Source organism: Gossypium hirsutum, chromosome A05, assembly GCF_007990345.1.
Source record: "Gossypium hirsutum isolate 1008001.06 chromosome A05, Gossypium_hirsutum_v2.1, whole genome shotgun sequence".
Classification (NCBI taxonomy): Eukaryota; Viridiplantae; Streptophyta; class Magnoliopsida; order Malvales; family Malvaceae; genus Gossypium; species Gossypium hirsutum.
The window spans coordinates 24,333,338-24,477,516 of NC_053428.1; the positions used below are offsets into that span (position 1 = coordinate 24,333,338).

Genomic DNA, 144,179 nt, shown 5'->3' on the forward strand with positions numbered 1-144,179 from the left:
ATGGAAGCCAATTTTCCATTTATATAGAACGGTTCTATGATTTGATGTACTAGGATTAGATAAGTTCCCATGTAAGTTAATACATATCCTATTATATAGTGAACATGTATTTCTTAAGTAGGAATTCGTCTATATAGTGATGTGAACCCATGTAGGCAAATTGCATAGTGGTGAACTATATATCAGCAAATTGAACATGATGATCAGGTTGTGAGTTGGTATGGAAACCGAGTCAATCTGATAATCGGGTAGAAATGAATACCATAACATAAAACAGAATTAAGAGATTTTCTTATTTCACTTTTTCCAAAAGTTTAAAATACTAAATAAAATATTTATATTCATGACAACAGTAAAGACAGGGTCGAAGCTCCTACACTTCTCTTTCTTCTTGGTTTTTATTCATAATAAAATCCACTAACAAATGATTCAATCTCCATATTAAATTTTCATTAAAACCAAATTAACTTAATGCCCTTGGCAATTATGACTTTGTCCCTAGTTAACATAAAATGAACACTAGGTCATTTACATATTTCTATGGTATAAGTATTACATTTTAATAATATTAGCTTTTACAAAATATGTGATTTTACGTATTGAATATTTATAAAGTTTTTAATTAATAATTTTAAATTAAATATTATAATTATTTTGAAATAAAAAAATATTATCATCTGTTGAAAAGATTTCCTAAAATCATGGGTTTATATATATTATAAATAAATTTGTGAACATCCATCTTTGGAGGAAAATGGTCATCTGCTGTTATAAATTCAAGACTTATGGTTTAGTTAGTGTAATTCAATAAATGGTGTTAGCAGAAAAGAGTAGAGTCACTTGAAAACATTGACTTGTTTACAATTTACATTCTACGAAACAGAGCAAAATCGTCTGCTTAATCTTTACACACTGCCGATCTTCCCTTTTTCCACCAACCCTAACTAACATCAAAATCACATATACCACATCACACATTACAAATTACTCTAAATTAATCCCTGCCTCAGTTGACCCACAATTTAGAGGGCTGACGCTTTTAACCACGTTCGTTGAGGTATCTTTCGGCAATACTTGCATGAACGGCAGCACCCATAGGAAGAACATCTTCGTCGATCATAAAATACGGCGAGTGACCCGTGTGTATCGACCCCAACGTCTCGTTCCTTACGCCGATGTAGTAGAAAGCCGCCGGAACGATCTCGGTATAAAACGAGAAGTCCTCCGCGCCCATCATCGGCGGAACCACCCTGAAATTTGTTGGTCCTAGCAAATCAGTGGCCACTTTTTTCACATGTTCATACATATGATCGTCATTCACTGTTGGAGGATAGATTGTTGAGTCCTTTTCGAAGAAATCCACCGTCGCGGAGCATCGGAAAACACTGGCCTGCTCCACCACAACCTCTTGGATTCTTTGAAGAAGGTTGTAAAAGCTGGCATTGGAAAAAGCCCTGAAAGTGCCTCCGATAACAACAGTGTCAGGGATCATATTCAGATTATTGCCGCCGTTGAAGGAGGTGACAGACACGACCTGCATTATAATTTTAAAATCTCACTACGTTGTTCACAGGTTGAAATACTGAGGAAATTTACGGGAAAAACAAAAGATTTTCAAAGACGAAACCTGGGAGTCCAATGGGTTTGATTCTCGAGAAACGATTCCCTGTAAGCTAATTACGGCAGCTGAAGCAGCTAAGATTGGGTCAACCGAGTTGTGAGGGTCGCCGGCTAGGCCTTTTCTTCCACTGATAACGGCTCTAAAGAAGCCACAACCGGCAAGCAGTGGACCAGGCCTCGAGCCAATAATAGCCGTGGGGTGTTCGTGAGAGACATGAACTGCAAATATGGCCTCGATGTCTTCCAATGCACCGTCGCCGATCATACGTTTAGCACCGTTTCCGGCTTCCTCAGCTGGCTGAAACAGCAGTATAACAGTTCCCTGTAACACCCAAAATTTATTTATCTTTATCATTGCTTGAAGGTTAATATTGCAAATAATTATAACAAATATCAATTATAAAAGATAGTAATATCACGTTGTGATTTTAATAATATTATCAAAATTTAATCAATAAAAAATTTATGTAAGAATCCACTCTCTTACGAAAAAAAATTGAGATATCAACTCTAACTTTAAACAGTTAATATTATTCTTGAAGTGTTTATTATTAAGTTTAACCTTGACCTTTTGTCCTACACCAAAGAAAGTCCAAAAGGGTTAGGAGTCCTTAAAAGTCCACCCAAATTCTCGAAAGGTTAAAGCTAAGAACACTACCATACTAGGTATACCCAGGTAAAACATATAAGAACTTAATTGATGGTTAAATTTTCACGGGTTTACTTTACATAATTTATATTTCTAATAAAATTAATTCCTTTTTTATAAGCTTACAAGTCGTATCTACATCAATCAAAATATTCTTTAAAAAAATAAAACCCCAAATAAAACAATACCTTCCATCAAGAGTGCAAACCTAACCCCTCTCAACAATATTTTTTTCAACAAATTAGCCACGATTTAAGGGAAAATTATTCTTCTGCAACATCCACACTACTTTTTAATTTTTTTTTTAAGATTCTTACATTAAACAAATGGGAAATTAACCTTATCCCCTTCATTATTAAAAACAAAATATTTTAACACCTTTTTTTTTCATTTCTTTAAGCAAGGGATTATTCTTAATCCAAGGCTTTTCAAACAAGACACAATATTCCAAGCTAGGGCCATGCACTCATATTACAATCATTATATTTTTACATATATATGTAGGATATTGATTATATGAACCAACTAATATGGCACATATTCTACTCTTATGCAATTATATATATTTCATGTACATAAACATTTCTGCGAATATAGATTAACTATACTATTTAAGCAACAAATGTTTTAGCACTTCAATTGCTTTCCTTTTCTAAAAAAAAAAATATTAATCTAATCATTAAAATTCATAATAATTTCCATTTTTAGCTTAATTTTTATATTAATATTTTCTTCATTCTCATTTCTTTTCATCTTTTTTACCAAGTAAATGTCATCACTTCGAATGTATTATTCAATTTAATAATTTTATACGAAATTCAATATTTAAAATCTATAATTTATTTTCATTATAGTAAAAGAAAAAAGAACACATATTCGAACTCATATTATAAAAATTTAGAAATAGTATTTAGTTTGTTGAAATACTTACACAAATCCTTATTTCTCCACATTTACCAAAAAAAAAAAACCCTAGTGTATGACAACCCATGAACATGATGTGTTCATGCATGGTTTGCTCATCATCATTCGTGTTTTGAACCCAAAGAAAAAAAAAAGGAATGTGGGTCATTCTCAAGATTTAATAACATCAATAGGTTGAAATGAGAATTGGATGCTAATCATAGTATACCTATGGCTTCACTATTCCTTTTCACCTTTCCTTTTACATATATATATATGTATATATAGATATATAATTGGACAACTTTATTTAGCTGATTGTAGGGGTGTCTAACGAATTTAAAATTTCAACCACCAACTTCTGCGATATGTTTTTTCCTTATATTAAGCAAGAAATGGATTGTGTATCAGCAAAATGACAATAGGCAAGAGATGAGTGGAAGAAAAAGTAAAAAAAAAAATTGACAAATTAAGGTATAATATCAAATATAGCACCTAACAATTATATCTTTTGACAAGTTATTTTTTTAGTTAAATTTAATCATTAACCTTTTAAAAAAAGGTAAATAATTTTTTTAACAAAAATAGTGATTAAAATATTATTTTTTTAATGATATGGCCATGACAATCAACGTGGTAATCCAAGTATACTTGACACTAATATAATATTATTTACCTTACATGTCACGCTAACAAATAAATATAAAAAGTTAATACAAATTTTAAAAATTTACATGAATTACATGTAAATTATTGTGCGAGCTACAATGTTTAAAGTTTTTACACTTTAATCGGTATTTTTATTAAAAATAATTCAATTCTTTTTGAAAAATTAATGGTAAAAAAAATTAGTTAAAAATATAAGAATAATATTGAGAGTTAAATTTGACATTATGAAAGTATTTAATTAGCACGTGTGAAATTCATTCTACAAAGCGGCAGAACTGTCATTAATTGCCTGCACATGGCCCAGGTAGAGGGAGCTATGGACCAATTCCTTCACTCTCTCTGACCCAATCTTGTCCACACAAATCAAACCCTCAAAAACAATAAATTTTATGTTCAAAAAACAACTTGAAAATACAAAATTACAGATATTGAAGTTTAAATTTTATATTTGCTTATTATCATTTTTTTTAAATCACTCGAATTAAATCTGCAGCTAAAAATTAGAAGTGCATATTTCCATTGCGTTAGGGTTTAATAAAATGATTCACTTATGAAGAGATTAGTTTGGTAAAGGAGTTAATTGGATGGATAATTAAGATAAAAGATTAAGAGTGGGTTTAGATGGACGATTGGATACGGTGTAGTGTATTTAATTTACTTTTTATCTCACGTTATATTATCGTTACAGTATCTAATCTTACCGTAATAGTTATTTTTGTACTAATAGTAGATAAATACCATCTATTCAAACTCACTCTAAAAGATAAATTTGTAGGGTAATAGAAGGAAAGGACAAACCTTCAAATGGTGTTCTCGGTTCTTCAATATTTTAGCAGCACCAACGAGCATTGCGACATGTGCATCGTGCCCACAAGCATGCATTTTCCCTGCAACTTTGCTCTTATGCTCCCATTCTACACCTTCCTAAAGTAAAAATCACCCAACCATAAGGTGAAAGATTACATACTCTATGCAACCTTTTAATATAAAGAATTAGAAATTTAATTTAATTGTAGTTCGAAAATTTATATCAAGTTGAATTTATTCTAAGATCTTTTATCGTTATGTCAGGATAATCTTTATTTTAAAGTACTATCTAGAAGTACATCTTGTCTGACTACATTCTTTGTCCTTGGTCTATCCATAATACAAACAAATTTGAATGTACTGAATCTTAAATTAAATCCATGTCTGACATACTAATCTCCCACATGAACAAAGTAAAAGAAAATGATAGTTGAAAATTTTTCATTTCTTCCCTTAATAAAAACCCTAATTTTCTTCTCTTAATTCCAAAACATTTCTAGTCCATTAAATTCCCTTTGATGCGTTGTTTGATTCCGTATTTGCAATATAAATCAAAGCCCTCAATGTTTGTCATCGTTAAAAATCCAAAACATTGTCAACAAAATGAAACCTAATGTTCATGAACCACCTAACCCATTTTTCGTCTTACCTTACCAACTACCTAGTACCTTAACACATGTGTACATATGTATATGTATATATACACGTACGTAGTTATTTAGTAAATATACGTATATGTATACATATATAGTGGCAAAAGAGTGAATGAAAAAAAAGGGGAACCAAAGAGGGAAAAAAAGAAGCAGCTAGACCTGTATGGGCAGAGCATCCATGTCAGCTCGGATGGCTACAAAGGGCGGGCTACCGGTTCCAATCCAAGCCCGAATACCCGTTTTAGCCAAAGGGTATCTATATTCAATTTCCATACGATCCAACTCAGTTCGAATCAGCTTACTGGTTTCGTATTCTTCAAAAGCAAGCTCAGGGTTCTCGTGTATCTTCCTCCTCAACCCTTTAATCCACTCCACGTTCTCGGGTTTCCGGGCCAGGCTCAAAACCGCTTCGGAGCAGGCCACGCTCCATACCTTGCAGCTGGATGAGGAACCAAGTGAACCGGACGGCGACGTATAGTTCTTACCGGAGTTTAAAGGAGCCTTTGGGTTGACGGAAGCTATGGCGTCGAATAAAGTGGAATATTCATTATTATCCGAAGAAGAAGAAGTTATGGAGTAAACAAAAAGGAGAAAATTATTTAAAAAAAAGGGCGTGAAGATTAAGCTTAAAACTAAAACATACAGGTATAGAGAATTCATGTTTGGAGAGCAAGAAAATAAAGGAATTATGAGAGTAAAAATGAAACGCAAGAGGAAGAGTTCTTTTTTTTGCTTTTAAGAAAATGAAGAAGAGAGAAATTTAAAGCACGTGGTGACAAGGACAGGGAATTCGTCACGTGGGAGAATATGAATGCAAAATATAAATAAACACATCAATAGAGCTATTGTGGGTCCCACCATCTTGGATGAGATGGATAAACACACTGCCTGAATTTCATTTCCCCGTATACCCAATATCTTTCATTCTATTCCATTAGTGATAATGTTCAGTTACAACCTTCCTACATAAATATTTTTAAATTCTTTTATTTGTGAAACCTATTTACAGATAAAACAAAAGTTCATATTTTTAGCCAATTTAATTTAGCTGGTAGATTGGTCCAACCAATAAATATTAGTTTAATAGTAAAATTGAAGTACATGCTTAAATATTATTTATGTAGTGAAGACGTCAAAAAAAAATTTAAGGGAAGTTAAATTAAAGTTGTATATTTTTATAACAGTAAAAGTAAAAATTTTTATTTCTTAATTTTATTATATATTAATTTATTTTTTTTAAATTATAAAGAAATTAAAAGTGAAAATTTTTATTTTAAGGAGATTGAAATCGCTTAGATTTTAGATTTCCAATCTATATTTTATTTTAGTTTAATTTAAATATTTTTTTAGTAATTTAATTTAATATTAATTGTTTAGCAAAAAGAATAATGATTAAATGTTTTGAAAAAAAGTATGTTTTAAGAATTTTAAAATGGGTAATCTTTGAAAAGAACTTGGGTGGTTTCATTATTGTTCCTTTCTTTATTGTTTAATCTCATTTAATTTGAAAAGAAACAAGTGGTTGCTTTCTTTATCCTTTGGGTTGTTTATTTTTAACTTTGGTGTGACACATAACCAGCATTAGGTATTTCACTAATTTATTTATATATTTTGGATATGTTATGTTTGATCATTTAGAAATTTAATAAGATAGATTGAGCTCCAGTTCGATTGGTATGTGTATTATTATTAATACACGAGAATGTGAATTCGAATGTTCTAAATCACATTATCTTTCTATTTATAGGTTAGAGAGAGATTATAGGTAGTTTTAGACATTATGCTAAAAAAAATTTATATATAATCTGAATCTATAACGAAACATTTTGTTAATGCCTCGCCTATTATATTTTAAAATTTTTATTAAATTATGTAAAAAAAAAGAAGAAGCATGTATTGTCTAATGCATCTTTATAAAATTTTTAATATCTCTTCAATTAAATGATTCAATTATCAAGTTACGTTAATAAGCATTTAAAAAATATATATTTAACAATTGAACTATAGATAGATTGGTTCATAATTTTTTATTAATATTAGATTTAATTTCTAAATTTTTATTATTTTTTAATTTGTGATTTTAATTATTTTATTTAAATATTTCATATAAAAATAGTAAAAGAACCAAAAATATTATTATGATCATTTTAATTTCTTTAAAAAATTAAATAATTTCTTTGATCAAATTATTGGGAAATTGACTTGTAACACTAAACATTCATTATAATATATAGAAATAGATGCTTGAATAAAAAATTTGCACGCTTAAATATAGCTAAGCCCATAATCTTTTGGAATCAATAATAATATGAGGCATTAACTTAATTAAAATCAATAATAATAATTATTAGTATCATGTATTTAATAAGACAAGAACAGCTTATATTTAAAATGTAACAAGTAAACAGACCTTAGCTCACGGATTCCTATAGCAATTTTAATACTTGACATTAAATTCATTGATGAGAATAGACCCGTAAGTCCTTACTCCTTTCTAGATACAATTTTTAAATATTGGATCTTTCGTTATTTAAATTGTGTATCTCCGTCACTTGTAGTTATTTATCATTCAATGAATGACTGAAAAATGATTCACGGATTCAATTATAATCTTTCTTACTTTCGAGATAAGCAAAGCATGCAAGAATCTTAATGGTTAGTATAACACCCCTATACCCAGTTCGACCCAAGGAACCTGATATAAGAATATTATATTTAGTGCTAAAGTGATTTTGACTAATCACTAATATATTTGAACATTAAAAAAAATGATAAATTTTTATAATTTATATTTTAGTCCCTATTACTTGGAACATACTTCATCTTCCTAATTTCATGTCATTCTATTCAAAATATTGAAACATACCCTCTTGGTACTTGGAGATGTGATGAGATGAATGCTCACAACCTCGATTACAACTCTTCAAAATCACTGTACTTAATCTGCGCATAGAAAACAAACCGTACGCTGAGTAAAAACTTAGTGGTATTTCTATAATCCGAATATTTAAAATAAAACAATATAATATAATAATAGGCACAATTAAATTTATAAGGACATATTAATGTCTAGTATCATATCATAACTATTATTTTTCATTTATTAAACAATATCCTATTTCACACAGTTGCTATCTAAATGATTATTCACATATCAACCATATTTATTCGTACAATGGCATCAGTCATGCAGTACTCAATTCATGAATACATCATTTCATACCATACTAAATTTATGAGTATATAACTCATATATTCCATATATTGTCAACATATTTCACATTCTATTTTCAATTCACTATATCACTTCCATTTCTCATATCATTTCATTTCAATATCAATTGTAAGATAATAATTTTCAATATTTATATATATAAACACACATAACAAAAATCATTCAACAAATAATCAATTTCATAACACTCATTCATAACACTTTCAATTCTCATCTCCTACTATTTCAATCTCATAATTGATATTCAAATAACTTTTCTCAATAGGATTCACATATCATTTCACCATATCAATAACCATTTCATGAACCCATTGGTTCATACATTTCAATTTCATAACTCAATTCAATATCTCAATCCAATTCATGTTCAAAATCATCCAATATTATTCATATTGCCAATTTATTTATTTACCCCTATTAACAAGACTCGGACTTAGACGGATAAACGGATCCAACCAAAACACACCAGTTTGGCACCCAGTGCCTCATCGGATATGTAATGACCCGAATTTTTACAGTTATCGAAAAAGTGTATTTTCGGGCCTCCATTTCTGAAAAATAGATTCGTAAATATTTATTAAAAATATTTACGAAGTTAATTGAGTGGTTAATTAGAGTTTAATTAAGTGAATTTAGTTTAATTAAGGATAATTGGATAAAAGGATTAAATTGAATATATTGTGAAAGTTTGATTATAGAATAAATAAAATTAAAGGGGCTAAATAAGCAAATAAGCCAAAATGAGTGCCAAATGTGTGACAAAAATAAAATAAAAGTGTAATAAATATTATACATACATTTGTAATACCTGTATCTAATATTAAATAGATATTTATTATTTATAAAATATATTTATTAATTAAATAATTATATTATATGATTTTTTTTGTGATGAATAAATAAAAGAATGACAAATGTATGGTGATTCATGGATACATATGTATTAATAATATACATATGTATAAAAGTATTATTTATTAGATAAATATATCATTAGATTATACATACATATATATATATAACATAAGTAAAAAGAAAAAGAAAAAGGAATTAAATAAAAGAAAGAAAGAAATAGAATAAGGAACGAAACAGAGAAGGAAGGAAGAGAAGAAAGGAAAGAAAGGAAAGAAAAGAAAAAGGAAAAATTAAAAGTTTGAAGCTTGGAAGTTTAATAGCTAGTATTGTGCCGGAAAATCTCGGCTAGGTAAGGAAAAGACAAAGTCGACGAGGGATAACTCGAAAATTACGGTTTGTATTTCTATAATCCGAAATTAGTTATTAATTATTATATTTGTATTTAAAGTATATGGCAAATTTTAAGATAAAAATTATTGTGTTTTATGATTGAAATGGATTAATTGGTATATGTTAAATTTATTGAATTTATATAAATATATATATTTGATATGGTATTGAATATGAATGTATGTTATATTGAAAAATATATTAATTTGAGAAAATGATGAAATTGATATGAAAATATATGATTATTGTGAAATTTGAACATTTGTTAATGTAAAATGAATTGAAATATATTGAATTGAAAATATATATGATTGACTGAAATATGTACTGACTAAAAGGGAAAGTTTACCGTAAACTCTATTAACAGTATCAGGCTAGTCGGATATAGTTGGCATGCCATAGGATTGGAAGTGTTCAGGGATATTCCGACTGTGTGTCGATGAGACACTATTTGTGTCGACTATTGTTACTGTTCCAGATTCGTTCCGAAGAGACTGCTACTGTTACTGTTCTGGATTTGTTCCGATGAGGTACTTTGTGTACCGCAACTGTTACTGTTACCGTTACTGACACAGTATAATCCGGCTCCGGCCTATGAAGCAGTGTGTACTATCCCCAGTGTGTGGGTTGGATCCGTGTATCCATCCAGGTCCGAGTCATGTTAATAGGGGTAAATAAAAGTATTAAAGACTGACTGCTACTGAATAATTAACTGTTACGAATAAATGATTATTATTGAATGATTGATTATTACTGATGACTGACTGATACTGAACAATAAAGATCAATCGAGCGTTACTAGAGAATAGTGACTGTTATTGAAGTGAAATAGTACAGAATATTGAATAAAAGGTGAACAATATTGTTATTCAAGTGAATTGTAAATAAATGTTGAAAACTGATTATCAAAGAATAATTGATTATTACTGAATGATGATGATAAACTGTTGATATTGAAAAATATTGACTGATATAGAGATTGGAATAAAACAGATTGCTGATTGAAAAGTAAATAGTTGATTATTACTTAATGATATTGAACAATTAAACTATTGTGTTTATTATATGATTTTTAAGTAAATGTTATATTATTAAGTGTTTGGATTATAAAATACTACTGAGTTCATACTCATCGTACTGTTTGTTTCCGCAGGTTAGGTTAAAGATAGACTGTCGAATCAGCATCCTAGGCCGATCCCAAACTCAATAAAGTAAAACATGTTAATTGTTGACAATGGCATGTACCTAGGATGTCTTAGGTGTATTATATTAGATTGTGATTGTAATAGTGAAATAAGTAAATTAATAATTGATAATGATACATGATAAGTGTTTAAAGTTAAATATTGGATAATATATAAAATGTGTTTGAATTGGTTTAGTATTGGTATTTGTATTGGTTGTGGTTTGAAATTTGCTGGGTTGGCTAGTAAAAGTGTGAAAGGCTCATTATTGAGTCCACACGACCTGGCACACGGGCGTGTGACCAGACCGTGTGAGACACACGGCTTGTACACGGGTATGTTGTTAGGCTGTGTGTCCCCTGCACCTAAGATGCTACAAAACAGATTGCCACATGGGCTTAGCACACGGGCGTGTGTCTTGGCCGTGTGAAATCAATTTATTCGTAAGCTACAAGTCAGAGAGCTCCACGGGTAAAGGATACGGGCGTGTCTCCTAGGCCACACGGGCGTGCAGTACTGTTCATAAAGAAGAAATTTTGAAATATTAAGAAAAATTCGTAGTGATTCTAAATTAGTCCCGAATTAATTTTATTGTTCATAATGGACCGCGAGGGCCCATTAAAGGGACGACATCTTAAAATTATGATGAGTGTGAACATTTATTTTTAATTAATGTCTGTATTGTACTGTACTGACTGGTAATGTCTCGTAACCTTATTCCGGCAATGTTATAGGGTTAGAGGACGTTACAGGATAATTCGAAGTAATAGATTGACACCCAGTGTCTCATCGGCCAAGCCGAAGTAAGTTGGTACCCAGTACCTCATCGAATTTATCCGAAGTAATAATTTGACACCTAGTGTCTCATCGACTCGTGGTCGAAGTATCCCTGAACTGTTCCAATCCTATGTCATGCCAACTATATCCGAATCAGCCCGATACAATTAATAGGGTTTTCGATTCACTTTTCAGACACAACCAATATTCAGTATTCCATTGTCGCAAAATTCATATTTCAATACCAATCAATAATTTTATCAATCACAAATTCATATAATCTCAATTCAATATCAAGATAATAATAAACAACACTCACCTTAATTACTTACCATACACATTAATTTAAAATACAACAAATAAAAATTTCTAAATTCGGATTATAGAAATACAAACAGTAATTCTCGAGCTACTCCTTGTTAATCTTGTCTTTTCCTTTCTTAGCCAAGGTCTCCGGCACAACGTTAGCTACGGAAATTAAAACAATTTAAAATCATGAATACACATAATTTCACATTGAATATTTAAATTTTTATTCAACTTTTGCTCACATTTCAATTTAATCCTTAATCAAAACTAACTATTATTTTATTTAAAACTAATTTCATATTTTCATTCAACTCCCACTTTAGACTAATTTCAACCTTCAAATTTCACCATAAACCCTAATTTCAAAATTCTCTCAATTTAGTCCCTATTACTCAAAACTTATGATTTATTTTACAATTCAATCCTTTTTTCACTTCTAACTTGAAATTATATCAATTTAACCCCTAATACTTAAATTTATTCAACATGAACAACTTCTAAAATTTCAATATAAATCAAGTAGTATTTTATTCTAGGATTCTAAAAACATAAAAAATTTAAGAAAATAGACTAAATTGACTTACCACTTTGAGTTTGAAACTTAAAACCCTAAATTTTCTCCTTTCTTTTTCTTTCTTTCTTTTTATTCTTTCTTTCCCCTGTTTCGTTCCCCAATTCTGTTCTTTCTTTTTCTTTTATGTTTTGTTTTTATTGTTATTATAATATAATATAATACATGTATATTTTACTTATAATAAGAAATACATGTATTATTATATACATATAATTATTATTTTTACACATGTATTTTATCATTACTATACATTTGTCATAATTTGGTTTAATTACTTATTTATTTTATACTTTAATTATAATATAATATAATATAATAATATTTTCTTAAATAATAAGTAAGTATATATAATTATTACAAGTATATGTATAATATTGTTACACATGTAATTTACTATTACCATACAATTGTTAATTTTATGGTTTATTTCTTAATTAGTCCCTTTACTTTTCTCCATTCTATTATTAAGCTTTCACACTTTATTCAACTTAATCCTTATACCTAATTAACCTTAATTTAAACAAATTCACCTAACCAAAACCTAATTAACTACACTACTAATCATTGTAAATAATTTTAATAAGTATTTACGAATTCGTTTTCTAAAAACGGAGATCCAAAAATACACTTTCCGATACTATCGGGTCGTTACAGTTAGTGACCATTTGAATGGATAGCCAAATAAATTTGCTCATTTTTTGGGAGCCAATATGATTTAATTATTTTGGTTAAAATATGCTATTAGCCTGTATATTATTATAGAATTTGAGATTTAATCTGTATACTTAAAAAGTTAAAATCAAGTATTTTTACTTTTCTAATTTAAAATTTCTAGTCTAATCATCATTGACGTTGGTAATTTTCGTCGATTTTTGTCAACTTAATATGCTTATTTTCTGTTAATTATATATTAAATCATATGACGACAGCCTAATTATCATGCCAAATTGGTAAATTTTAATAGGAAATATTAATAATGATAATTATTGGACTGAAAATTTTAAATTAAAAAAGCAAAATGCCTTAAATTTTAATTATTTAAGTACAAAAACTAAAACTATGTTGTTGTTTTTTGTCAAAGCATAGAAACTTAACAACATAAATAAATTTAGACAATTGACGTGGAAAATTAAAATTACTGCTAAATTGAGTATGATATAGGAATCATAATTAAATATTAAAAAATGTGTTAAAAACTGAAATAAAATAATATATTTTTAGATAAATTAATAAATCTCATATTAACAAGATCTAAATTAAATTAAATTTGGAAGAGTCTGATATATATTTTTCATTTTAACCAAAGAAATGGATAGAAACAAGATTTCATGAGATAACGTCAATCACTAATTAACATATTAAGATTGATTTATATATTTTTTAGGGTTAAATTACTATTTGAAGTTAGTGGCAATTTTTTCATATTAAGGTCTGAATATTTTTATGTTTAAATTAGTTCTGAACTTGATAATTATTTTCACATTAAAATTTAAACTTGATAATTTTTCTCATATTGATGTTTGAATTTGACAATTATTCTTAGATTAAAGCTTAAATTTTAAAATTTTCAAAGACTAAAATAAAAAAAAATTGAAATCTCAATATAAAAATATTTATCAAGTTCAAAACTTAACTTTGACAAAAAAAAATCATACTCTAATATAAAAAAATATCTAATTCAAGTCTGAACCTACTTTTTTTTCAGTGTTTTCCAATCGATCTTGGCCTACATCTAACCAAATAGGATTCATGTTTGTCTACTTTTATTTCCAATATGAAATTAATCAAATCAGTGGTTTAATGTTAGAATCAATTTCAGTCAAGTATTTGGGCTCCATTGTTTACCTGATTGTGTGGCTCACAATGAGTTTTGAGGTGAATTCAATTTTGAGTTATCCTTTGATGGCAAATTCTTAATTGTCAATTTTAAGCCTATCACAAATAATTTGTTTTCATTTTATGTGAATTTAGTCTTTGCAATTTTTTTTTTGAGAAATTATTTTATGGACCTTTTTCATCATATCATTCATGATCCTGTCTAATTAAAAGAAGATATATTATTTTTATTTAGAAATTTATTCTAAATGTATATATGATGTATCTTCCTTTAATTGGACGGAATCATAGATAATATAATGAAAAGAGTTCATAAAATAATTTTTCTTCGCCTTCGTATCATTGATGATTATATAGATAGAAATAGGAATTTCATTGAAACAATAGTAAAATATAAAACTTAGTAGGTTAACAAATTAGATTCACAATACAATTCATTATACAATGATAGTTAAGTAATATAAATAGGAAGAGATATCATAGAAAAAAAAACCAATATAGAAATGGGATTTGAGAACCCCCTATTTCCATCGTTTTAAACTAGCAGCAAGGATCTCTAAACTGGTAGTACTAGAAATTTACCAAAGATGAACCGCCATGGACAACCGCTAACAATAGTATTTTAACTCCGCCATCGTCAAACTGCACTAATAATGAATTCATGTGAACGACGACAATGCTAGAGGCTCTTAGCTAAAAGGCTCTTCGGCATCGGTGATGCGTAGAACTAGTCCTTAAAGACAATCAATAGATGTAAGATAAATCTAATACCCTCTAAAACTTTCCAAGTTAAAAAGAAATATTTAAAAACTATAACTATAACTATAACTATAACTACTAACATCGATACTACTTTTAAATGAAATAGAGTGGATTATTAATACTGTCACCACTTTCCAAGAAATAAGAATGTATATTATTTATACATATGCTTTCGTCTCGTAGCACCAAGTAGAACTTGTCTGCCAAAAAAAAAAATCACTTCGAAAGCGATTAAAAAGTTAAGAGAAAAAGAAGGACCCAAAAAAGATAGAAAGTAACATTAATCAAATGTACTAAATTTTTTTATTGATGTTTTTTTTATATTCTCCATGTCTGTTTTATGATTTATGTTCAACGTCTGTGATTACTTTTTCCAACAATATCGTCTCCAATGTTTAAACCTACGTTCTCTTATTGGAAGAGCAATATGTCTTACTATTACACTCAACACTTATTGATTATTATTCTCGTTATCTGTAGTAAACTCTTTCACCTCTAGAACTATAAGAGAGCCCACAACATTTTTTAGGTGAATGGTATCGAACTCCACACCTAGTAAAATATATTTATTAGGGTTAAATTTATTATAAATGATGAAAATTGAAAATGTATCAAATTTAACAACATCAAGTGTTGAGCCCCATATGACATTTTATTAGGGTTAGGTTAAGATATTAATTAAAGAGGAAATCAACAATTACTATTGTCAAGGTTCTTTTGTATTTATTTAACTCCCATTGGATAATAATTAATTGCATGTAACTCAGAACCCACGAGTGATAATATACTTGTATAATATATTACCATTAGATACGTATACATTAATTTGATTTACTTTCAACTCGATATATGTGGATGTCTATATTAGTTAATCATTATATAACAGTTACTTTGATTTCATTGGGACGATAAAAGCTTTGTGACTGTAAATTTAACAATAAAATTCCACACTTATAAATATTAAAATAGTCTTCTAAAATTATTTTTGAGAAATAAGTTTTTTGAAGAAATAATTAAGAAGTTTACCATATTGAAGTAAAAAAACTCACATATATTCTAATAATTTCTTTTGATATAACCTTATGGTTTAAATAATTTAATTAAAATTAAAATACACTTTAAATTTTTTTTAAATGTATAATATAGATATATATTTAAAATTACATTCTGCAATTATACTGAAAATTACTATCAAAAATAGAAAAAAAAATTCTAATGTAATAAATTCAAATTAAATCCGCATATAAAGGAATTTAAATGGGTTAATGTCCAAATTTGCCACTTTACATGAATTATTATATTCTACTTTGAATGATATTTACTACTGAAAATTTACAACTATACGTTGATTTGTATTGAGTTTTTTCACTTTACTTATGTTTGATTAAATTTTGTAATTAATATTTTATTTTTATTTAATTTTCTATATTATTTTAATTAATTAAATTAAATTGAGACAATATTTAATAAAAAACTATTTTTAATATTTTATTTTTTTTAGTGAAATATAAGAGGCCTGAACAGTAATATGACTAATGTGACTCAAATTCAGACCACACCTGAGATAGTGAACACGCTAGCTATCAGGCCAACACACATTATTCTAATATTTTATGAGTTAACAATAATAAGTTAATCAAAATATTGTTATATATATGTAATAATTTTTTTGAATAATTTCACTATAAATTTTGATCATATTTATTTTTTTATACAATACCAAAAATTATTCATAATTCTTCCTTAATCTATAATAAAAAAATAATACGTTTCAACATACTAAAATCTATGTTATTTTATATTAACAATATCTCAATAGATATATATTATATAAAGCAAAAATGATGTAATCAATAAATGACGGCAGAGACGTGTTAAAACCGCTTTCAACAGTAGCACATCATTCTACCGAAAGCAGTATCACTTCAATTTCAGCTTGAATTTAGAACAAATGAATGGCCAAGAATTTTGATTAGACCTTAAATTTTGGATAAGATCATATAATTTTTTCCCCTTTTCCACCCTTTTCTAGGATTTTTGATCCATTCATTTTCTATTTTATTCTTGGAAACTAAACTGAACGTAGAAAGAGCTTTTCTTTGTTCTTTGGCGAAATTCATTGACGTAAACACCATATGGGTTCCGAGGATAAGTCTGTCTGACTTTTATACTATCAATTCAATAAATTATTTAATTAAATTTATATAAAATATGTTGATTAATTCTTAATATCAATATTATTATCTGTTATTTAAGAGTCGGGGAGAAATTATAATCTTTAAAGCATTTGATTGTATCTGGGTGTATTTAATAATTTTAAAAATTAAAGTTATATTTGATAAATTGAAAAAATAAATATTTAAAAAATATCTGTTGAAAAAGTAAATATTGAGAGTGTTGAATTTAAGCTATAAAGTTTGTTTCATGTATTACTTAAAATTAAATATTGAGTGTAATTAAATTGTTTAGTGACGGACAATATAATCTTAAATGGATTAGAATAAAAAAATAATAATTAAATTTTATTTTTTATTAAGTGATAAGTAGTTTCTTATCTACTAATCATTTTTCGCACTTTTTTTTGTTGAAAAAAATTTATCTATTAGTCTTCATTGTGGGCTATCAAACTTGTTCAGAAAAAATAAGTTACTGAAAAATATTAATTTTCAGATGATTGATTTATTTTCAACACTATCAAACAAGGCTAAGTGTTGAAAAATTAAGTATTAAATTTTTAGTATTGAAATTTATAAGTAATATTGAATTTATATTTTAAAACTATTTGGTATATTAGTAAAAATAAAGTACGAAATATAACTATTTTGTTTGATAGTAATAAATCCTGAATTTTGAAAATTCATTATGTTATTTTGAGGGTATTTATGTTATTTTACATTTTCATAAATCTAAAAAAATGCATAGCATTAATGAAAATCGTGAGATTAGAACCCAATCTAATGTAATCTTCACTCTTACAATTTTACCATTTTAACTAAAATTATATTTAACTTTTATTCTTTTTAAATAAAACTGTTATATATATATATATTTCATTCATATCATATGCATGCCTTAATCTAATTATGTATAATGTATTTAATTGCATTGATGTCATGAATTAGCTCGACATCAACTTAATTAAGAAAATTATTTAATTTTTTTAATAAAATAATGAATATTTAAGTAAAACAACTAAAAATGAAATGTCTTACTACTAAACTTGAATCTAAATAAAGTTTATTCCTAAATACTTTACTACCCAATCCAAGACTATAAGTAAACCATCTATTCCCAATATTTACAGATTAAACCAATCAAACTAATGTCCCACCCTTACTAGAAAGGTAATTAGTTATAAATACAGGTTAGCAAAACTCGATTCAATTCAAAAAAATTAATTTTTTTTTAAATTTCGAGTTAATCAAATCAACTCGAATAACTCAATTTGAGTTTCGGGTTTGAGTCGAGTTGAATTTCACAATTCGAATAACAGATTAGTATGAATACTCTTTTGATTCTTGTCAACTTTGAAAATAAGTAAATTTTATCTCAACAAAAATTAAAAAAAATCAAAATTTATATTTAAAAAAGTAAATTTTTTAAAAATTTTAAAATTTTAAAATTTTTCTAAAATAATAATTTTGGAGACCTAATTAATGATCCAAATTATCATACTCAAGTATCTCATTTTTTTTTATTATTTTGCTTTGAATTTTTTTAAAATATATATGGTTTTAAATTAATGTGCTCTAACATGGAATTAGTTATATTGTGACAATATCTTTATTTGACATGTTTGTCCTTTTTTTTAATTTAACTCGAAGAATTTCACTTGATTCGACTCGACTCGATTCAAAAAAATTTTTAAATTAAGTTAGGATGATAAAATAGGACTCGTAAATTCGAAATTTTTTTACTCGATTCGATTGAACAGTCACCCCTAATTATAAATAATTATGAGAAAAAAAATTATTAGACTAGAACTTGAATCTTCTGTGCATATAAATATATCATACATGATTTTTTCTCTAATAATTTAATTAACACATCCATATGTTATAAGATTATAAATAATTTGTTCAGAATTAGAGGTGTTCATAGGTCAAGTCGGGTTCTAATAAAATTTTAATTAAGCTGGGCACGGATAAAAATGTTAAAACCCGAGCTCAGTCCAGTCTGCTGTGTCAAAATTTTTATATTATTTTTTATAAAAAATTGAAAAAAATAATACATCAAAAACACTAAAAACATTAAAATAAATATTTCCCAACAAATTGAAAATAAATTAAAAAAATACTCTTTATACTTTGAAATAACAATAAAATAGTAAATAATAATAACAAAATAATAGTAATATAATAGTAAAATGACAATAAAACAGTGACAAAATAGTTGAAAAGCAGCAGCAAAACAATAATTTTTTTTTTTACAAATTCAGGCCAAAAAAATCATACAAAAAAACCTAACTTGTTTTCTAAACCAGCCTTATGTTTTCTCAAACTCGTTTTATTAAAAAAAATGCAATACTTATAGGTTGAACAGAATAATAAATTTAAAATGTCATATTATATTTTGATATAATATTATATCATTTTAATATGAAAATCTTGTAATTTTTAATATATTATTTTAAAACAAAAATCTTTTTAATATTTTATAATAATTTTATTAAATTAATTTTTTATAATTAAATTATTGTTTTATAATATAAAGGTAAATTTATTTATTTTTGTTTATTCCTTAACATATTCAAATAAATCAAAGAATGTATTATATTGTTATTCCCTTATTACATTCCAACCAACCAACCAACCAAACTACATCATGACTATTAAATGTCTAATTCAATCCTACATAATATTGTTCTATTCAACCTGTATTGTATCAAAGCGAATCAAACATATTGGTGCATTATAAATAGAGGTTTGGGTTAGAGTTTGATGACTTAATATTCATTTCAACCAATTCCGAGTAAAAAATATTTTTTTTCTTTCTTAGGTGTTTTAAATCATTATTAATATAATTAATTTGAAACGTCTTGTCTTTATAATTATAGATCCAACCAAAATTTTATATAACATATTTGTCTAAAAAGGTTTGAACCGCTCTTGAGGTGTAAACAAAGAACTTAACCACTACTCTCTCTTTTTTTTTTCTTTTTTTTTATGTTAATTTATTACTTGTTAGATAGTCTTAAATATATTATTGTTGTAGTTTGAAAACCATATAATTGTTTGAATAATGGGCTTATGAGGGATCACTACAGTTGCCCAGTTTGTATGATGTTGTTGTTGTACGCGAAAGCTATAATTTTGTTATATCTTTACATTCAAATACTTACTGTAAATACGGAAGCAGTGTTGGCACACCTCCATCAGAGACAACCATCATATCAAAACTAATCTCATTTAATAATTTAATTTTCCAAGTTTACTAATCCCAAAGTGATGATCACATTCAATTCATACTCTAATCACTCTAGATCGATTCCATCTATAAATACCTATTCTTCCAAGAAGAATGGACAAACAACTCACATTATCCAAACTCTGTTCAAGTACAACCTCTGATTCCTCAATCCACTATTTCTAGTATCTCTCCATAATACTTATATTGTGAACTACTCTCATTTTAGCGGCTCTTTGCACCCTTATAGTATGAGCCACTCCTATTGTATTACTCAACATCTTTTAACTTTCTTTAAAAAAAATGTATAACTTTAATGTTATGAGAATTGATACCATCTTTAAGAACTTAGACGAGAATGAACGAGGTCAACTACAAGTAGGGTCACATATACTATTAAAATCAATACTACAACCCGTATGAGTATAAACATGACTAATATTATCAACAATAACCAAGAATAGAACTATAACGACCTGAAATTTACGGGTATCAGAAAAGTACATTTTCGGGTATCCGTTTTCGTAAAATGGATTAGTAAATATTATTAAAAATATTTACGAAGTTAGTTGTGTGGTTAATTAGGTTTTAGTTAGGAGAATTAGTTTGAATCAAGGTTAATTATGTATAAGGATTAAATTGAATAAAGTGTGAAAGTTAATTATAGATTAAAGAAAAATTGAAGGATTAAATAAGTAAATAAACCAAATTGTGGCAATTGTGTGGTAAAAATAAAATACATGTGTAATAAATACATACATACATTTGTAATACATATATGTATTTACTTATTATTTAAGTAATAATAATTATTATGTTAATATAATATTAAATTAATATAATAAACATAAAGGAAATAAAATAAAATAAAATAAAGAAACATAAGTATAGAAAAAGGAAAGAAACATAAAACGAAACAGTGAAGGGAGAAAATAAGGGTTTAAGGTTCAAGCTTAATTTGGTAAGTTAATTTAGTCATTTTTCTTGTAATTTTTATGTTTTTAGAATCCTAAAACAAAATACTACTTGAATTATGTTGAAATTTTGAAAATTAGTGAATTTTTATATGTTGTTCATGTTGAATATATTGAAGAATTAGGTGTTAAATTGATAGAATTTCAAGTTAGAAGTGAGAAGGGATTGAATTGTAAATAAATCATAAGTTTTGAGAAATAGGGACTAAATTGAGAGAATTTCAAAATTAGGGTTTTATGGTGAAATTAGGGAGTTAAAATTAGATTAAAGTGGAAATTGAATGAAATATGAAATTAGATTTGTAAGAAAAAGAGTTAGTTTAGATTAAGGACTAAATTGGAATTTAGATAAAGGTTGTGTATAAATTGAAATATTCAATGTTAAATTGTGTTGTATTGATTATTTTAATTTTTTTTACATTTCATAGCTAACTTTGAGCTAGAGACCTCGGCTAAGAAAGGAAAATACAAAGTTAACAATGATTAGTTTGGAAACTAAGGTTTGTATTTCTATAATCCGAAACTAGTTATTAATTGTTGTATTTATTATTTAATATGTATGGTAAGTGGAATTAAGGTGAGTATTGATATTGTGGTAATGAATTGAATTGAATTATGAATATATGTGATTATTTGAATTGAAATGTGTATTGATTGGAAATTGAAAAATGATTTGGAAACCCTATTAACTGTATCGAGCTGAATCAGATATAGTTGGCATGCCATAGGATTGGAAGTGTTCAAGGATACTTCGACCATGAGTCAATGAGACACTGGTGTCACATTATTACTTCGGATAAATTCGATGAGGTACTGGGTACCAACTTACTTCGGCATGCCCAATTAGACACTAGGTATCAACTTATTACTTTGAATTATCCAATGAGGCACTGGGTGCCATACTGGTGTGTTTTAGTTGGATCCGTGTATCCGCCAAAGTCCGAGTCTTGTTAATAAAGGGTAAATAAATAAATTGGCAATAAGATTGATATTAAATGATAAAGAATGTAAATTTTGAAATTGAATATTGATTTGGATTGTACAATTGAAATATATGAACCAATAGTTCATGAAAAAGAGTATTGTTATTGCCAAATGATTTGTGAATTAAAGTGAGAAAGTTATTGATGAGAAATGAAAGCAAAAATAGATGAATTGATTTATTGATTAGTTAACGTTTATGTATGGTTAAAGTGTATATTTTATATAATGTTATTTATTTAAAGTATTCGGATTATAAAAATACCACTGAGTTTTATACTTAGCGTACAGTTTGCTTCCGTGCACAGGTTAGGTTAGAGTTCGAACATTTAATCAGCATCCAAGGCCGATCCCGAAATCATTGTGGTGAAGTACTTTTCTTTTTGGTATATGGCATGTACCTAGGTTGTTTGTGTAAGTCATTTTGGGAAATAATTGTAAATGATGTTATAATATGAAATTGTTTGAATACATATGAATTTATGTGTTATATTTTAATACTATCAAATGGTATGTTTTGGTTTGAATTAGTGTGAATATAGAATTTGTTTAAATAGTATACTATTAGATTGATTTGGATAATGTATGTGAAGTTTTTATGAACGAACATTGGTTAGCTTAACTAGGTTGATTATTCGGCATGATTTGGATGTATTTGATTGTGTTTTGGATCGGTTGAATAATTGGTTGTTGAATTGCTTGTGGTTTAAGTTTGCAGGGTTGATAAAACTTGATGTATAAGGCTCATTTTGATTCCACATGGCCTGGCACATAGGCGTGTGACCAAACCGTGTGAGATACACAGCTTACACATGGGCATGTGGATAGGCCGTGTGTCCCTTGCAACTTAAAAATGTCAAAATAGAATGCTTAGGTTTTGCCACACGGGTAGAGATACGGACGTGTGTCTCAGTCGTGTAAGGGACACGGCCTAGTACAAGGGCATGTGTCTTGGCCGTGTGAAAACTGCACCTAATTTTTGAAAAATAAATAGACCACACAGCCTAGCATACGGGCGTGTGACATGGTCGTGTTAGATAAGTCAGGGAGTTACACAGGGTAAGACATGGCCTAAAGCACAAGCATGTCATAAGGTCACACGGGCGTGTCCATAGACCACATGGGCGTGCGAGCCCTACACTTAGGAAAAATTTTGAAATTTCATGAAAATTTTTCTAAGCTTTCAATTGAGTCCCGATTTGTTTCTAATACTTGATTTGGGCATCGAAGGCTCAATAAAGGGACATTATGAATATTTTATTATAATGACTCAAAATTTACTGGCATTGAAAAAGTACATTATCGGGCCTCCGTCTTAATAAAATGGGTTTGTAAATAATTATTAGGAGTAATTACGAGTCTAGTAATGTGTCTAATTAAGTTTTAATTAGATGAATTTAATTTAATTAAGAAAAATTAGGAAAAAAGGACTAAATTGAGTAAAGGGTAAAAGATTAATTTTAGATTAAAAGAAAATAGTAGGGATCAAATGGGAAATTAAGCCTATTCTAATGAATGAGGCGGTAAAGCATAAAATCTTTGATTTTTATGATTGTTTAATTATAAAATATATTATTATTGTTATTATATTATAAATTAAATTGATTATATTATTATATTATGAAATAAATTAAGAAAAGACAAGTGTAAGGTAAAAATAAAATACAAGTGTATTAATTTAAATGAGTATATTTGTATTATTTATATATAATTAGTAAAAAAGATGTTTTATTATTTATTATTAATTAGGAAAAGATTTTTATATGATAAATAAATTGAAATTATGATAAGTGGACGGTGATAATAAAATACAAATGTAAAATATATATGTGTACATTTGTAATATTTATATTTTTTATTAAATAAATATTTAATAAATATTATTTAATTGATATTATATTATTAGATTAAAGAATAAATTATAAAGTTGACAAATGTATGGTGATAGTAAAGTACAAGTGTAATAAATCATATACATTCAATTGTAAAATACATATTTATTTACTTATTATTTAAGAAATAATAATTATTATTAAGTTAATATGATAATATAATAAACTAAAGTAAAAATAAAAGATAAAACAAACAAAAAAGAAACAGAACCATTCGAAAACAGAGAAGGGAAAGAAGAAAAGGAAGAAAAAGGGGAAATAGGGAATTTGAAGCTTGGAGTTTAATTGGTAAGCTTAATTAAGTCTTTTTATCTTAATTTTGGTGTTTTAGAAGTCTTAAAATAAGGTTTTGATAAAATTAAGTTGATAGTTTAGAAGTTTATAGGTTTTCAAGTATAATTTATTTTGGAAAGAAGAGATGAATTAGGGATTTAATTGAAAGAATTTCAAGTTAGAATTAATAAAGGGATTAAATTGTGAAGTAAGCTGTAAGTTTTATGTTGTAGGGACTAAATTGAGGAAAATTTGAAATTAGTGAAATATGCTGAAATTTTAGTAGTTAAATTTGAGTTTGAATGAAGTTTGAATAGAAATAGAGTGTGAATTAAATTAGAAAAGTAGATAAATTTAGTTAGGACTAAATTGGAACTAAAATATAAATTGGATAAAAATTCAATTATTATTATAAATTAATACTGTAATTAATGGTATAATTATTTTAATTTCCATAGCTAACGTAATACCGGAGACCTCGACAAAGAAAGGAAAGGAGAAAGTTGACGAAGAGTAATTCGAGAATTACGGTTTATATTTCTATAAACCGAACTTAACATTTAAATTGTTGTTTTTATTATTATATGTGTATGGAAAGATATTAAGGTAAGTATTAATGTTTTGATATTAAATTGAATGTATATGAATATGTAAATATTGTGAAATGGATATTGAAATGATTAATTATTGTAAATTGAGAAATGAATTGAATACCCTATTAACTGTATCGGGCTGAGTTGGATATAGTTGGCATGCCATAGGATTGGAAGTGTTCAGGGATACTTCGACCTTGAGTTGATGAGGCACTGTAAGTGTCTTACTGTTACTTCGACTTCAAATTGATAAGGCACCTTGTGTGTCGTACTGTTACTGTTACTTTGGTTTAATTTGATGAGGTACCAAGTACCGTACTGTTATTGTTTACTTCGGCAAAGCCGATGAGACACTAAGTGTCGTATTGGTGTGTTGGTTGGATCCGTGTATTCATCTAGATCCGAGTTATGTTAATAGGGGTAAACTACAATACTGAATAATTGATAGTTATTGAATAACTAAATTATTGTACTGAATAACTGATTGTTGTTGATTGTTTGATACTAAATAATTGATTGTTATTGAATAACAATAAGCAAATAATTGTTATTGAAAAATAATGGTTGATACTGAGTTTGAAATAAAATAGAGCACTGGATTGAAAGGTGAATATTTGAATAGTTATTGAATTTGAGTAGTGTTATATATGTATTTTATAATTATTTAAGTGTTGGTTTATAGAAATACCAGTGAGTGCATACTCAGCGTACGATTTGTTTTCGTGCGCAGGTTAGGTACAAAAGTGACTAACGACTCAGCATCCAAGCCAATTCCGAACTCAAATACGTGGTGATGTACTTTTCTCTTTTGAAAATGACATGTACCTAGATTGTAATTTGTTGTTATTTTGATACATAAATATTAATGATAAATGATGGTAATGGTTGTTCCATACAATTACATATGTCTTAAACATAGTCTATATCATAGCTTTGGGCAATTTTGTTGAATGATAATTTAAATGAATCAATTAGACATCTTATATTAGATTGTTATAAACATAAAAATGTTAGAACTTTATATTATTAGTTTGTTAGAATTAGAGTTGTATAAATTCATGAATTGATTTGTTTGGATTGGTCTCGATTTGAATTTGTAGGGAAGGTTAGATATTTATCAAGGGGTTATATTGAGTTCGCATAAAAAAATTCAGAGTATTCGAACAAGTCCCGATTCGATTCTAACGTGTGATTCGGACCTCAAGGGTCCATTATAAGGACTTTATAATTAAATCAATATATGTATGTCATTTATTTTGAATTAATTGTAAATTGTCTGATAGGTCCTGTAATGCTCTATAACCCTGTTCCGGCGACGATTTGAGGTTAGGGGGTGTTACATTTATGATATGTATGATATATTATTATATGATTGTTCGTATTTGGTCTGAAATGTCCAATAATGCTCCGTAACTCTGTTTCGATGAAGGATAAGTGTTGAAGGGTGTTACAAGAACACCAGGATTACCTAGATTTCAATTGACATGACTGATCATGTAGCAACTGTAATGACCCAAAATTTACAGGCATCGAAAAAGTGTGTTATCAGGCCTTCGTTTTAGTAAAACGGATTCGTAAATATTTATTAAAAATATTTACGAAGTTTGTTGTGTGTTTAATTAGGTTTTGGTTAGGTGAATTAGCTAGAATTAAGAATAATTAGGAAAAAAGACTAAATTGAAATAAGTGTGAAAGTTTAATTAAAGATTAAAGAAAATAAAAAGGACTAAATAGACAATTATTCCAATTTCCAAATTTGAGAGACATAAGCATAAAAATTTAATATTTTTATGTGTTAAAATATATTATTAAATAAAATAAATAGAGACAAATGTATGGTGATGAAATCATACATGTGTAATAGTAATAATAAATATATGTACACTTGTAATATAATTATATATTTACTTATTATATAAGTAAAAGATATTTATATTATTGTAATATATTATTATTAAATTAATAAACAAAGGAATTGAAGTAAAATAAATGAAGCAAATGAACAAAAAGAAATAAATAACAGAATTGGGGGATGAAAAATAGAGAAGAAAAGAAGGGAAAAAAGAAAAAAAAGGGGAAATTAGGGATTTTAAAGTTTGAAGTTTAATTGGCAAGTCAATTTAAGTTATTTTCTTGTAATTTTTGAATTTTTATGATCCTAGAACAAAATACTACTAAGTATATGCTGAAATTTTGGAAGTTATTAGATTTTTAGATACTAATTTTGTTGAGTAAAAGTGTGAATTAGAGATTGAATTAATAGAATTTCTAATTAGAATTGGGAAAAGGATTAAATGGTAGAATAGGCTATAAATTTTGTGTAATAGGGACTAAATTGCAAGAAATTCAAAATTAGGTATTTATGATGAAAATTAGAGAGTTAAGTTTAAGTTTGGTTGAAAATTGAATATTAATAATGTATGATTTGGGATGGAAAATTAGATGATTTTGGTTTAGGATTAAATTGGAAATAAGGTAAAAGTTAATTAGGAAATTCAAGTATTTGATGTGAATAATTGTTGTATTAATAATTGTAAATTATTTTAATTTTCGTAACTAACATCGAACAAGAGACATCGGCTTAGACGGGAAAGGAGAAGATTGTCAGAGAGTAACTCGGGAGAAATTCTGGTTTGTATTACTATAATTCGAATTTATTTATTATTAATTGTGAATAGTGATTAATATGCATGGTAAGAGAAATTAAGTTGAGTATTGATATTGAATTGAATGAAAATGTATTGAATTGTGAAAATGTGTGAATATATGGATTGAATATTGATTGAAAGGTGGAAAAATGATTGAATTGAAAATGTGAGAAATTGTGATTGAATTGAGGTTATATGTGATTTAAATACCCTATTAACTATATCGGGCTGAGTCGGATATAGTTGGCATGCCATAAGATTAGAAGTGTTCAGGGATATTAAGTTGAGTATTGATATTGAATTGAATGAAAATGTATTGAATTGTGAAAATGTGTGAATATATGGATTGAATATTGATTGAAAGGTGGAAAAATGATTGAATTGAAAATGTGAGAAATTGTGATTGAATTGAGGTTATATGTGATTTAAATACCCTATTAACTATATCGGGCTGAGTCGGATATAGTTGGCATGCCATAAGATTAGAAGTGTTCAGGGATACTTCGACCTCGAGTCGATGAGACACTAGGTGTCACTATATTACTTCGGATAAATTTGATGAGGTACTGGGCACCAATTTACTTCGGCTTGGCCGATGAGACACTGAGTGTCAATTATTTGCTTCGAACTATCCGATGAGGCATTAGGTGCCATACTGGAGTGTTTGGTTGGATCCGTGTATCCGCCAAAGTCTGAGTATTGTTAATAAGGGTAATGAATGAAATGGTAAAACTGAATGAAAGTAAATGATCTTGATTGAGAAATGAAATAAGAAATTGAAATTGAGAAATGAGAATGAATGAATGAATGAACCAAAGTTTCAGGGAATGATTGATGAATTAATGAAAAGAGATTATGAAAATGTATAGTATGAATCATTGTCATGAATAAACAAAAGTGTATTGATGAATGAAATGAGTAAAGAAAAACTATTTAGAATGGCTATGTTTGTTATGTAATGAATAAGTATATTTTGTTGATTTGTAAATTTTAATAAGCATGATTTGTATGTTATATCAAGTAATTTGAATTATAGTAATACCACTGAGTATATTCATACTCAGCGTACGGTTGTTTTTCGTGCGCAGGTTAATTGAAGCCAAATGTTCCGGTCCAACATCCAAAGCCACTCCCGAACTCAGAAAACTTTGGTGATGTATATTTCTTTTGGTAAAAGTGGCATGTACCTAGGTTATGAATGAGTCGTTTTGGAATTTGTAGTAAATGATACGTTTGAATGGTTATGTGAAATGATAAGACTATGAAATGACGCTTTTGATATAAAGTTTAAAAATGGAAATTAATGAAATTAACTAAATTAGTTTGAATATTATATGTAAAATTCTTATGATTATACCTTGAGTAAATTGATAGATTGATGTTTTAATATGATTCAAGTGTAATTGTATATAAAATTGTATTGGTTGTGATATTGGTTTGAATTGCGTACGTTTAAGTTTGCAGGTTTGGCTAGATGATTAAAAAGGGGTTTTATTAAGCCCACACGTCCTGGTCCTCACGGGGTGTGTGAGCCCTGTATTTGAGAAAAAATTTTGGAATATCGTAAAAAATTTCTTGAGCACTGGAATTGGTCCCGTTTCACTTCTAACACGTATTTTGGGCCTCGAGGGTCCTTAAAAGCGACATTATAACTGTTTTTCAATTTGTATGTTATTTATTTTTATAATGTTCGTAATATGTTTGAAAGGTCTGGTAATGCTCCGTAACCCTATTCCGGTAATAATTTAGGGTTAGAGGGTGTTACAGCAATGATCAGAAGCAATATTATCAACTATCAAGAATAGAACATCAGGGCTACCCATATTTCAATCAACATGGCCTACTAGATGGCCAAGGAAACCATTACCAATAGCCTCAACTTGAGCAACCACCTAGTCACGACCAAAAGTACACAAACCAACCAAAGCCTACAAAAGGCAACCATCAATAGCTATGTTAAGGGGTTGAAAACTTGTCTGTGCAAAATATACTCCAACAACATGACAATATATAAAGTTCCAAGAAAAATCTAGTAAAAATAAATGAGATTAGATTTTCCAACAAAGATGAAGTTATTCAAGTATTTATAGTCTTTATTTTAATTTATTATGATTTTGTTGATGATTTTCTTTTAAGATTAATTCTTTAAATTATCAACATTTTTATTAATGTATTGTTCGATAAATTGAAAAATTAAGTGTTGAATAATTAAGAGTTGAGTTTTTAGTACTAATTTATATTAGAAAGTTGTTTTGTATATTAATAAAATTAAGTACTGAATGTAATTGTGTTTGTCGAAGCCATTTTTTTGAAAAACGGGGTCGACTTTATATTTTGAAAAGAAAACGAAAATTGGGAGTCGCCACTTATCTTTACTAGGTGTGATCAGATCACCTTTGTTTTAATAAGACGTTTTAGTTTACTAAAACGATATTTTTGGCCTACGAAACTTGAGAGAACGGGTTCGAAAGTCGATTACGTGCGAGGAAGGGTTAGCACCCTTAAAACGCCCAAAATTGGTACCCAATCGATTAATTAATGTCTAAATGTCGAAATTTGGAAACTCGAAAAGAATTTAAAACACGATCCCTTTTTTTATTAGTGTTAATTTTAAAATGCTTGAATAAATCGAAGTGGATGTTAAAGACCTTCTTGTCCCGAGGTAATTAAATGTCACATCCAACACGTTAGGACACGACATTTTAAATTATCGAGAATAAGCTTGTCTTTTGATTTTCAAAACTCATGTATTTTAATTTTAAAAAGTTATTCGGTCATTTGGGTCAAACGAAGAAAATCGAAACCCAGCACATTAGGGCACGATCCCTCGAATTTCCAAACACAGAATATTGTCTTATTTTTTTGAAGAAAAATGTGGACGGAATTTTAAAGGGATGTTTGATTATTTGGACAAACAGAAAATCAAAACCTAGCACATTAGGGCACGATTTCCCGAATTCTCAAACATCAATCATCGCTTTTGTTTTTAAAGTTTAGAAAACGCGGAGGGGATTTTAAAGGGAAATTTGATTATTTAGATAAATAAAAGATTGAAACCCAACACGTTAGGCCACGATCCCTCGAATTTCTAAACATCAAACGTTGCCTTTGTTTTATAAAGTCAACTCAAAATACATTAATTTGACTTGAGATAAAGTGGATTCATTGATTTTAGATTAATATGTAGATGATAACAATGCAACAATTGCGAATGAAGGGCAAAATCATAAACATGAGACAATATATATGAATAGCGAACTCTATTGATGAATAAGAATAGTATAAAAATAAATAAACAAATAAAAACGTACAAAATAACATCAAAATACCTATTATATATAAAATGATTTAAAATAAAAATTTTCAAAATAAATAATAAGTATAGTAGTTGAAAATGAATAATATATAAATTTTTAGAATGAATAATAGTTTAAAAATAAAATAAATAATAATAAAACCATTTAATATATGAGGAAAAAGGTTTAATAATGAATAAATGAGATTTGCGAAAATAAATTTGAATCAAACAGATTTAGAAATAAATTAAGACATAAATGGAATTAAAAATGAAAACTGCAAATAAAATAAGCAAAGAAGGAACAAAACGAAAGGTCGCGAATGGGCGGAGGGCCAAACGAGAAATATTCCCGTGTCCACAAAACGACACCGTTCCAATGTCCAATCTTCAGATGGTCAGAGGACCAGTTTGAAACAAACAGAAAATTATGCGGTAAGATTTAAGAAAAATAAAAGAAACAAGCAAGGGCCAGATCGCGCTACATCACAAAAGCGGAGGGGCCTTACTCGCAAATAGCCCAATTATCAGAAACACGCGGATCCTTCATTTGTGCGGGTTAGGTCACATGGGTCTAGGGCTATACGTCGCCGTTTGGGCGCCTGAGCTTATACTCCAAAACGACGCCGTTTGCAAGCTATATAAAAGTCAAAAAATTTTAACACTCTTCATTTTTAATCCTTCTCTTAAGAAATAAAACCCAAAATCCTCTCAAACCATTTTCTCTCAACCGATCCCAAAGACCAAACCCTAGCCGCCGCTTTTGGCTACTCAGGGGTATCACCGGCGTTCACGTCTCCACCTCTGCCGTGGCTCACGACCCAAGTCGCGTAAAAACAAGAGGAGACACATTCACCCCCTTTTGGTCCGATATTCTAGCCGGAGAATAGCCTCCGACAATCGAAACCGCAGGTAAGCGTCTTTGGAATCTCTTCTTTTTATTTGTTTTTGAAAAGAAATTTAAAAGGAAAATAAAAAAATCCACAAAATATGAATCGTAAATCACCTTTTGAAACTGATTTCTCTTTTTTTGATTTCTTTTTCGTGTTTTTTTTACAATGTTTTTTGTTCGAAAAATCCCCCTATACAATAGAGATATTCACGGCTTTATAGCCGAATCATATTACAGCTGTTAATATTTCTTGTTTCTATTCTCGTTGTCTCTGCTTTGCGTGTTTATGCTCTCTGTCTTGCTTTCTTTTTTGTTTTGTAGGTGATGGGACAAGGCCAGAGGGTGCTTTGCTGAGGCAACAGAGGCGCTAGGGGTGGTCAGGTGTTGAACGCGCTGGCACCACGTGGGAAGCGGCGCGGCGCAAAGGGGAGGGAAGGAAGCTAGGGTTTGTTGGCTAAAAAGTTTTAGGATTAGTTGAGCTAGGGTTTAGTTTTGGGCTTGGGTATTGGGTTAATTTGTAATGGGTTTTAATTGGGTAGTAATTATTTATTTGTTTAGGCTTATTGGGCCCGGTTAAATTTGGGCATTTACAATGTTGTTTGATAGAATTAATATTGTTTTTAAAAATTATTTATTTCCTTTTTGGCTGTAATACTCAATTTTAGCCCGGGCCCAAATACCCAATTACAGCCCATACACAAATAAAAGCAAAAATATATAATAAACTCCAAAAAAATAAAACCAATTACATTAAGCAAGCCCAAATCAAAGTAGGCCCGATAGGCCCATCTCCTTAATAATTTTCAGGAAACCCTAGGGCAAGGGTCCCTTGCGCCACTGCTGCCTTCGTGACAGCTTCCATGCACGCAACACCAGCACCTCCACGCACGACCCCCGTGTGCCCCGCCCCACGCACGTCGACACGCCTACACATGACCCCTAGCCCGCGCGTCCACGCCCCACGATCGTGCACTCTTCCACGACTCCACGACCTGCTGTATAAGCAAGAAAATAGCAGGAAACCGTTTGTATTTTGGCTATAAAGCCTTTGATTTATAATTGTAAGGGTTACGGATTTTTGAATATAAAATACACATAAAATAGAGAGCAGAAAAAAGAATATTCCAAAGGTGATTATTTGTTGCAATTTTCTATTCTGTTTTTCCTTTTTTCATTCGACACAAATACGAAATATAAGAGAGGACGAGAGGCTTACCGGAGTTGCATCGTGTTTCCGCTACTGGAGGGCCTTGCTTTGTTGGTCGCAATCAGATTTTGGGGGGCGGTTGATGGCTTGAGATGAGCCTTTCGGCTGAAAAGAAAAGGGGAATAGGGAGAGTTTGAGAGCATTAGGGCTTTTTTTAAAAAGGCAAAAATAAAAATGATTTTAAAATAGTTTTTTTTATTTTAAATAGCAAAGTAAAACAGCATTGGGGTTTGGAAGTCCACACATTTCCTCTTCAATGGGTGATTTCGGAATTAGTCCCCCACTTTCGCACCAGCTCTCAATTGGCCCTATTTGCATATTATTTGTTTTTTTTTAATTTTCCCTGAAATTTCTATGTTGTTGCAATTTAACCTGTGCCTAGGTGCTGCGTTTTGGAGATCTGGATCATTTGCGTTTTCAGTCCTTGTGAATTTGTGCGCATTGAATTGTGGTCCTTAGTTTTAATTTGATGTTCTATTTATTCATAAATTATCTCTTTAAGTTTGGTTTATTTCAATTGAGTTTACCTATTATTTCAATATGTGTTTCTTTTATTTCAATGTGCTAAATTTAAATATCCCCATACATTTTTTATCTTTACACATCATTTAGTTATATATATATATTATTGACGTTATATTATTTTATATAGATAAAATTTTTTTCCCCTTTTACAAAACTTTTTTTTATATAAACTTTATTCTGTCACTTTTATTAATTCTAATACTTTTTATATATTTGTATTCCTATACACCAATTATTTATATTAAGTCTTTTTATGTAAATTAATATGTGTATTATTTTGTATATTATTTGCTTTATATTATTTTTTTAAGTTCAATTGTATTTTATTAAATATATTTTATTTATTTATATTTTTCTTCTCTTTTTAAAATCCTTGTATATATGACTTGTTTTAAAATCTTTGTGTTGTTTGTATCGCAATGTTTTTATATTTTCTTTCTGCCCAATTTTTCATTTAATTTTATTTTGAAACTTGATATTTCTTAAGTGTAGTTTGCATGGAATTACCTCTAAGTCGGCTTCTAATTTATTAGCTTTTGATTATTAATGTTTGAATTTATATAGCATATAATATGTTGCCACTGCATGTACCTTAACTCATTCCTTTGTGTTTTCCATTACTAATTTATGTAATATTATTTCCCCGAATTTTTATTTCATGCTCAATACTAAGCTTGTATGCTCGTTATTGCATCATAATTTTGAAATTCCAACTTTTCGCCCAACACCAATTGTTTTTATCTCCAAACAAACCAAACAAGTATATTTTGACTCGATTTTTATAAATGTTTATTTGAATTTTCTCAAAACAAGGCAATGTTTCGCGCTTGGAAATTCAAGAGATAGTGCCCTAACGTGCTGGGTTTCGATTTACCGTTTGACCAAATAACCAAATACCCTTTCTTAAATTTCGTCGTGTATTTTGGAAATCTTGAGGTGATCTCAATTTTTGGAGGCTTAAAATATTGTGTCCTAACGTGCTGGATGTGGTTTTTATTCCTTTGGAACGAGTGAATCTTAAAATCCAACTTGAGTTGTTTACGTATTTTTAAGGGGATCGTATTTTAACATTTTTCCTTCAAATTTCAACGATAGGACATTAAATAATCAATTGGTACCAATTTTGGGCATTACGAGGGTGCTAGCCCTTCCTCGTGCGTAACCGGCTTTCAAACCCGTTTTCTCAAATTTCGTAGACCTAAAATTATTGTTTTAATAAATTAAATGTTTTATTAAAATGATCAATCTCAAAGTGATCCGATTACACCTCAAAAAAGGATCGGTGGCGACTCTAAACTTTCGTTTTGAAAAGCCGATTCCCGTTTTCCAAGTTTTAAAAATGATTTCGACATTGGTATTCTTCATATCCATTTTACTATTCATGTTTGGTGGTCGTGGTTGTCTCTCCTAACAATATCGTCTCCGAAATTTGAACCTGTATCTGTCATTGGTATTTAATGTACCTTATCATTTCACCCGATACTTGTTGACAAAATTATTTATTTCTTGATTTTAATATTATGAGTTCTAATATATTATTTTATTTTGTATAATTTTCATAGAAATTAAATATAATGATTTAAATACATCACCTTTTAACAAAAAAAGAAAAGAAAAGAAAGAGATGGTCTGTTTTTTTTTTTTAAATCAACTTCACATTTTCAACCTTGAGACATAAGTTGCATGTCTACTTACTTATTTTATTCAACATTTTCTAGTTAAAATTTTTGAATTAGTTAAAGAATTAATAAAATTATCAAACACATTAGAAAAATAAATATTGAATCAATTAAATGAAAATTTTCCATGGTTTATAAAGCACATCCTAAATGTAATAGTTATTTATTTATTATAATGCATTTGATATTAATTTTTATTTTTTATTTTTCAAAATTTTCATTATAATAAAAAATAAAATTTAATTTAATAAGTAAAAGTTATTTTGGAGGCTTGTATTAAGAGTAATATTGTATTTTAATTCTTTTACTTAAAAAATTGGTAAATTAATCTTTTTATGTCAGATTAAAGAGTAAATTAATTATTAATATAAAAAATTTCATCTATTTCTATTGTTAAAAATTGGTGTAACTAATAAATTAATTAAACAATTATATGTGGCATGTCATGTACATCTCATGCTAACTTATAGCAATTAATTTGTTAATTGATTTCTAATATAAAAACTTCTGTCATATGATACTTTTATCAATTTAATATGGCTTAATCAACATTATTATCAATAATAAAGAATTATTTGAATTCATTTTAACAGATATTATCATCCGATTTAAGGATTTAAGATTTTACGTAGTAAAAGTTGTATAAAAAATAAAACAACAAATATGCCGAATTATGGTTACAATGTTAGTAAAAGGAAAAAGAAAACAAACCATTAATTGGAAAAAAATGGTAAATGTAACAATTCTAACTCTATCAAGGGGAGCATGAGCAATGAATGTTGCTTTTCTTTGTTTTGAACGTCAAAAATATAATACCCGCCCCACTTTGTATCGCTTTCCTTTCTCCCTTCCTTCACCAAATCCCAATCTGCCTGTCAATCCTCCTAAATAAACCCTAATTTCTCTGTTCTCTCTTTCTAAAACCCTACTCCTTAATTCACATCATTCAGATCTTAGCTAATTGTTTCTTTCGTTCTACAGATCCGACGCAAATTTCTTTGATCACGGGTACTTCATGTAATTATGTATTCGCAATTTTATATCATTTTGCGTTATTTCATTCGATCTTATTGCTTTTGTTATTACTCTGGGATCATGATTGCTGTAGATTTATTATTTTCTTAGAATTGTTAAAAGAATTATTGGTTTTTTGGGTTTCTGTAGATTTTGATCGTGTTGTAAAAAATATATAAAGAAGAGGGATATTGAAGGAGGGGATTGGAATCTGTTTTGATTAAATTATGGCAGCTCCTGTGCCTCCAGGGGCACCTAGACCCGGCGCCAATGCACGGCAGCAATCACCACATCCTAATTTTAATCCTAATTTTCAAACCAATCCCAATTCCTTAGCCGATAACATGCAGAATATGAACCTAAATCGGCCACACTCTATGCCCAATTCTGGTCCTAGGCCTTCCCCTTTTGGTCAACCACCACCCTTTCCTCAATCTTCAGTCACTGCTGGATTCCCAGTTGCTTCCCCGCCAATGTCACGGCCTGGACCACCACCTGGTATGGTGGGAAGACCTGCAGTGATTCCTGCTGGACCACCGCAAACCACATTACCTGCAAATGTACCCCCAGGAAGACCGGTTGGTTTGCCTGTTAGTCACCCACCCCCTTTTGGGTCTAGACCTCCTCCTGCTTCATTGTCTTCATCTACAGGTGGCGCAGTTCTACCTTCTAGTGCTTTCCCATCTTCAGGTGTATCTAGTGCCTCAGCTGCACCACCGCCATCAGGTGCTCGTCCTAGTTCTTTTGTGTCATCTTCACCTTTGACTGGTGGTCCTGCTGGGCCAATGTCAAGGGCACCCGCTGGTCCTTCCAGTAATGGGCCACCAGCAGTTGGCGCAGGAGCTTTGCCTGGTGCACCCCGATTTCCTCCTGCTGCAATTGTTTCACAACCTCCGGTTGGACCTCCACCATCTATGATGTCAGCTAGGGCACCTGCTCAGGCTCCAACTATGCGTTCTGTTTTGGGAAGTTCAGCTGTTAGTTCCCCACAAACTCCTCCTCTGCCTTCAGCATCATCACCATTTCCAGCCATGACGCAGGCTAGACCACCTCCTCTGGGTTCTCCTTATGGACCACAGACATGGTCGATGCAACCCCAGCAGGTTAGCACTCAAACTTTATAATATTATGCTTTCAAGAATAACAAATGTAATCAGTTGGAATTAATCATAGATTATTTTGTTGTTGAGCTGGTCTATTAGCAACCTGCTTTGGGCATAAAAGTCATTGTTTCCTTTAATTTATGCAGTTCAATAACTGGAACTTTTAGGTGCACTCGTTTGATGTTGATTCGAAAATTTGGCATATTTTTAACTGTGAATGATTGGTGTAGAAATCTTAGCTCTGTACTTTAGTAATTACATTAAAATTGCATCTAATGACCTGGATCTTTGGTCCAATGGCTGATGACCGTATCTTTTTGCTTGAATCAATTAGAAGTTGGTTATTGATTCAATAAGGTCAAATTTGATCAATTGGCATATGACATTTTGGTCTAAACCATTTTAAGACAATGCATATGAGGTGCCAAAAATTCTAAGTACAGGGTTGTGTGGTTTAGTATAAGTGGATTTGCATTTTGTTCGTTTCCTTCAATGATTTAGATTCTGAATGTTTCTATTTGCTTTAGGGAACCCAACCTCCTCATATTCCTGGCTCTACTCATGCACAACCTCCAAGAATGTTTGGAATGCCACAACAAGCACTACCAAATCAAGCTATGACTAACATTCCACCTGCAATGGGCCAACCTGGAGCACCTATGTCAGGGTCATCAAAGATTGATCCTAATCAAATTCCAAGACCTATTCCAAATGCAACACCAATCGTGTATGAAACTCGCCATGGCAACTCAGCAAATCCTCCTCCGGTATTATCTTTGATCATTTCAAAGGCATAGAGAGGAAATTACTTAATTCACCTGGAACTTGCTAATTTGTCTATTCCTTTTGATCTTTATTTAAGCTTAGGTTCATAATTCTTTTTATGGGTTGTTAGTGCATGTATGCATACTGCTATAACAACTTCATATATAGCTGCAGTTTGAATTTTGTTACTTATCCTGATGACTTGTAATCTTTTGAAGCCTGCTACAAGTGATTACATTGTCAGAGACACCGGGAATTGTAGTCCACGATATATGAGATGTACCATCAATCAGGTCATGACAAACTATATGAATTTATTGTGGCTTATTTACTCTGTAATTGCATAATATTTTAATGAGGTTTGTGCTGCAATTTCCCAACCAGTACTCATTGTTATGTTTTATGTACTTGTTTATTTTCTTTTCATATAATAGATCCCTTGCACGGCCGACCTTTTGACAACCTCTGCGATGCAGCTGGCTTTGTTAGTACAACCTATGGCCCTCCCTCATCCATCGGAGGATCCTATTCAGGTGATGTTATAGGCAACTTGCACTTCTAGTTCGCTATCCAAATTGTCAAGACCACCATGAATTTTGAAAATTCCCTTTTACTCATCATATTTTGAAAATTTCTCCTATAGGTCGTGGATTTTGGGGAAAGTGGTCCTGTTCGATGTTCTCGCTGCAAAGGTTACATAAATCCTTTCATGAAGTTCATTGATCAGGGAAGGAAGTTTATCTGCAATTTGTGTGGTCAGTATTATTTATCTTTATCTGTTGCTTGTGTTTCATTGCTGTATTACACTTTGGGAATTAAACAGTGGATTAGTACTAATTATTATTTGAGAAATTTTATTTGGAAGCTGTTTGAAGTGCTATTTATGATTCAAATGTAATAATATTCTCTAAGTATCTTAGTTGTTGGCTATATGTTTCTTAGATTGCATAGTGATCTGTGCTTCTATTCTTAGTATATTGGATTTTATCAATTTTGCATTTACTATTTTACACATAAATGCCATGACCGCAGACATTGAACTTGTCTATTTCCGATCTCTGGTTGTGTTGCTGTAATGTAGTAAGGTGGCAATGTCACTGATTATGTTATTTTCTTTCAGGGTTTACTGATGATACTCCCCGTGACTACCATTGCAACCTTGGTCCTGATGGCCGGCGTAGAGATGCTGATGAGAGGCCTGAGCTTTGTAGAGGAACAGTTGAATTTGTTGCTTCAAAAGAGTACATGGTTTGTTAAAATTTATAAGTTTGTAAATTTAAATTGATTTTTTTGGTAAATTTCATGTTCGTTTTACGATCCATGTTCAGGGTTTGTGGCTACCCCTTCCAACAATGTTGTCTCCCAACACTTGGTGTAAATTTTAAGTTGATAAACATGTCTATTTCTACTTTATTTAACTGTAGCTACATCTCTTCCTCTTTTGTTTCTTAAATGCTTAAGTAGCAATTTTAAGATGAATGCATATATCTTTGGATAATGTATAAATGAAGGGATAATTTAACATTTGATTAGCTTAACCTAGTAACATATTAGTTTCTGCAGGTAGCTGTATCTTTTGGTTGTCTTCCTGATTGACTTAAGACAGTGAATCTTTCCTTTTACAACTTTGACTGATCTGGCATTCCAGGGGTAGTGTCCAAAAGATTAAGATGAACTAAAAAATGACAAATGAGGGGGAAAAACAATTTAAACAATTCCAAATTATGCTAACATTTGGTAGTATTTAGTTTTATGAAACTATTCTGTCCAGGGGTTTACTAGGGCCTTTTTCTTTTTCATCTTTCATCTGTTTTTTTCTTTTTGTTAATTCTTTAATTGGATGAGATCACCAGAGCATAGTTCATTCTTTTGATTGAATTTCTATTCAGGTCCGTGATCCAATGCCAGCTGTGTATTTTTTCCTAATTGATGTGTCCATGAATGCCGTACAAACTGGTGCCACTGCTGCAGCTTGCAGTGCGATTAATCAAGTTATTTCTGATCTTCCTGTGAGTTCCATATCAATTTCTAGAAGTTCTTTCTAGTTGTAATTTATCAATCTAGTTGTTCATTCCCCCTTCCCCCCTAAAGTAGTTCTCTTTGCTGCATTATATCAGTGGATGTGGAAACTATTCTGAGATCATAGTTTGTGTTTTGATCTATCTTTTATCATTAATCACTGTGTCAAATTTATTTGTCGAATTTTGCACTGTTAAATTCTCAAGAATGGGGTTCTTTACTGTTTGTGTTCATTGTTAGAACAGATCATGGAGCCATTTTCTTTTCTTTTTTGTTCCCCCTTGAGTAATGTATCATACGTTTTATATATGTATTTTCATAGACATTATTGTATCTTGAGGCTTAGTTCTTTATCAGAACTCTTCCTAGATAAATTAGCACTGAAGCGTTTCTTTCCTCAGTTTCAAGTTAGTCAAAAGATGCACATCTACCACAGATCCCCTTTTTATTTTTTCTTAGTTCCAACAGGAGGTACTAGAGGTACTGTTGTTGATGCAATATTGCCGTATTTGTTTTATTTCTTTGTTCTCTTGAAAGTGAGTTGTTTGTGCGTTAAAGAAAAAAATTGAAATGTAAATTCTTGTTTTAGTGACAAAATAGGGGTTGTGAAGTGGGAATGGCTCCGCATGAACCTTTGAGTCAGTTTGTTGATATAACATTGTGTGATTCTTGCATTTCCTTTTTCTCTTGATAGTATGCTGTTTGTGCATTAAACAAAAAAGGTTAAAATTTAAAGTGTGAGTTTGTTGATGTAACATCTGATGATTATTGCAATTCTTTGTTGTCTTTAAAGTATGCTGTTTGTGCATTAAAGAAACAAGTTGAAATTTAAATTTTTGTTATAATAGCAAAATAGAGGTTGTGAAGTGCCAATGGCTCCACATGAACCTTTGAGTCAGTTTCGGAGTTCACAGTTGAGGGTTTAATGCTTTATTCTAAGTGCATTTTTTAGTTGAGAAATCTAATATGGATTATTAATTTGGCTCAATTTTATTTCTTGTATTCAAATGATTATCATTTTTTTTTCCGATGGCTTTAGGAGAAAAGTTTATAAGAAAATAACAAAAAATGGCTTTGCCATGTGCTTAGTTTTGGTCATGATAGACCAATTTGTTTCAATTGTTTGTCTTTGTTAAAATTGGATTTGGGATTATGGTAGAGTATCTCCGTTGAGTGTGGTGGTAAATCATGACATTGTGTGATTTTAGCCAAGACAACTTATGATGGTTGCATATCTGGCATGGCTAATGTCCTTTGCAATGCTTTCTAAAGATAATGCAAGTTCTACTTCTTTGTCTGCAATAATTTATGCCTGATACTGTTAGTTGAGTTGGAGGTTGATACATGGGCTTGCATCTGTCCTTTTCCATTCTGGCCATTGGTTTCTTCTCAACATATACAAGGCAATGGAAGTTCAGTTGCTTGATGTGCTAATTGCTTATTGCAGGAAGGTACTCGTACGCTGGTCGGAATAGCAACATTTGACTCAACAATCCATTTTTATAATTTAAAACGGGCACTGCAACAGGTCAGTATTAGTTGCTTTCCTTCATTTAAAATTCCCTCTTTCCGGCAACTATTATATTGGGTAGAAGATTTTTCATGGTTTCATCATGTGGGATGCTTTCTGTTTAAGAAAGGAAGCCAATTTGGCCATAATAACATATAAATTATTCTAATATTTTTAAGAAGTTTTAAGAATTTATTTCAAGTAGTGTCATTGATGACTTTACTGTGTATTAAGCATATTCTGGGTTGTGTTACACGCTTTAAACTTGAATTTGTCAACATAGGATCACATGATTATGATTTTGGTGCTGCAGCCTTGCATTTTGGATGGTTCTATTATGTGTCTAAGTGAGATTTAAATTATCATGAGTAATCAATGGAGGATCAATATAACAGTGATTTAAGTGGTATATACCCCCACATATGTGGGATCCATTTAAAATAGAGTAAAATGAAATTACTTTTACGCACTTGCATAACTTTTTATACAATTTATTCTTTAATCCTCTGTCATATTTTATCAATTAAATATATATTAAAAAGACAGTATTCGCCATTGATATGATAGAAATGCTAGATCGATTTGAAACTTTACATGCACGAATAGTACAATTATATTGCTATGTGCCGTAGTCAGTTTTAAATAGTGTAAGTGGATTCTCTCTCTCTCTCTCTATATATATGTATATAAGAAAGATGTTTAAATAGTGGAAATCATCTTTACTCATTTTAGTATAAAAGACATGAAAGTAGTAGTCAGTAACTTTGCTTGTTAATCATCGCAAGAAAAAACAGGGAGGGGGATAAAAAAAAACATGCTGTTAATAATGTGTTTGTGTGTCCAAATAGCATTACAAGAAGTATTGTTTTGAGGACATCTACCTTAGTCTCTTTGTCTCTTAAAATTGAGATTTTTTTTGGAATATGGCATGAATGTTTCAAGTTTCATATTTTATAGATCAGTGAAAACTCGTTCAAATTTATTTTATATGATCTTTTTTTCTCTGATATAATATACCGCAGAACATCTTGAAATTGTCCTTTAGCTGATTTGCTGTCTTAAATTTGTAGCCATTGATGCTTATCGTTCCTGACATACAAGATGTCTATACCCCTCTTGAAACAGATGTCATTGTTCAGCTTTCTGAGGTTAGTTCTTAATTTATGGGATTTTTTCTTGTATTTGTTGAAGTTTACAAGTTGTAAATGTAACAGTGGCTGATGCTATCGTGTCATACTTGAGATTTATCTAATACTTTCTGCTGACTTTGGTTTATTCTTCTGAGTATTCAGTGCCGCCAGCATTTAGAGCTATTGCTTGAAAACATCCCAACAATGTTTCAGACTAGTACAACTGCTGAGTCATGTTTTGGTGCTGCAATTAAGGTAAGCCATTTCAAGGTGATATTATAAATTAACAGATAAAATTCTTGTGCTTTACAGATTTCGATCATTAATTGGATACTGTTGTCTTTTTCTAATACAAGAAGAGACCAATAGGATCAAACTTACGAGTTATGGACCCCACTCAGTCCCACTGATCCTACCACAAGAGCAATCCTAGGTGGCAATGGGATATTCATTAACTTGCCAAATTGTATAGCAAGTTAATGAGTTTTGTTATTTTATAGTGTCCAGAACCAGAGGATTTTGTCGTAGATTAAACTGTTTCCTAGACCCTAGTTAAGGAAATGCATTGTTGTTATAATCACAAATATCAAATGAAGTGGGAATTTTTGGAGGTTTGAAAGGCTAGAAACTTAACCCCTGCTTCTTAAACAAATCATGTTTGAAAACTTTACCTCTCCTTGAGGTTTTTTGGCTGCTGATTGGCATTTGATGGAGAAAGGTGCCTGATTGATCAAGGTTAAGAGGTTTACAGATTCCTGGAAAGTTAATAACGCCTGGTCATAATTTAGGGTGTGACGCAATTCTTGTACATTTAAAGTGTAGATGTTGATATCTTGGTGTTCTTTTTATATTTCAGGCTGCATTCTTGGCCATGAAAAGTACTGGAGGGAAGCTTCTAGTATTTCAGTCAGGCAAGTTCTCATGTACCTATTCGACATTTGCATGTTCTGGAATGTGTATCATACAGCTTTTTTAGACAGAATTTATTATATTATTTCCCACATTACTCTAATGAACATATGTTTTGTGACAGTCTTGCCATCTGTTGGCATTGGTGCCCTATCTTCTAGGGAGGCTGAAGGGAGAACTAACATTTCTGCTAGCGAAAAGGTTTGCTAATGTTGTTCAATTGTTTCCTCTCCATTTTCTTTTCATATTATGGTTGTTCTTTTTGATGGAGATGTTATCCCTCCAGACTTAAAAACCAAAAAAAGGTGGAATCTTCTGTTTGTTTGTCCAACTTCAGTGTTATAGCTGCTACATCTCTTCTCTGGAACCTGCTTTATCTGTTTAACATTTGCAAATTGATTCTTTCAGCTATTCAGAGCATTGGGATAGTTAGTGCATAAGAATTTGATTTATTATGACCCTGGTGAATCTGTTTTCTAATTTATTAGTAGAAATTCTTCTTTGATTTTCTAGATGTAGATATTGATAATCTTCTTTCAAATATCATGTTTGGCATAGACTCTTTTCCTGACCAAAAAGTGATATTGTTGCGAAGTTATTGACTAGGCTTTTAATTCCTGTATTATGTTTTAGTTGATAGGCATTCAATGGTTTGGTCCTTTTGGGATGGTTATGGTTATAATAATCATCTTTGTAGTGCATGGTGATTTTCACTTGATAGTAGATGATGCGTGTGAGTCCCCTTCTGAGAGAAAGAAGGAAAACAAATCATCTATAAATTCATAAAAGAATTTGCCAACTATTAATCAGATTTTCAGATACGAATATCTTATTTTTCAGCACTTTCATATTGAATCTCCTTTGATGTTATGTTTATTATAAATTCAGAATATTTCTAATTGAAGCAGGAACTATCTTTTATTCAATGCAAGATAGAATTCTTCTTCTTTTTTGATTTTTCCCCCATTTCTAATTGATTAGGAGGCTCATAAATTACTGCAACCAGCTGACAAAATTCTCAAGACAATGGCAATTGAATTTGCTGAGTATCAGGTAAACTTAAAGTAGATTTTTTCTACTTGATACCATTATAATGTGATATAAAAAATCTGCCTGATGAATGCTTGCTGAAATTCATGCTGGTTAGATAAATCTATGTTATGACCCAAATTTTTCAGCATGGTCTTGTATTGCATTTCATGGCAGGTCTGTGTTGATGTTTTTGTAACTACTCAGACTTACGTAGATATTGCTTCAATCTCTGTCATCCCAAGAACAACAGGAGGCCAGGTATTAACCTTGTATTTTCTGTTGCAAACCTTGCGTGTGGCTGTGCTTAAAATTTTCTGTTGCATAGTACTTCAAAATCTTTGTATTTCAGTATTTATTGGGACATCTTTGTGCTTAAGTCAGGTTATAAAATGCAAGTTACTACTAAAATCGGGACATGGTAGCTTTTCTCATTTTTCTGACTCTGTTTATGGAATCTTCAAAACCACATGCAAATAATTTATATGCGGGGCCTGCTGAGTCTCCATTACATGCATTAGTTTCCCTGGTTAAACAGTATAAAACTATGGATGAAGTGCATCTCAAGTTTAAAGCGAGCGGTAAAAACATTCCTCTTTTTTTTTGTTAGAAAAGAAGTTGTCTTTACGTCTTTTTGTGATAAACTACATTACTCCCTTGTCATTGTTAGTGAACTTGCTGGTGTCATCCTCCTACTTGTTTATTGGTCCCAGCAGAGTACTAATCAATAAAAAAACTTTTAGCCTGTCGCATGCTTTGGTGAAACTTTAGAACCTGACTACATATTGATGTATATATTACTCGCCTCCAAATATCTACATGTTGAACTTCTATGTATGAGAACTTCAGTATCAGATCGCAGAGTTATTTTTTGAGTGGAAGACACTTTTCAACGCGTTTCTCCTGACTCCAGGTTTATTATTATTACCCCTTCTCTGCTGTATCTGATCCTGCAAAGCTCTACAATGACCTTAGATGGAACATCACTAGGCCCCAAGGTTTTGAGGCTGTCATGCGCGTAAGATGCAGCCAGGTAACATTTCTGTTTTGCTCTGCTTCTTAAGTGACATATTGATACATGACTTATCGCATTATGATGATAATAACCATGTTATTATATGTTTTCCCCTCGAATGCTTGTAGGGTATTCAAGTTCAAGATTACTCTGGAAACTTCTGCAAACGCATTCCAACGGATGTTGACCTAGCTGGGGTTTGTGCTCTTATTGAAAAATACTGGGTCTTATATTTCTCATTAATGTGTTTTAGCTTCTTAACCGCAGTTGTTTTAATTATTTAATTACTTAAGCATGATTCAAAAAATCTGATCATAATTGCTGTCACTGTTTGGTTAACTTAAGAAATATAAAATTATATTTGTGCAAAATGTTTAGCTTTGAACTCAAGTTGGATGATTAGCTAATCCTTGCTGAAAGGGGAAAAAAAGAGTTAGAAAATATGCTTCGATCAAATATGTAGGATATAATGCTTCTAGCTGGGTTCCAAAATTAGATATTCCTTATTCAATGTTTGTCCCTTGCCACATGTGTATTTTTGTGCTTTCATGAGCCATAAGTTTTGTAGCTCATGAATTGGCAATTTTGCTTCTTATATATATAAAGTTTTTATAAAAGAAATTGTACACATTTTTCTACTGAAGGATTTTGACATGGTTATGAGCAGATAATTTTAGTGTTTTATCTATATCAGTCTGTCTCAATCATGACCTGTCCTTGTTATCCAGATTGACTGTGACAAATGCATATTGGTAACATTAAAGCATGATGACAAATTACAAGATGGTTCTGAATGTGGCTTTCAGGTACTAATTAATGGTGTCTGAATTTTTAATCTCCATGTTTCTTACATTATTTGTTAGCATTGACAAGTTGAAAAATTTTATGCGTTTATAATATTCTGGCTTTAACTTTCCAGTGTGCCCTTCTCTATACCACTGTTTATGGACAAAGAAGAATTCGAGTCACAAACTTATCCTTGCCGTGCACAAATATGCTAAGTAATTTGTTTCGCTCTGCTGACTTGGATACTCAATTCACATGTTTCTTAAAGCAAGGTATTTGAATCTGTATTGTACATCTTTCTTTATCTTCTTTTCCCTTTTTGGGTGAATTGATTGTGCAAGTTTACTGGTTTTGTTCTTTATCTTGGCCTGTTTGCTCTGCTTCAAACTGTGATTGAAAATGCTCTGCATTTCCATTATTTGTCCAATTACGGATTGGTCCTACGTGGACGAGATGCTTGGTTATTTTATCCAAAGAGTTTTGGCGCAGTTTTTTTCATGGTATCATTCTGCACAAATACTGACTCTATTGCATTTCACTAATTTACTTTGAATGCAGCTGCAATTGAAATTCCTACATGCCCACTTCTTCAAGTGAGGGACCATGTTACAAATCTTTGCATCAACATTCTGCTTTCGTATCGTAAATTTTGCGCCACAGTATCATCAACTGGACAGCTTATTCTTCCTGAGGCTCTTAAGCTTCTCCCTCTATATACTCTTGGTATAAATATTTCTTTTTGTTAATTTATCTACTTGATCCGTATCTCATTCATTTCCATTATTATTAATTTAGTTAATCTTCATCTTCAAACTTTTTCTTCCATTTTGGCAAATCCTGTGGCAGAAACTCAGACATCTTGTCAAGGAAAAATTGAAGTATTTTTCATCTGTTGATAAATATTGTCTTTTCCTTTCTTCAGCATTAATCAAGAGTAGAGGGTTGCGAAATGATGGCAGAATAGATGACCGTTCTTTCTGGTTCAATTATGTTTCCTCCCTTTCTACTCCTTTGGCAATCCCATTGGTTTATCCCAGGATGTTTGCCATCCACAATGTTGATTCAAAGGTAATAAAATTTCTAGTTGGCTTATGGTCCAAAGTTTTTTAACCATGCCAACAGACAATTTATGCTTGCTGGACAGGATGGGGATGAATCTGTTCTTCCTCCTACAATCCCACTTTCTAGTGAACATGTCTGTGATGATGGAATCTATCTTCTTGAGAATGGTGAGGATGCTTTAATATATTTTGGAAGCTCAGTGGATTCAAGTATCTTGCAACAACTTTTTGGCTTTACCTCAGTTGACGAAGTACCCACTCAGGTACTTTGTTTTACTTCCGTTTTTTTTAAATCCTCATTAATTCGTTTATTTACTAGAAACAACTTGTTAAGCACCTGAAATTGTATTTCCTGATTTTTCAGGTTTTTGTCTGCTGAAAATAAGCTTAGGATATTTTTTTACACTTTTTTTTATTTAAAAATAAATCAAATATTTAAATACTAAACTCAAATGGTCCATTGTATATTGAATTGACCTCATCCGGGTTATGATTTGAAATTGCTATTAAACTACCTGTATGATGAATTTTGTGTGCCACTCTGCATGCTGTTTCATTTTCCTTCCATTAATAGTAAGAATTTCTTTGTTATTTATGGAGTATTTGATTTTTGGATTCGATGAGTAGAGTCTTGAAAACTGTTTTGCTTGATGACTGACTAGTATGGCACTCAAATGAGTGACCCTGGATTCAAATGTTAGGATTACCGGGTTAGGGTATCCCCTGTAAATATTGTTCACTTTTAAGCTTTATTCTGTGTCTAGACCCTTTCACTTACCTTGTACAGACATTAACTCTCTTTTGTCAACATTGTATGTTCAGTTTGTGATGCAGCAATTTTCCAATCCTTTATCAAAGAACTTCAATGATGTAGTCAATGTGATTCGCCAACAAAGATGCTCCTACCTTCGGTATGATTAATGGTGGTTTCTTTAGTGTTATTTTACTCCAAAAAGAACAGTTTCTGTTCCATTTCCTTCATAGCCAAATTGAACACCATTTCTCTGTTTAATACAATTTTATCTTTACATTCTTTTCATTTTCTGTTGCAGCTTCACATTGTGCAAGAAGGGGGATCCGTCAGGTAAGTGCATTGAACTTCCTTCTCACGCAAAACTATGATATGGTTAAATAAATTATCCTAGTCAGCTGAGCCACTGGTGTAGTGGCAAAAAATCCAGGGTTCAAATCCTGGACACCATTCCCCCACTACCTCCTTACAAAAGTATTAAATATATCCTATGTAGATTATTTTGACCAAAATAGCCATGGATTCTTCCGACATGCATCATATAAACTTTTCTCAACTATGTAATTGAGAGCAGAGACTAGGTTGTTTAATTGTTGTCCGAGAGTTTTTGCCTTGGTTTTTTTACGACAATGAAGCAAATTGCTTCTATGGTTGCAGGCTTCTTATAATCATTTCTATTTTAGAAGAAAAGAAAAGCAAATATATTAGGGGATTCTCATGATTGAATTACTACATTTTCAGGAATGTTGTTCGTATCTTGCATGGTAGAAGACAAGAATGCAAATGGGCCATCTTATGTGGAGTTTCTTGTACATATTCATCGGCAAATCCAAATGAAAATGTCTTGATAAGTTTCAAGCTTCCTCAACAACAGGTATTCAATTTTGATTTGGGATTTTGCATGAAGAAGAAAGAATCCGAGTGGCCTCCTACTCGGAGTTTCTTGTACATATATTGTGCGGCGATTGGAGGGAAAGTTTTACAGAATGTTTTATGCATTTTACAGTTGGCTTCACAAGTAGTGATGGCACTTGGAGATCAAAAGCTGCACACAAACATTGTAATTTCATATCTTATATCAATTATTTATTTCCTGAAACCCCAATTTTGAGCTAAACAAACGTTCTTAATTGTACCCAACTTTGGCGGTGAGGTACTTGAATTACTAATAATGCAATTATTTTCGGTTTTTGTTACCTACTTCTCCTAGTCTTTCCGGTAATGAATTATCCAAATTTCAAATTGACTTTGGATAATGAATCAGGGTACCCAAATTTCAATTCATTTTTTTATTTATGCTTTAAAAAATTAACTTACTAAATTTAAATATTTAATCAATTCGAATATTTATTAATTTCAAGCTGGATTAGAATTTTTTTATTTGAAATAGGTAATAATAAATAAATTAAATCTGACAATGCAAATATTCAGTCTTATCCTATCCTATCCTACGGTCCTTAATATTTTTACATTTGTTTATATTTTAAAATTTTAACTAAGAACTTATCCATAAATAAGGATAGGAGTTTTGAGTAGGATTATAATGTAATAAGTAAACATGCAATTTACCTATTTGGTGTAGAATTGTAGAAGAAATAGGAAAACATTAAGCCCCTATAAAAAACTAATCCCCTAACTTTATATCATTTGTATTTACACTCTCAACATCAACTGTGATTCTGAAAAACTCCTCAACGATCGAAAAGGTTGCAAGATGGTAGTAATAGCTGCTTCTATTTACCGTATCAAGCTAAGGGAAATAACCAATAATCTTGAAGTACAACAATGTTATAGTCATATCCCATATGACTTTTTCAACATAGTTGTGGGGATTCATTTCGTTTCATCTCTCAATAGGGGAATAATGTTAGGAAGTTTCAATGAGTCCGTCACATATTGTCGGGACACCATTTTGTCCAACAAAGACGGTCCCAACATCCTACTCTCCTTGTTAGAAAGAACGGGTGCACCTCTAGACTACATTCGGACCCTCATCGTTCCTGGTATCTTGTCTTATGCACGGCAGATACATAGTAACCCCCTTAACTTTGCACGTAAACTCATTTCCTTCAAAGTGGAAGTAATCATCAAGGTGCCGGTTGATGATGTTGATGATGAGGCTGATGATGATGATGATGAGGTTGATGAATTGAATGACGACTACGATGATGATGGTGATGATGAGGACATGTTGAATTTCAAGCCTGCTACATGTTTGTCGGTTCAAGCTTTGAGAAGCTATAAATGGGGTGATGATGAAGAACAAGATCGTCTACCTTTGAAGAAGAGGAGGAGATTACGTGAGGGTTTGAGCTCAACGAACAAAGAATGTGCTATCTGTCTCGACGAGTTTTCGGAGGGTGAGAAGGTTGTCTCGATGCCATGCACACATGTGTTCCATGATGGTTGCATCATTAAGTGGTTGAAGACCAGTCACCTATGCCCGTTGCGCCAATTCCAGATGCCAACTTGATTTCATTTTCTTCTTCTACTATCTCGATTAAAGTGTAAATTTTTACATCTTAATTAATATCTAATACTATCTAATTGTAAGTTTCATGAATTGATTTAAATAACAAGTTTGCAACAACGGAGCAAATATGACTCCTATGCTTGCAGGTTTCTTACTGTCGGAATAATTGGTATATGAAAAAATTGCAATTACTTTTATTCATTGTTACTAAAGATATGGTTTATTACAAAAATAGGTTAATCAAATAAATTATTTGCAAATTCACGAGAACGGCAGAACATAATTACATTTTGTTTATCCCTGCACTATTCTAAAGCTATCTGCACACATTTAAATGCCAAAATCTCAGCATATCAAATGCCACTCTGCTTCACAATTACAATTATAAGCTTTTTAATCTTGTATCCTACTTTTTTTTTAAAAAAAAAATTAAAAGCTTTCAAGATTTGTTGATGAGGTGTTCGCAAGGTTGAGATTTTCGATTTTAAATGTCTAGAGTCGAATTTCATCATATAAAAATTTATGTACAGTACAGACTAGTTAATTAGTTGAGTTGAGTTTAAGTAGTATTAAATTATACAGTATTTATAATGGTCGATTCAGATTAAAACTGATGTTGATGTAGTAGTTGCATGAAACAGTTGACTGTGTTTCCTACCATCACAACCACCTCATATTCAAAATATAATTTTGAGTTTCAGTAATGAAGAATGGGAAATCAATAGTAATAAAAATTCCGAATATATACAAACTCTTTCTAAAAAATAAAAATTAAATCAAACATTTATTTCATTAGACATCAATTTCGGCAGTAGGAGGATGGCAGCTACTGCTGGACTACTGATGAAAATGGGCATCTTAGACTAATTAGTTCTAAAGCCTAAACACAAAATTTCCCTTCATTTATAAGGTTATAGAAAGAGAACACGAAAATGGGGATTTGACTACACACAAAAAAAGAAAAACCTATAAAAGCTTAATAATTATATATTTAATAATTATTACTATTTTTATAATTTTGTATTAATCCAAAATAAATTTGGATTCATTTGAATTTGAAATTTTTAACACACTATTAAATTAGTGAAATCTAAAGACCCTAAATTTTAGGGTTGAATTGGACTTGGTTTGATAAATCTTTCATAATAATTTATTTAATTTTATTCTTAATTTTTTAATATTATTTTTTTGTTTTAGGGTTTTTTTTAAAAAAAAATTGTGTTGATAAAATGGATATTGTTGTATGATTTCTAGATATTATTTAGCGAAGTTTTAAACCCTTTTTCATAATTTTTTTTAAAAAAAAATTAACTTTTCAAGTAAAAAAATTTATGTATTATTTTTTTTAATTATTCTTATATATTATATTTTAATTTATATTTCCAATTTTAAATATGGAATATTTATATTACTTAATAAAAACTTAAAATTAATTATAGATTGAATAAAAATAAAATTTAATTCAATTTTGATTTTCAATTTCTCTTTTCTTTCTTTTTGTCTCATACCTATAAAATATATAGTTTCCTCCCCTACTTATAGGTTGAATTAATTTTGGATATTCATTAACGGAAGAACTATTATTATTATTTATTTCTTAAGTCAAAATAAAAGAACACAAACTTATTATAAAATTTAGAACTTTACTCATATTTTAAATAAATTTATATTTTTATTGAAACCTAATATATATTTATGGGTGACGTTAATAGTTTAAATAATTAATGTTACATTGATGAGTGAAGAATTTATTTGCAGCGTTGAAATTGCTATATGACTGTATACCTACCTTCACCCTTCTAACCCCAAACCAAACCAAACCCATTTTTTATGCCTTAAAACACAACCAAAATAGAAAATAATTTTCGAATCAATTAAAAAAGAAGAAGAAATGATGATGATGATATGCTGTGATCGGATGGTTCATATGTTCCCGCACCATTTTCCCTCTCTAAGCAACACGTGGTGGACAACCAATTGGACCCACACTCACAAAATTTTCCCATAAATTTCCCAAAAATAAATAAATAAATAAAAAGGGTTAAAAAGAAAAGTAACTTTCTTGCAATATTAGAAGACCCCATACAATGTATGATATCAATATGATGAAAATGTGAATTATACAAACTTAGATAGGATATAGAATCCGTTAATGAATCCATTTGTTTCTGATGTATCTATTCTTTTCTTATTATAATATCTTGTTTTAACTGTATCGTACTATGTATCATCTAATAACCGAATAGATTTTTTATTTTTAGTTAAAATCGAATGTGAAATGGAAGAATTACAAGTATATTTAGAATTAAATATATCCCGCTCATAAGATTTCTTATATCCACTTATTTTTCAGGAGTATATTTATGCACTTGCTCATGAGCATAGTTTAAATAAATCGTTGACTTTTTTTTTTAAAATCATGGTTTAATAAATTCATTATAAATTCTGATTATATTTATTTTTCTTTACATAATCTCCTTTTCAAATTATAAATAAAAGAATAATGCTGATATTAATTTCAATCCGCACATATAAAAATTATTAATGAAATATAAATATAGTAAAAATATGTTGAAAATTATTTTTTAAAAGTTTTAATATATTATTTTTAAATCAATAAATGTTGAAAATTGTGTAAAACTTTTGTTAATTTAAAATTTTGGTTGATATTAAGTCCAAATTTTGTATCTAAACAACTCATTACCTCTCTCTCTATTTACTAAAAAAAATAATGCATTCATAATATATATATATATATAAAGGTTTTTAAATACAAATTACAAATAATATATGTTTAATCAATTAAAAGTGAAATCAACTCTAATATGAAGCAAGTTTGTTCTTGACATTTTTGAAGCCTTAGGCAAAACAATAAAATGGAGTTTCAAATTCCTTAAAAATTGATAATAAAAAAATTTTTAAACCCTTAAAAGTACAACATATTGAAAGTTTAAGGGTTAATATATTAAGAAAGCCCTTACATTACTATACTTTGTTTAAACTAACCCTTAAACTATTTTTACCTATACTTTTATATCAACACCTTCACATTGACATAAAATTCAAAATAGTGATTAAGTGTTATGTATATAAGTACTTTCAAGAAATTTTAAAATATTATTTTGTTTCACTTTCAAAAAATATTACGTTATTTTCTATTTAATAAACTATTTTCATCAAATTCACATAGACAAAATTAGTTCAAAATTTTAAATTATTTTTACTTTAATATTAAAATGGAGGACTTTCATGGATAAAAATTATAGATTATAGGCTTATTTAGACATGGTATAATAATTGGGGCTTTTTAGTATATTGGCCAAATTTAAATATATCTGAACTTAAATCAAAATAAATTTGAGAATTAAATATTGATAAACATTTTTCTTTGAAAAAAAAATAATCTTTTCTATTTTCTAGTTTGTTCCTTATATCAATTTTTTAGGATAAATATCAAAATTATACATGAACTTTGATTCAATGTACAATGTCATACATGAACTTTGATTTTGAGTGCTTCTATACATGAAATTTTGATTGGATTCAATTTTCACAAATCACTAACAATATCATCGAATTAGCATCATTTTACATTGATATATTGCATATGCAAACAATTATATTAATTAAATATATGAAAATGATTGTATGTATTTATTTTTTTAAATATGTACAACTGAATCAGAATCAAAGTTTCATGTATACATATGCACCATGATTCAAGTTTTATGTGTATAACTGCTGAAATCAAAATTCATGCATCAAATTACATATTAGTCCAAAATTTATATACAAAATTGATATTTATCCAATTTTTCTTTTTAGGGAATCTTTTATGAAATTGAAGCATAGGAACTTTATTATTTCCTGGATGGGTTTGCTTTGAATACATTAAAATTTTGTCTTTTATTTGATGGGAGATTCAAAATTATGTGTTAACTAAGGTAGAAATTTTGACCTACAAATCATGTCTAATATTAGTAGAAAGATCTTAATGGGATTTTCTTTATTGATTTTGTCTTTAATTAACTAAACAATTGAAGATTGCTAAATGTACTCTTCTCTTTTCATTGTTGTCTAGTTTAAGCAACTTGGCATGTGGGTTTCCATTAACCTTTCATTTCTTGCAATTTCTATTTTTATTTATATTTGATGCATATAAGTTGTATAATTTGTCACCATTAGTAGCTAATTTTTTTTATTTTATTTTTTGTCATCAGTTAATTTGCGGTGGCAATTTGTAATGGCTTGAAAGCAATTTTAATCTTTGGTATTTTTATATTATGTCAATTTAGTATTGATTCTAAAAAAATCTATTACTCGACATTTACATATTATGTAATTTTTGTTTTTTTCGAGTTTTTGTCTTTCTTTATATCCCTTTCATCTAAAAAGTTATAAAATCAAATTTATCAACTAAATTTGATTAAAAATATATAAAAAAATGGAAACATCAAAAAATTTTAAGATAATATTATTTCATCTTTTTTCATTATTTTGAAATTAACCCTCAAGGTCACACAAAAAAAAAAAGGACTAAATTCCATAATGTGTAAACGTTGAGAGTTAAATTTTTTTAATTAACTAAATTCACATAATTTATAATGTTAAGGGTTAAAATTATTATTATGCTAATTTTATAAGCTATAATCATTAAATACAAGATATAACTTTTGATAATTGAGTAATAGAAAAAATTACTAATAAATGGGTTACTATATTATAATTTACTCAATGCAAAATATAATAAATAATTAATTTATTAAAAAATATATAAATTTACGTTACATCATTTAAATGTAATCATATATATATATTCAAACAACCTATTGATGCAATCGTTTTCGTACAAAACAACACCTTCCTCGAAAAAGAATTGGAAATTTCGATATATGTAAATTACTTTTGGAATTTGTTTTCTTTTCCGGTAAAACATTTTAACTTTGTTTTCTTTTACCAAAAATTTTGTTAAAGAAAATGCTTGATTGCCGCTGTCGGTTGGTATATTAATGGGTTGAAAGTTAAATTAGGATTTATTTAAATTTTATTTTATATTTTTTAAAGATTTGAATAAAAATATTAAGTTTAAAAATAAATTTAGATAAAAAATTAAATTTATTTAAAATATGAATTAAATTTGAATAAAAAAATTGAGCTTGTTTAATACATGAATCGCTTGTACTTTTAAATTTTAAGATCCAAGTTTTGTATCCGTTTTCTAATTATACATTATATTGTATATTATGTGATATATATTATATAAATATTAAATCTATAATAATATATAATATTAAGATAGATATCTACTTACATGTATAAAATATGAATAATTTTACACTTTTTTTATATATTTTTATACAATTAATATTTAAGTGATTTAACCGTTAAATCTAAGAATATAATTATATTTATTATACATATACTCTATTATATTTATCTCAAATATTACATATATTAATATTATATATAAACTCATCCTGAGTCCTAGCTATTGATATATGAACAATGACATGGGAGGTGAAGTCAGTTGGTCCCTTGAATCACCCTAAAGAAGATAGAAAATATTTACCATACTTTTACCAATCTCAGGATTATGTTTGACAGTCATAATGTTTTTGTGCAGGATTAAATTATAAATATATATTACAATATAAAATTAAATTAATAAAAATATATCAGGGACCAACAATTAAAAAAAATCCGATCATACTGAAAATATGGGATAAAATTTACACATGAAACAAGTGCAAGATAAAATGAAGGTGCACACATTACAAGTACTCGTGATAATCAACGACTGTTTCTATATATTTATCTGTGTTTTTTTAAAACTTAGGATATGAAAATGAATCGACTCTTTCTATTTTTAGTTTGGGCATTTTATAGTTGTTTCGAGTTCCAACAAAAAGTTTCCATTTCAAAAAGAAATTTCAACACGAAAATATAAAATGAGAAGTTTGATTGCTAGTTTTTATACTACGGTTTAATATTCTAATTTGGTATTTTTTTAAAATAATTTTATTAATTTTATTTTTATATATTTTTAGTCTTAAAAATTTCATTCTCTATCTCTAATTTCGAGTAATTTAAAAGATTTAGGAGTGGTTAAGCTCAATGGTGGAGCTTAGTATAGACCCGAAAGCCATCAACCCTAAAATGGTAAATTTTTAATTTAGGTTTTTTATAATTTATAAAACTTTAAATTAGTAATAGTAAATTTACATTTTGCCCTCAAAAAATGATAAAAATTTGATTTAACTCTTTAAAGTTTATAAAAATATAGACTATTAAAATGATAAAATTACATTTTTACTATCATAAAAATATACAATTTAATTTCGTCCCAAAAAAATTTCTGACTCCACCATTAATTAGGCTTTACAAATTTATGTCGTCCAAGTGATTTATTGCTCTAAATAGAAAATAAGATAAAGTACAAAAATAGTCACTTTTGTTTTCTTCAGATTACATTTTAGTCATTTATGTTTGAAATGTTACATTTTAGTCACTTACATTATCATTTTGTTATGAAGTAGTCACTTTACCGTTAAGCTCCGTTACCTCCCTAACGACTGTTCTATGTGGCAGTTCAAATGGTTTTAAATGCCAATTTGGATGTCCTATGTGGCATTCCAAATTAAATTTATTTAATTAAAAACCTATTTTCACCTCAGCAACTGGATATCTAAGTTGGCATTTAAAACCATTTGAATTGCCACGTAGGACTATCATTAGAGAGGTAACGAAGTTTAACGGTACAGTGACCACTTTGTAACAAAACGATAACGTAAGTGACTAAACCGTAACCTTTCAAACATAAGTGGTTAAAATGTAATCTGAGACAAACAAAAGTGATTATTTTTATAGTTTACCCTAAAAAATATCAAAATTATTGCCAAAACTTGGTTTAAATGGCTAATTTAAGCTAGTAATTTTTTGGGTGCTTAAACCATGTTTATAGTACTTATGATGGTGAAAGAATACCTAATCATCAATAGTTTTCTATAATTACTTCTTTTAATGGATCAATGGAATCGTTTTTCCTTTTTACATGTATAGTTTTACATCTTTTATTTAAAAATAAAATAAAAATTAAAGCAAATCGTTTTATTTTTAAATAAAAAACTAGAATTTTCTTTTTAAATAAATATTTACCGGTAAATACTTTTTGAAAAAAAAACCTTTAAAAATATAAAAAAATTGACAGATTTATGATAACATTTTATTATAACAATTAAGTTTGTTGTAGAACTAACTTTTTTTATATTTTATTTTTATTTTTATAACAACTTTTTATAAATAACAACAACAACTGTAAGATATGAAGTATACATTTTACAAAATTAATTCTCTATAACAATCTTTTCTCTCAAATTCTGATAAAATCAATTTTATTTCTAAATAAAATAAAAATAAAATATTTTAGTTAAGATATTATTTTTACATAAAAATTATTAATCATATATTATTAAATAAAAATAATATTTAATAAATGGATTTACTTTTCTAAAATTTATTAAAGACGTGATCTAAATCTCATTAATTAATAACAATATTAATATATTATAGTATTTCAATTTGTAAAATAAAAAAAATTTAAATGTGATTTAAATCTCAAATATTATTATATATGTGTATAACAGTTAACAACCATATCTTTTAAAACATTTAAAATTTTGAAAAATAAATGAAAGAATCAAAAGATGTTATTATTTAATTTTAATACTTTATATTGATTTTTATTTCTATCATAGATTGACAATGTAACAAATGAAACAAAAAGTTTTCTACATCATTAATAAGTCATAAAGTGTTCTATGTAAAAAAAAAAGTCAAAGATATTCATGGGTTAAGTCATATCTTGATTTTAAAAATGTTGATTAAAAGTTAAAATTTCAGATCAATAAATATTGGCTTTGTAGGTACGAATTTTGGAGAGAACATTATCAGAAAGGACAGTCACGAACCCTAAATATGAACAATAAAATGAACATAAATAATACCAAAAAAGTCAAAATTTTCTACTTATAAATAATTTTCTATTAATATATTTTATAATAAAATTTAAATTAAAAATTAAAAATATTTAATTTGAACTTAGATAAGTAAGATGGGTTCAAAGTAAGTCAGACAAGTCTTCCATATTGTTTAGTTTTTTATCATTTATTTAGGATTTTTTAAAATATTTTTGCTGATGTAGTAACATGAAATGAGAGGAAGGTGATTAAAGAAATCATAACCTCTCATCAACCCATAAATGGAAAGATAATACATTTTAACGCATTCGGACTTACGCCCTCCGGAATTGATAATAATATTCATATCAATCGAAATTAAAATTTAATTATAATTTTTCTCTTAAATTTGGAAAAGACATAAATTGCATTTTATGGTAAAAGACAGGAAATCAAGATTTTGATGAAGTAGAAATAAATACCCGTGATAAGTTGAGGATGGACCAACAACTTTTTGATGCGTTTTATTTATTTTATGTCTTTAAATTAAATTGAAATTGGTTACATATTTCAATCTTTTACTGTTATACCTCGAAAATATTAGACTAAAATCAGAGGTCACATCCCACAATCTGTTAATTCAAACAAATTCATCCAACCATGCTTTAACCCTCAAACCAACTTTCTTCTATTTACTTTTTTTTTAAGTCATGTTTAACTTCTTTTTTTTAAATATACAAATTAATCTGTATTTTTTTTCGATATTCTTATTTTCTTTAAAGAGTTTATAAATATAATTATAAGTGCTAACAACCTCTTAGCTGCATGATAAGATTATTATACTGTGAGGCGTGAGAGTTAGGACTTAATTTTGATATTTGAAGTAACTACATCTTTGTCCTCAATTATAATAAAAAAACAATTATAAGCCTAAAATCAAAATATAACCGAACTTAGATTAAAATAAATTCAGATGCATTTCAACATAAACATGTTTCCAAAGGCCTGCCCAAAATTTGAAAGGGTTTGAGTAAGAAATTAAGGCTCCGTTTGTTTGCCAGTAAAATATTTTCTGAAAAATTATTTACTTTTCTGGTGTTCGGATGAATCTATGTAAAATATTTTCAGGAAATCTATCAAATAGAAAATATTTTACATAGATTCATCCAAACACCAGAAAAGTAAATCATTTTCCAGAAAATATTTTCTGTTTGGTAAATTTCTTGAAAATATTTCAAAAAAGCTGTTTTAAATTAAACAAATATATATTTAAGAATTTATTATATGTTCATTGTTTATCTGAGTTTATTATTATATATGTATTAATAAATTTATATTTTAAATTATTTTTACATATATTGCAATGATTTATTTATGGGTAAACTAGATTTTAAGTGCCAACTAGATTTTAAGTATATTTGTTAATATATACTTCATCTAGCTAAATTATGCCTGTTTATTTCTTTCTCTCTTTTTTACAATGCCAATTGATTTTTCTAGCTTAATAATTTTTTTAGACAAAAACTGCAACCAAAATTTGAAATTAATTACTAAATAATATAAGCAATTTCGTGCTAGAAAAATCAGAATCTTTTGTCTTGTAACAATTATTTTCACTCAATTGGCATTGTAAAAAGGAGAGAAAGAACTTTACAAATAATACGATTTTCACTCAAATGCATAATTTAATCGGATAAAGTATGTATTAACAGAATATGGTGTGAGTGGAGGAAGACTTTTCGAAAAATGTCTTACCGATTAAAAATCTGTAAGACATATTCCCTAAAATCCCTTCTCATTTTCCCGTGTTTCTAAAAACGTTTTACCAATGTAAGTTATTTTAAGGCAAACAAACACTGGAAAACCAGGAAAACAATTTTCGAAAAATATTTTCCTGGTAAACAAATGGACCCTAAGTCCAAAAAATGAGTTTAGGCAAAAAAAATAGGCCTGTTTAAAATATGGACTAGGCTTGGACTTGAACATTTAAGGCTTCAGGCTAGTCTGGTTCGTTTTTTAGTTTATAATACATTATATTATGTAATTTATAATATATTAAAAAGATAAATATACACTAAATCTATAATACTACTTTAATTAAACATTAAAATAATGTTAAGATGACTATATAAAAAAATATTTTTTTACAAAAATTAAAAATAATATGGATGGGCTTAAAATGGGTTTTGGTTAATCTTTTAAAAGTATAGGTAAACTTAGACAAAATTTTAGACATATATTTTGAGTCGACCCAATTCATAAATACCTCTAATCGTGTATATAAAATTTAAAATAATTTGAGAAAGAACTCACATGTAATATTTACATGACACATAATCAAATCTAAGAACTCAAAACCTCGATCTTGACTTAATTAACTAATCTATGTTTTTTAAATATATAAATAAAGAAAGAGTGGTAATTATAAAATAATGTAACTTCTTTTATATAGAATTCAAAGTATCTGAATTGGAAGGGCAGATAATTAGTAAAAAATAAGAGAGACCTCCCATATGATATCATGACCAAACGGCAACAAAGATCTTGGCCGGATTTTCCTTTGGAAATCCAAAGCAAAATAAAAGATAATTAAAATGAGAAAATGACTGAAACAGAAACAGATATGCACTAACACATGTTATACAGAATCTATGGAGAGATCGCATTTTGTTTCAATTTCTATTTTTTTTATTTCTTAAATTACACCCTCATCTCTCTATTATTTAAAATATTTCATAATATTTATATTTCTGTAATTGGATAATCTATATTTTTTTATTCATCAACTTAACAATTCGATACAATTTTTTTTTATTTTTTATATTAATTTTATTCGATACACTTGAGATTTACCAAATATTTAATGTTGAAATTAACAGGTAGAAACAAATCATAATTATATTGCAGATAACATGACTCTTTCATAGTATTAATAATCAAATACAAAATTTTAAATAGTAATGATTTTTATTTATTAACTCTAGCAAATATGCTTCTAATATATATATATATAATATTTTTTTAATAATTTTATTATAAATTTTAATTATATTTAATTTTTTTACGTAATATTTAAACTTATCTATAACTCTTCTTCGGTTCATAAATAAAAAAATAAACATTTGAATTCATGTTAATCCGTATATATAATAAAATAAAATTAAGTGTTGTGGTTTCTGTTAGCGGCAAAATACGTATAGTTGGGGTTCTAAGATTTTCTCTCTCTCTCACACACACTCTTTATTCATCCATTCATTCAGATTACACCGAAAGCAGCATTTAAATTCTCCCCTTATTTATCCTTCTTCCCTTTCTTCTTCTTTTCTTCCTCGAAGAAAAAAAAGAGAGAGTTTCTCATTTAAATTTTGACGAGTTTCGGGATCAGGTGGATCGGCCTAGGAATAATTAGCGAACTATATATATAATCAATTACAAGGTTTGATTTAACATTAATGGAGTTGATGAAATCAGAGAATATCGTTCAAGACAGGCAGCCTCAACCTCAAGAAGAAGAAGAAATCATGCAGCAAGAGGAAGAAGAAGAACAGCGGTTTCATGTATTGGCAGTTGATGACAGTGTGATTGACAGGAAATTATTGGAGAAGCTCCTCAAAGCTTCTTCATACCAAGGTATAACCTCAGCCTTTTTGTTAATTAATTAAGCTTAACAAATAATAAGATGGGGGTGTTTTTTTTTTTTTGAAATGAAAGTTGGATAAAATTGCAGTGACGTGTGTGGAGTCTGGGGAAAAAGCGTTGGAATATCTGGGTTTGCTTCATCACTCATCTCCTGCTTCTTCTTCTTCCCAACATCATCATCAGGTCTCTATCATAACCCTTTTTTATGCTAAATTAATTATTAAAAGAATACCGCGACTCAATCTTACACCATTTAGAGATAGTGAACTTCAATATATTTAAATACAAAATATTCTCTGCTTTAAAAAGATTTAAAAATGGGGTTTTTCTTGTTTTAATTTTTTTTATATTTTTGAAGTATTTTTTATATTAAAAAACGGCCACGGACCGGGGATTAAATTTGAAATTAGGTTATTTAACATAAATCATTTGTTATTGTATCAAATTTATATAATATCTTTATTTTTTAATATATATAATCAATCATAATTAATTGTATCTTATAACTACCTGTAACTCCTCCAAACTTTTAAATTGGAGGATAATATGCTTCAATGCATTCGAACTCATGTCCTTCTGTATTAGCGACAATATCAATGCCAATCGATTTAAGACTCAATCGATAATGTATATTTATTTTTCAAAGTGATAGAAGAGAGGATAACCAAAAAAAAAAGTACTTAACCACTATATTGAAGGGTAAATTACACCAACAGTTACTCAACTTTGATGTAGTTGACAAAATAGTCACTCTAATTTTAATTCAGTTATTCAAAAAATAACAAATTAATATTTTTAACCACTTTCCATCACAAAGGTAAGGGAAAAGTGGCATGGCATTTAACAGAGTAGTTAGAGTGCTTGCTATCATTTAAATAGCCCCAAATTAAGAACCCTAACTCGGCAGTAGAAGAAGAGGAGAAGAAGAAGAAATAGAGATGTCGTCCTTTTTCTTTCACGCTACTCCATTTTATTTAACAGTTCTCCAAAACCCATTCACGTAAATCAAGTTTTTTCTCTTCTTCTGTCCATTCAACCAACCATAGAGATTTGAACAAAAAACCTATTCAACCAGCCACAAGAGATTTGGGATTTCTATGGGACAATTTTGAAAGCATTTCTAAGAGAGCTCATCAAATATGAAACAATTATTGATTGAATTGGAAATTAGGGTTTGAGATTTGAGATTTTTGAAGGTGAAGACATTTCTTTTAACCTTAAAATTTTGAAGATGAACCCTTTTTTGAACCTCAACTAATTGTTATGGCTGCCACACTTCTTCTTCCTACATCTCTGACCTTATTCTTCTTTTAATTAAATATCCGTCACTTTCTACGTTCTTCTTTCTATACTTGAAAATAGTTGTATGTTGTAACTTCACTTTTAACCATCAAAGATTTTAGATGGTGGAGGAAGCAATTAACCCTCTCCCTCTCCAATTTTTTCAAAGTTTTGCTTTAGGTTTCGGTTTTTATATAAATGAAAAAGAAATTAGATTGTTAGTTTCTTGAGGGAAATGAGAAAAATTGCAAGAAGAGGAGGAGGAATAAAAGAACAGAAAAGTGGAATATAGAGTAGAGGCAATAGTAGCAACTATGGTAGTGGCAAGGGTCAACAACCTTAAAAATGCCATAGGTTTTATTTGGCAAATTTTAATTTTGTTGATTAGTTGAAGAAGAAGAAGAGGCGAAGAAGAAGACCCTTCAATTCCTCATGTCCAACTCATGTCCAACGTGACAAGTAATTGGTCACGTTAGTTGTTACGTTAAACCTATAACGAAAAATGTTAATGACTGATTGATTTATTACTTTTTAATAACTTAGCGACTGATTTATTATTTTTCGAAAATTAAATAACTTAATTTAAATCAAAATTACTATTTTGTCAAATGCATCACTCTTAAAATTACTTATTAGTTTTGATATATATTTTTCTGAAATTTATTGTGCTATTGGAGGAAACGCAGGGACATAAAGTCAACTTAATAATGACAGACTTTTCTATGCCAGGAACGAGCGGCTATGATTTACTCAAACGTATCAAGGTCAACTCAATCCCCCTTAATGATATTACTATATAATGATCACTTTCTATATTTATTTTTCATTTATAAATATTGGAACTTGGGTGCTCTCTCATGTTTTAGAAAATCAGATCAAAAATCAAAATCCACGGGGTTTTTTTTTCTGAATCTTTAATTTAATCGATCGTGTCCTGTTTATCTAAATATCATTTTAAATAATTTTAATGGTAAAAATACTTTAAATGTATACTTGTTTTATTTTTATTTTTATTTTTTATATAATAAACGACTTAAATTTAAATTATTTTTAAAGAAGGTGAATACTCGAATACTCGACCAATAGGTTACAATTTGAATTCACTTTTATTATATTATTATAATTCTAAAAGGTTATGGATTAAGAATTTATCACATCTAAATTTTTTTGAAAATTGATTTTTTATTTAAAAAAATATTAATTGAATCTATTGTAGTTGGAATAGTAATATCTGATTCTTATATAACATTGGGATGAATAATTTATCGATTTTCAATTATACCAATCCAATGGTCGAGGTTTTTAGACCAATCACCAGATCCAAAACAAAAAAACTGAATTAAAGAGTCAAAATTTCTAAGATTACTATATATTTTTCAAATTCATAATTTCAAGGTGATAATAACTTAGTATTTACTTACAACTGTAGGGATCTTCTTGGAAAGACGTACCGGTGGTGGTGATGTCATCAGAGAATGTACCTTCAAGAATAAGCATGTAAGTTCATGATGATCATGTTCATCTCTTTTTTTTTTAAGAGAAAAAAAAGAGGTAAAAAAATGGAATTAATTAAAGAAAGAAAATGAAAGCAGGTGCCTAGAAGGAGGAGCAGAAGAATTCATGTTAAAGCCTCTTCAATTATCAGACCTACACAAAATTCAAGCTCACCTTCTCAAATCCCTTCCTCACTCTTAGCTCTACTACGTACCATCATTACTTTTAGCAAGAGATACTACCCTAATATTTTATCTTCTCACGTTAAACCCTAAACAAATGAAACGACCAGCACTACTAGCATGAAAATTAGTGTATAAAGTATTTTGTTACATATATTAGGAGCACTGCTTACTTGGTTAATGCTATTGTGCTAATCTAAAATTTCTGGATTTATTTTCATTAATCTGTGTAATTAAATATCTGTATTCAAATATTAAGATTTTTATATAAATAGCTATATACTAATAATGTATACGTAATTAGTCGAGTATTTTCGATAACATGAAAACCATACTTTCTTCATAACCATACTTTCTTCATATTTGGTAATTAATATCTCTAAATTAAAACTTATAAATATAACAATCTGTATATTTACAGAGAGTTTGTATTATTTTATTATGTTATAACCAATATTATAAATTTATATGAATGTTGATAATGATAATTCATGTATTTACGTCACGATTCATATTTTATTTTTCGGATTATACCTAGTTGTTTCAGTAATCTTTCTTATGTTGGAAACTTTAAAAAGCCTTAAAAACGTTTCGATTAAAATCTCAACTACGATTATCATCCAAGTCCCAAGTCCCAAGTCCGAGGGAATGTCAACATCTGAAGACATATTTTGCTTGCTGGCTGAGGTTGGGTTTGGGTTCCTACAGGTGGGCCTGAAGATAGATACATTATAATCACCATTTTTCATGTTTGCTGAATTTATAATCTACACGGTAAGACCAATTTCAGGGTTCCGGTTTTAAATTAAACTGTTCAGGGGAGGAAAAGGAAGAGAGACTTAGGTTTGTTTTACTTGCTCCAACTTTTTTTCCCCTAAGTAACTGTATTCACTTGTGCAATAAGCATACATATATCCAACACTATACCCCTGATGAATATATGTATATTGATTTCGGAGTTACACAGACCTTGGCTCTTCAAAATCTTGACTGGAAAGAAAGCGTCTATCAGACAAACAGCTATTCCCTAGGCAACTTAAATTAGCTTCCTAACCAACTATTTCCACACTTAAAAACCCATTAAAGCAAAGCAACAGCGACTGAACATTAGGAAAAGAAAGGGGGAACAAAGGAGAATAAATGCAAAGCATCCTCTCTATATTTAACTTGCTCGGAAGTTTCCTGCCGACGAGGTAACTGTCACAACTAACGGTATACTGAAAACTACAATGAATTACAACACGAAAAGTCCAAAAAACACGTCTGCATTATTTCATAGATTTTTTTTAATATTAAAAGAGATTCATTGAACTAAAAGGGAAGGAGGTGAGGGAAGAAGTTCCACCATCTTTCAGTTGATTTCTGTATAAAACTGCAAATGCACATACCAAATATGTGGTATAGTTATGTTGTTGAGCTCCTACAAAGAAAAAAACAGATTAAATAATTTCAGCAGATTTGAGTGCTAAAATAAGATTATACTATTAGATTAAAAAGGACAGCAGTACTTGTAAGAAACCTGCCCTGCCTGTTCAGAGCTCATCCTTTGCCGACTCTTGTTGGGCTGTTTTATCCCTGTTCTTTTCAATGAAGTTGATGATGTCTTCCTTGGTCCTATTGCCCTCATAAGGAGTTATGTTTCCACTAGTTGATCTAAAGTAAATGGTTGGGTAACCTCTAACATCAAAGTTCTCACCCACAATATCATTTGCAGTGGCATCCTACAAAGAATAATGGAGAAGCATATAGGTCAAATAATCTTCCCAAAAGGTAATAGGTAATTTGAACATTTTGTTACTTGGATTTAGGAAGTGTGTATGTTGGACATATGTCCACCATTGGTTTGTTTATTTTTTTTCCAGTATTTTTTTTTTCTATATAATTGAAAGGTCCCTAAAGGGTTGTATCCATCTACAGATATGCACAAACATAGGTACTTCAATAAAAATGAGGAGCCACAGCAACATAAATTTAACATACACGATGTCAACAGAACTAATAGGAGATGCGGGTCCCTGCAACAATTAATATCTCTAAAGTACCATTCTATCTATTGAAAAAGAAATATTCCTAATAATCTGTCAAAAATCAGTGGAAATGCTGCCACCAACTAAAGGAAAAAAAAGAATTCATCCTGGTGTTCTCGGAGACAATTCTACCAACAATAGTCCACTAAAACCTTTCGTTTTAAAGCAGTTTCTAGCATTATTGCTAAAAACTTCATCGGACCAAAACATAGAAAATATTCAATATGCAATACGCTCACCTATTAAAACCAACAAAGCTTATAGAAACTTACAAGTTTTGCAATCAAAACATTATCATCTTTTTCATAATGAACAGCAACTTCATCCAAGATTGGGGCCAATTTCTTGCAATGTCCACACCAAGGGGCATAAAACTCAAGCAGAACTGCAGAAAGAAAATATTAATATCATTTTATCATGGATGGTGATTTCAGAAAATCTTGATCTCACTCCAACAGCTGCAAATTGCTTGAAAGCTCTATCAAATTCTTTTGAAATTTGAAACATAATTCAAGTCCCTAACTTAAAGACCTGCAAAATATTTGACTAGATGGCTCCTCAAAATGAAAAAAAGACTAAGCCATCAACTTCTAATAAATTAAAATTTTAGCTTCACACAACTATCTCTTATCTTAGCACCAACATGAAGTAACCCATCTACTCATCATGTTCTGAGACCGTTTTTGTTTTGGAAAAAGAAGGAAAGCAAGAGACCTTGTACTAAATATTCTTCCAGACAGTTCATTACAAGGATTTGCTGATTCTAGAGGTACCAACAGATTTTCAATAGAAGGGGTACACTGACTATTGGACTGTGAAGAAGCTATACACAAATATGAACTCATTCCAAATTCAAGATTCAACACTGTCAGATAAAAACAATGTCTGCAATTCTAAGCATCCATCATGCCCTCTACATGATAAAACCTTCTAATGCCAAGCCTAACAAAAAGAAAAAAACATAGGCAAGTAAACCATGACTAAATGGTAAAGGGGGAAAACACACCATTTTTGCCTGATTTGAAAACCATGTCTTCAAGGGTGTCAGCAACCACCACTTTTACAGGTTCCTTATTCTCCTCGGGAATAGGTTCAGACTTGAGATATGGTGGAACTTTTCCTTCCTGCAGAAGAGTACTTTAGGCAAACAGCAAATAGAGGACAAACCGCAAATATCTCTTTAACTCACAGCTACATCTCCTATCAATAACTCATGACCTTAACCAGTGCAAGTTACAGAAAGTTGCAATTATACCAAAATTTTGATTAAAAAAGTATTAAGGTTTATCATATTTCAAACCGGTACATTAAATCTAGTGAATAAATTACCTTGTAATCCTTCACAAAAGGTGCAATGTCATTAGCCTGCAAATTTGGTTTCAAATACTTCTTCCTATCATTATTCTGAATGATGATTAGGGGTACTTGGCTTTCTTGAACTCCAAAATACTGCTTTCCAACCAAAAAAAGAATTAGACTACTGTGGCAAATGCAATAAGCATACTGCCATATTTGAGTAGATACTAACCTGGATGGCAGCTTGACTAGCCTCAAGATCACCCAAAAGGAAACCAATTCCCTGTCCTTTGAATTGCTCAGCAACTTCACGATATTTTGAAGTTAAAGAATCAATACCTTCAACACTCAAGTTTGCAAACAACATAGCCTAACAGATTCAGAAGTTCTATTAGTAGATGAACTTAAAGGATGTACTGAACAAGTTATGACAATCAAACCAAAATGATATATAAGGAAGAGCAAGCTGATAAAGAACTCAATATCACAGTCCAAAGTGCATGACGAAAGTAGAAAACATGAAAAAAATAAGAATTCCAATACAACGCTTGTTATCAAACAAATGCCAGCCACACTGTCTTCCTTCACTGTGTATAAGGACTAGGTGATAAAGGAATGAAATTCCGGATGTGTAAATTTACCTTAGCATTGGGACTGTTATAGAACTTGATAAAAAATTGGTGATTGCTTGGGTCCTTGTTAAAGTGGGTAACAAGAGGCATGCTAGATTCTGCAACAAACTTCTCTAGAGCTTCCACATTAAAGTCCTGAAAGAAAAATGCTTTTGTAAAAGCAAATTGCAAAGAGTGCAAAGGTAGCTAACAACAGTAATGAATTTGTATATCAATGATGATCTAGAATATAGTTGATGCTCCAAATAGATTTGGCAATTTGTGTCTTCATGTCAAGTTCATGTACTCTACGTCAATATTATGTTTGCGGATCATATACTTACATAGATTTTGATCACTTAACAATTTGTGCTGTATAGATTTTGACACGGTCTTATTTTTGTGTAATGTCCTGTTTTAGTTATTCTCCCCATGTTATGTAATTGTATTGTCCAAACTTTCTAGGTCTAGCTCAAGATTACCTTGAAGTCAACAAAGAGTTCATCAAAAGGCTTGAAAAGTCTGACCACAGGGCCGGTCACTGACGATTCACCACGGGGAAGGTGCTTAGCATCCAAAGTATGACCAAATTCATAATCAGAACGCAATTTCTCAGCAAGTGCCATATAACTCTCAAACTCTTCGCCAGAGAATTTTGGGAACACCCCAACCTGGAATTAGAACATATATCTACATATCAGCTAAACTTCGTCACCAAAAACCAATGGAAACAGAAGAGAAAACAATTCTAAGAGAGCTTACAACTACTATCTTCTTGCCATCAATAAGATTACTGGCATCTTCTGCTGACTTTAGTTCAGCAGAAGCAGGACCACTTTGTTTCTTCAAATACTCCACAATACCATCAGCTTCACGTGGACCTTTGTATTCCTGAACATTCTTTCCTCCATTTCTCAAAATTTTAAGTGTAGGGTAACCCCTGACTTCATATTCATTTGCTAGATATTTGTTTGCTTCCTCATTGGCGTCAACTTTGGCAAGAATGACTGGAGGGTCGTGTTTACTCAATATAGATGCTGCTTTCTCATACTACACCGCAAACAAAAAGGCTTATTGTTATTAGCCAACTAAGAAAATTATCAACAAAATTTGACTAATTTGGGGAATTTTTTTTTTTTTTACCTCTGGAGCAAGATTCTTACAGTGCCCACACCTGAAGTAGAGAAAAAAGAATTTAGTGCCAAGAAGAAAGACAAGATTAACAAGGCATGTTAAGAAAATGAAATAAAATAAGTTAAATCTCTCCAGAACGAAGACTCATGTTTGCATTGTTTAGATAAATTATTTTAAGTATCCAAAAAATCATATTTCAGTAAGCCAAAATGATCTACATGTAGACCATTCTTGCAAGATTTATTTACTATGAAATTTCATGTTATCACAACATAATACGACACATTGCACCTTACATTTTAATTTTAGAAAAAAGGTCAAACTTAACTACTTACCAGATCGAAACCAATACTTAATAACAAGAAAAGACGAGGATTCTTCACAATAACCTCAAATTGCGAAAACATTATATCATTTCTTGTGAGAATATCTCTGCTTCCAAAAGCAAATGATTCCTTCGAGAACCCGATAAGTAATCAATTAACCGATCATTTCAAGATAAGCAATCAATTTTCGTATTAATAGCTAACTTCAATCAAGCACTCCTACAATCGGTCACTAATCTCAAATCTTAACTACTCGAATTGAAAACTTCTCAAGAAAAATAAGATCGGGTAATAAACTGTAAAATGCACTAAAAAACTTTCAAAAAGCAACTATATTTAGACTCCCTATTTTCTAAATCAACAACTAAACTCATAGCATGCACTTGCAGCCTCTGTTATTTTCACGAAACTAAGATCCAAAAAAATAAGAAGAAGAAAAATTAGCCGAAAAATGAAAAAAAAAATATGAGAGGCTTACCAAGGAGCGTAAAACTCGACGACGATAAATTTGTGCTTACTAACAGTGTCGGTGAAGTTGGAATGATCCAAAGTCAAAACAAAGTCCTTCGTTTCACTGCTCTGTTCAGCTGAGATCACCGTTACAGAGCATAAGAATGCGGACAAAGCAAACCAAACTGAAACACTTCTCGCCATTACCGATGCTCTCTCTCTCCTCAAATTTTCGCTATCTGTCTTTCTTTCAGTGACTAGATTTATAGGGTTTTAATGGAATGACATCAAAGACTTTGGAAACCGAAGGAAGACAAAAACATCGTATTGATAGTTTGGTACGTCACGCTCTGGAGTACGCGGTGATGAGAATGAGGCTTAAAAACCCAATTTACATTTGATTCTATTATTTTCTTTTTATTTTAATAAATCTAAAAACTACATAAAGTTTAATTTTGTATTAAATTTTATAAATTTGTGTTACAATCTAAATATCTATTAAATAATTATATTTATATGTTTATGAATATACACGAGAATTCTTATAAATACAACTTCTACTTATATAATATACCAAAAAATAAAAAAATAAAAACATTTTCTTTTCATTCTTCCCTATCTTTATTATTCCTAAATTATTTTATATAGAATTAGTGTAGAAACTTTTTATATAAATTGACTTTTATATGCTCTGCTCAATATGTAGTAAATTATTTTTGTCAGTATAAAATGTTTATAGTTATTGGGCTTCATTATATTCTCGAGATTAATTTGTCAATAACGCTCTTGTACAGTAAAATATAGGTGGAGACGAATAGAACCTTAAAGAAATTGGCACTGATACACGCCTTGAAGCCTTTATTAATTCTCATAAATTTATTTTTATCCCTACACACCAACAATTTTAAGGTTCTATGTTCGTAATTTATGAGAAATTAAACACAACGTGTTTATTTACCACACATTCACATGACACGAAAAGAATGGTACTATTGAATGACTATCGAGAAATGTGATTGCATCGAAGTTAGTGATCTTATCAAATTTTAATTTAGAAGAAATATTTATCGGATGAATGTATGTCATGTTGCATAAATTAGATCTCATTAGTTAAGTTAATTAATATGTTTATCATATGCATGATATTTTTAACATGCATAATTATGATTGATATAAACAAATTATATAATATATGTCATATATCGTGTAAGAAAAAGAAGAAAGAAATAAAATGGATAGAATGAAAATACACAATTGGGAAAGGATATATTAACAGATCTGAACAATAATTAAATAGATTGCTATCCAATAGAAGCATTATAATCATTTGAGAGAACCTTCCCAAATAAAAAAGTTGTGTTATTGAATTCAATAATTACGTTCAAAATGTTGGATTGAAATGATCTCTTGAAACTAAAAAGTTTAACTTGAAAACTGATGTTTTAAATAGACACTTAGGCACCTATTAGTGCATTATAAATAGATAATAAGTTTGTAGAGTTGAAATTTAATTCTTTCCGTCCAATTTGAGAGTGAAACTTTTTAGTATAAAAACATTTTTCATGATATATAAATTTATTTGTTTATTTGAATCACGTTATTAATAACTAGCATTTGAATATTGTCGATAAGACATATTTTAAGTGTATTAATTACTAAAACTCAAAATTTGTAGATAATCTTATAATATGAGTAATCTTGGTTAATTTAAAATAATCATAAGCTAAATGTGTTTTATATACGATTACACATTTTTTAGTCTATGTTATAAATGTCGAAGCTGGAGTGGTTTTGACTAGAAATAAAATAAGTTATTTGAAAATTGGATAGCTAATTTTTCTTGTTAAGTAGAATAGTGGAAATTTTAGCTTATATAAAGACAACTATTCTAGTATAAAATATTCTAGTGAGAATGTGAACGTGATAATCGTATATTTAAAATTAATGTCATGCTTAATGATGGCGCACGTAATTTTATATATGACTTAGATATGATCTATAATCTCATGGTTCGTTTTGAGATGTTGTAAAATTTGAAATTTACTTTGAAAGTCATAACCAAAAGATCTAGTGAGTATTTGACCAGTTTTAGGTGATAAATATGATTTTAATCATAGTCAGAAAATGACTAATAATATCATTGATAAAGGGTGTATAAATGTATAATGTTATAGTCCAAAGATTGGACAATCGGTGGTCCTCTAATGTGACTATGTACTAAAATATATGAAATACCTTTATGTGTATATGGTTTGTTATAGAAAATATGTTATACTGACATGATAAGAAGCTATGAAAATAGCAAATATTTTGTCTTGTTTCACTAAGGGATTTGAAGTCTCTTTACAATAACTTATTTGATGAAAAATATATGATATATGGTTTTTTATATCTGGTAATTGTAAAACTAATTTTAATGGTATTAAGAAATAAATAAAGCAACCAAATATGAAACCATCATGATAAGAAAAATAAAGTAATCACTCTAATTTGATAATAGTAGAAAATATATCTTTGATAGTAAAATTAATTTCAATGGTACTAAGAAATAAATAAAGTAACCAAATATGAAACCGTCATTATAAGAAAAATAATGATAGGGGATGTTAATTTGGGTGAAAATAATTATGTAAAATACCAGCAAGTGGTTAGGTGTAATGGTAAGATACATTATATTTTGAAGAGAAAAACATAAGTTCAAATCTTAGAGACAATATTGTTGGAAGAAATAATTACGAACCTAGAAACATAGACAATCTTGTTATTTATTAGTAATAATCTTGTTACAATAGTTAATTTTTTAACAATATTTTAAATTGTAATTTTATTTCACAATTAATTATATTATTATCATAAAAAGAAATTCAACAATGAAGATGAATAGTGACACACTGAAATCTTCCCCCGGGGGGAAGGGGGGGGACCCAAAAAGCCACCTCCAGAAGGGATGTTCAAAACCAACATAAATGGCAGAATAATGGTTTTGGAGCTCAAATTCCTAATAATGGCAGAATCATAGCAAACAAAGATTGTTTTAACAAGAACAAAAATAACTATTTCTATATATCTAACAAGTCAAAAAATATATAATTTTTGAAGTCACTGATCTACAATATATGTCTACTTCTAACTACAATCTTCCTCTCATACAGTTTAACTTACAACCAATCAATCAATAAATGAATATTTTCCTGTACAAAACCTACTACCTAACTATATCATTCAGGAGGTTAATTTTAATCAACATTGGGGGATTTAAGGTTTTCAAGTTAAAGATCTTCTGGGATACAACTTCTTTCTGCGAACTTTCAGTTTTATATCAATAATTCTACAACACCCCCACCCCAAACAAGTTCATTTAAGGTCATTTTCTGTTGTCTCCGCACCCATATTGATATCTGTGTTTGATGTAGTATGGAGATATGACTTCCGTGAACTCTTCAAGAAAAAATTGGGAAAAAATGTATATGCCCCACACGGAGTACATAGCCATATCCATCACTCTTCCATGGCAAGTGATGTACATAAACAAGGGCAAGCTTTCTTCCATGGGAGATATCATCAAAGCTAGGAGACTGCAGTATTTTCAAGTCTGACCTGCTCGTGTGCTTTCAAAACCTCCGAGGAAAAGTTGCCCAAGGCTTCAAAGATTGGGACCAAACCAGCTTGTAAGCTACTTGAAGCAGCATCGTGAACCAATTTGATGGCATCCTTATGCCTGGTTCTCTCTTCCTCTAATTTCTTCCTCATAGAATCCAAATCCACCTTGAGGTCATCCAGTGGCGAAACTCCACTTTCGGAAGGAACCTTGGAAACTGCAGTTTTATCCAATGATTCTTGCTCCTGCTCCATCCTCTGCCTCTGTAACCGCAATTCCCTAAGTCGTTTCTCGAAATCCTTCGAGAGATATTGTGCTCTGGTCCTCCGTCGTTGCTCCTCGTCTTGCCTTTCCCATAACTGGTGTAGGCTGGAAGCAAAATTCCGCATGGCATTTGCTACACCTCTTTCTGAAATTCTATCCATCGCTTGGTACCAATCGTTGCAAATTACAAAAATTGGCGGTGCCCCAACTCGGCCTGGAGAGAAAGGAGCAACTCCATCAGCAGTTATTTCCTGTTCGCGTTGAATGCATCTCATGAGCCACTCGTACAAGGACCCAACATATGCCTTTTGGGTGTTAATCCAATTATTAAAGCGAGTGCACCAGTCCAAAAGCTCCATCTCAAGATCAATAGTAGCTTTCAAACCCGAATCTCTTTCAAAACCGGTATTTGCTCTTAAAGATCGAACTTTGGTCTCCATTATGGCCTGGAACTGTTTCTGATGACAGCTAAGCATGGACTTCCACATTCTTATCAACCTGCAAAATTGAAGGCCACGTATCATTACAAAAGAACCCCGAGAAGTAAAATGTTGCACTCAGTTGTCATGAAAGATAACCCTAAACACATAGACTACCTCCAAACACACTGACTAAATCATCTCCCCCACAAGAAGTTGCACGATGATATAAGGAAAGAACCGCGTAGTTCCAATACATACAAGTATCATCATGTAGATGCATGATTCAACATCACTACAGAATATAATTGAATTCATCTAAAACTAGAAGATAAAACTGTTCTGCATGCACTGTAGCAGAACCATATTAATTGTGATTCAATGAAAACCACAAGTAAAGCACTATGATTCATGAAGATAACTACTTGGTAAGCACAAGAATTATCAATTTTAACTAGGAAAATAACAGAAGTCAATACCCATAAACCAAGTCGGTAAGCTGAGGCTGCAGTTCTTCATCCCTTAGCTTATGTATCCTAGTTGATATAGCTTCAACAGCCTTTATACAAACATTAATTTTTGTCAACAACTTTCTTATTGAAGCCCGTGTTGCATCAATCTTGCTGGACTCTGCTCCTTGGTTATCTAACATAATAAGTCTCTTACACTTCTTCTCATAAATAACCCGTAGCCTCTCTTCATCCTAAATTTGGGGCAAAAACAAACATTCAATAAGCATACCAGAGTTATTTCGAAACATCTTTGAATGAAAATTAGTTAATACATCCAAGCAATTGGTTACTTGGGATTAATATTTGATCCAATGAGCAAGAAAATGGCACAGGGCTAGAATCACATCAAAGGATTCCAGATTATATAGAATCATCTAATGACTACTAACGCACTGAAACGCATCTTAATGCCCGAAAATTGGATAGGTTGGCCTTTATGAAAGCCTTATGTTGCCCCCGATTTTTATGAAATACAAGGCACTCGTTGAATGATAAGAAACTAATTACAACTTAGAATAGTCAAGGAATATTTTGTACATTCTCTTCTAGCTCAAACAGAGGAATTGAGTTCATTCGTAATCTTATGGATAGGCTAATATATAAAAAGAAATAAAAGACAATAAATCATTGAGATTGTCAATTTTTGAAGAGACTTTTTTATTTTATTTTGGACAAGCCGAGACAATAGGATGAACAAGGGTTCTAAGTTCTCAAATCCAGTAACTACCAATCGCTTTTTGTTTACTCGGGAAGAAAGAGTTGACATAACAGAAACTGGTAAAAAGTTCATTAAAATAATAATAACAAAAACAGAAGAAATAGCAGATGAACCTCAAACAATCCAATGAACATCACATTTTGAGTACACCAAAAAAATGAATAACTAAAATATGATAGCTTATGGAATAACAACTATTATGCTATACGATTACAGCCTTTTCACTCCTATAATATATAAATTGATTCAGCAATAGATACAAAGGAGAAAAACTATCATCATATTGGTAAATAAAGAAGCAAAAAGTTTCTCAGTATTTATATATTATGCATACCTTGACTTCTTTATATAATTTCTTTTCCCATTCATAAAGCTCTTCCAAAGTTGATGAAAGATTTCTATGCTTTTCATCCTGTTCTACAACCTGACAGTATTCTTTTGCCATTTTCATTGTCCTAGAAGTTATTCGTATTGATGGTCCAGGTGGAGGAGGTGATGATAACATGTTAGGTGCCACTAGGTACAGGATCCGGGAAAAGATCACTGCACAAAGGAGATGCAAGCTTCAATAAAGCACCATAGTAAATGACTTACAAATTATGCACCCAAAGATTGAACAGTTGCAATCATGAAAGATACAAAGGGTATGTATAAAGAAGCCTATCGTTCAGTTGCAATTAATGCTGAATGTTTTCAGACCATACCAATATAGTAAAAATTTCTAAACATCTCTATCTCAAAGTCTAACCAAGCATATTCAATGGGTTAACTTCAAAAAACACTAAAAACCCACCTCTAAACCCTGTTCCTTTACGTTGCTGGTAAGGCAACTTGCCAACCTCAAGCAAAACAGCAACTTCTTTCCCATAACTAGAGGCAGTCTCAAACTCATCCTTAATCTCTTTCACAACCTCCTGGAGATCCCTCGTGCCGTGGACGGACAATGTGGTCAAACTACTAGGCTTTGAAGAGTCAACATCCAAATTTGGTGCCTCTTCTACCTCAAAACTCACCCTTTTGCTCTTTGGAAAGTCTTCCTCGGAACTCTTTGTAACAATGGTATCACTTCCACTACTTGTATTGATATTAATATGATCACCAGGCTCCAAGCTCTCACTTTTGCTTGATGAGACTGCTTTAGAAGTTGAAGTTGATCCTTCAGCAGTACTATTAACCTTTTGAACTTGAACTGACTTTGAAGTTCCCTCACCAAAGTTCCCAATTTTATGATTACTATCATTATAATTATGATCCATTTCCTCCTTCACCATTTTCCTCTTCTCTTTGTGAGCAGCTCTTAGCATTTCAGGCTCTGTTTCATCTTCCAAATCAGGGATCCCTTCTCTCTCCCTCACCTCCTTCGAGTCCGGACTACTCGTAGTCGACCCATAACCATATCTAGACACCGGATAGTAACTGGGATACCCACTGTTATCGAAAGTATCGAACACATTAAGAAAATCCCACGTCGAATTTCTCGGCGGAGACGGCGGCGCCGGCGGTGGTTGTGGTGGACCGGGAGGAGAATTCCTCTGCCCGTATCCATATTCTTGAGACCCAATAGGGTATCCGAAATAGCCTCCACTTGGATAACTTGAATAGCCATAATGTCCTTCAGGCTCCTGATAAACAAAAGATTGAGAAGGTGTTGCAGATTTCTTCATGTAATACATATAAGAGGAAGAATTACCATTAGTTCCCCAGTTTTCTTGAGGGGGAGGGTAAGGATATCCATAGCCATAACCACCATACCCACCAGCACCATAGCCATAGTTGTAACCATAAGGAGCTGGCCCTGGACCTTCTTGGTCTGGGCTATGGCTATAACCATGGTGCATTTCAACATGACCCGAAGGTGAACCGGAACCTGACCCGGAAATTGAAGGAGAGGCAGATGACAAATCTAAGTGAGAACCCTCTCCATCACTTTCTTCTTTGTGTTTTGCCGCGTTTTTACCGTGTTCTTCAATGGAATGGGGCAGTGAAGTTGAAGGAGAGGAGACAACATCGTCGTCTTTTTTCTTTTTCTTTTTCGAGGATTTGAATTCATCAGAAGGCAATGTGAGGACAGGGGAATCAGCTGAAGAAGAGGATCCGACAACTAGCTCTTCGTCGACGAACCTACGGATTGCTTCACCAACATCACGCAAGGAGTGAAAGTACGTCACATGAGCGGCGGCCAAAGCCGAGCGGTGAATCGACGCCGCTTTGATCAGCTCTTTGCGTTCTTTACAAAGAGTTACCAAAGGTAAGTCATCGACCTTGGAAGGTCCGCAGCCCATAATAACACTATTAGCAACGAAAACCGTAGCCAAAACTGAAGAAGAAGAACAAGAAGAACAACGAGAAGAACAAAAACCCAGATTGAAACTTGATCCAGTAATTCCATTCATGGTTCCTGCCCATAAAACAATCCCAGAAAAACAACCATTTTTTTATCAACAAAATTTCCAAGAGCGTGTTTAACGAATACTACTAAAAATCCACAACGACAAATGAATGAAGTGATGAAACAGAGAGTGAAAAAAAAAAAGAGGGGACTTAAAGGGATGATATAAATCTGACCGTTGAGATTGGTGAGAGCAAGAAATGACCGTCCATGCAGAGAAAACAGACAGAATAGTTTGAGATTGATGAAACTGAGATATGGGTATTTTTTTCTCGTTTGGATTGTAGCAATTGAATTCAGAATCAGTACACCAAAGAAAAATAATATTAATAATAATAATGATTTTTATAGAGATGAGTGAAGGGTATATGTGGGGATGCCAATTTTTTTTTTTCAATGAAGGGTTTGATAGAAAAGGACAATATTGTTTTTAGATTTACAGAGAAAGGGGGCTCGGAGTTGCAGAAAGAGAAGAAGTCGAAGAAGAAGGCTCGTGGAACCCGACATTGGTCATTATTACTCCCCATTTACCATTTTTCATTTTATTTTTCCTTTAGATTATACGTTTTATGATTCTTCCAGTACCATCACTGTTGAAAAGAAATCCAACCCATCTGATGGTTTTTTTTTAAAATAATTTCATTATAAATTCTAATGGTATATATTTTATAATCTATTTTATAACAATAAAAATAAAATTCAATCGAACTAAATTAAATTTTTAATAAAAATAATTTAAGAATCATCAACATTAATATTTAAAATATTATATTATATTTTTAATAACTTTATTATAGTTTTTTTATTATATTTGTTTTATAATACGTTTTATCACAATCGAAACTACATCAGTATTAACAACAATACTTATGTCAATAGATTATATTAAAACTTTACAAAAAATACGAAAGCTTGCAACATATTTTAACCTTGAACAGATAGTATTATAATTTAAATATTAAATTTTTTCGTAATTTTATCTTGTTTTTAATTTCAATTTATCCATAGTTTTTTAGTTTTATTACGTCAATATTATTGTAATTTTGTTCACTATTTCGTGATTCTATTTTGGTCAAATTTTTCATGGGTTTTGTTTTGTCGACTTTATTTTCTTTAAAAGTAAATGTGGTTCTATTTTTAGTTTTAATTTTTAGTCATCTTTTAGCAATATATGAGATTTACCAATATAATGGTGCAGTTAGATTTATTAGGTTCTATTATCGAAGGGTTTTATCATGATAGTGATAGATTCGAGAAGATGAGGAAAATAATATGTCATCTAAAACTTGATTTTTTGTGTATCACTAATATGATAGGTCTCTATGGGCTTTTGACAATTTTTTCTTTGTTAATCAATGTTCATCGTTAGGATGGCAAGGCTAAGATGTAAATTTCAGCAAATTGGTCAAATTGATGTATCTTTAGTTTGTTTTTGAATTATTCTAATGTTGCACTTATTGTCAATTTGTCTTTCTCTTCTTTAGAGATTACTTTGTAGATACGAAATTTGTGCATTAATTTGTAACAGTTTATTTATCGTTTTTACCATACCTCATGTCTTTATATTATTATTGTCCACAATTCTTATTAATAATAGTATGTTCTTCATAAAATAAACTATATATAACTATTGTAGAAAAAAATGAAATAAAGGGATAAAATTCTAAACAATACATGAAGTTTGGTTTAATGTTTAATTTTATATAAGAACTATGATTTTGTGCAATTATATATATGAAATATTGATTTGATTAAATTCTCACAAACTATTAACCTAATTATCGATATAGCATCATTTTATATTTATATATTGCATGCACAAATAATTTTATTTATCCAATATAAAATAAATTAATGCATTTATTTCTTTACATATGTATAATTGAATCAAAATCAAAGTTTCATATATACATTTGAATTACAATCAAAATTTCATATGTATAATTACACCAAATCAGAATTCGCATGTTAAATTTGAACTTAAATCAAAATTAATGTATAATTTTAAAATTTACGCAAACTAATTTAATACTGGAAATCTTAAAATGAGACACCCTACTAGAGCGTTCGACCGAATCGAGTGAAAAAAATTCGAGTTGACGAGTCCTATTTTATCCTCCTAACTCAATTTAAAAATTTTTATGAATTGAATCGAGTCAAATCGAGTGAAATTGTTCGAGTTAAATTAAAAAATTAAACATGTCAAATTAAAATATTGTTACCGTATAACTAATTTTATGTTAAAGCACGTAAATTTGAAACCATATATATTTGAATCTTTTTTCAAAACAAAATAATAATAATAATAATACTTCAGTACGATAACCTTAACTCATTAATTAACTTATTTAAATCTCTGAAATTATTGTTTTAGAAAATTTTTAATTTTGTTAACTTGATTTTTTTAAAAAAATTATAATTTTTGAAAAATATAAATATTGGAATTTTTATAAATATTTTGAATATTTTTTTGTAATTTTTGTTAAGAGAGGTCAATTTGCTTATTTTAAAATTTAGCAGAGATCAAAAGGGTATTAATTTACACCAATCTGTTACTCGAGTTACTTGAATGGTAAAATTTAACTCAATTTAAACTTAAAACTCAAATCACTTATTTGAGTTGACTCGAATAATTTGAATAACTCAATACGATTAACTTAAAATTCAAATTTATTTTCAATTTTTTAAATCAAATCAAACTTTACTCACCTCCACACCCTTAAAAAAAACCCAAAATATTAAGTGAAAAGAATATGTGGGACCCAAAATGATTAAATTACCATTTCAAGATTTTGTGGAAAAAAAATCCCGTTTATACAAAATTTGTTACCATTAAAATTAATAAATATTTAATCGAAACTAAATTCATAAAATAGATGTCCAAAGTGCGACCTCGGGAAAGGTGGATGAATTTGAGGAGAGGGTAGACATTGATGATGCAACTTTGATAATAGAGTAAATGTTTGTTGGTGTTTATTCATGACATGCATTTACTATGATATGCATTGCTCCTACCACCCATTGAATGCCTTCTTTTATTTATTTGTATTGGATTTAGGACCATCTCTCATTCCTCCTTTGTCCCCTAAACCCTAATTTCTTCTTCTTCTTCTTTTAGATCTAACCTTTCATTAAGACTTGATAATGTCTAGCAGCTTAGATGTATTTAATCTCAATGGGTTTAAATTCACATTATGATGATATTTTTAAACTAAAAAATTTACACATCATTTAAGTTTCGATCTTACAAATTATGATTATAATTTATAATGTTTGATTGTAATTAAAATTATTTAGATATATTATTTATGATCTTAATTATCATTATAATGACTAAACTATGAACTACTTATTTATAGTGCATGTTGATGTTGTGAAAAGCAACTAATTCTAGATTTGGAACCATTTAATTAAATCTTATATTCTTCTTTTAGAAAATATGGACGGCTTGGGGACGTTCAAGATCGATGGTCCAAATTGCATGGTCTAAGTATTGCTTATGGTATAATAAATACTTACACGTATAATGTCTCTCATCAATTGATGAATATAGTAATATAGATATTTTATATATCTTTAAAAATAATAATATACCACAATATCATATAAATAAAATAGTTAATTGCATCAAACATCTCCAAACAATAATCATCATTTTAAATTAGTCCATAAACTTGAAAACATTTTCATTATATCTTTAAACCATTAATGATATTTTATTTTTAAATTATTAATTTAACAGTTAAAATAGATATTAGATCTTACGTGTCATAATTTAAAATAGAATTTTCAAATAAAAATGAATGTTGTAAAAAAATTATTCTGAGATTTTTGAAGCTTTTGCATAAACTACCATTCTCTCCCTGTTTTACTTTATTTTTAGATTTAAAATTTAAAACTTATACGACTAATTTATTGTTCTTTAAAATTTTTATTTTAATTTTTTTGAATAATAAAACACTTTTAAGTGATATAACATTGACAATTTAACAATATAATTAAAATATTTTGAAGTTTAAATTAATTTAAAATAAGAGTGATGGTTTAGCAGTTGAAGCTAATTGGATTAATTATTATTTGAAAATAAAATTATAATTAAATTAAATTTTAATTATAATTGTAATTAATTTTTTTGAGTAGTAAAAAATCTCTGGAGAAGATATTTAAAAAAAAACAATTAACAATTTAGGGATTGTATTTAGCTTGTTGTATAAAGGGTTGGGGAAGTTGTGGATTCCACACTCAAAGGAAGCTTTGAAATTTTCATAAAAGAATAATGGTGTGGTATTTGATAATGACAATTGGCATCCTTAATCAACATAAAATAAAATAAAGCAGTTAATATTTTCTCTTTCATTTCTCGTAAATGTGAAGTCTATAGAAATGGTGGCAGTCATAGGTTGAATCAACTTTTGTCTACTTTCAATTGCTACGACACAGTAATTTTCAAAAAGAAGATTGCCGTATATATTTTATTTTATTTTCTAAAAGATATATTTAAATAAACCCACTTGTAAAATTTAAAATTCTAATGATACAGTTGAGAGTTTTGTTTGTTGGAATTCCCTTTACGAGGTTTAATTAAATATAAATTCTTCACAGAAAATAATAAATTCAAAAGTAATTAATTTTTCAGCATAGAATTCAGAAATTTGGAAAAAAACCTAAGGAAGTCGCTCCACCCAACCAATTTTATAGAATAATATTAATAAATGAATTCCCAAGAATTTTGTCTTTAATTGGAATCAAATACTGGCTTTATTTTCAACACAAATACGCGTAAATTTAATATTAAAAATAAGTATATATATTTTTTCAAACAGATGCTTTTATTGGAGAATATAAATAATTTCATTAGATTTTTTTGGGGGGGGGGGGTCCAAAGAAATACAATAGTTTTTTTTAGCTTACTTGCTAATTAAGGAAGCCAATAACATTGGGTTACATCTATGTACTTTTTGGACCAATACTTTATCAATTTTTTGTTTCTTTAAAATGCCGCTATATAATAAAAATTTGAGTAATTTCTACATTATAAAAATTTGAGTAATTTCTATATTATTGTCTGTGCAGAAGGATGTAGATTCGAGCATACTAAAATGCATTATCCTTCTATTTAAGAGTTGAGGAGGGGCTATAAGTAGGGATGTTTAAACGGTTAATTGTTTGGTTAATCAAACCGGACTAGTATTAGTTGAATTAACTGAACTTTTTAATCTTTTAATCGTCAATCGAATTGAAATCTTTAAAAAAAATTTAACCGAACCAAAAAATATATATATTTTTTATTTTTATTAAAACAAGTATAAAACATATAAAAAAATAAATTGATTATATTCATTTAACTGAATTGAAACTACATATAAATTGTATTATTAATTATTAAGTTCGGTTAATTACCTGATTTCGAATTGAATTAATCGATAATTAAACTTCTAAAATGTCATTAACTGACCTCCGATCAATTAACTGAATTAGATCGATTCAGCGGTTTAATTCGGTTTTAACCGAAATTTGAACACCCCTAACTATGAGTAATTTTAGGCATTGTATAAAAAAAGAGTAGAGATGATAAGAATTTATAATGAGATTAATGTTTAAAAAGAAATTGAGTAATAATTAAATCGGTTAATGTTTATCCCTTTAACAGAAAAAAGTATTTTTTAATTTTTTTTATTTATAGATAATAATATTTAAACTCTTTTTGATTTTTATTATTGTACACCATGCACCTAATTTAATATTTAATAGTCATATTCAAATATTTTATTGAATTATTTTTTTTGTTTTATTTATTATGTAAATAGTATGATGTGAAAAAATAAATATATTATATTATAACGTAAATATTAAAAAAAATATATATTATATATGCTTAAATTTATATGTAGATAAAATTGAGTAAAATTTGAGATTTGTATTTTGATCCAAGCAGAGTTTATGCAGACATGCATTAGTACCGTGCATAGAGCACCTTTGAAATGTATGGTTTTGATTTTACTGAAAAATGCATTTTAGCTCTTGGGCAATAAAATGGAGCAAAATAATAGAAAAAATAAAATATTGTTAAGCTTGTGTTTATAAAATATTATTAGGATTTAATATAATGAGACCAAATGGCCAAATTTTAGAACAAAGTTAGTAAAAAACATTTTTTAGTAAAATATTTTCTATTAATCACTTATGTCGCTTTAACAGTTAAAAAGGACGACTGAATCTTAATTCGATTGGTATTATTGTTAGTATAAAAGGACGTGAGTTCGTGTACACAAAAACATATTTATCCTTGTATTTAAGGATTGAGAGAGATTATGGATAGTTCTACGTATTATATAAAAAACAGTTTAAAAAAACTTTATTTTAAACTACCAAATATTCATAATTGATGAAATTATTTAGGTGAAACTAATTTAGCATACAATTAAAAAAAAACATATGTAATGCCAACTGAATTTTAGTTCGGTTGACATTAGAACTGTTACTAGTATAGGAAGATATGTGTTTAAGTGCGTTAAAGAGCATTTATCATCCTAGTTAAGTGTTGAGAAGGGTCTCTAAAATTTTTATTTAAGTCACGGAGCTCTTAAATTGTTTTTTTAAAGTGGGACAAATAAGCTCCTAGTGATGATCTGATGATCAGTACAATAGATCAATATCCATCGACAAGTAAGAGAGCATAACTTAAATTCAATTATATCAAATAATAATCTATATTTTATTCAACTTTATTTAAAAAAAAGCATAGGGTAAAGAGCGTATAAAAACAATCAAACAAGCTCACACTAAATAACATAAAGTTTGTCCAAATCACCATGGATGCTCTTAATAAGGTCTCTTTAGATTGACGATGAGTTTATCTACGATTAGTGTAAAAATAGTTATGGCGATAAGATTAAATATTATAACGTAAGATAAAAAGAAAATTAAACCTACCACACTAAAAATAAACGTTTATCCGAAAATACCTTAAAAATATTTGAATTCAAATCGAAATACCTTAAATTAAAAAAAATAAAAAATTGCCCTAACCAAAATATTCATAGCCAGCCACTTTTGTACTATTTTTTTTTGGCTATTAATCCATTAAAATTGTTTTAATCCAAATTTGATATATGTAGGATCTGTTTTCAACTAATTGTTGCACTGTTCCTTTACTCCATACTCCTTAAAAAAAGAGATTAGCTTTGGATTGCTAAATGTCATCATCATATCAATGCATTAATGACCCTAATTAAAAAAAATGAATTTGTAATTCTTTTTAAAAAATGAAGGTTTTTGTTATTGATTCAATGAGTGGGTTTTTATTTAAATATATAAGATGCATGGTCTTAAATTTTAAATAATTTTGAATATACTAAATAATTAATAAAGGATATATTTTATCTAATGAAATGGTTTATATATAAATTAAAATTTTAACTATTTAAATTTAATAATTTATTAAAAATTAAAATCTCTTATAATAATATAATTTATTTTTATAAAAAGTGGACGTGAGCAAAACTCAATTCGATTGGAAAAAATTTGAATTTCGAGTTAATCGAATTGAGTTATTCGAGTCAACTCGAATAAGTAATTCAAGTTTCGATTTAAATTTTACCATTCGAATAATTGAAATAATAGATTGGTGTAAATACTCATTTGGTCCCTGCCAATTTTGAAAATAATAAATAAATTGATCTCTCTCAACAAAAATTATAAAAAAAATATTAAAATAATTTTTAATATTTAAAATATTTATAAAAATTTCAAAACTTATTTATTTTAAAAAATTATAATAATTTTAAAAAATCCTAAAGAATATATAAAGAAAGTTGAAATTTTAAGATTTTATAAAATAATAATATTGGGACCTAAATAAGTTAATTAATGATTTAGTTTATGGTACTAAAGTATTTTATTTTTATTATTATTTTGTTTTGAAAAAGTTTTTAAATATATATAGTTTCGAATTTATGTGCTCTGATATAGAATTAGTTATATTGTAATAAAATTTTAGTTTGACATGTTTAATTTTTTAATTTAACTCAAACAATTTCACTCAACTCAGATTTTATTTCACTCGATTTGATTAGAAAAAAATTCAAATCGAGTTAAGATAATAAAATAAGACTCATCAACTTAAAAAATTTTTGCTCGATTTGATCGAATCTAAACTTAATAAAAAGAATACGTTTTAATAATTTCCAATGGGATATTTTTCAAAGTTTAAAGATAAGAGAGTTGGAAAAAAAAGAAAATGAGATTTGATTAGTGTTAATGAATAAAAAATTATTAATTAATGTTAACGAATATTCTAAAGGTCTAGAAACTAATCAGCAAACAAAATAGATAAAGGTTTTGGTTACATACGCCATATATACAGAAAGAATTTGTTAATTGGTTAAATAAATTAGTTTTTTTTTTGAAAATTTGAAAAAATAAATTATTTTTAAAAAGAGAATGTGTGTGAAAGCTCCTACAGTTGAGCTAGCTTTCTGTTGATATGTTGAAAAAGTGCATCCAATTGAAAACTTATCTAAAGAAAACATGTTCAGTTAGATATATTTTTCTTAACATGTCAATTGAAAGAGCTTTCTTGCTAACTATGCAAAAAGTGCGCCTGGATGAATTTTTTTACATTTTCTTTAAAATTAATTTATTTCGATAAATTTTAAAAAAAACCAATCTATTTAGTCAATTAACCTTTTTTTTCTTTTTTTTCCTGCATATGTAACCTAAGAATTTTTGCGATAAAGAAGGTGAAAAGTGAACAAATAATGTAAAAAAAAAAAAAAAGGTGTCCATTAAAGAAAAGCAAAAGGAAGAAGAAGTGGAAATGATGGCAATTGCATGAGAGTGAATTATTAACTGAACAGTCCATGTGCATGCTGAAATGGGGGCACACTGCACTGTAATGTAATCCATCATCTTTTGCTCTCTCTCTCTCTTGTAATCTTTTTACAGTGTTTTTTCAATCAATCAATCCCGGGGGAGAGATCAATAGAAAATAGTCAGGTCAAAACACGAAAAATAACAACGTATTTTTCTCTAAAGGAAACAAAACTTTTGAAGGATTCTTGTTTCTTTTCTGATGGTCCAAAGAAAAAACAGAGAGGGTGGGGTTGGTGTTGTTGGGTTGGGTCGGGTCGGGTCATCTTTATATTTGTCGACTTCTTGAACATGTTTTTTTGTCCTAAGACTGTTCTATTGTTTTGAATCTTATGTTTGTATCTTTTAGTCAATAACGTGTTTTTTTTAAGAATAAATAAAGAAATTATGTTTTAAGTTCCTCCTCTTCATTTACATGTTTTCCACGACAAATAACATAATTTTTTTATAATATATTATGTTTTTTTAAAAAAAAATGTTTTGTTGTGTTTTAATTAATACAATATTTTAATCTCACTTAGATTTGACTGTCGGTTTCCACCCTCAGTTCACATCGCGATTGTGCTTTTTTTTTTTTAGTCTAAGTGGAAAAAATCTGTAATAATTTTATAAAAAACGATATAAAAATTAAATATAATTTTAATTGATATGGTAAAATTGAGATAATGGAGATTATAATGTTTTAGGTTTAAATTTTATAATTTTTATTATGTGTCTTTTTTCTAGATTTATCAAAATATAAAAATATAATTATTATTAAAATGTATATATATATTGTAAAATACATGAAATTTTAATAATTTTATAATTGAGTTAGAATTTTGTACTCTTAATAATATAGCATAGATAAATATAATAGATATGATCAACACTTATATTATTTTTCATGGGTCTGTGATGTTAAAAAATATTTTAGAAAAAGTTGGACCGTTTTTTCGTATTTCTAATTATATTATATTTACTTGCATTATATTTATATCTTTATTTGTAAAATGTGCTTTCTTAAAAAAGAAAAAAATGGTTATTAAATTTGTATTTATTTGTTGTTTTTATACTATGTTTAAAATTATTTTATTTTACTCATTTTCTTAAAATTATAACACATAAAAAAATGTTTTGCTTGCATCTTTGTAAATGAGGATATTGACTTGTTTGAATATCTAAATTTAAATTTCATCATGCATCATTATGATGTATTATTTTTTCTCTCATTTTATTAATTTAATTTTATATTATAATTTTCTAAATATATTTGTGTTTTTATTGTACTTTATTTTGTGATAATAGAACTCTAAAAAAATGTTCAGTTTTAATTTTGATTGGAATAATAGTTATATGTACTTAATTTATTTTTGTTCAAAACAATCATAATGATTTGAAAATTTAACCAAATTTCATTTCTAAATTATATTTAACCATTTATATATAAAGCAAATAATTTTTTAAAAAAATTAGCCAAAAACTTAAAAAGACCATAAATAAAAAGAAGATAAAAAATTTATAATTTTTTTTAAAACAGTCTCGTTATAAATTCTAATCATATTTAACTTTTTTTTTATGCAATACTTAAAACTATTCATAACCAATCCCCAACTCATAAATAAAAAAATAATACACTTTAATACACTCAAATCTAGGTCCTTTATTAATAATATAAAAAATCAAATAGTGCATTGATTGAAATGATTAAATTAATAGTAAAAATTATAATATTTTTTAAGTAAGTTTTAAAAATTAATATATTATTACACAATTAAACCCTTAAATAATATATATAAAAACCAGAGCATTATGACCGTACCTCTGGGAGAAATAACATTAGATGCTCATGAACCAATTTCAACAAACGTCCAAATAGATATTAGACAAGCAGCACGAGAGCAAAAAAGGAAATTAAAAACAAAATGCTCCTACCATTAAATGAGTTCAGTTTCAAACACTGCTGACAATGATAATAAGAAGCAAGAAGAAATGTCAAAATATAATAACCAATAGTTGGTCGGTAGAGCCTCATCGGGGCTTCAACAAATACTTCCTCTACTACTCCAATCTTCTGCTTCTCTCTCTTCAATTCAAAAGCACTCGAATTGAATTTTATTTTCTCTTTCCTCTTTCAGTTTTGGACTTCGAAAAAAGTTGTAACATGTGACCTTGTATTATTATAACACACGACCCCACTTCAATAACCAAGAAACTTGTCTTTCTTTTTAATCCTGCAATAAAATCGTGGGAAAAAGACAGACAAGATGAACAGTTTGCACATGTATAAATCTCCTTCAGAAGACTGCTTCAATCATGGGGGAGGGGGGGGTATTGACATAGAAAATGCAATCAATTTTAGAAATCAGTAGCTATAGATATATGATGAAGATAATATAAGATATTCATGGTTATAACCTTTCATGTCAGAGCACTTGGCGGCCAACTTTTATGGTGCAGCACCATCATCTAAAACAATGCCCTGATCATCAAATGTAATCAATTTTAGATATATTATGATGAAGAAGAAATGAGTTATTTTTCTAATTTAACTTAATAAAAAGATTTTTTAAAATTCTATTTACCATTTCTATCATATATAATTGTGTATGAAACTTGAGTTAAATACATATTAAACATGAGCGTGGAGAGATAATCCTATAAAAAAAATTTCAAAGGAGTGCTTAAAAAGCAAGTCTAGATGACAATGATCTTCCCAAAATGTTCAAATTCAACCCCTTCTCAATTCTAATTTTAAAACACTAGAGTTCGAACTAATCAGAAATCTGGTTTTCGATTTAACCGGTTTAACCCATTATTTACCAATTGAATCCGATTTATATCAGTTCAACTAACGTAAGTTCCAACTTGATAAATGAATCGAACAAATCATCGATATTCTATTCGACTGACAAGTATATGTTTTACCCCATGCACCATCTTAAAAAAAGAAGAGTTAATAATAACAGGAATTAAAGCCTAGCAAAGTAGCAACTTTACTAATTACGTTGTTATTCATGAAAGTTAAACAAGCATGCAACTATTCTTCACAAACCTACCTCTGGAGGGTTAAATTTGGCCCCAAGGTTGCTAAGTTTGGCATGGGCTTCTGCATAATCCTTGAAGAATGTCTCTTGATCTTCAGCATATTTCTCAGCATATACCTGCAAACAGAGTAATGCTCAGCCAAAACTGTGATTATATATATTCTTACAGGCTTAAATTGAATTTCGATTTATTTACCTTGAAAGAGGGATCTTCAAAAAGAACAGCATCAGTTGGCAACACAAGCAGATCTTCATCTCTTTTAGCTTTGATATCCTGTATGTATGGGTAAAAGAGAATCAGACGCCCTTACATCTCTTCTTACTCGAAAAGACAAAGTGACTTCAATTTCAAACCTTGAAGTATGAATTGTCAAACTTCAACCATTGCACTGTCCAGGATTGTCCTCCTGGTGCTCCTGGTCCATCTTTCTGTAATTCAAGAACGAAAATCCTATTTAAATCCTTGCTTGCTGTCACGGGTACAACCATAGCCACATTCACGTTACACTCAAGGAAACAGATTATCCTAGTCATTGTGAGGACATTAATATATATGATACCCCCGGCAAATTCAGCAACCACGAACAAGATGTTTAAGTTGCTTATTAAAAATCAGGAAAACAGGAATAAAAACAGTTGACAATAAATTGTATCAGGAAGACAATCAGTTTACTCCAAGGAAGAGAAGGACAAACAATACTCAAGATATCAATTTGCAACTTTTGACACTGTAAACTCATGCTTGCAAGTCGCATCTAAAGGCAATATACCCTAGAAGTAAAATGGACAAATATACGCGGATATGCCCAAGTTTATTAGTTTGGAGCACTTTCAGCCACTGAAATTTTCATTCTTCTGGGGGTCAGACAAAAAGACTTTTCTATCTAGTATCAAGAGGTTGCTTAAATACCGTATACTTGGTTTCTGGTTTACCCCAACCACTACGTTCTGGTCTGGACCTCCCAAGCGTGTGTGCACCAGATAATGCAACTATTTCCTACATATCAAAAGGAAGATGATAAATATCATTGTGTACTCCATGATAAAGACAAATAACTAAGGATATCTTCCAATTAAGTTTACCTTGTCATTCAATCCCATTCGGTAGAAAACCTCTCGCAGATGATCGGCAGGCGAAGGGGGTCCAGCAGCTAAGCATCAGAGAAATTCTATAACAGTTAGTGGTCTCTAAACATAAATAGAAGATAATGTCTCGATAGCAATGAGGGAAAAAGAAGGCAAGACAGGCCCCAAATTAATTGGAGATCCGCTAAAAGCAATGTTTGAAAATTGGACCATAGGACAAACATGTTAGACCTCCAGTTTCCGTTACAACCTGTTGGACAAACTGGTTTGATATTTCTTGACTTTTTAATAATAATTTAATGTAAACTAAATACATATAGCTTTTAAAAGTAAAAAATACTTAATGTTATATATATATATAAAAGAGCTTAAAGGTTCAACTCCATTACGAATAAAATTTTGAAATATATAAATGTTTTTACCAGTTCAATCTGGTTGAACCGGTTTTTCACTTGATCGACTATCAGCTGGTTCTTATATGGTTGCCAGACCAGAGAAGCCACGGGTTTCAGATTCAACCAAGCTGACTGGCTGGTCTATGGTCTATGCAGTTGATCATGAACACCAAGTACAGCCTTTTTTTTTTTTTTTTTCATATGAAGATACATTAAATGCTAACAATGACAGATTTCACAATAATGCAATGAGCTGCCTAGGAATCTAGAAAACTAGTTGCGCTTAAGCACATGATGTTCAAATGATGGTGTAAGCATTCAAGAAGTAGCAGCTCATCTCCCATCAATGGATTACGTGTCTCGCATCTCTAGTTATATTTCTTAACTTAAGAAATCATAAGCACCATGATCTTCCCACAATTTACATTGACATAAGAAAATCATGCACCAATATAAGTTTCATTTACCAGGTAGCCTGCCCTCTTCAGGACACTCATTAGGACCAGAGACATCAACTCTTCCATATTTCATTGGAATTTTGGGTCCCCCAGCCTCCTGCAATTTCAACTTGATTCTCAGTACAATAACTACGTAATCAATAACAAAAAGATACTGGTTTGCACAATAATAGCAAGCATGACCTCAATAGCAGTCGCACTAGCCAACTGGAACAAATCCGCATAAGTTACACCAGAGTACTTGTCCTTGATATGCTGAATAAGATTCAATGCATTGACAAGACCTGAAACATAAACTTATAAGACAACAGCAATAGCAAATACCAAGTAAGCTAATTGCTTTATAAGTAGAAAAGTATATCTTACCAGCATTAGCTGCATGTTTCAGCTCGACTTCAAACCTAAGACTTCCATTGGCCCCACCCCTTCGTGGCCATTCCTCAATGTTCTTGTTGTAGGTACCAGCATCGTGCCACCCTAGACGAACCTATAGAAATTATATCATATTATTACAACGTATGGAAGTAAGCTTGTATTTTTGTTTTCTCAATTCGTGAACAAAATATTCATAAAATAGGAAGGAAACAGAAAAAGGGAAATATATGGAATTTAGGCCCCTTTGTTCCCCTCTGAAACTCCAGTCTTTCCATAGGAAATTAAAACGTGAGAACTCATTTAACAAAAAATTAGCATGTTGTTTACCATTTTTATCATATGGTACTTCCTTACATCAAGTATGAAATAAACTTCATTAAAATAAAATATGTCTTCATAATGAACCACGAAGCGATTCTTTCATGTTAAAAATTTTCAAATAAGCATTTATTTCATATATTCAACAATAAACAAAGCGAAGCAGTGTCCATACCAGAATAGGATGGCAGAATTTGGATTTGAGAAGCTCCTTGATATCTTCTCTAGCACTCTTCAACTGATCAGGATCCGAAGCAGCGCATTTCGGACTGGCTACAGAGCTAAACCCTCCGGTACTCGACATACTGACAGCCGATCCCCTCTGTTTCATCAATAAAAAAACAAGATTAGTAAAGAAACAAAAAGAAAGCATACCTAAATCCAAAAGAGAAACAGAAAGGAAAAAAAGGTAGAACCTTGTGGCGAGAAAGAGGAGAGAAAGCGAGGGATTTGAGAGAAGAAGAGAAAGAAAGGGAAGTGGAACGGAGACAAAGTCTAGCGGCGGCGGAGGAAGAGGAAGAAGATGAAGAAACGAAGAGACGCAAAGAGGCGGCGCTGTTGAGAGAGGAAGCCATTGGCTTTGAGTGTTGTTGCGGTAAAGAATGGGAAGGCGAAGAAATAGTGGGGGGAGCTTTGAGCACTAAGCTCAGGTGTGATGCTACTACTGGATCTGCCATGTCTCGCTGTCTCCAATTGTTTTGGACTTTTTTTTTTGGGCCAATGTCGAACGCACGCCTCGCTTATGTTTTGTTTAGAAACCCTGGTTTTGGTCTGTGCCTTTATATAATACCCGACAGCCGCATATTAATAATATAAATTAATTATAAGCTATGGATTTGGGGATTTTGGCTCCGTCGAAAACTGAAATATGCTTTTTAGTTTGTTCTTTTCACACCGTAGACTTGGATTTTCATTCTAGATAGTCATTTTAAAACTACTTTATTATTTGTTTTGGTTATTTTAAAATTATTTTTTGTCAAAATTAGTATTATTGTAAGTAAGTATTTCTATTTTGGTCACTGTTCCGAAAAAATCTAAACGAAAAACTAATTAAAATGTCACGCTCTATCAACTTTCTATATAATTAAATATTTCAAAAAATAATTATAAATCTCATTACTGTCTCTAAACTCAAAATCAACCCAAAAATATTAAACCTTAAACTCTTGTTACCATTTCTACCACTAATATCAAATCCTAAATCCCAAAATCAATAAATTGTAAACCCCATGCCAATACCCCATATTATATGTTCTTTCTTCCTTTCCCTCTCCATTCCTTTGATTTTTCTTAACAACCCAACTATTTGTTTGGGTATTAATGAAATGCAATAATAAGGGAAATTCAGGGTTCAATAATTTTAGGTTTAAGGTCTAATTTTAAGGTTATGGATGTTAATAGAATTTTTAAGGTTCAATAATTTTGAGTTTTAAGGATGATAATGGGATTTAGGGTTCAATTATTTTGGCTAAGGTTTAGTTTTGAGGTTAAGGAAGATAATAGAGATTTACAATTAATTTTGAAAGGTTTAATTATTTATATAATTGAAAAAAAGTCAACAATACATGGTATTTTATTGTAGTCAACTTTTCGTTTAGATTTTAATAGAATGATGACCAAAACAAAAATATTTATTAATGACGATGTTATATTAGATAAAAAAATTCTACGTGCTCAAAACAATGATAAAATATTTTTAGAGCGATTATTTAAATGGTTTACTTTTTCCTTTAATATATATATTTTACAGAGTGAGATATATATATTGTTAAAATTTAAAAACCATATATCTTAATTTTTAATAATCAAATTTTACTGTGAAGTCTAATTAATCAAATCATCATTTTAATCGACTTAAATGATTTTAAATAAATAAATTATTAGAAAGTAAAATTTAAAAAAACAATTGTTTCATGGAAGTAGTTTGATATGTCTCTCCAAAATCGTTTCTCCGACCACTGGTAAACCTGCAGCTTCTTTTTTAACTGTATTATTTGTAAGAAAAATTGTGGTGATTATTGTTTCGATCGATTATGGTTTTTTTTCTTTCCCCATCCTTTTTACGGCTTCTAGAAACCGACATTTTGTAAAGAAGAGGTAACTTGTAGCAAAATTGAAATTGGCAAACTTTTATTTTTATTTTTTTGTCCTTCATTCTGAGGCAGGTCCTGTACTAGTTTGGGAGTGTCACCGCATGGACCCAAAACTTTTTTTTTTTCTGTTTTTAACATAGAAAATATGAAGGTTCAATTTTACTATTTTATTATTAATATATTTTTTTATTTTATATATTTTTTAAAAGGAACCTTAATTTATTATTTCAACTAAGACACTAAAAAATGTTAAGAACGACTTGTTCACACAAATTATAGTTATTGGTGTTTGGTGGTAATCAAATTATTTTATATGTTATGTTCAAAATATGGGGCACTAGATAGGAGAGATCATCGGTCATCAGCTCAATTGAAAATAATATATATTATGATATTATTACTGGTAAATTCAGGGGTTGGCAGGGCTTCGGTCTTTTTTATAATAGAAACTTTTATATTTTTACTTGTTTACAGTTTATAAAATTTTAAATTAGTAATGATAAATTTACATTTTAATCCTCTTAAAAATGATAAAATTTAATTTAATAATTTAAAATTATAAAAAATTGACTATTAAAATAATAAAATTATATTTTTACTATCCTAAAAAATATACAATTTAATTCTGTCCACCAAAAAAAAATTTTGACTTCGTGCTTGAACATTACCCTTCTACATCTCAAGTTTGTTTGAAAAAGAAATGCTTTTTTTAAAATATAAAACTAAAATTAGGAAAATAATTTATATTTTTGTAGTGAGCAATTATTTTGTAAAATAATAAAGAATAATCTAAATAAATTAAATATATTATATTATAATATTATAAATTAAAATGCTAAATTTTAGTTTTAATAATTTAAAATATATATATATACACAAAATAGAATGGGAAATTATGTAGTACCTGTCAATAACCATGATCTCTTTGCATGAGCAGGATATCAAAAGTAAAAGTATTTGTTTCGTTTTCTCCCAGCAAAGAATAAAATAAATTGTGAATTGAATATTAACTTAATTGATATAAATATTATTGTCAACGTAGGAGGGCATGTATTTGAGTGCGGTGAAGTTTATTATCTTATTAATTAGGAGTGTTTAGTCTGTTAATTGACCGGTTAGCCTACCCGAAATAACATTAACCAAATTAACCGACCCTTCAAAATTCTTAACCGTTAACCGAACCGAAATTTTTTTTAAAAAAATTAACCGAACCAAAATTTTTTCGGTTAATTCGGTTGGTTAACCGAATTAACCGAAAATTATATATTTTTTAATTTTTGGTTAAAATAAGTATAAAATTAACCGAATTATTTGTATAAAATTATATGTTTTTTATTTTTATTTTTAGTTTTAGTTTTAGATTTTAGATTTTATTTTTATTTATTAAAGTATTTGTAATTTTTATGATTGGATTGGGTTGGGTGCTTGGGTTAATATATATTAGATTGGGTATTTGGGTTTATGTTGGTTTGGGTTTGAGTGAATAGTGTGTTATTTATATATTATAATTTTGTTTATTAATTTTTTCGGTTAAACCGAAAAATTTGGTTAACCGACCGGTTTCAAACCGAATTAACCGTTAACCGAAAACTCAAAAAATTATTAACCGACCCCCGACCTAATTAATTCGGTTAACTGAATTTTTTCGATTTTACTCTAATTTTGGACACCCCTAGTCTTAATTATAAATTATGAAGGAATTATAAATAGTTCTAAACATTATCTTTAATAATGAGTAAAAAAAATTATTAATAATTAGATCATAAAATGAGTAAAAATATGTAATAATTATATTTATAAATTTTATATAAAAATTAAATGAGGTATTAATCAGAGTGATTATAGTAAAGTTCTAAAACTTATAGTATTTGAATTCAAATTTTATTATAATATATTTTATATAAGAACATCTTTATAGTAATAGACATTTAATTTATAAATGAATAACTTATTCAACTATCTAACAATATAAAAACTAAAATCAAAATGAATTTAAAAACAAATTCCACCTAAAAACCCTAAAAAGTCAAGAGTGCTCTCTGAGCATCCCAAAGAAATAACGATTACTATGGTTGGGCAGCGGACGAGTGGTAACTTGAGGGTATGGAAACAGAAAAGAAATTAATTCTCCTTGAAGAAGAACTGATCCAGTTAACAGTAAAGAGTTCGCTAGTAACTCCAGCAGAAAATCCAACGCTGATCTGCACTGTTTGGAAAAAGAAATCATATAACCAATATAGTTTGAGAGCACAATTAAGAAGTGTATGGAAAACTAGAAAGTAATTCGAGATTAATATTGTGGGGCAGAACCTGTTTTCAATAGTTTTTGAAGACGAGGATGACTTGGAGCGTATCATGGAAGGCCGCCTATGGCTTTTTCGAAAACAACTAGTAATTTTTGATTGATTAAAGGAACCACTGGAGCGAGGCAAGATTCGACTGATTTTTTCCCCTTTTTGGATAAAAATAGGGCCATGTCCTCCAGAATGCGACAAAAAGGATCTGATGCATGCGGTGGGATCCACGTTTGGGGGTGTGATACGATCAGAGATTAAAGGGGATTTTTGTCGGCTTAAGGTCAATTTAGATGTTCAGAAACCACTACGGAGAGGTCTGTTTGTCTCTCCAAATAATCAAGGAAAAACCTGGCTTCCTTTCAAATACGAAACCCTACCAAAGTTCTGTTTTGGGTGTGGTCGGATAGGGCATGGGGTTAAAGACTACATGAGTATTTCGTCTGAAGAAAGAGTAAAGACAGAGGATGACTTACCTTATTCAATAGCGCTCAAAGCTGAATCTTCTATCAAAGGAAAAGAAAGCATATGGCTCGGGTCCCCGAAAAAGAAAACAATGATACAGTGTAACTATACAGGCATGGAAGAACCGGATAGTAACAGTAAGTGCTATACAAATTCATTGATGCCGGAGATACAGATAGATATGAAGATGACAAAAGTTTCAAAAAAAAACGCAAATGTTCTGGTAGCAGGTGATGGGGAGGAAAATAACAAATTTAATGATGGTATTGATAGTCTTGGAAAGTGTATGACCACTGTGGAGGAAAAGTTACAGAAAAACCAAAGTAGCATGATAGAAAATCAAATAGATGAAGTGGAGATTAAAAATTATGAAGAATGGGAAGCAACGCAACAACCGAGATATGACAGAAGCAGCTGGCGTAGATTGGACAGGAAGGAGAACTTTGATGTAAATATGTCAGAAAAGATCTTGGGTAAATACAAGTTTAATCACGAAGGCCTAGTTGAGAATGTGACATATCCCACTAATGAAAGTCCGGTTAAAAAAGCAAAGGCAAATAAGGATAGGGAGGATGGTTATGTCAATTCTGATTGTAAGCAGACTGTTTCCCACGTTAGTTCAGAACTGACAAAAGTTATATTGGCGGCTGCCAATGGGCAAGCCGACCGGAAACCATGAAACTCCTAAATTGGAATGTTCGGGGACTGGGGAATCCCCGGACTATTAGGAGATTTCAACACACGTTGAAACTCTACAAACCCCAACTAGTCTGCATAATGGAGACAAAATTGGATCATAGACGCATGAAACTAGTCAGGAGAAAATGTGGTTTTCAGAACGGGATAGACTTATCAGCAACGGGTACACGTGGTGGAATTTGCCTATCATGGAATGAAAATTACTTGGTTAATGTTCTTAGTTATTCAGAATCTCATGTTGATGCTGAAGTCTCTGATGAAGATAACTCAAACAAATAGAGGTTCACCGGATTTTATGGGAATCCACGAGTCTCAGATAGGTAGGAATCTTGGAATCTTCTTCGAAGGCTACGAGAAACAAATTCAGGAGCATGGTGTGTATGCAGTGATTTCAACGAGATTATGTATGCTTATGAAAAAACAGGAGGCGCAACAAGAAATGAAAGGCAGATAGAGGCTTTTCGAAAGGTCTTAACAGATTGTGAATTAGTTGATTTGGGTTATACGGGCCAGAAGTACACATGGGAGAGGCAATTTCCAGAACACAAATATTCAAGAACAGCTAGACCGGGGAGTGGCAAATAATGCTTGGCTCAACTTGTTTAGTAATTACGAGGTACAAAATCTTCCACATTTATTCTCTGACCATTGTCCGATTCTAATCAAAACAGAGATAAATAGTGCACATGATGGGAGAAACCGCTTTAAGTTTGAGTCTTGGTGGCTTATGGAACCAAATTGTGCTGATGTTATTAGGCAACTATGGGATGAGAAATCAGGTGATGCTTTTGCTAAATTGGAAAATCTTCGAGCTGGCCTACAAAAATGGAGACGCAGTATCAAGTACACAAAAGATAGGAAAATGAAGAACCTTCGAGATTGACTGGTTCAACTTGATAGTATGGATCGGGACGACGATGTGATAGCAGAAATCTTTGATGTAAAGCTGGAGCTTAATTGGGAAATGAAAAATGAGGAATTGTATTGGGAACAACGGGCCAGAGCCAATTGGTTGCGTGAGGGTGATAAAAATACAATGTTTTTTCATAGTAAAGCCACGCAAAGACAGAAGATGAATCGTATCCGGGGATTAGAAGACAAGAATGAAATCCTTAAGACAGAAAGAGAGGATATGGAGACCATCGTTAAAGATTATTTTATGGAGCTCTTTAAATCAAAAGGGTTGGCAACACAAACCATCTCTTATCAGGGGTTAAAAAATGTGTCAATGAGGATATGAATCGAATATTAGTAGCAGATTATAAGGAGGAAGAGATCGTTGAAGCGCTTAAGAGTATAGGGCCGACAAAAGCCTCTAGGCCTGATGACTTCCCAGCTATTTTCTTTCAGAAATTTTGGTTTATTGTGGGCAAGGAGATTTGTGAGTTTTGCTTAGAAGTCCTAAATAAAGGTATGTCTTTGCAACCTTTAAACCATATGAATCTAGTATTAATTCCAAAATCGGCTCACCCGAATAGCCCCATAAATTTTAAACCTATCTGCCTATGTTCGATGTTTTACAAAATAATCTAAAAAATGATAGTAAAGACTCCAAAAGGTTCTTGATTATTGTATTGATCCAGCCCAAAGTGTGTTTGTCCCTGGAAGGCTTATTACTGATAATGTTCTCATTGCATATGAAATCTTACATACTCTCCGGAACAAAAGAGTGGGAAAAAAAGGGTTCATGGCCTCTAAGATTGATATGACTAAGGCATACGATAGGGTGGAATGGGGGTTTCTGAAACAAATGATGATTAAGATGGGTTTTGATGAAGAATGGGTTGCGAGAATTATACAGTGTATTAATACGGTCACATATTCGGTGATTTTAAATGGCGTCCCAGGAATGGTATTTAACCCTGAAAGAGGACTACGCCAAGGCGATCCACTTAGCCCTTTGTTATTTCTCATATGTAGCGGAAGGACTTTCTACACTACTAAGGCTAGCAGCTGAGGAAGGAAGACTAAAAGGGATCAAAGCAAGCAGACGAGGACCTCAGATCTCTCACTTGTTATTTGCTGATGATTGCATTCTATTTGGGGAAGCAACAGAGAGAGGAATTACAACATTTGAACAAATCCTACAAGAGTACGAGGAATGTTCCGGTCAATGCATTAATTATGAAAAATCAGCGATGTTTTTTAGCTCAAATACTTTAGAGATAGTTCGAGCGAATATATCAAACCGACTGGGAGTTAAAAGGTCCAATAACTGTGAAAACTACTTGGGTTTACCAAATATGGTGGGCCGAAGAAAACGTGGGGCTTTTCAACATTTAAAAGACCGTATAAAGATGAGAATAGACAATTGGAGTACTCGTTTGTTATCTTAAGGAGGGAAAGAGGTGTTCATTAAAGCTATTTTACAGCCAATTCCCACATACACAATGTCCTGTTTCTTATTACCAATGACTACGTGCTACGAAATGGAACAATTGATGGCCAACTTCTGGTGGCAAAAGGGGAAAGGTAAACGCGGAATTTATTGGTGATCTTGACACAAATTATGTGAATTAAAAGATGAGGGTGGACTTGGTTATCGTAATTTAGCGAAATTCAATTTGGCCCTCATTGCAAAACAAGGGTGGAGATTAATTGATAATCTGATGTCCCTTTTGGAGAGAACATTAAAAGCAAAGTACTATCAAAACTCTGATTTCTTAAGGTCGGAGTTAGGAAACTCACCATCATATACTTGGAAAAGTATATGGGCAGCCAAAGGGCTACTGCTCTCAGGTCTAAGCTGGAGGGTTGGTGATGGAAGTAACATCAAAATTGAAGAAGATGCTTGGGTTCCGAATGCTAATGGTTTGCTGGTTCAGAAAACAGGCAATAGGCAAGAGGTTACTAAAGTTTCAGAATTTATCGAACATAGAAATAGAACATGGAAGTCGGAGCTGATTCATACTACCTTTTCGGCAGAGATTGCACAACAGATTTTATTAATCCCATTGGCCCGTTCTCTTCACGAGGACTTTCTGTGTTGGAGAGGCGAGGCATCTGGCGAATATACGGTACGTAGTGGGTACAAAATTCTCTTACAAAGTAATGGAAATTACAACCAAAGTGCGAATAATAACTTCTACAAAAAAATCTGGACAAGTGACCTCCCTTTAAAAATTAGAATTACAGCTTGGAGATCCACTTTTAATTATCTTCCTACCCTAGCAAACTTAAAAACAAAGCGAGTAACTAATAACGACATTTATCAGAGGTGCATGCAAGGGCAGGAAAATAGAAACCATCTTTTTCACGATTGTGCTGTCAGCAAAGAAACATAGGCAGAGTTAGAGTTTACATGGCCCCAGAACATTTTACAGTCCGAATATATGGAATGGTTTACCTGGACGGTGTTAAACAATAAACCAGAAGTAGTCCGAATTTTTATCTGCGCCATATGGGCTATCTGGTCAGCTAGGAATAAATAGGTCCACGAAAGTCAGAAGCGTTCTGGAGCAGAAACAACAAATTTCATCCAGAAGTACATAAGAACTAAAAGTTATTGAAAGAAAGAAACTCACCTCGGATCGGAATTTCAAGGCATGGAGGCCTCCGCCACAAGGTTTCTTCAAGATCAACTTCGACGCTGCTTTTGATAAAAAGGAGAAAAAGTCATGTTCAAGAATAATAGTCAGGAACCCCAAAGGAGCAGTTACAGTATCAAAAAAGCAAATACATACCAACATTTCCTCTAGTTTTGCAGCTGAAGCCATTGCATGTTTACAGGCAGTTAATATAGGCAGAGAACTAGGCTTAACTCATGTTATCATTGAAGGTGACTCTTTGACAGTGATAAAGAAGATACAGAATCAAAATAGAGACAGATCGGAAATAGGGCCTTTCATTTTTGACATAAAAGAACGAAGAACAATGTTTCTTGAATGTCAGTTCCAACATGTAAAGAGAACAGAAAATGCGAAAGCACATAACCAGGCATCAGAAGGGCTGAAAATGGACAGGCATACAGATGTTAACCACGGGCATGCAACGACAACTCTAATCGGGGCTGGCAACGACACATCTAAAAATGGACAGGTTGTTACTGAAGCAGAAGTTGATCGGGGCTGGAAACGACATCTCTAATCGGCTATGAGTCATCTTCAAAGAGTTTTTGCTGAAGTTAAAGTAACAGAGAATAAGGTTCAGGAGAGGACGGAAGGATATGAAATGGAAAAGGAAAGAACAAAAGTAAATCAAAAGTCATGAGGCAACAAATTTCCTTGAAACTCTGGAACGTTTCCAAAATGAAAAGACAGATGAAAGGATGAGACGTACACAGAACTCTCTGATTGGGTGAAAGGGCTGGCATTTGTTTAGTTTCTAGAATATTCTTTAATTAGTGGAGTTTGGGCCAAAAGTTTTATGGTCCGATTGTTTATTTGTTTATTTGGATTGTGTATATACCTTGTTTTCAATAAATTAAAGCCCAATCGGAGTATTTGTCTCAAAAAAAAAACTAAAATCAAATTAAACTCATGTGATGGCTTGATGGTCAAAGGTGTTCACCACCTCATGTGTGGCTTAAGTTTGAGTTACACTAATTACGTTTATTGTTTGAGCCAAATTTACTTAATCCATCATAAATAATCATTTTATTATTTAAATCACAATATTCAAATTCAACAAAATAATATCAAATACCTAAAATTTTATCGTAACCTTATTTTTAGGTTACAAGGTATGACAGATCAATTTTTGTTTAAAAAAATTTAGAGTCAAGTTTAAGTAAAACATGTTTCACTTCACTACGATATATTTACTAAACTATTTTTAAAAAATAAATTTATAATAATTTTTATGGTTTTTAATTGTGAACTTTTAATTTCATAAAAAAGAATTAATTATATTTTAAGAGAAAATATTTGGTATATTACCAGTAAAATTTTTAAATTTTACAAGTAAGATTAAAGGGTTGATAAGTATTCTATAAAAATATACTAAATTGTTGAAAATAAATATTTTAAGAAAATAGACATGTAGCAATTTTATAAATATTTTTGTTTCTCAAATTTATAAAATTTACTGTATATACTTGTTTTAACTCTATAAAAATTATGGTAAAGTACATAGTTAATCACTTAACTTTCATAAGTTTTTATTTGGTCATTGAAAAAAAATAGTATCTTAGGTCCTATTGTTAACTATCATTTTCATTTTGGTCAACCATCATTAATTTCGGGTTAGGCAATGTTATTTTGAACTTAATTTTAGAATCCTAGCTTTAGTAAATTTTCATTTTGGTCATTTTTTTTATAAATAATTTTACTATTAATAAAAACATAAGTTTTTTTACTAGGAATTGGATTATTCAGTAATAGAGATGAAATTCAAGTTTTTATTTGAACTCAATTCCTTGTAAAACTCTAAATTTTTCTGTTTTATTTATAAAATAACTAAAATTATTTCTAAAAAAATTAAAAAGATAAAATGATTTTTTTACAAGAATTTATAATAAAAACCTAATTTAAAAATGACTAAAAACACATGATATGTTTTGAAGCTAAATCACAATATTCAAACTATCAATTTTTACAGTATCAGCCAAATCTTCATTTATTTTTATTTTTATTAATATATTTCTCTTACCACTCAAATCTAATATATACATATAAGTATTATGGTAAAAAGACATCTTTAGTCCCTTTCAATTTTGACATGAACAATTTTTTTTTAAAATAAAATAATTTACTCTCTCAAATTTAGAAGTGAGTAACTAAGGATAATTAATGTTTTTTTTATATATTTTATTGGTAAATTAAAAAGTTTAGCCCCAAAATTTTAGACATTTTGTTAGTTTGGTATTGATTTAAAAAAATTAGCCCCACAACATTTACACATTTCGTCAACATTTACATAAAATATATACATATCAAAAGGTAAAATTGTTATTATTCCAATAAAATCATGTGTAATTAACTAAAAATATTAACACGGTAATTAATTATCCTAAGTTACTCACTTTTAAAGTGACAGAAATTAAATTGCTTCAATCTTTTGGGGTGACCAATTTATTCAATAACGAAATTGAAAGGGACCTTAAAAGGATTTTTCCCAAGGTTTACAATCACCTATACTTTCACACACGTGTTATACAATGTGTTTTCCAATTTTCGCGGCGAGAAGGCAAAATTGAAATTCGAAAGTCTAGTCTGTTGAACCAAGTTGAGAGGCGGCAGTTACTTTTGACACCACATTGCCTTTCCCTCGAATAAAGCAGTGCTTGGATTTCGATCTTTCTGTACCAAATTATTTATTATCTTTTATCACACGCCACACCCCCAACGGTTTGTTGTAACGCCTCAACCAAATTTATATTTCTCACATTTTACATTTCTATACATGATTAGAGGTACATGGATCAGCCTAATCAAAATTTAAAGTGAGTTTGTTAAGTTTAGTTTAGTCCGAAAAATAGGACTAAAATTTTTCTAAAATTTAATTTGGATAAAAATATTAAGATTTAAGTTCAATTCACGTGTATTAATTTTTTTAAAAAATATAATATGTCAAAAATATTAAAAATATTAAAATAAAATTTTTCTAACATATTAAAAATAAATATATATGTATACTTAAATAACATTAAGATAAACATGTAATGGCAGCGTGAGAAAGAGGAGAAAATTTGTCAACCTTCTAAGTAGGAGAAACTCCGAGGAAACATTCAGAATGATCAAAGGAGTATAGAATGAAGGCGCAAAAAACGTTAAAAAGAAAAAAAAAGGACAAAAGAACACAAAAAAAAAAAAGAAAAATGAGGACACGAAATCGACCATAGTTTTGAAGGGTTTAAGTCCGGAGAAGAAAAAACAAAGGCCTCCGAGAAGCTCAGTTAAATGAAGGAACTATGAGAAGAAAACTGACAAAATAGTGTGGATTCAAAGGTTCTCAAACAGAAGAAAATCTTCAATAGATGCAATTACAAATGAAAGGAGGGGAATAGGTTTTTTTTTTTTTTGACGTTAAGTTTTCTTTGGCTTATTTATTAGGTTTTAAATTGATTGATTCGGTTTAGGTGAGACCTAGGCATTAATTTAGGGTGTAGGATTTTATTGCCTAAGACACTGCCCACAGGAAGCGATGAATGTAGGGATAGGTGGCGTAATTTCGGAAACCTCGGGTTTGATTAGGAAAATGTTTTTTTTTGTTTGTTTTAATTGTAAATTTCCCTAATTAATGTATAATGGAATATCCAGGTTTTAAAAAAATAACCAATTTAATGTAACACCCCGAACCCGAGACCGGAGTCGGACACGAGATGTTAACAAACTTTGAAAAATTTTTCCAGACACTGCCCAGTCTGAGTACTAGTCTCTTCAAAAATCATATCTTGAGTTTCACAACTCGAAAATAAGTTTTGTGATTTTTCCCTGAAACTAGACTCATGTCCCCACCTATGTATTTTTTTCTAGAATTTTTGGTCAGGCCAATTAGTACAGTTTATTAGTCAAAGTCTCCCATGTTACAGGGGTCGACTACACTGACCTTTTCCCATTACGACTTGGATATCTCTCTGCACAGAGCTTCAATACTGATGCCGTTTGTTTCTATGGAAACTAGACTCAGAGAGGAATCCATACATATATGGTATGACCCCTAATTATCTCTGGTAAATTTATAGTGAATTTCCAAAGTCGGAACAGGGAATCCAGAAACTGTTCTGGCCCTGTTCCACAAGAACCTGAATATCTCTTACTGTACTGTTCATATGATTGTTTCGTTACTTTCATATGAAAGTAGATTCATCAAGGTTCGATTACATAATTTATTCACTATTTAATTCCACTCCTACGAATTCTTGTGATTTTTCCAATCCACACCACTGCTGCTGTCAGCCTCTGTTTTCAAAGTAAACCTTACCTATTTTCGGGGTTTCATGGACCAACTAGGGCCTTGTCATACATATGCCCACATATGATCATACTTAGCCATTCCAATGGCTGATCATTTGCTCAACACTTCCATTCCAACTATAGTTACATCATGAAACCATCTATACATTCATAAACACGAATGGTCTAATGCCATACTCCACTTCTACAAGCCATTTTCGCATGGCTGTACACTTATACATTTCATAAAGTACTCGAAAACAACAATGGGTAGTCCTATACATGCCATATCAAAATTCAACCAAAATAGTACCCAAAAGAGCCTTTGATAGTGTGGGCGACTTCGACTTCAAGATCCCGAGTCCGATAGCTGGAGAACCGAAAAATCTATAAAACAGAGGAGCAGTGTAACGAGCAAGCAATTTATGCTTAGTAAGTTTTGAGCAAGGAATTCCAGCATAAACAAAGAATAACACACATTTAGCTAAACGGAATATTTCACAATACGCAATTTACCGATATCAAACTTGCTTCACAACATTAACAACCCTTATGTACATACACAATAGACTAACTTAGCCGAAGGCCGGTAGCTCGTTTATCAACTGAGCGAACATTTATTTGTAAGGGCTCGATTAAATTCAACACATACGTAACATATCCCCATATTGGGATGTTTTTCGAGTATTCGCTGGAATTTTACAGCAAGCTCATTCATTACCAAATCACGTACCTTCGGGATTTAACCGGATATAGCTCCTCGTTCAAATGCCTTCGGGACATAGCCCGGTTTTAGTAACTCACACAATGCCTTCGGGACATAACCCGGATTTAATAACTTGCACGAATGCCTTCGGGACTTAACCCGGATTTAGTATCTCGCACAAAGGCCTTCGGGGCTTAACCCGAAATTTGTATCTCGCACAAATGCCTTCGGATCTTAGTCCGGATATATTCACTTAGCACAAAGCCTTCGGGACTTAGCCCGGACAGCATTCAATTAATCATGCACATCTAACAATAATTCATGGCACATTCATATTTCATTTTCATTTGCGAAACTCAAACACAAGGCACATATCGTCCTTGCACATTCGGCTCAATAGCCTCACATAGAGCATGATTTAATCACATCGTAATTTAAGCTCTCTTACTCAAGAACTTACCTCGGGTGTTGTCGAACGATTCCGCTAGCTATTCAACCACTTTTTCCTTCCCTTTATCTGATTTATTTCCCCTTTGCTCTTGAGCTTAATTAAACAAATAAATTGATTTCATCATTTAGGCATCAAAAAGATGAACACAAGGCACTTAGCCCATATTTATACATTAGACATTAAAGTCTCATACATGCAAAAATCATGCATCAACACAACATATTAGCTAATTTCTTTCCCCTTGGCCGAATATGCATGTCTATTTTTGGGGTCGATTTCAACACTTAATACACACATATACACACTAGTAAAGCATCCTCCCCCTTTTCATCAATTTAACACATGCATTGCTCATTAACATGCAAAGTTACATTCGGCCTTAGCACACATCTTGCTAGCCGATTCTTCTCCATTTAGCAACCAATGCACATATGTGCTCACACAAAAATGCTAAAAAGGAGGTTCAAGAATCATCAAACCATCATCACATGCATCATTAACAAGCTTCATATTTTGCATGCAATGGCATTAACACAAACCTCCACCTAGACCGAATCTTAACTCATCCTCATGCCTCATCACCACAACATCAAACACCAACCAAGAATGATGCATCCATGGTCAAGTGCCATTTCCATCACATAGCAAGATTTAGACCATGGGCTAGGTAGAACTCAAGCTAACAACTAAAACATGCATGCATCTCATGGAACATCATCAAACATACCTTAGCCTAGCTACATGCATGGCCGAATCTCTTCACCTTTCTTCTTCTTTCCTCCTTAAAATTTTTGGCCAAGGATGAACCAAAGGATGAGAAATTTTTTTCTTTGTTTTTCTTTCTAATTTAGGCTAAATGAAGGTGAGAAAAGGATGAACAAAGATCTTCTCCTCTCTTTTCTTTAGCTCACGGCAATGGGGGGGAAAAAGAATCAACTACACACTTTTTTTTTGTGTATTCATCATACTCCTTTTCATTATTTAATTTCCATGCCTATTATTTTATTTTTTCCACCCATGATGCACCAACAAAACATGTCTATGACATGTCTTGGCCATCAAACTTGGTCTACCATGCTTGTCATGGCCGGCCACTACTAGTAGGGGGGAATTTGACATGCAAGTCCCCCCTTTGTCCACATGCACTAATAGGTCCTCACACATTGACCTATCACATTTTAGAATTTTCTCACATAAGTCCTATTGACTAAATTCACATGAAATCAACCAAATTGAAGCTTGAAATTTTCACACATTCATAATTACATATTCTAGACAATAAGTATCACATTCAAACATTTCAGTGACTCGATTTAGCGGTCCCGAAACCACTTCCCGACTAGGGTCAACTTTGGGCTGTCACAACTCTCCCCCACTTAAGAAATTTTCGTCCCCGAAAATCTTACCGGTAAATAGGTTTGGGTATCGTTCTTTCATCGAGCTCTCGGTCTCCCAAGTAGCTTCCTCGATCCCGTGTTTGAGCCATAACACCTTTACTAGCGGAACTCTTTTGTTTCGCAACTCCTTCACTTCACGAGCTAGGATACGCATCGGTTCTTCTTCATAGCTCATGTCGACTTGAATTTCAACCTCTGATGGGCTAATTATATGCGATGGATCAGATCGATAGCGTCGAAGCATCGAAACATGAAAGACGTCATGAATCTTTTCAAGCTCCGGGGGCAAAATCAATCTATACGCAACCGGACCAACTCGTTCGGAGATTTCGTACGGCCCAATGAATCTTGGGCTCAACTTGCCCTTACGGCCGAACCTGAGTATCTTTTTCCAAGGTGAAACCTTAAGGAACACTTTGTCTCCCACCTGATACTCGATGTCTTTTCGTTTCAAATCTGCGTACGACTTCTGACGATCCGTGGCTACCTTCAGACTTTCACGGATTACCTTTACTTTCTGTTCAGCATCTTTAATCAAATCAACTCCGAAGATTTTACTTTCACCGAGCTCGGTCCAAAACAATGGTGTACGGCATTTACGACCGTACAAAGCCTCGTAAGGTGCCATCTTAATACTTGATTGAAAACTATTGTTGTAAGCGAATTCAATCAAAGGTAAATACCGTTCCCATGAACTACTGAACTCGAGGATGCAACATCTCAACATATCCTCAAGTATCTGAATTATCCGCTCGGATTGACCATCGGTTTGGGGGTGAAAAGCAGTGCTAAAATGCAGCTTGGTACCCAGAGCTTCTTGCAATTTCTTCCAAAATCGTGAGGTGAATCTCGGATCTCTATCCGACACGATAGAAACAGGTACCCCGTGTAATCTCACAATTTGATAAACGTACAATTCAGCTAGTTTATCCAATGAAAAATCCGTACGTACGGGGATGAAATGAGCCGACTTAGTCAGTCTATCAACAACAACCCATATAGCATCCTTCTTACTTGCTGACAAGGGCAGTCCGGACACAAAGTCCATTGTGACTCGATCCCATTTCCACTCGGGTATCATGATCGGCTGGAGTAATCCTGAAGGCACTTGATGTTTCGCTTTCACTTGTTGACATATTAAACATCTCGAAACAAAGTCGGAGATGTCCCGTTTCATACCATGCCACCAAAATTGACGTTTCAAATCGTTGTACATTTTCGTACTCCCCGGGTGAATTGACATTCGGCTACAATGGGCTTCGTTCAGAATCATCGAAATGAGTTCCGAATTCCTTGGAACACACAAACGATTTCTGAACCTCACACAATCATCATCATCAATTTGAAACTCCGATTCCTCGTTCGGAAAACACTTAGCCCGTTTTGCAACCAATTCATCATCGACTTTCTGAGCTTCACGAATTTGGTGAGTCAATAATGGTTTAGCTTTTAATTCAGCTACTAACACATTGTCTGGTAGAACAGACAAATGCACGTTCATCGCTCGTAAAGCAAACAATGACTTCCGGCTTAAGGCGTCCGCAACCACGTTAGCCTTTCCCGGGTGGTAATCAATGACAAGCTCGTAATCTTTCAACAACTCAAGCCAACGTCTTTGTCGCAGATTCAAGTCTCGTTGAGTCATCAAATATTTGAGACTTTTGTGATCCGAAAATACATGGCACTTCTCACCAAACAGATAATGTCGCCATATTTTTAAAGCAAACACGATGGCAGCTAGTTCGAGATCATGGGTCGGATAATTCCTCTCGTGTGGCTTCAATTGTCTCGACGTATAGGCCACGATTCGACCTTCTTGCATCAATACGCAACCCAACCCAAGTAGGGATGCGTCACTATAAATTACAAACTCTTTACCTGATTCGGGTTGCACCAAAATTGGAGCTTCAGTCAAATGAGTTTTCAGTTGGTCGAAACTTTTCTGACATTTCTCCGTCCACTCGAACTTAACATCCTTTTGAAGTAGCTTCGTCATTGGTGTGGCTATCATCGAGAAACCTTTCACAAATCGTTGGTAATAACCGGCGAGCCCCAAAAAGCTCCGAACTTCAGTAATATTTCTCGGAGGTACATTAAGGTAGGTGCAATTTAATAAGCAAAGTGAAATGGTAGTAAAATAGTAAAAAAATAACAAGAAAATTGGAAAAAAAAGAAAAATGATAAAATAAGAGTTGTATAATAACAACAAAATAGTGAAATGGTAACAAAATGGTGAAAAAATAACAAGAAAAATAGCAAAAAAAAAAGAGAGTAAAAAACAACAAGGAAAAGCAACATTTTTTTTTTCATATTTGGGCCGGCTCGGGGCTAAAAAAGCCTTATTTGAGGCCAGACCCATTTTCTAAATTGATCTTATTTTTTGCTCAAACTCATTTTTTTGACTTATATTTTTACTCAAACTCTTTCACTTTTCAGATGAGCCTTCGAGCCGTGCCACATGGATATGTTTATATATGATAAAAGAAATTGTATAAAACTGAGATATTATGTCATTTGTATTCCTTTTCGATTATTTCATGTCATTTCAATATTTTCATTCAGAAAAAAATCAAATTCAATAAAATGTGTTGAAATTTAGAATAAAAATACTAAAATGATATTAAATTATTAAAAAGATATATAAATAACATAATATCCTAATTTCATATAATATTTTTTGATTTATATATAGAGTTTATTAAGTGTAATGGAGCAAAACCAAAATGAGGAAAATATATAAGAAAAGTTTCTTAAAAAAGAAGAAGAAGTCCTTTTTCAGAGAAATGGATACTTTTTTTCTAGAAGAGTAAGTATTTTTTAAGATTGTTTTATAAAAATAATTTGAAAGGTAAAAATATATTGTCATATTATATTTAGTTTATGGTTTATTTAAGGTCGATTTTTTGTGATTTATTTATTTTTCATAATTTAGTTTAACTACCTAACCTAATATTTAACTTAAAATATAAATTTAAAAAAAATCTAGAAGAATTTTTACCCACGTTTCAATAGTAGGATTAATTTTACTGCACTAATAAAATATAATTATTTAATCTATTTATTAAATCCTACTCAATTAGGGGAAATGTGAAATATCCTTTTGTGGTTAGAATCAATTATATTAGTTGATGGTACTTTAATTTTTTTATTTTAACAAAAATTAATTAAAAAATGTCAATAATAAGATTTGAACACTCGACAATTAAAGTAGTAAAACCTTAAATTTACTATTCAAGTAATAGTTCATTTTTATTTTTTTCAAATATTTTTATTTTAATATGCATAATTTAATTTAAAATTTTTATTTTAATAATCAAATTGTTAAAATTTTATTATTAAAAAAATTATAAAAGCGCGTAAAAAAAGCTTTAGAAAAGTTTTACTTTCTATTTAAGGATTGGACTCTATCCTGTCTCAAATTTCATATAGGATGATGTAGCTTGTCACATATTAAAACAGGCATAAAGATAAATTTAGTATTTAATATTATATTTTTTGTCAAATTGGCTCTTATTCTATTTTTGAGTTAAATTGCATTTTCATCCTTCTAAAATGAGTTAAATTTAATCATTAACCTTTAAAAAATAATCGAATTGTTGCTTTTAATGAAAATATTATATTTTAATGACAATTCATGTGTACTTCATGTTAATTCTTTTTGAATTTTTACGTGCTTTATATATATGTATGTGTGAATTTTGAATTTTTTAAATATTTTTATAATTTTTAAATTATTTATTGACATGACAAATAAGATAAATAATATCATATCAATATGAATACACGTGGATTGCCATACAAATTGTCACGTCAATATCATTAAAAAATAATAAAAAATAGTAACATTGAAGGTTAAAAAAAGGGTTAATTTGATAAAAATGTAAATATTGAGAGTTAATTTTTTATTATACCAAAAAACTAGGGTAAACTACTTAGATAGTCACCCAAGTTTTAGTGCATTCCTGTTTTGATCATCAGATTTTTTTGGTTAATTTAGTCGTTCCTGTTAGATCAATTTAAATATAGCCACTCCACTATCAAAACAACTTTGATCATTAGACGGAATGCTGCATGACTTTATTTTGATTGATATAATAACAAAGTTAACATTTAAGACCAAATTGAAAAATGAGTAAAATATTTCAAACTAAATTTATTATTATATTGCTAATGTTGAGAATAGTTTATTAAATAAAAATAATATTTTTAAAATAAAATATCGAGATTTCTTGAAAATGTTTATATACATAACACACTTAATCACTTTTTAAAAAAAAATTATTACTCTTTTAAATTTTATGTTGATGTTAAAAGTGTATATAAATTAAAATTTTATTTTAATATTAAACTCACAGCCTTATGAGTAAAAATACTAAGATATAACTATAAAAATAATTAAAGGACTTGTTTAAATAAAATGCAATAGTTTAAGTGCTCTTTTAGTATATTAGCGTTATTTAAGGAACTGTGATTTGATTGTTGTTACTCGATAATTAAGAAAAAAAAAACCTCCAAATCATTTCAATGAGAGAGCAGTTGGTATTCAAATGTCTATAAAATTATCTTGTGACAACTTCAATATTTATTATAAATGATAGATAGAGTGATGCACGGCATTCAAATTTTTAACGACTCCATCGTTCTGTGGAAGAAAAGAGAGGCATATACTGTAACTTCAAGTTTCGAAGTTCGGATCCTATTCGATTGATTATTCTGTTTTTCGGAGTTGATTTTGGATGTTAATGGAGAACAAAGCGGAAAACAAGGCGGTTTTCGATGCGGAGTCAGCGAATGAGGTGGTGAAGGAGTTGAGAGATAGCTTCGTAACCGGAAAAACTAAAAGCTACCGATGGAGAGTGACTCAGTTGAAAGCAATGTTGAAGATGTTGGATGAGAACGAGCCGCAAATCGTCGTGATGATCTTTCCAAGCCGGAATTCGAATCCTCCCTCTACGAGGTCAAAGCTTTTTTTATTCATTTTCTCTGATTTTATTATTATTCTTTTATGAATTTGTTTTGGTTTCGATATCGGATTAGGTTTTAGTTTAATTATAATTTGAAATGGATTGAGCAGTAAAACTTAGTATGTTATTTCATGAACTGAATCATTATTGATAGTATTAGTAAAGATTAAGGAGCCAATAGGCCGTTATAAGTCTCTGCTGTATTATTCTTTATTTGCACCCAATTTGTAACAAAAATAAAAATAAAAAATTCTCTGTGCACTTAATTATTAAAGTAGTTTTTAATTTTAAATTTCTAATGAATTTTCGCATTTATAATCGAGCACTCCAGATCAGAATGTTCATTAAACATTTGATGCTTCTTATATGGTGATGGTAAAAAACTTCAACTACTTCTTTGTCTCCAAAGCTAAATTTATATTTATTTGTCTATTTTCATTATTTTTTCGTTTATTTTATTTCTAATCAAATACGGCAATATATTTATATCGTGTGTGAGACGTGCTTGTATGTCAAGCTTCAAGTGAGAATGAATAATAAAAAATTCATGAATAAAAAGGTTCCAAACTTTTGAGACTTCGAGTGGTCCATTTTTTTTCCTGGGTGCAAACCTTTAGAGGTGTTTAAATTGATAAATGATAGAAATCTGGGTGGACCCAAGTAGCATTTATTACATGCTAAGTGTAAAGCCCAAAATCTGCCCGGGCCCATACCAGCAAACCCCCCGCATGCCCATCACCGTCTGCACCCCATACCCCCACGCGTCTGACACCAGCTGCCACCGCCCAAGCACCTGCCACCACCGCCCATGCCCACTTGCTCTGCAAAACCTGCAAAACAACAAAGAACAGAGAGCAAAAATAAGGCTATAAAGCCGAAACAAGCATGTAAACAAAGGGGCTTCGATTTTCTGGGTAAAAAACCCACATCAGAAATCAAAAGCTGAATAGAAAATTTTAAAGGTTGAATCTGTGCTATTTTCTTCTTCGTTTTCTCTTATTTATTTGTTTTATCTTATTTTATTTTATTTTTTTCGCCTTTTGCAAATCTATTTTAAATAACTATAATAAAAAAAACAAAAGCAAAAAATAAAGGGGGAGGGGAACTCACCGGAAGTGGCCATGGTTGCGCCGTCGGAGGGTCTCTCATCCATCGCCCGAATCGGGTCCAAGAGGCTGAGAACTTCCTTTGTTTTCGACTCCCATGGGTTGAGGGAGCTTTGGCTCTCAAGGATGCCATGGAGCAGGGGCTAACGGGCCCATTCTTCGGCGGCGGTCGCCGGCCACTTTGGTGGTGCGACGGAGGTCTTGAGAGACCGTCGGCCATTTGAGAAGGGAGGGTGTTGAGAGAAAAACTGAGGCCCCTTCAGTTTTTTTTAGAAAATATGAAAAAGTGAAGTAAAAAAAATATTTTTTGGTTTATATTAGCAGTAAAACGGCGCCGTTTGGGAGTGGGGGGTCCAGGTGCCAAAACGACACAGTTTTGGACCTCCCACACGCGACCCGCCCTACGCCCACGGAGGATCCGCGCATTTTGACCGAATGGTCTATTTGCGCATGGGATCCCTCTACTTTCTTAGCGCATTTCAATGTGTCCTCCCTTCCTTTTATTTTGAATTCGCCCCAAATTTGTGTTCCAAAATTCAATATAGTCCTTTTTTAATTAATCAACTTTATTTTTATTATTAATTCTATTATTGCTACTTATTATTATTGCCATTATTCTATTATTTCTTATATTTTATCATTATTGTTGTTACTATTTATATCACTGTTTTACATAATAGTTATAATCATTATTATTCTTTATTTGTTATTGTTGTTATTCTATTATTGTCATTATTGTTAATATTGGAGCTATTTTTGTCCTTATTATTTTATTGATATCATTGTGTTCTATGTCATTATTATTGTGTTATCATTAGTATCACCACTATGTCATCAAATCAACCAATTTTATATTAAATTTGTCATATTATATTATTTTATTTTCTTGTTTCTTATCTACATTATTATTACTATAATTATTGGCATTATTTTGAATATATCAAATATTATAAATCATTACCAATTTTAAAAGTTTTGCATATATGTTATTTCTTCTGAATCATCATACGTAATATTCATTTTAAATTTTTATATGTATCTTTATACTCTAAATTATTATGTATATATATACGTACTTATACATACTTAAATATATCTTTCATATTTCATAATTCTTATATACTTACATATATTTATGCATATTTTACATCATATACATACTTATATATATTCTTTATATTCTTAAAAATGCTTTTTGTATATTTCACATATTTTATAATTCACATACATATATTTTATATTATCACAATTTGTAAATATATATAAACACATTTACATTTTTATTTTTATAATACTTACCGATTTTATATACATGTATATATTTATCTATGTTTCATATTCTATAATTTATATGCATTTCTTATTTTATGGCTTTAAATTATACATGCATATACATTTTTACATAAGTGTATTTATTGTCATCATTGTTATTTGGTGTTTGTTTATTTATTCGTGTACACTTGTGCCTTTTTTAAATGTTAGTTCTATTTATTTATTTGTATGCTTTGTTTATGTAATCGCCTCGTCATTTCATTTTGCCTATTGCATTGTTGTTACTCACTTTACTTTGCTCACCTTGTCGTATTCGTTATTGTTTTGTCAAGCATTGACACTAAACACCAAAAGGAAAATTTTTCTAAATAAGGCAATATTTCGCGTTTGGAAACTCGAGAAAACGTGCCCTAACGTGCTGGGTTTCGATTTCTCGTTTGACTAAATAGCCAAATATCCTCTTAAAGCTTCAAAGTATGGTTTCATTAAACTATAAGGTGATCTTGGTTTCGATGGTTTAGAGTATCGTGTCCTAACGTGCTGGATGTGATATTCCTTCGGAACAAGAGAATCTTATGTTTCAATTCACGATATCAGATTTTCTTTTAAGGATCGTATTCTTTAAAAACTCTTCAAATTTTCAATTTTCGACACTAAGACACTAATTAATCAACTAGGTACCAATTTTGGGCGTATCGAGGGTGCTAATCCTTCCTCGTGCGTAACCGGCTCCCGAACTCATTTTTCTGAATTTCGTAGACCAAAATCGTTGTTTTAATAAGATTAAATCATTTATTAAAAACAACCACTTTTTGAGGTGACCCGATCACACCTCGTCAAAAAAAGGATTGGTGGCGACTCCCGTTTTCATTCTTTTTTTAAATCCAAGTCAACCCCGTTTCCATCAAAAAAATGGTGTCAACAGCTTGGCGACTCCACTGGGGACAATAAGAGAGTCAAGCCATGTGTTGATTATTTCTTGTCTTTTTGTTGAAAGTGGAAAATTCGATTTAAATTTACGATCCTCTCATTGCATCTCTTCTGTTTTGAGTTATTTTTTTTATCGTGTTCTGTATTTTATTTTATACCTCTGCACATTGCATTGCATGACCGCTGGTCATACCCTTTTAAGTGGGAGTGAGAAACTACGCCTTCGTGAGGTTTTCACCTCCGCATGGGATAGTGAATCACTTCCGGGATACATCCGTACCTATGTCTTCGTGAGATTTTCATCTCCGCATGGCCATAGAGAAATGTATCCCCCTGAACCGAACTCGGTCTGCATGAGCCTACAATGGGTGTGGATCGAGGAATCTGCTGGTTCAGGTACCCTTACTTTAGAACCAAACCTCATGTAGTGAACCTTAGGAGCTCACCCTAGGTAGAACCACTTCGAACCCCTAGTATTCACCCAAATAGGAGTTCTATTTATTCTTGCTTGCTTTTGCTTTGTACTAACATGTTTTCTTTTTGTCATGATTGCATTGCATTTTCATCATAAAAAGAGGTGTTGATTCACGTTTAATTCCTAAATAGAGAGCTTGTCATAAGAAAATGGGTTTCTTGATAAAGTGGATGACGATACGGTTGTCCTAATACGGTCCGAGAAGATATAACAAAAGAAGGATGATAGTTCAGTAGAGGACTATACGACTTTGCCTCGTTGCCTGAAGACTCAAGATGACAAAGATTATTCGAGAACCGCTAAACTTTTTAAAGAGAAGCCAACGAGCATCACAAGGATGAGTGAGTAACGAGTTGCGGCCCAGATGAAGAAAAAAGAGATAGAATGGATGTCCCTTTTGAAGAGTTCGGGAGATTTATCTTAACGCTCGAATGAAGAAGAGGATCGAATGTCCCCGCCTATGACGGCAAAGCCGTATATATATCTGCTTTATGTAAATAGATTTGTTTTCTATTCCAGTTGTTCTAATAGAATTGAACCAAGAATCAACGTTTCTTTTGGCATTCATTTCATGCATTTGCATTACATTGCATCATATGCATTAGACTTTCACGAAGTGACCCTAACTAGGTAAAATTATTTCAGTTACCCTGGAAACCACCAAAAATCTAATCAAATATCACTACGGTACTCGTCGCCAAACGAAAGCAATGGATCAAAGGTTGGAAAGATTGGAACAGTTGCAACGAGAGATGCAAGATCAGATGCACGAACGACTGGAAAAAATCCAGCAAGACATGTTAGAATCCCAGAACACTGTGATGAACCAAGTAAAGCAGTTATTGACTGGAAGGAATGACAAAGGAAAAGGCCCTTTAGTTGATGCTGGGGATGATCACGATGACCCTGCCTATCCTCCAGGTTTCACCCCAACTAACATCCAAGCGCAACCAGAGGTGTACCCGCAGAGGGCACCTGTTACCATTAGATCCCAATACCAGGTCGGTGCCCCAGCATTGATGAACTTTCCAATAGGCTCGGGTTCTAATCCCGGTGATAATCCTACCAACCCCGTGTTTCCTGATCTCGATAACATGACAGAGATGGAGAAAGCGAAAACGGACTTGTCAAAACAACTTGAGGACCGATGTAGATGGCTAGAGGAGAAATTTAGAGCCATGGAGAACACCGACTACCATTGTGGAGTCGACGCCAAGGACTTGGGTTTGGTACCTGACCTAGTACTCCCTCCCAAATTCAAAATGCCGGAGTTTGAAAAGTACAACGGGACTAGTTGTCCTGAAGCTCATATAACTATGTTCTGTCGAAGAATGACAGGATACATCAACAATGATCAACTGTTGATCCACTGCTTCCAGGACAGTCTGATCGGGTCTGCAGCTAAGTGGTACAACCAGTTAAGCCGCGTCAACATCCATTCATGGAAAGACTTGGCGCAAGCTTTTATGAAGCAATACAGTCATGTGACAGATATGACACCCGATAGAATCGCATTGCAGAACATGGAAAAGAAGCAAAGTGAGAGCTTTAGGCAATATGCCCAAAGATGGAGAGAGGTCGCGACACAGGTCCAGCCGCCTCTTTTAGAGAAAGAAACCACGATGCTTTTCATCAACACTCTGAAAGCACCGTTCATTAACCACATGTTAGGAAGTGCTACCGTGAGCTTCTCAGATGTAGTGATGTCTGGTGAAATGATTGAAAATGCAATAAGAAGTGGGAAGATAGGTGCGGAAGAAGGCATCAAGAGATCAACCCCAAAGCACAAAGACAATGAGGTGAACAACACGAGTACATATAGCAAGGGTTATTCAAAACCAATTACGGTGAATCAGCCAAGAAAAATGGTCGCTAACCAACAAGGCTCATTGAGACAAGAACCTGGAGTGAAACCAGGTACTGAGAACCTTCAGTTCACACCAATTCCAATGTCGTATGAAGAGTTGTATCAAAATTTATTCGATGCGCATGTTGTTTCCCCTTCCTACTCAAAACCCCCACAACCTCCATATCCAAAGTGGTATAATACGAACACACACTGTGACTACCACGCAGGAATTACGGGGCACTCAATAGAGAATTGCATCACCTTCAAGAAACTAGTTGAAAAACTCATCAACATGGGTATTGTCAAGTTGGGTGACTCATCTACTGCAAAAAATCTGCTACCCAATCATGATTGACAATAAGGTGAATACGATGTATGAAGAGATATTGGGAAGTGTTTACATCAATGACATGCATGAAGACACAACTGAAGAGGGAACTTTGTTAGATGTCTGCCCTCATAAACTTGGAAGTGTTCTAAATAAATCAGACTGTAAAAGAAGTCTCTGTAGTATTTAGAGCCTACTTAGAGTAATATTCAGAACAAACTTGTTGCTTTTAGCCTGAAGCAATATGAATTTTTTGTGAAATAGGCTCATGTCTGAACGTCGTTATTTTAATGAAATGCATCTTTGCGATCATTTTTGAGCTAATATTCTTTCATTCTTTATGAATAATTATTTTTAATCTTTCATTCTTTCTCCAAAATCATTCATTCATTCATAATTATACTGTACAGATAATTATTCTTAAATTCATACATTCTTTGTATATTCTTTTGCACCAACAACAGGTCCCTGAATATCAACGACATGAATGACACTGCTACAGACTCAGAATCTCCTTTTGAGCGAGACATGTGTTTAGAGAAATCTCATGACTTCGAAGATGACATAGATTGTGGCCTATCTCCGTACTTATTGAGGAGGGTAGAACAAGGTGAAAACAGATTCCACCTTACGAAAAATCAATGGAGTCCATGTGAGGTATGAAGGTTACTAGGTCGATCTCGCCAAAAAAAGGGTCTGGTGGTCATCAGTTTATCTTCACGGGAAGAAGCTGCTTCATATGCCAATGTCACGAAGTCGACAGCAAATTTTTTGAAAAATCACGAAAAGTCGAAAAGAATCATATTTGACAATGCACTAAATTTGAACAAGAGCAAAATATAAGAAGTTTGCAGTCTGTCGCCAAAAAAAACTCTCTCAGGGCAACGCCCTCTTTTTGGGCTTATTGCGGTTTCACCTATTGAGGTCGAGATTTCCTTCTCTTTGAGTTTTTGGATCCAATCCTGGTTGGAGAGGAATGTTCAAAATATCTATCATGGTCAAATGTACCAAAAGCAAATGGTATGAGTTCACCAAAACAAGGTTTGCTCCAGAGAATTCCACAAGGGGGACCCGATATCAAAGAAGATCCTTCCCATACAAAGGGGACTTCAGAATAAAGTGGATGTCAAGCCAGAAGGACCTTATGTGGAAGGCTTTATCTGGGAGAGTGTAGGTATTGACCAAGATAGATGGCAAGAACTTGCCTAATCTTGAGAATTTTGATTCAAGGAACAAATACTTCACTTAAAAAAAAAAGAGAATTAATGAAAAAGAATAAAAGAAAAATGAGTAAAAAAAGGAGAGGCCAAGGTGAAAACCCGCAAAGGGCGCCTTGAGACCAAAGGGGCTTGAGTTGAAAACCCTAAAAAAGGGGCGACTCAAATTTTGGATCAAATTGGGGCATGAGGCGATCAGAGCATCTCAAATTTTGATCAAATCGGGGCATGTAATGATCTTGCTATACCTGATTCAACAGGAAAGGGTAGGTAGCATCTTGGGGCATCGACAAAGTCTTGTAGATCTCCTAAACACATGTCAAACACAGAATGGTCTTTCAAAGAGTTGGTACAGAGAAGTTTAAGCTACGATATCTGGGGCATCTTGTCCTCATACTTTTTTTTCTCTTGGAATACTTCATTCTTTTTCAAGATACGTGTTCCCAATTAATTCCCCTTTTATTCTTGCTATCCTTGATAGTTTATCCATTTTGAGCTATGCTCTCAAATCAATTCTATTTTATCTATCGTTATGATCTTTTGCAAGCATGTTGCATTGGAATAATGATTAATGGACTAATAAAACTTTCACGAAGGAAGTTTTGCATATTACTCTGAAAAGTTTCTAAATAATATAGGAGCCTGAAGCAGGACAATTGTTTAGAACACTCCAAATTTAAAGGTTGGAAATTTGGGAAGGAATAGTCTAAGTTTAGACTTTCTCTTTGGATTTTTGTTGTCAAACGCGTTGATTGACAAGACGCCATGTTGGTGACAAAGCTTGAATAAACAAGAAAGTGATGATCTTCAGGCAATAGGAAGAGGTTACCTCGGGAAGGAGAGCCCTCGTTTGCGCATGAGTCATTGGTACGACACATTGGGAATGATGTAAGGGACCAGAAGGATTTAAATCTTATACCCTTGATTTGCGATAGGAGAAGATTGACAAAAGCCATATCTTTCTACCCTAGGGTTACAGTGGGAGATTGATGGTACAAATTTTATGTCCCAGTGGGTTGAACTTCGATGTTCACAGTGGGGGCAATCAGATTACGTGTTTCTTTGGAAATGCCGGCTGGTCAAGAAGGCGTTGCGACACGTTAGTGATAAAGCCTTAATAAGCTTTTGAGCGATGATAACCTAAGCATTAAGGAATTATTTTCATGACATTCTACATTCATTCAAATACCATTCACGCATGTCTAGTTAGGAGCATTTGATTCATTTTGATCATGCCATCCTAATCATTAGGCATAATTAGGTTCATTATACAGGTCATGTTCCCTAGAGGACAGATCAGTAAAGATTGAAGATTGCAGATCTTGCCTTCCTGTATTTGGCAGCGAAGCAGATCAAAGATGGCAGATTTTACCTCCCTGACCACAGTGGAGTACATTGAAGCCGATAATTCTATCTCCCTGTATTTGGCAGTGGAATAGATTGAAGATTGCAGATCTTGCCTTCCTGTATTTGGCAGCGAAGCAGATCAAAGATGGCAGATTTTACCTCCCTGACCACAGTGGAGTACATTGAAGCCGATAATTCTATCTCCCTGTATTTGGCAGTGGAATAGATTGAAGATTGCAGATCTTGCCTTCCTGTATTTGGCAGCGAAGCAGATCAAAGATGGCAGATTTTACCTCCCTGACCACAGTGGAGTACATTGAAGCCGATAACTCTATCTCCCTGTATTTGGCAGTGGAATAGATTGAAGATTGCAGATCTTGCCTTCCTGTATTTGGCAGCGAAGCAGATCAAAGATGGCAGATTTTACCTCCCTGACCACAGTGGAGTACATTGAAGCCGATAACTCTATCTCCCTGTATTTGGCAGTGAAATAGATAGAAGATTACAGATCTTGCCTTCCTGTATTTGGCAGCAAAGCAGATCGAAGATGGCAGATTTTACCTCCCTGATTACAGTGGAGTACATTGAAGCTGATAGTTCTATCTCCCGGGGCAAGAAGTAGATCGAAGATAGCTGATCCTATCTTCCTATATTGGTAGGAAGTGGATCGACGACGCAGATCTTGTCTTCCCATATTGGTGGCGAAGTAGATCGCAGAAAGCAGATCTTGTCTTCATGTATTGGCGTGAAGTAGATCGAAGATAGCAGGTCCTATCTTCCTATATTGATAGGAAGTGGATCCAAGATACAGATCTTGTCTTCCCATATTGGTGGCGAAGTAGATCGAAGAAAGCAGATCGTGTCTTCATGTATTGGCATGAAGTAGATCGAAGATATCAGATCCTATCTTCCTATATTGGTAGGAAGTGGATCGAAGATGCAGATCTTGTCTTCCCATATTGGTGGCGAAGTAGATCGAAGAAAGCAGATCGTGTCTTCATGTATTGGCATGAAGTAGATCGAAGATATCAGATCCTATCTTCCTATATTGGTAGGAAGTGGATCGAAGATGCAGATCTTGTCTTCCCATATTGGTGGCGAAGTAGATCGAAGAAAGCAGATCTTGTCTTCATGCATTAGCGTGAAGTAGATCGAAGAAAGCAGATCTTGTCTTCATGTATTGGCGTGAAGTAGATCGAAGACATCAGATCCTATTTTCCTATATTGGTAGGAAGTGGATCGAAGATGCAGATCTTGTCTTCCCATATTGGTGGCGAAGTAGATCGAAGAAAGCAGATATTGTCTTCCCATATTGGTGGTGAAGTAGATCGAAGAAAGCAGATCTTGTCTTCATTGGCGTGAAATAGATCGAAGATATCAGATCCTATCTTCCTATATTGGTAGGAAGTGGACCGACGATGCAGATTTTGTTTTCCCATACTGGTGGTGAAGAAGATCGAAGAAAGCAGATCGACGATGGCAGATTTTACCTCCCTGACTACAGTGGAGTACATCGAAGCCGATAACTCTATCTCCCTGCATTCAACAGTGGAATAGAGTGAAGAGCACAAGTCTTATCTCCCTAAGCAGTAGTGGAGCAGACTAAAAACAACAAATCTCATCCCCATGGAGTTGCAGCAAAATAGATTTAAGTCATGTTTCTCTGGAGCGCAGTGAAGTGGATTGAAGCAACGAGACACAGTAGAACAAAACGAGGCTACTTGAAGAAGAAAAGCACCAAAAGAAGCCAAGGCTCGGCAAGCCCGGGCAAATTTGGTCTTTCTTGGTCTTTGCTCTGTTTTCGTTACACGACAACGAGCAAAGAGGGGCAGCTGTAAAGCCCAAAATCTGCCCGGGCCCATACCAGCAAACCCCCCGCATGCCCATCACCGTCTGCACCCCATACCCCCACGCGTCTGACACCAGCTGCCACCGCCCAAGCACCTGCCACCACCGCCCATGCCCACTTGCTCTGCAAAACCTGCAAAACAACAAAGAACAGAGAGCAAAAATAAGGCTATAAAGCCGAAACAAGCATGTAAACAAAGGGGCTTCGATTTTCTGGGTAAAAAACCCACATCAGAAATCAAAAGCTGAATAGAAAATTTTAAAGGTTGAATCTGTGCTATTTTCTTCTTCGTTTTCTCTTATTTATTTGTTTTATCTTATTTTATTTTATTTTTTTCGCCTTTTGCAAATCTATTTTAAATAACTATAATAAAAAAAACAAAAGCAAAAAATAAAGGGGGAGGGGAACTCACCGGAAGTGGCCATGGTTGCGCCGTCGGAGGGTCTCTCATCCATCGCCCGAATCGGGTCCAAGAGGCTGAGAACTTCCTTTGTTTTCGACTCCCATGGGTTGAGGGAGCTTTGGCTCTCAAGGATGCCATGGAGCAGGGGCTAACGGGCCCATTCTTCGGCGGCGGTCGCCGGCCACTTTGGTGGTGCGACGGAGGTCTTGAGAGACCGTCGGCCATTTGAGAAGGGAGGGTGTTGAGAGAAAAACTGAGGCCCCTTCAGTTTTTTTTAGAAAATATGAAAAAGTGAAGTAAAAAAAATATTTTTTGGTTTATATTAGCAGTAAAACGGCGCCGTTTGGGAGTGGGGGGTCCAGGTGCCAAAACGACACAGTTTTGGACCTCCCACACGCGACCCGCCCTACGCCCACGGAGGATCCGCGCATTTTGACCGAATGGTCTATTTGCGCATGGGATCCCTCTACTTTCTTAGCGCATTTCAATGTGTCCTCCCTTCCTTTTATTTTGAATTCGCCCCAAATTTGTGTTCCAAAATTCAATATAGTCCTTTTTTAATTAATCAACTTTATTTTTATTATTAATTCTATTATTGCTACTTATTATTATTGCCATTATTCTATTATTTCTTATATTTTATCATTATTGTTGTTACTATTTATATCACTGTTTTACATAATAGTTATAATCATTATTATTCTTTATTTGTTATTGTTGTTATTCTATTATTGTCATTATTGTTAATATTGGAGCTATTTTTGTCCTTATTATTTTATTGATATCATTGTGTTCTATGTCATTATTATTGTGTTATCATTAGTATCACCACTATGTCATCAAATCAACCAATTTTATATTAAATTTGTCATATTATATTATTTTATTTTCTTGTTTCTTATCTACATTATTATTACTATAATTATTGGCATTATTTTGAATATATCAAATATTATAAATCATTACCAATTTTAAAAGTTTTGCATATATGTTATTTCTTCTGAATCATCATACGTAATATTCATTTTAAATTTTTATATGTATCTTTATACTCTAAATTATTATGTATATATATACGTACTTATACATACTTAAATATATCTTTCATATTTCATAATTCTTATATACTTACATATATTTATGCATATTTTACATCATATACATACTTATATATATTCTTTATATTCTTAAAAATGCTTTTTGTATATTTCACATATTTTATAATTCACATACATATATTTTATATTATCACAATTTGTAAATATATATAAACACATTTACATTTTTATTTTTATAATACTTACCGATTTTATATACATGTATATATTTATCTATGTTTCATATTCTATAATTTATATGCATTTCTTATTTTATGGCTTTAAATTATACATGCATATACATTTTTACATAAGTGTATTTATTGTCATCATTGTTATTTGGTGTTTGTTTATTTATTCGTGTACACTTGTGCCTTTTTTAAATGTTAGTTCTATTTATTTATTTGTATGCTTTGTTTATGTAATCGCCTCGTCATTTCATTTTGCCTATTGCATTGTTGTTACTCACTTTACTTTGCTCACCTTGTCGTATTCGTTATTGTTTTGTCAAGCATTGACACTAAACACCAAAAGGAAAATTTTTCTAAATAAGGCAATATTTCGCGTTTGGAAACTCGAGAAAACGTGCCCTAACGTGCTGGGTTTCGATTTCTCGTTTGACTAAATAGCCAAATATCCTCTTAAAGCTTCAAAGTATGGTTTCATTAAACTATAAGGTGATCTTGGTTTCGATGGTTTAGAGTATCGTGTCCTAACGTGCTGGATGTGATATTCCTTCGGAACAAGAGAATCTTATGTTTCAATTCACGATATCAGATTTTCTTTTAAGGATCGTATTCTTTAAAAAACTCTTCAAATTTTCAATTTTCGACACTAAGACACTAATTAATCAACTAAGTACCAATTTTGGGCGTATCGAGGGTGCTAATCCTTCCTCGTGCGTAACCGGCTCCCGAACTCATTTTTCTGAATTTCGTAGACCAAAATCGTTGTTTTAATAAGATTAAATCATTTATTAAAAACAACCACTTTTTGAGGTGACCCGATCACACCTCGTCAAAAAAAGGATTGGTGGCGACTCCCGTTTTCATTCTTTTTTTAAATCCAAGTCAACCCCGTTTCCATCAAAAAAATGGTGTCAACACTAAGAATTTCATTTTTCATGAAAATGTTGGTCAATTTCAGCCTTTAGTAAAAAAAAAGCGATCTATACAATACTCGAAACTGTTAAAACTCAAGTAGTCTTGAATATTTGTTATTGTTTTATATTTTTTTTGACTAATAATTGTTATAATACGATGATTGGAGTTTCGGCTTTTACATATAGTCAGCTGTGATATAATTATATTTGTGATTAATTAATGTGGGAATCATTGAATGATAGGGAATTTGACTCATAATATAAACTTTGATTATTGCAATTCTCAAGAATACTTAAGGATTTCTTTTTCAACAATTATCATCTACTTCTAATCATAGTTATTTGCTACATGTTTGTGAGCAAAAGTATCTTAGCATATGCTTAAATTATTTATTTCTAGTCTCCGTTTTACTTGTGGAGGCTGATGTGTTTACTTTAAGCTAGTTAGATGCATCATTCAAGTTAACCTTTTGTGTTTTAAGTTGATTCGATTTAATGGTTAGTAAAGCTGAACTGTAAGCAAATTCTATTTTAGGTTTTATAAGTGGTTGTTCTTTTGGTGGTGATGTCAATTTTTGCTGAAGATAAAGAGCTTTAAAGAACCTTTAATTAGTTATTGTTAGGCTCTCTAACTTGGGGAAGATAATGTACTGGATGACTATTGTTCCAGAGCAACTGATTTTTTATCAATCGGAAAATTTTTTTTGGAGCCTTGTGAAATTTGGGTAACTCTTGATTCTTAATATCTTTGTTTTAAATTAACTTTCATACTAAACCTGATAGTTAAGCTCTAAATATTACATCACTTAGGAAACTAGAACTATGGAAAAGACAACAATGTTTGAGTTATTTATGTATAGCCTCTTGAATTTAGTGCGTGCTTTTATTTTCTATGGATGTCTTGCTTGAAATATTTTACTTTTTTGTCTACTTCTGATTGTTGACATGGTTTACTCTGTTAACATTAATAGGAGATAACATTAATGGCAAACAATACAAAGTGGTGCAAGTTTAGCACCCTAAAGTTGACTTTGAAAAAGTGGCATGGGATAATTTTTTTTTGGTTCTTGAGATAATGGGCTATTTATTGTTTGGTCCTTAAACCTCAACTATAAATAGGCCTTCTCATTTCTCATTTCAATTCATCCCAACCAATCTTTCTCTCTTAGTTTTCTCTCTTCTCCCATTTGAGAATTCTTAAGGAATTCTATTTGTTTGTAATACTTTGAAGATAGTAAAGTTATCATCTAGTGTTAGTGCCCGAGGACGTAGGTATAATTTACCGAACCTCGTTAAAACTCTTGTGTTCTTTCTTGTCCTATTTTTCTTTCAATATTTGAGGGCATAATAGTAGTATTTAATTGTGCTATTAAATTACTATAGAAGGGATATTCTGTCTAAGGAAAGACTTGGTATTTAAGAGATCCATGTGATCCACCTCTCTTCCCTGGGAATTGAACTTTGTGTGATTTTTTAGTACAATAATTTACACGCTTCCGACCCTATTGGAACAACAAGTGGTATCAGAGCCGAAGGTTAATTGTAGTATGCTCTGTGGTTGCAGTTTAAACTGATCTTCCACATCAGAAAAGATTTCCTTAGGTATATTGAAAGATTATGGAGAAAACGGTCGGTGTAGGAGCTTCAACATCGTCCATGTGGACAAGACCGACAATTGCAAATGCAAGATTGGCCGTGGGGATCTTTGATGGCACGGGCCATTTTGGTATGTGGCAAAGTGAGGTTCTAGATGCCCTTTTTCAGCAAGGTCTAGACATTGCCATTGATGAAGAGAAACCAGATGATGTACAGGAGAAAGATTGGAAGGCGATCAATCGGTTGACATGTGGCACAATTTGATCATGCCTTTCTCGAGAGCAGAGGTATGCTTTTTCAAAGGAGACTTCTGCAAATAAGTTGTGGGTGGCACTTGAAGAAAACTTTTTGAAGAAAAACAGTCAAAATAAGCTCCACTTGAAGAAAAGACTGTTTCGCTTCACATACGTCCCAAGTACCACAATGAATGATCACATCACCAAATTTAATCAGTTAGTCACTGATTTGCTGAATATGGATGAGACATTCAAAGATGAAGATTTGGCTTTGATGCTGTTGGGGTCACTTCCTGAGGAGTTTGAGTTCCTAGAAAGTACTCTACTTCATGGCAGGAGTGATATATCTCTGAGCGAAGTCTGTGCGGCCTTATACAGTTATGAACAGAGAAAGAAGGACAAACAGAAAAACTCAATCAGAGATACAGAAGCTTTAGTAGTCCGAGGTCGTTCATACACTCGGAAGAAAACTCAAAAAGGGAGATCAAAGTCAAAGTCCAGACTCGGGAAAGATGAATGTGCTTTTTTTCATGAGAAAGGCCACTGGAAGAAAAATTGTCCAAAGTTGAAGAATAAGGGAAAAGCTGCTGTAGATGCTTGTGTTGCAAAGCATGATATCAGTGACTCTGAACTATCACTGGTTGCATCATCATCGTCGTTCCATTCAGATGAGTGGATATTGGATTCGGGTTGTACCTATCATATGTCCCCTAACCGGGAGTGGTTCTCTGATTTAGTAGAACTAAATGGAGGAGTTGTTTATATGGGCAATGAGAATGCCTGTAAAACTGTTAGGATAGGTTCAATCCAATTAAAGAATAAAGATGGATCAACCAGAGTTCTGACTGATGTTCGGTACGTGCCCAATTTGAAGAAAAATCTCATCTCATTGGGAGCCCTGGAATCCAATGGTTCAGTTGTTACTATGAGAGATGGGGTTTTGAAAGTGACATCTTCGCACTTGTGATATTGAAGGGCATCAGGAAAAATAACTTGTATTACTACCAAGGTAGTACAGTTATTGGAGTAGTCGCTGCAGCTTCCGGCAATAAAGAATTGGACTCAATACAGTTGTGGCATATGAAGTTGGGACATGCCAGCGAAAAATCCTTGCAAATTCTGGCAAAGCAAGGATTGTTGAAAGGTGCAAAGGCTTGCAAATTAAAATTTTGCGAGCATTGTGTTCTGGGAAAGCAAAAGAGAGTGAAACTCGGTACTGCTATCCATAATACAAAAGGTATTTTGGAATATGTTCACTCAGATGTGTGGGGGCCTTCCAAGACACCTTCATTGGGAGGAAAACACTACTTTGTTACTTTTGTTGATGACTTTTCCAGAAGAGTTTGGGTGTATACCATGAGAACTAAGGATGAAGTGCTTAGAGTTTTTCTTAAATGGAAAACTATGATCGAAAACCAGACTGGCAAGAAAATCAAGCGGCTTAGGACGGACAATGAAGAGGAATATAAAAGTGATCCGTTCTTCGATGTGTGCCAAGAGTATGGTATTGTTCGACACTTCACAGTTAGGGATACACTACAGCAGAATGGATTGGCAGAGCGTATGAATCGAACATTGCTGGAGAAAGTTCGATGTATGTTGTCCAATGCTGGGTTGGGCAAGCAATTTTGGGCTGAGGCTGTGACATACGCTGGCCATCTTGTTATCGTTTGCCATCATCTGCATTAGAAAGAAAAACTCCTATGGAGGTATGGTCTGGAAAACTGGCTACAGATTATGATTCCTTACATGTGTTTGGATCCACTGCATATTACCATGTGAAGGAGTCAAAGTTAGATCCGAGGGCAAAGAAAGCTCTCTTTATGGGAATCACTTTTGGAGTGAAGGGATTTCGTCTTTGGTGCTTAAGCACCAAGAAAATGATCTGTAGCAGAGATGTTACCTTTGATGAATCTGCCACATTGAAAAAGGTAGCAGATAAAGATATTCAGACGAGCAATACTCCACAGCAGGTGGAGTGTACTCCAAAACAGGTGGAGTTTGAGCAGATGGGGATTTGCCCAGTTAATAAGTCTAATTCTCCAGCCACAATGGAGGAATTAGAGGTTGAAGAGGTTTTGACCCAAGAACCACTAAGTACACCAGAACCAGTTGCAGTTGCAAGGCCACGGAGAGAAATTCGTAAACCTGCTCGATTTACTGATATGGTGGCCTACGCCCTTCCCGTTGTTGATGATATTCCTATCACTTATCAAGAAGCAATGCAAAGCTTAGAAAGTGATAAAAGGAAAAGCGCCATGGATGAAGAAATTCAGTCTCTCCTGAAGAACAATACTTGGGAATTGGCGCAATTACCGAAAGGTAAAAGGGCAATCGGATGCAAGTGGGTATTCGCAAAGAAAGATGGATCTCCTAGCAAGAAGGATATTCGCTACAAAGCAAGATTGGTAGCTAAAGGCTACGCTCAGAAGGAGGGAATTGATTACAATGATGTATTTTCCCCTGTTGTGAAGCATTCCTCCATTAGAATTTTGTTGGCCTTGGTAGCACAGTTGAATTTGGAACTAGCTCAACTTGATGTTAAGACGGCTTTCTTGCATGGTGAGTTAGAAGAGGAGATCTATATGACTCAGCCCGAAGGATACACAAATGCTGGTGGTAGAAATTGGGTTTGTAAGCTGAACAAATCGCTATATGGATTGAAGCAATCCCCGAGGCAGTGGTACAAGCGATTTGATAGCTTTATGAGAAGGCAGAAGTACACAAGAAGCAAATATGACAATTGTGTATATTTGCAGAAGCTGCATGACGGATCTTTCATTTATCTACTCTTGTATGTTGATGATATGTTAATCGCTTCGAAGAGCCAAAATGAGATAGATAAGTTGAAGGCTCAGTTGAATCAAGAGTTCGAGATGAAAGATCTAGGTGAGGCCAAGAAGATTCTCGGCATGGAGATAAGTAGAGATAGACCGAGAGGCAAGCTTTGTTTGAATCAGAAGCAATATCTGAAAAAGGTATTACAATGTTTTGGTGTAAATGAAAACACAAAACATGTAAGTACCCCACTTGCTTCTCATTTGAAACTTAGTGCTCAATTATCTCTGAAGACTGAAGATGAAAGAGAATATTTGGCGAAAGTCCCATATGCTAATGCAGTTGGGAGTTTGATGTATGCGATGGTGTGTACGAGGCCTGACATTTCACAAGCTGTTGGAGTTGTGAGCAGGTATATGCATGATCCTGGAAAAGGACATTGGCAAGCTGTGAAATGGATTCTACGGTATCTTCGAAAAATCGTAGATGTTGGTTTAATTTTTGAACAGGATGAAGCACTTGGTCAGTTTGTAGTTGGATTTGTTGATTCCGACTTTGCTGGTGATTTAGATAAACGTCGTTCAACTACGGGGTATCTGTTTACTCTTGCGAAAGCCCCAGTGAGTTGGAAGTCTACCTTAGAGTCTACAGTAGCTGTGTCTACTACAGAGGCAGAATATATGGCAGTTACAGAAGCTGTTAAGGAGGCTATTTGGCTTAATGGATTGTTGAAAGACTTAAGAGTTGTTCAAAGTCACATAAGTTTATATTGTGACAGTCAGAGCGCTATTCATTTAGCGAAAAATCAAGTCTATCATTCAAGAACCAAGCATATCGACGTAAGATATCACTTTGTGCGGGAAGTCTTTGAAAAAGGAAAAATTCTACTTCAGAAGATTCCGACAGCAGATAATCCCGCAGATATGATGACCAAGGTGGTAACAAAAATCAAGTTTAATCATTGTTTGAACTTGATTAACATCCTGAGAATTTGAACACCTTTAGGTGTATGGCGCTCGAGAGCACATTTGTAGGCACTACAAAAGATAGCTTTATCGAATTTGGGGAGTTGAAGGAAGTGTGTGAAGATGTGATTATCCTAATCAAATCTTCAAGGTGGAGATTGTTAACATTAATGGGAGACAACATTAATGGCAAACAATACAAAGTGGTGCAAGTTTAGCACCCTAAAGTTGACTTTGAAAAAGTGGCATGGGATAATTTTTTTTTGGTCCTTGAGATAATGGGCTATTTATTGTTTGGTCCTTAAACCTCAACTATAAATAGGCCTTCTCATTTCTCATTTCAATTCATCCCAACCAATCTTTCTCTTTTAGTTTTCTCTCTTCTCCCATTTGAGAATTCTTAAGGAATTCTATTTGTTTGTAATACTTTGAAGATAGTAAAGTTATCATCTGGTGTTAGTGCCCGAGGACGTAGGTATAATTTACCGAACCTCGTTAAAACTCTTGTGTTCTTTCTTGTCCTATTTTTCTTTCAACATTTGAGGGTATAATAGTAGTATTTAATTGTGCTATTAAATTACTATAGAAGGGATATTCTGTCTAAGGAAAGACTTGGTATTTAAGAGATCCATGTGATCCACCTCTCTTCCCTGGGAATTGAACTTTGTGTGATTTTTTAGTACAATAATTTACACGCTTCCAACCCTATTGGAACAACATACTCTGCAGATACAGATAGTAAACAATTCATGCAGATTGGCACTCAAGGAAATGAACCACTGGATGATGCCAAAAAAGGTAAAATTGTTGGATACCTCTATAGTGGGTGGAAGCTTTCTTTTTGATATTAAAAGAGTTTAATATGAACATCTTGCCCTTTGTTGCAGGCAAAAACTTCGTTGACTACATTTCCTTCCTCTGCTGAAATTGTATCTGAACCATTGGGTGTCGTGTTAGTAATCTCAGCATGGGATTATCCTTTTTGTATGTTAAACACTTGATGGATTTGCCCTTCTTATTTTGTATTCCGGAAACTTTGTCAAAATGATGACTTTATTTGTACCTCTTCTTTCAGTAGTGTCTCTTGATCCAGTTGTTGGAGCTATTTCAGCTGGTAATGCTATAGTCTTAAAGCCATCAGAAATGGCTCCAGCCTCATCATCATTGCTTGCAAAGCTGGTAGCGGATTATTTGGATAGCTCTTGCATTAAGGTTGTGGAAGGGGCTGTTCCTGAAACATCAGCACTATTGGAGCAAAAGTGGGACAAAATATTGTATACAGGTCCTTTGCTCATTTACAACCATTTACCTTCTCCTCTAACTGAATCTTTTATGTCTTAATTAAATATTCTTGGACAACTGCATTCTAGTTTCACATGTGATACGTGCAAAATGCTTCAAGAAGTTTGTGATAGAAGTGGCTTTTTGGATGCTGTAGGCTGTAGCTTTCTATTACTTTTTACGAAACAGTTGGAAAAAAGAAATGGATTTGAAGTACTATATGTTTGCTGTGTTGTTTTAAGGCTCTATTCTTTCTGGGGAAGAGACAAATGGTGATAATTGATGATTTAACAGGGTTTCCCTTTTAGCATCTACTTTAGATGTTTGTTGTAGCTTCTATCTAGTTTGATCACTCCATAGATGTATCATGTATGCAGTGTTAGATGTAAAATCAAGTATTCTTCATTTTTGGGCAGTGTACAACTCATATTTCTTTTGTAAATAGCTTATCTTATAAATACTTTGTAGATTCTCTCGGCAGCCTTTCCTCTCTCTAAGATTTTTGTTTATTTGTGGTTATAATTCTGCACTGGCTGCCCGGCCAAACATACTGCAACTTTCATCCTTTATCTGGTTTGAGACCTCATAACTATGAGGTGCAAAACATTAGGGCTTAACGAGACTTTTCACTGAAATCCCACTGCAAATTGAACCTTTTCTCACCCTTGGGAGTTGATTAGATAGACACAAAAAAGTGTTTAATAGGGACATAAAAGACAGTTTTGCATGGTCCTTTGGCTAACAGAGGCTATTGTGTTCCCTAAGGGTGATTAGGGGTAGTTGCAGCACTTGAACTGGCCAAGAGTTTATTGGAAATTGAAAGTATTGCTGGCTTAATAGTTCTAAAAAAATTCTTACTTCGGGATCTTGAAAGAACTGAACAGAGTTTTGAGAGATTTCTTTTGGGGTTTACATTGGCATATTTGTTTGGTTCCCTGCTAATTTGTAGTTTTTTGGATCCTCTTTTCTGACATAAGATGTACCTAAGTCTTAAATTGATTTTTCAACAAGATGACCACATCCCAAATTTTTGGTGCTCTCCCAGAAGTTCTAATTTTCACCTTATGGTTATTAGTTGCTGCTTTAGACATTGTTGTATCATTCTGATAAAAAAGTATTCCGAATCAAAACATCCTTGAATTTTTAGGCAATGGAAGAGTTGCTCGCATTGTGATGGCAGCAGCTGCAAAGCACCTAACACCAGTTGTTTTGGAGCTCGGAGGAAAGTCACCTGTTATTGTTGTTTCAGACATTAACTTAAAGGTCAGGATAGTGTTTATTTTTCGATCATGTCTGCTTTCTTTGTCACTTAGATACTGACATATTTTTGTGTACTTTAGGTTGCAACTAGGCGGATCATTGCGGGGAAGTGGGGCTGTAATAATGGACAAGCATGTGTTTCTCCTGATTACATTATTACAACAAAAGATTACGCTACGAAGTTGGTAAGAATGCTTGTCTATGTTTAACATTTGTAAATTCTTAATCCTTTTCTTTCCAATCATTCTTCTCAAGTGGTTTTTATCCTGCAGGTTGACTCTTTCAAATGTGAACTGGAGCGATTTTATGGAAAGGACCCATTGGAGTCGAAAGACTTGTCTCGCATAGTGAATTCTAACCACTTTGATCGCTTGTCAAAGCTCATTGATGAGGAGAAAGTTTCTAGTAAGATCGTCCATGGCGGTCAGAGAAATGAAAAAAACCTGTCAGTTCTAACCTGGCTCTTTCATTTCTTCTCTAGCACACTTGGCATCATATGCTGTCAATAGTTGTTGATACGTGCTTCTTTCTTCCAATGGCAGGCAGATTGCTCCCACGATCTTGCTTGATGTCCCAGTAAATTCTCTCATCATGAAAGAAGAGATATTTGGCCCATTGCTTCCGATTATCACGGTATGAACTAAAGGGTCCATTGCACCAAAATGTTTTGCTTATTTATTTATTTATTTTTAATTTTTATAGCTTTTGTTGATTCCATAAGTAGCACTGCCCTTGAAAAGCCTGGGAGTCTTACGTCTTTTCCTTTTATTGTTCGAGCAAAAAGAAATAAAGCTCCATTTACATATGAACATAGAGATCTCCTTAAGGATATAACCTAGATTTGGGTTTGAGTGTAGGATATGAATATATATTTAGTAGGGATATATTCATTTTTAAAAAAAGTTTTCCTGTGGGATTTGAAGGGTCAGATCCCATATTCGTGTCCGAACAAAATGTAGAGTTGGAGCTAAGATATATCAGCTTAGTTTATGAAATTTCTGCAAGGAAAATGGCCTGACAGAAACAAACACCAATCATTTATGGTATCGAGGAAATTTAAATGGATAATTAGAACAGTGCTCGTCATTTATAAAGATTAGATGCGGAACATTCATCATGATTTTTTTGTGATTGGTTTATAAAAGGTGGACAAAGTGGAACAGAGTTTTGATTTGATACATTCTTCTGGGGGAAAGCCACTAGCAGCGTATCTGTTTACGAATAACAAGAAACTAAAACTTAAGTTTGTTGAAACGGTCTCTGCAGGGGGTTTAGTCGTCAATGACACAGCTGTACATGTAAGTTTACTTTTAACTTATGGAATCTATGTAGACATGCATGCATTATTACAATTTACAATAAGGCTTAACTGCCTTCAGAATTCAAGTTTTTAATTTGATCGAATTGATTATGGGTTCAGCTTGCTATACACAGTTTACCATTCGGAGGAGTGGGGGAAAGCGGAATGGGTTCGTACCATGGGAAATTCTCCTTCGATGCATTTAGCCATAAGAAGGCAGTTCTTTATAGAGGTTTTGCAGGTGATGCATTTCTGAGATACCCACCATACACACCGGGGAAGCTAACATTGTTGCAGGCACTTCTCAGTGGTAGCATTGTTGGCATAATCCGTGCTTTGCTGGGATGGTTTTGGGCTTAAAGGGACAAACGGTTCGACTGTATTTTATTGCAAGTTCGGTTATCTAGTAAGGTAAATAATCTGGTTTTAATACATTGATTTCAGCTTGTTCTTTGGCATTAATTCGGGTTGACCAAGGTTTGTTGTATACAACACCGAGTAGTATACGCAAATTGAGAACTCGAAATGTATGCAATTCTTGAAAGATACATTTGGTTTATGAAATATGAGATTATTTTTTTAATAAAATTATTAGAATGTAAATATTATTTAGATTATTTTTATTTATTTTTTTGACAGGAATATAAAATTTTATTGATTGATAGATAGAGTGTAAAATTATTAAATTATACTGAAATTAAGACAACAATAATATACAAAATATTAAAACTCATTTATAATATACAAAATATTAAGACAAATCTCATGTGATGACTTGATGGTTTAAAGGTGTTCATTGTCCTAGGTGTAGCTTTGGTTCAAATTACACTAATTGGGTTTGTTATTTGTGCTTTGCCTTGTTATTGTAATTCATCAAAAATAATTAAAGTTATATAATCAGTGAAATGTAGTACAATAGACAAATGTTAAAATCATGGAGTATCATATTTTAATAGTGGTTATGGAATTATAGTTTAGGTATCCAACTCAATTAAAAGGTATAATTTGAGGGTTTATTATTTAATTAAGCTTTTGTAATGTTCATATTTTGAGAATCCACCTCGTAAGTCCATGTCTAATGGATTAACACTTTTGATTAAGGAGAATCACTTTGTGAGTTGAAACACTTGCGAGTTTAAAATCTTGTAAGTCCAAAATCTTTCAAATCCTAACTATTAGGACCGCATGCATGACACGATAGGATGTCTATTGTCCACATATATTAATTCCCCATACATGATAGTCTATATCAAAGACTTGTCAAAGACAACTTATGATGAGAAGAAACCCATAGATCAATTAACTTGCAAAGAGTTTAAGACTAATATGTATACGACATATGGTATCTTGAGAATGTGCAAAGAGAAGCCTTTAAAAGTGTAACACCCCCTAACCCCAAACCGTTACCGGAACGAGGTTATGAGGCATTACTGGACATATCAGAAAACTTACGAATAATTTACAATTAATATAACTTTCATAGTATAATATAATAATTAAGTCCCTATCTTGAACTCTCGAAGTTCAAACACGTATTAAAAGTAGAACGGGACTTGTTCGAGTATTCCAAATTTTTTTATAAAAATTTCGGCAGCATTTTTGCTTGTTTTTACCTAAACCTCCTGCAAATTCAAACCAAAACAACCAACACCAATATTTCACATTCATATACTAATATTTATATTATTAACAAAATTTTAATTTAATAACTATTATAGCATCATTCAAAATTGATTAAAAACTTCATTCATGTAACAACTTGATGTTCATGTATCAAAATATCATATACTTTCCTTACCATTTCATTTAACCATCTAAATTTTATAATTCATCCTTCACTACCCAAAATAATATACATATTCAAGTGACTAAATAACACCTACGTACATGCCACCTTTACCCAAAAGAAAAATATACATCACCAAGTTTGTGTTGGAGTCAGGATTGTTCTGGATGCTGAGCCGGGACACTTGACTTCTACTAACCTGCGCACGGAAACAACCGTACGCTGAGTATGGATATACTCAGTGGTATTACTATAATCCAAGACCATTTTACATTAATAAATTACAAACATCAATTATTTACCCTATTAACAAATAATCTCATTTTCAAAATTTCATTTCAATTATTTACCCTATTAACAAAGCTCGGACTATGACAGATACGCGGATTTCCACCCAAACACACCAGAATATCCAACCCAAACACACCCGGAATATTGTAAATCCTCCATAACACACCGGTATAATATATCCTCCCAAACACACCAATAAGGCATTAAATGCCTATTCGGATAAACCGAAGTATATAATAACAGAAACATCTTCTCGGCCGAACTACAATCTCTTCATCACATCACAAATCCAATGGCATGCCATTTGTATCGAATCTAGTCCGACGAGTTAATAGGGTATTATTTTACTTTTTCTAATTTCAATTTCACATACTTACCTCAAGTCTTATTTACCATACATAACAATTAAAATTTCAGCAATCAATAATAATTAAAATTCGAATTATAGTAATACACACCGTAATTCTCCTGTTTTAGTCCTCGACGACTTTCTCCTTTCTTTTCGATGCTGATGCTTCAGGTTCTTTGTTGGCTACGAAAATAATAATTTATAATCATCAATACAACATGATTCAATTTAATTCATGAGCCTAAACATGCAAATTTAACCATTTTTAATGTATATATATAACTTCACCATTAAGCTGTCTACTTGAGTCATTGTTACTAAATTATTTATATCTTGAGCTACGAAACTCCAAATTAATATCCGTAAATTTTCCTTAAAACTAGACTCATATATATTCTAACCATAAAATTTCTAGAATTTTTGGTCTATCCATTTAGTACAGTTTATTCGTTAAATACTCCCCTGTTATTTCATTTGACAGTTCTGACCTCTCTCTACTAAAAATAAATTATCTCATTGTACAGAACTCGAATAAGGTTCTTGTTTATTTATTTTGAAACTAGATTCATTAAGGAGTTCACATATATAAATTACACTCCATAATAATTTTTGTACAATTTTTAATGATTTTCCAAAGTTAAAACAGGGCATCTCGAAATCACCCCGAACCAGTATTACAAAATTTCAAATATCTCTTGATTCATCAATTAATTGCTTACACTGTTTCTACTATAAGAAACTAGACTCAATAAGCTTTAATTCCATATTTTGTTCATCCTCTAGTTCAATTTATAAAATTTTTAGTGAATTTTCAAAGTCAGACCATTGCTACTTCCCAAAACTGTTTTGATGTAAAATGTTAATAACCAAATTTATAACACCAATTCACACCTTATTCCTATTCAAATTTCATTTAAACTCAAATTTAACTATTAAATTTTCAACATATTTTCTTAATTCCGAATTTTTCTCAATTTAGTCCCTAAAACACAAAACTTATAGCTTACTTTGCAATTCAATCCTTATATCTATTCTAACTTGAATTTCATTCAATTAAACCCCTATTTCATCATTTTATTCAACATGAACTTTGTTTAAAAACCTAAGAACTTCCAAAGTAACAACTTAATTTCATCAAAAACTTGTTTTAAGACTTCTAAAATATCAAAATTATGAGAAAAGGACTTGATTGAGCTTACCAATTAACTCCAAGCTTCATAAACCCTATTTCCCCATTTTCTTTCTTCTTTCTCCCCTGTTTCTTCTCTGTTTTCGTTTTCATTTCCTTTTCTTTTAGCTTATTTGTTTCTTTTATATATATAATAATATAATATAATAGAATAGAATATACTTAATTATTAAATAAATATATATATATATATTTTTTAATCAATAAAATCTTTGATATTTTCCACGTTAAACCGCCTCAGCTATAGGAAATGGTTTAATTTCCTCTTAAGTCCTTCTAATTTTTCTTTAATCTATAATTAAACTTTTACCCTTATTCAATTTAATCCTTTTTACTAATTACTCTAAATTAAGCTAAATTTACTTAATTAAAACCTAATTAAACACACTACTAGACTCATAAATATTTTTAATAATTATTTTCGAACTTATTTCACTAAGACGGAGGCCCGATAACACACTTTTCTGGTGTCCACGGATTTTGGGTCGTTACATTTCCTCCCCCCTTAAAAAAAATTTTCGTCCTCGAAATTTTACCTGAAAATAAGTGAGGATACTGTGATCTCATAGTTTCCTCTGGCTCCCACGTTGCTTCTTCTACACTATGGCTTCTCTACAGTACTTTTACCAGAGGGACTCGTTTGTTTCTTAATTCTTTCACTTCTCGAGCTAGTATTTGAACTGATTCCTCTTCATATGACAAATCTGGTCTAATATCAATGTTTTCAGTAGAGATAATATGAGATGGATCCGATCGATACCTTCGTAACATGGAAACATGAAAAACATCATGAATTTGTTGTAATTCCGGGGGTAAAGCTAATCGGTAAGCAACTGGTCCAACTCTCTCTATAACTTCATATGGTCCGATAAATCGATGACTTAACTTTCCTTTTCGGCCAAATCTTAATACTTTCTTCCAAGGAGAAACTTTGAGAAACACTTTATCCCCGACTGAGTATTCAATGTCCCGACGTTTCAGATCAGCATAAGATTTTTGTCTGTCAAAAGCTGCTTTTAATCTCTGTTGAATCTTCTTGACCGTTTCTTCTGTTTCACGAATTAATTCAGGTCCAATTATCTTCTTTTCATTTAATTCTGTCCAACATACAAGTGATCGACATTTTCTACCATATAGAGCTTCATACGGAGCCATCTGAATACTGGACTGATAACTGTTATTATAAAAAAATTCAGCTAACGGCAAGTAACGTTCCCAACTAGATTCAAATTCAATAACACAAGCTCGAAGCATATCTTCCAAAATTTGAATTACTCGCTCAGATTGCCCATCAGTCTGTGGATGAAATGCTGTACTGAAATTAAGTTTAGTACCCAAAGACTCATGTAACTGTTTCCGGAATCTTGATGTAAACCGAGGATCTCGATCAGAAATTATAGAAGCCGGTATACTATGCAACCTTATAATTTCCCGAATATAGACCTCTGCAAGTTTCTGAAGTGACCAATCCATTCTGACAGCTATAAAATGAGCCGATTTTGTGAGTCGATCAACTATTACCCATATAGCATTTTTCTTACTTGCAGACAATGGCAATCCCGTAATGAAATCCATCGTAACACGATCCCATTTCCATTCTGGAATAGTAATCGGCTGTAATAATCCAGTAGGAACCTGATGCTCTGCTTTCACCCGCTGACAAACCAAGCATTTACTGACATATTCAACTATCTCTTTTTTCATCCCAGGCCACCAGTACAATTCTCGTAAATCTCGATACATTTTCGTGCCTCCGGGGTGCATGGCAAACGAACTATCATGAGCTTCCCGTAGAATTAACTCTTTAAGCTTAGAAGTATTTGGAATACAAATCAGATTTCGAAACCTCAAGCATCCACAATCATCAATACTAAAATTTTCTGCTGTACCATTCTGTACCATCTCTCTTTTCTTCAATAATTTGTTATCTTCCAACTGAGCTGATCTAATCTGATCAAACATTACCGGTTTTACTCTTAATTCAACCAAAAGACTTCCATCATCAGTGATACTAAGTCGTGCAAACATTGCCCTTAATTCAATTACAGCTTTTCTGCTTAATGCATCAGCTACAACATTAGCTCTTCTCGGATGATAGTCTATAACACAATCATAATCTTTCAGAAGCTCGATCCAACGCCTTTGTCTCAAATTTAATTCCTTTTGAGAAAGAAGATACTTCAAACTCTTATGATCAGTATAGATGTAACATTTTTCACCATAAAGATAATGTCTCCAAATCTTCAATGCAAAAATCACAGCTGCTAACTCAAGATCATGAGTAGGATAATTCCTTTCATGTGGTTTCAATTGACGAGATGCATAGGCTATTACCTTCCCATCCTGCATCAATACACAACCCAAACCACTCAAAGAAGCATCACTATACACTACAAAATCTTTACCCGATTTGGTAATGTCAAAACTGGTGACTCGGTTAACATTCGCTTCAATGTTTCAAAACTTTTCTGACACTGATCATCCCAAATAAAAGGAACATTCTTCTGCAGTAGTTTAGTCATTGATAGTGCTATCTTCGAGAATCCATTTACAAACCTCCTATAATACCCAGCTAAACCGAGAAAACTGCATACCTCCGATATATTCTTTGGCGCCTTCCACTGAACAATTGCTTCGATCTTCTTTGGATCAACTCTAATCCCGTCAACAGATACTACATGTCCTAAAAATACAACCTCTGATAACCAGAATTCACATTTACTAAGCTTTCCATACAACTGTTTCTCTCGCAAAATTTGTAGAACTATTCGAAGATGCTGATCATGTTCTGCCTCTGTCTTCAAATATACCAATATATAATCAATGAAAACCACCACAAACTGATCTAAATACGGCTGAAAGATACAATTCATGAGATCCATAAAAGCAGCTGGGGCATTTGTTAACCCAAATGGCATTACCAAGAACTCATAATGGCCATACCTCGTACGAAAAGCTATCTTCGGTACATCACTTCCTTTTACCTTCAACTGATAGTAACCCGACCTTAAGTCAATCTTCGAAAACACAGAAGCTCCTCTCAACTGATCAAATAAATCATCAATGTGAGGCAACGGGTACTTATTTTTAATTGTTACCTTGTTCAACTGTCGGTAATCAATACAAAGTCGCATAGAGCCATCTTTCTTTTTAACAAACAATACTGGAGCTCCCCAAGGTGAAATGCTTGGTCTAATAAATCCACGATCTAGTAAATCTTGTAACTGCACCTTCAACTCTTTTAACTCAGTGGGCGACATTCGATACGGAGGTATAGAAATTGGTGTTGTAC

The 144,179-nt window shown here is 31.4% G+C and overlaps 11 protein-coding genes and 2 long non-coding RNA genes across 29 annotated transcripts; 5 read left to right on the plus strand and 8 right to left on the minus strand.

Moving 5' to 3' along the window:
* Positions 1–840: 840 nt before the first annotated feature.
* Positions 841–6,106, minus strand: LOC107924252 (IAA-amino acid hydrolase ILR1-like 6). The gene is made up of 4 exons (XM_016854612.2): positions 5,461–6,106; positions 4,640–4,765; positions 1,628–1,942; positions 841–1,534 (listed from the first exon to the last, which is right to left on the minus strand). The coding sequence occupies exons 1-4, from the start codon at positions 5,959–5,961 to the stop codon at positions 1,040–1,042; spliced, it is 1,437 nt and encodes a 478-aa protein (XP_016710101.2). The 5' UTR covers positions 5,962–6,106; the 3' UTR covers positions 841–1,039.
* Positions 6,107–31,478: 25,372 nt separating this feature from the next.
* Positions 31,479–32,829, plus strand: LOC107924688 (uncharacterized). Its single transcript, XR_001691831.2, has 2 exons — positions 31,479–32,197; positions 32,499–32,829. It is a non-coding gene; the product is annotated as an uncharacterized lncRNA (long non-coding RNA).
* A 50-nt stretch (positions 32,830–32,879) lies between these two features.
* LOC107924687 (uncharacterized) lies at positions 32,880–33,969 on the minus strand. The gene is made up of 2 exons (XR_001691830.2): positions 33,394–33,969; positions 32,880–33,172 (listed from the first exon to the last, which is right to left on the minus strand). It is a non-coding gene; the product is annotated as an uncharacterized lncRNA (long non-coding RNA).
* A 2,309-nt stretch (positions 33,970–36,278) lies between these two features.
* Positions 36,279–49,876, plus strand: LOC107943994 (protein transport protein Sec24-like At4g32640). Of its 2 annotated transcripts, none has more exons than XM_041114061.1 (26): positions 36,279–36,596; positions 36,753–37,705; positions 38,233–38,472; positions 38,689–38,763; positions 38,905–39,003; positions 39,114–39,225; positions 39,591–39,718; positions 40,360–40,479; positions 41,937–42,017; positions 43,070–43,147; positions 43,292–43,384; positions 43,986–44,040; positions 44,163–44,239; positions 45,020–45,091; positions 45,245–45,328; positions 45,981–46,100; positions 46,211–46,279; positions 46,811–46,888; positions 47,002–47,140; positions 47,427–47,591; positions 47,791–47,936; positions 48,013–48,192; positions 48,752–48,840; positions 48,982–49,013; positions 49,422–49,554; positions 49,687–49,876. In XM_041114061.1, exons 2-25 carry the CDS (start codon positions 36,830–36,832, stop codon positions 49,526–49,528), a joined length of 3,315 nt encoding a protein of 1,104 aa, XP_040969995.1. In that variant the 5' UTR covers positions 36,279–36,596; positions 36,753–36,829; the 3' UTR covers positions 49,529–49,554; positions 49,687–49,876. The 2 variants fall into 2 exon arrangements, with proteins under 2 accessions (XP_040969995.1, XP_040969994.1); XM_041114060.1 differs by having other exon boundaries at positions 36,350–36,605.
* Positions 49,877–50,394: 518 nt separating this feature from the next.
* LOC121228890 (uncharacterized) lies at positions 50,395–51,153 on the plus strand. The gene has a single exon (XM_041111905.1). The coding sequence runs from the start codon at positions 50,395–50,397 to the stop codon at positions 51,151–51,153; it is 759 nt and encodes a 252-aa protein (XP_040967839.1).
* Positions 51,154–62,324: 11,171 nt separating this feature from the next.
* Positions 62,325–65,924, plus strand: LOC107924248 (two-component response regulator ORR4). 2 transcript variants are annotated; one of them, XM_016854602.2, is made up of 5 exons: positions 62,343–62,738; positions 62,836–62,930; positions 64,715–64,792; positions 65,458–65,525; positions 65,621–65,924. In XM_016854602.2, the coding sequence occupies exons 1-5, from the start codon at positions 62,561–62,563 to the stop codon at positions 65,721–65,723; spliced, it is 522 nt and encodes a 173-aa protein (XP_016710091.1). In that variant the 5' UTR covers positions 62,343–62,560; the 3' UTR covers positions 65,724–65,924. The 2 variants fall into 2 exon arrangements, with proteins under 2 accessions (XP_016710092.1, XP_016710091.1); XM_016854603.2 differs by lacking the exon at positions 65,621–65,924 and having other exon boundaries at positions 62,325–62,738; positions 64,758–64,792.
* Positions 65,925–66,841: 917 nt separating this feature from the next.
* On the minus strand, positions 66,842–71,931 carry LOC107924246 (protein disulfide-isomerase). 4 transcript variants are annotated; one of them, XM_016854600.2, is made up of 11 exons: positions 71,577–71,931; positions 70,782–70,812; positions 70,401–70,688; positions 70,121–70,309; positions 69,669–69,794; positions 69,260–69,397; positions 69,061–69,180; positions 68,738–68,855; positions 68,004–68,116; positions 67,233–67,425; positions 66,842–67,124 (listed from the first exon to the last, which is right to left on the minus strand). In XM_016854600.2, exons 1-10 carry the CDS (start codon positions 71,750–71,752, stop codon positions 67,237–67,239), a joined length of 1,488 nt encoding a protein of 495 aa, XP_016710089.1. In that variant the 5' UTR covers positions 71,753–71,931; the 3' UTR covers positions 66,842–67,124; positions 67,233–67,236. The 4 variants fall into 4 exon arrangements, with proteins under 4 accessions (XP_016710089.1, XP_016710090.1, XP_016710088.1 ...); XM_016854601.2 differs by having other exon boundaries at positions 67,228–67,425; XM_016854599.2 differs by having other exon boundaries at positions 67,224–67,425.
* A 2,681-nt stretch (positions 71,932–74,612) lies between these two features.
* LOC107924271 (nitrate regulatory gene2 protein) lies at positions 74,613–79,999 on the minus strand. The gene is made up of 5 exons (XM_016854631.2): positions 79,625–79,999; positions 77,853–79,457; positions 77,394–77,602; positions 76,309–76,532; positions 74,613–75,908 (listed from the first exon to the last, which is right to left on the minus strand). The coding sequence occupies exons 2-5, from the start codon at positions 79,450–79,452 to the stop codon at positions 75,116–75,118; spliced, it is 2,826 nt and encodes a 941-aa protein (XP_016710120.2). The 5' UTR covers positions 79,453–79,457; positions 79,625–79,999; the 3' UTR covers positions 74,613–75,115.
* A 10,213-nt stretch (positions 80,000–90,212) lies between these two features.
* Positions 90,213–94,725, minus strand: LOC121229506 (probable L-ascorbate peroxidase 6, chloroplastic/mitochondrial). 2 transcript variants are annotated; one of them, XM_041114062.1, is made up of 12 exons: positions 94,394–94,725; positions 94,153–94,299; positions 93,651–93,771; positions 93,468–93,568; positions 93,294–93,381; positions 92,429–92,496; positions 92,256–92,342; positions 91,700–91,774; positions 91,542–91,619; positions 91,358–91,462; positions 90,717–90,780; positions 90,213–90,532 (listed from the first exon to the last, which is right to left on the minus strand). In XM_041114062.1, the coding sequence occupies exons 1-11, from the start codon at positions 94,652–94,654 to the stop codon at positions 90,748–90,750; spliced, it is 1,164 nt and encodes a 387-aa protein (XP_040969996.1). In that variant the 5' UTR covers positions 94,655–94,725; the 3' UTR covers positions 90,213–90,532; positions 90,717–90,747. The 2 variants fall into 2 exon arrangements, with proteins under 2 accessions (XP_040969996.1, XP_040969997.1); XM_041114063.1 differs by lacking the exon at positions 90,717–90,780.
* A 3,256-nt stretch (positions 94,726–97,981) lies between these two features.
* Positions 97,982–103,834, minus strand: LOC107922714 (uncharacterized). Of its 11 annotated transcripts, none has more exons than XR_005927290.1 (6): positions 103,212–103,833; positions 103,053–103,117; positions 102,875–102,981; positions 102,443–102,792; positions 102,217–102,344; positions 97,982–98,271 (listed from the first exon to the last, which is right to left on the minus strand). XR_005927290.1 is itself a non-coding variant. In XM_016852859.2 (5 exons), the coding sequence occupies exons 3-5, from the start codon at positions 102,529–102,531 to the stop codon at positions 98,137–98,139; spliced, it is 357 nt and encodes a 118-aa protein (XP_016708348.1). In that variant the 5' UTR covers positions 102,532–102,919; positions 103,053–103,117; positions 103,212–103,834; the 3' UTR covers positions 97,982–98,136. The 11 variants fall into 11 exon arrangements, 7 of the variants coding, with proteins under 7 accessions (XP_016708348.1, XP_016708346.1, XP_016708349.1 ...); XR_005927288.1 differs by having other exon boundaries at positions 97,982–98,276; XM_016852859.2 differs by having other exon boundaries at positions 97,982–98,276; positions 102,443–102,919; positions 103,212–103,834.
* Positions 103,835–115,558: 11,724 nt separating this feature from the next.
* Positions 115,559–116,249, minus strand: LOC121228891 (uncharacterized). Its single transcript, XM_041111906.1, has 2 exons — positions 115,992–116,249; positions 115,559–115,711 (listed from the first exon to the last, which is right to left on the minus strand). Exons 1-2 carry the CDS (start codon positions 116,205–116,207, stop codon positions 115,559–115,561), a joined length of 369 nt encoding a protein of 122 aa, XP_040967840.1. The 5' UTR covers positions 116,208–116,249.
* An 8,882-nt stretch (positions 116,250–125,131) lies between these two features.
* LOC121229507 (uncharacterized) lies at positions 125,132–125,924 on the minus strand. The gene is made up of 2 exons (XM_041114065.1): positions 125,667–125,924; positions 125,132–125,386 (listed from the first exon to the last, which is right to left on the minus strand). Exons 1-2 carry the CDS (start codon positions 125,880–125,882, stop codon positions 125,210–125,212), a joined length of 393 nt encoding a protein of 130 aa, XP_040969999.1. The 5' UTR covers positions 125,883–125,924; the 3' UTR covers positions 125,132–125,209.
* Positions 125,925–133,783: 7,859 nt separating this feature from the next.
* Positions 133,784–137,880, plus strand: LOC107944576 (aldehyde dehydrogenase family 3 member H1). The gene is made up of 9 exons (XM_041114064.1): positions 133,784–134,229; positions 134,319–134,415; positions 134,507–134,713; positions 135,860–135,975; positions 136,053–136,157; positions 136,245–136,417; positions 136,515–136,605; positions 137,118–137,270; positions 137,393–137,880. Exons 1-9 carry the CDS (start codon positions 134,203–134,205, stop codon positions 137,630–137,632), a joined length of 1,209 nt encoding a protein of 402 aa, XP_040969998.1. The 5' UTR covers positions 133,784–134,202; the 3' UTR covers positions 137,633–137,880.
* Positions 137,881–144,179: the final 6,299 nt, after the last annotated feature.

Bases quoted from the DNA above. Each gene is read 5' to 3' on its own strand.
- LOC107924252 (XM_016854612.2), bottom strand. From the start codon at position 5,961: ATGAATTCTCTATACCTGTATGTTTTAGTTTTAAGCTTAATCTTCACG. The intron at 4,766-5,460 runs GTCTAGCTGCTT...TTTTTACTTTAG, and splicing joins TGGATGCTCTGCCCATACAG to GAAGGTGTAGAATGGGAGCA. The intron at 1,535-1,627 runs GTTTCGTCTTTG...ATTATAATGCAG, and splicing joins CAAACCCATTGGACTCCCAG to GTCGTGTCTGTCACCTCCTT.
- LOC107943994 (XM_041114061.1), top strand. From the start codon at position 36,830: ATGGCAGCTCCTGTGCCTCCAGGGGCACCTAGACCCGGCGCCAATGCA. The intron at 37,706-38,232 runs GTTAGCACTCAA...TATTTGCTTTAG, and splicing joins GGTCGATGCAACCCCAGCAG to GGAACCCAACCTCCTCATAT. The intron at 39,226-39,590 runs GTCAGTATTATT...ATTTTCTTTCAG, and splicing joins GTTTATCTGCAATTTGTGTG to GGTTTACTGATGATACTCCC.
- LOC121228890 (XM_041111905.1), top strand. From the start codon at position 50,395: ATGGTAGTAATAGCTGCTTCTATTTACCGTATCAAGCTAAGGGAAATA.
- LOC107924248 (XM_016854602.2), top strand. From the start codon at position 62,561: ATGGAGTTGATGAAATCAGAGAATATCGTTCAAGACAGGCAGCCTCAA. The intron at 62,739-62,835 runs GTATAACCTCAG...ATAAAATTGCAG, and splicing joins CAAAGCTTCTTCATACCAAG to TGACGTGTGTGGAGTCTGGG. The intron at 65,526-65,620 runs GTAAGTTCATGA...AAATGAAAGCAG, and splicing joins GTACCTTCAAGAATAAGCAT to GTGCCTAGAAGGAGGAGCAG.
- LOC107924246 (XM_016854600.2), bottom strand. From the start codon at position 71,752: ATGGCGAGAAGTGTTTCAGTTTGGTTTGCTTTGTCCGCATTCTTATGC. The intron at 68,856-69,060 runs GTAATTTATTCA...ACTCTTCTGCAG, and splicing joins CTTTTGTGAAGGATTACAAG to GAAGGAAAAGTTCCACCATA. The intron at 67,426-68,003 runs GTAAGTTTCTAT...TATTCTTTGTAG, and splicing joins ATGTTTTGATTGCAAAACTT to GATGCCACTGCAAATGATAT.
- LOC107924271 (XM_016854631.2), bottom strand. From the start codon at position 79,452: ATGAATGGAATTACTGGATCAAGTTTCAATCTGGGTTTTTGTTCTTCT. The intron at 77,603-77,852 runs GTGGGTTTTTAG...TCCTTTGTGCAG, and splicing joins TAAAGGAACAGGGTTTAGAG to TGATCTTTTCCCGGATCCTG. The intron at 76,533-77,393 runs GTATGCATAATA...CCCCAAATTTAG, and splicing joins AATTATATAAAGAAGTCAAG to GATGAAGAGAGGCTACGGGT.
- LOC121229506 (XM_041114062.1), bottom strand. From the start codon at position 94,654: ATGGCAGATCCAGTAGTAGCATCACACCTGAGCTTAGTGCTCAAAGCT. The intron at 92,497-93,293 runs GTAAATGAAACT...TCTGATGCTTAG, and splicing joins TGAAGAGGGCAGGCTACCTG to CTGCTGGACCCCCTTCGCCT. The intron at 92,343-92,428 runs GTAAACTTAATT...TTTGATATGTAG, and splicing joins GAATGGGATTGAATGACAAG to GAAATAGTTGCATTATCTGG.
- LOC107922714 (XM_016852859.2), bottom strand. From the start codon at position 102,531: ATGCCTCGCCTCTCCAACACAGAAAGTCCTCGTGAAGAGAACGGGCCA. The intron at 102,345-102,442 runs GTAGTATGAATC...TTTCTGAACCAG, and splicing joins GTGCAATCTCTGCCGAAAAG to CAAACCATTAGCATTCGGAA. The intron at 98,277-102,216 runs GTGAGTTTCCTA...TTTTCCAAACAG, and splicing joins ACTTTTCCAAGTATATGATG to TGCAGATCAGCGTTGGATTT.
- LOC121228891 (XM_041111906.1), bottom strand. From the start codon at position 116,207: ATGGCCGACGGTCTCTCAAGACCTCCGTCGCACCACCAAAGTGGCCGG. The intron at 115,712-115,991 runs GTGAGTTCCCCT...GTTGTTTTGCAG, and splicing joins CGCAACCATGGCCACTTCCG to GTTTTGCAGAGCAAGTGGGC.
- LOC121229507 (XM_041114065.1), bottom strand. From the start codon at position 125,882: ATGGCCGACGGTCTCTCAAGACCTCCGTCGCACCACCAAAGTGGCCGG. The intron at 125,387-125,666 runs GTGAGTTCCCCT...GTTGTTTTGCAG, and splicing joins CGCAACCATGGCCACTTCCG to GTTTTGCAGAGCAAGTGGGC.
- LOC107944576 (XM_041114064.1), top strand. From the start codon at position 134,203: ATGAACCACTGGATGATGCCAAAAAAG. The intron at 136,418-136,514 runs GTCAGTTCTAAC...TTCCAATGGCAG, and splicing joins CAGAGAAATGAAAAAAACCT to GCAGATTGCTCCCACGATCT. The intron at 137,271-137,392 runs GTAAGTTTACTT...TTATGGGTTCAG, and splicing joins TCAATGACACAGCTGTACAT to CTTGCTATACACAGTTTACC.